The sequence below is a fragment of the Phyllostomus hastatus genome, unplaced genomic scaffold (genome assembly GCF_019186645.2).
Source record: "Phyllostomus hastatus isolate PE091 unplaced genomic scaffold, TTU_PhHast_1.1 phas_scaffold_78, whole genome shotgun sequence".
NCBI lineage: Eukaryota > Metazoa > Chordata > Mammalia > Chiroptera > Phyllostomidae > Phyllostomus > Phyllostomus hastatus.
The window spans coordinates 59,386,703-59,530,881 of NW_025334041.1; the positions used below are offsets into that span (position 1 = coordinate 59,386,703).

General features: G+C 39.9%; 1 protein-coding gene across 1 annotated transcript; it reads right to left on the bottom strand.

Moving 5' to 3' along the window:
* Positions 1 to 21,830: 21,830 nt before the first annotated feature.
* On the bottom strand, positions 21,831 to 120,377 carry RFX8 (regulatory factor X8). The gene is given in 19 exon segments (XM_045827266.1): positions 21,831 to 22,007; positions 27,400 to 27,716; positions 27,804 to 27,907; positions 32,222 to 32,334; positions 37,202 to 37,296; positions 39,578 to 39,684; positions 39,686 to 39,714; positions 42,150 to 42,166; positions 42,169 to 42,204; positions 58,633 to 58,789; positions 59,855 to 59,968; positions 64,868 to 64,943; positions 65,501 to 65,581; positions 74,129 to 74,162; positions 74,165 to 74,187; positions 107,688 to 107,762; positions 111,015 to 111,019; positions 115,065 to 115,188; positions 120,358 to 120,377. Coding segments are annotated over 18 exon segments (1,632 nt in total). The 5' UTR covers positions 115,137 to 115,188; positions 120,358 to 120,377.
* Between the last annotated feature and the right edge of the window lie 23,802 nt (positions 120,378 to 144,179).

The following is a 144,179-nucleotide window of genomic DNA, read 5'->3' on the forward strand; positions in this document are numbered from 1 at the left end:
CACAGCAGGTGCAGTTCCACTGTCACACCAGTATTTGCTGGCTTTGGAGGCATATCATACTCAGCTCAGTTTCTCTTGGAATCCTCTGTATACTTATGAGTCTGTCTTCCACCAGGAACCTTCAGTACATTCCCATTACATATGCAATGCCTTCTATTTTTAAAAATACATTTTAACATATAACAGACACAGAAAAGCAGTCAAATCATATTGTAAATTTTTGACACATTTTCACAAGATGAACATATTGTATGCCACCTCCCCCACCCCTAATAATGAATTAGAATACTATCAGTGTCTCATAAACCCCTTCCTCTCCTTTTACTACTCAGATTCATCTCCTCTCCTAAGTTATAACCGCATAGATAAAGTTTAATAATCTTATTTGATAAACATGGTTGTACTTTTCAAAGACAGAATGCCCTCTGCTAGGTCTCAGCTAATCAGTTCACCCGCAAATATACAAACAAATTTCTCTGTTCCAGTCTGATCAATTTGGTTGTTGCCTTTGTTGCTTGCCTCACTCCACCACCTGTTTTCTTACATATGAGCAAAAGACATACAAAGTCACTGAACAGTGAGCAAAGAAACACCAATAATTAGTTATACTTGACAAATTACTACTCCAAGATAGCTTAAGAAATGAGATAACATTAAATGCAGTGGTGAAGGGCTCTAAAATGTTATTAATTTTTACTTTTCATCATTTAAAATTTCTTTTAAGGATTATATTTATTTTTAGAGAGAAGAAGGGAAGAATAAACAGAAGGAGAGAAACATCAATATGTGGTTCCCCCTCGCATGCCCCCTACTGGGGACCTGGCCCCACCACCCAGGTATGTGCCCTAGACTGGGGGTAAAACCAGTGACCCTTTGGTTCTCAGGCTGGCACTCAGTCCACTGAGACACACCACCAGGACACATGATTACTTTTTAAATTTTTATTTTAATTGATGTTCAAGTACAGTTTTGTGTCTTTTACTCACATCCCAGCCCGCCCACCAGACCTCCTGACCTCCTTCCCATTTCCACTCCCCCCTACTTTTTGTTCATGTGTCTTTTTAAACTGTTCTTGTAAACCCTTCCCCTTTCCCCCTGAAATTACCTCCCTTCTCCCCTCTGGTCACTGTCAGCCTGTTCTCTATTTCAGTGTCCTTGATTATATTAAGCTAGTTTGTTTATTTTGTTGCTTAGGTTCCTCTTAAAGGTGAGATCATACACTATTTGTCTTTTACCACCTGGCTTACTTCATGTAGCATAATGCTTTCCACTTCCATCCATGCTGTCACAAAGGGTAGGAGCTCCTTCTTTCTTTCTACTGCATAGAATTCCAGCCTGTAAATGTACCATAGTTTTTTGATCCATCCATTTACTGATGAGCACCTAGGTTGCTTCCAGCATTTGGCTATTGTAAATTCTGCTGCTATAAACATTGGGGTGCATAGGTTCTTTTGGATTGGTGTTTCAGGGTTCTTAGGATATAGTCCTAGCAGTGGAATTCCTGGGTCAAAAGGTAGATCCATTTTTAGTTTTCTGAGAAAATTTCATACTGCTTTCCATAGTGGTTGTACCAGTCTGCAATCCCACAAACAGTGCATTAGGGTTCCCTTTTCTCCACAGCCTCTCCAACAGTTGTTTGTTGCTTTGTTTATGATGGCCATTCTGACTGGTGTGAAGTGGTATCTCATTGGGGTTTTAATTTGCATCTCTCTGATAGCTAGTGATACTGAGCATCTGTTCATGTGTCTCTGGATCCTCAATATGTCCTCCTTGGAGAAGGGTCTATTCAAGTCCTTAGCCCATTTGTTAAATGGATTCCTTGTCTTCTGAGAGTGGATTCATGTAAGTTCTTTATATATTTTGGAGATTAAACCCTTGTCTGAGGTATCATTGGCAAATGTGTTCTCCCATAGAGTTGGTTCTCTTTTTATTTTAATATTGGTTTCTTTTGCTGGCAGAAGCTCTTTATTTTGATGAGATCCCATTTGTTTATTCTTTCCTTTATGTGCCTTGCTCTGGGGAACATATCAGTAAAGATGTTGCTGCATGAAATAGCTGAGATTTTCCTACCTATGTTCTCCTCTAGAACTTTAATGGTGTCATGGCTTATATTTAAATCTTATCCACCTTGAATTTATTTTTGTGTAGCGTGTAAGTTTGGTGCTCAAGTTTCTTTTTTTTTTTGCACATAGCTGTCCAGTCCTCCCAACACCATTTGTTGAAGACACTATTGTTACCCCATTTTATGTTGCTGCCCACTTTGTCAAATATTAATTGACCATAGAGACTTGGGTTTATTTCTGGGCTCTCCATTCTGTTCCATTGGTCCATGTGCCTGGTTTTTTTTTTATGTCAGTAAAAGCTGTTTTGATTACAGTGGCCTTGTAATACAGTTTGGTATCAGGTATTGTGATCCCTCCTACTTTGCTCTTTTTTCTAAAAATTGCAGCAAGTGTTCGGGGTCATTTATGGGTCCATAACAATTTTTGAAGTGTTTGTTCTATGTCTGTGAAATATGCCATTGGTACTTTAATAGGTATTGCATTGAATCTATAAATTGCTTTGGGTAGTATGGACATTTTGAGGATGTTAATTCCTCCAATCCATGAACACAGTATACGTTTCCATTTGTTTGTGTCTTCCTTGATTTCTTTTTTAAATATTATTTTAATTACTGTTCAAGTGTAATTTTCTCTTTTACTCCCATCCAACCCCACCCACCCAGGATTCCCCACCTGCCTCCCATTTCCACGCACCTCTACTTTTTGTCCATGTGTCTTTTATACCTGGTCCTGTAAACCCTTCCCCTTTCCCCCTGAAAGTCCTCTGAAATTCCCTCCCCTCTCCTCTGTGAACACTGTCAGCCTGTTCTCTATTTCAGTGTCTTTGGTTATATGTTGCGTCTTTCTTTGTTCTGTTGATTAGGTTGCTATTAAAGGTGAGATCATATGGTATTTGTCCTTCACCACCTGGCTTACTTCATGTAGCATAATGCTTTCCAGTTCCATCCAGGCTGTCACAAAGGGTAAGAGCTCCTTCTTTCTTTCTGCTGCATAGAATTTCATCGTGTAAATGTACCATAGTTTTTTGATCCATTCATTTACTGATGGGCACCTAGGTTGCTTCCAACACTTGGCTATTGTAAATTGTACTGCTATGAACATTGGAGTGCATAGGTTCTTTTGGATTGGTGTTTCAGGGTTCTTAGGATATAGTCCCAGCAGTGGAATTGCTGGGTCAAAAGGTAGATCCATTTTCAGTTTTCTGAGAAAATTCCTTACTGTTTTCCACAGTGGTTGTACCAGTCTGCAATCCCAACAACAGTGCACTAGGGTCCCCTTTTCTCCAGAACCTCTCCAACACTTGTTGTTTGTTGCTTTGTTTATGATGGCCATTCTCACTGATGAGAAGTGGTATTTCTTTGGGGTTTTAATTTGCATCTCTCTATAGCTACCGATATTGAGCATCTTTTTATGTGTCTCTGGATCCTCTGTATGTCCTTTTTGGAAAAGTGTCCGTTCAAGTCCCTTGCCCAGTTTTTAATTGGGTTGCTTGTCTTCTTAAAGTGGAGTCATGTAAGTTCTTTGTATATTTTGGAGATTAAACACTTGTCTGAGGCATCATTGGCAAGTATGTTTTCCCATAGAGTTGGTTCTCTTTTTATTTTAATACTGTTTTCTTTAGCCATTCAGAAGCTTTTTATTTTGATAAGATCCCATCTGTTTATTCTTTCCTTTATGTTCCTTGCTCTAGGGGACATACCAGTAAAAATATTCTTGCCTGAAATATCTGAGATTTTCTTGCCTATGTTCTCCTCTAGGACTTCAATAGTGTCATGGCTTATATTGAAATCTTTTATCCACCTTGAATTTATTTTTGTGTATGGTGTAAGTTGGTGCTTGAGTTTCATATTTTTTGCATGTAGCTATCCAGTCCTTCCAACACTATTTGTTGAAGAAGCTATTGTTACCCCATTTTATGTTGCTGCCCCCTTTGTCAAATATTAATTGACCATAGAGACTTGGGTTTATTCCTGGGCTCTCCATTCTGTTCCATTGGTCCATGTGCCTGTTTTTATGCCAATACCAGGCTGTTTTGATTGCAGTGGCCTCGTAATACAGCTTCGTATCAGGTATTGTGATCCCTCCTACTTTGCTCTTTTTTCTAAAAATTGCAGCAGCTATTCAAGGTTGTTTATGGTGACATATAAATTTTTGAAGTGTTTGTTCTATGTCTGTGAAATACGCCATTGGTACTTTAATAAGTATTGCATTGAATCTATGAATTGCTTTGGGTAGTATGGACATTTTGATGATATTAATTCCTCTCATCCATGAACATGGTGTGTTTTTTCCATTTGTTTGTGTCTTCCTTGATTTCTTTCTTCAGTGTTGTGTAGTTTTCTGCATACAGGTCTTTTACCTCCTTGGTTAGGTTTCTTCCTAGGTATTTTATTTTTCTTTTTGCTATATTGAATGGGATTTCTTTCTTGATTTCTGCTTTTACTGTTTCATTGTTGGTATACAAAAATGCCTTTGCATTCTGGATATTTACTTTGTATCCTGCTGTTTTGCCACATTTGTTTATTAAGTCGAGCAGTTTTTTGGTTGAGTCTATAGTATTTTCTATTTACAGTATCATGTCATCTGCAAACAATGACAGTTTTGTTTCCTCCTTTCCAATTTGGATGCCTTTATTTCCTTTTCTTGTCTGATTGCTGTGACTAAAACTTCCAATACTGTATTGAATAGAAGAGGTGAAAGTGGACACCCTTGTCATGTTCCCGATCTTAGTTGAAAAGATTCTAGTTTTTGCCCATTGAGTATGATGTTGGCTGTAGGTCTCTCATATATGGCCTTTATTATGTTGAGGAATGCTCCCTCTATTCCCACTTTGCTGAGTGTTTGTTATCATAAATGGGTGCTGTACCTTACCAAATGCTTTTCCTGCAGCTATAGATATGATCATGTGGTTTTTGTATTTGGTTTTGTTTATGTCATGTGTTACATTTACTGATTTGCGAATATTGAACAATCCTTGCATCCCTGGGATGAATTCCATTTGGTCATGATGTATGATCTTTTTAATGTATTGTTGGATGTGATTTGCCAATATTGTTGAGGATTTTGGCATCTATATTCATCAGCAATATTGGCCTGAAGATTTCTTTCTTCATTGTGTCTTTATCTGGTTTCAAGATTTGGATAATGCTGGCTTCATAAAAAGGGTTTGGGAGTCTTCCATCATTGTTTTATTTCTTCCTTCAGTGTTGTGTAGTTTTCTGAGTACAGGTCTTTTACACTCTTGTTTAGGTTTATTCCTACATTTTTGTTTTTTTGTTTGTTTTTTGCTATGTCAAATGGGATTTTTTTCTTGATTTCTGCTTCAGCTGTTTCACTGTTGGTATGCAAAAATGCCTTTGATTTCTGGATATTGACTTTGTATCCTGCTGTTTTGCTTAATTTGTTTATTAAGTCGAGCAGTTTTTCGGTGGCGTCTATTGGATTTCCCATGTACAATATTATGTCATCTGGAAACAATGACAGTTTTGTTTTCCCCTTTCTGATTTGAATGCCTTTTATTTCCTTTTGTTGTCTAGAAGAAGTCCTAGAAGAGAACATAGGCAGGAAAATCTCAGATATTTCATGTAGCAACATTTTTACTGATATGTCCCCTAGAGAAAGGGACATAAAGAAAAGAATAAACAAGTGGGATCTTATAAAAATAAAAAGTTTCTGAATGGCTAAAGAAAACAGTATTAAAATTAAAAGAGAACCAACTGTATGGGAGAACACATTTGCCAATGATACCTCAGACAAGGGTTTAATCTCCAAAATATATAAAGAACTTACATGAATCCACTCTGAGGAGACAAACAACCCATTTAAAAAATGGGCAAAGGACTTGAATAGACCCTTCTCCAAGGAGGACATACAGAGGATCCATGGACACATGAAAAGATGTTCAGTGTCACTAGCTATCAGAGAGATGCAAATTAAAACCCCAATGAGATACCACTTCACACCAGTCAGAATGGCCATCATAAACAAAGCAACAAACAACTGTTGGAGAGGCTGTGGAGAAAAGGGAACCCTAATGCACTGTTTGTGGGATTGCAGACTGGTACAACCACTATGGAAAGCAGTATGAAATTTTCTCAGAAAACTAAAAATGGATCTACCTTTTGACCCAGGAATTCCACTGCTAGGACTATATCCTAAGAACCCTGCAACACCAATCCAAAAGAACCTATGCACCCCAATGTTTATAGCAGCAGAATTTACAATAGCCAAATGCTGGAAGCAACCTAGGTGCCCATCAGTAAATGGATGGATCAAAAAACTATGGTACATTTACACGATGGAATTCTATGCAGCAGAAAGAGAGGAGTAGCTCCTACCCTGATCACTGTGGCTAAAACTTTCAATACTATATTGAGTAGAAGTGGGCAAAGTGGACAACCTTGTCTTGTTCCCAGTCTTAGTGGAAAAGATTCTGGTTTTTTCCCATTGAGTATGATGTTGGCTGTAGGTCTCTCATATGTGGCCTTTATTATGTTGAGGAATGCTTCCTCTATTCCCACTTTGCCGAGTGTTCTTATCATAAATGGGTGCTGTACCTTACCAAATGCTTTTCCCACAGCTGTTGTTATGATCATGTGATTTTTGTATTTGGTTTTGTTTATGTGATGTGTTACATTTACTGATTTGCAAATATTTAACCATCCTTGCATCCCTGGGATGAATTCCATTTGGTTATGGTATGTGATCTTTTTAATGTATTGTTGGATTGCGTTTGACAATATTTTGTTGAGGATTTTGGCGTCTACATTCCTCAGTGATATTGGGCTGAAGTTTTCTTTCTTCGTTGTGTCTGTATCTGGTTTTGGGATTAGGGTGATGCTGGCTTCATAAAAAGAGTTTGGGAGTCTTCCATAATTTTGGATTTTTGGAGTAGTCTGTGAAGGTCGGGGGTTAGCTCTTCCTTAAAAGCTTTGTAGAAATCTCCTGTGAAACCATCTGTTCTGGGGCTTTTGTGTGTCGGGAGTTTTTTGATTACTGCTTCAATTTCATCTGTTGTTTTGGTCTGTTTAGGCTTTCTGCTTCTTCTTCATTGAGTTTTGTAAAATTATATTTTTCTAGAAATTTGTCCATTTCATCTAGGTTTTCAAATTTCTTGGCATACAGTTCTTCATAGTAATTTCTTACAATCCTATGTATTTCTGTGGTCAGTTGTAATCTCTCCTCTTTCATTTCTGATCATGTTTATTTGGGTCCTCTCTCTTTTTTTCCTGATTAGCCTTCTTAAAGGCTTGTTGATTTTGTTTTTCTTTTCAAAGAACCAGGTCCTGGATTCACTGATCTTTAGAATTGTGTTTTTAGTCTCTATGTTATTTAATTCTGCTCTTATTTTGTTTATTTCCTTCCTTCTACTTGCTGTGGGCTGTCTTTTTTGTTGTTCCTTGAGTTCTTTTAGGCATAGTGTTAGGTTGTTTGTTTGAAATCTTTCTATCTTTTTTAGGTAGGCCTGTGTCGCTATGAAGTTCCCTGTTAGGACTGCCTTCATTATGTCTCATAATGTTTGGGTTGTTGTGAGTTCATTTTTATTTGTTTCCAGAAACTGTTTGATTTCTTACCTAATTTCTTGACCCATTCATTGTTCAATAGCATGGTATTCAATCTGCAAAATTTTGAATGTTTTGTGTTTTTTTCCTTGTGGTTGGTTTCCAGTTTCAGTCCCTTGTGGTCAAAGAAATGCTTGATATAATTTCAAGTTCCTTGAATTTGCCCAGGATTGTTTTATGTCCTATCATGTGGTCTACCTTTGAAAATGTTCCATGTGCGTTTGAAAAGAATGTGTATTTAGCTTCTTTGAGATAAAGGGCTGTATGTATATATATATCCATTAAGTCCATTTCATCTAAGGCATTGTTCAATGCCACGATATCTTTGTTTATATATTGTTTGGAAGATCTGTTTATTTTGACAATGGGGTGTTAAAATCCCCTACTATAATTGTATTGCTGTCAATATCTTTCTTGAAGTCCTCTAAGATTTTCTTTATGTATTTGGGTGCTCCTTTGTTGGGTGCATATATATTTACCATGTTTATGTCTTTTTGATGAATTCTTTGTTTGAGTATTATGAAGTGACCTTCTGAATCTCTCTTTATGGCCCTTTTTTTGGAAGTCTATTTTGTCTGATATGGGTATCGTTACCCCTGCTTTTTTTTTTCCTGTCTTCTTGGAATATTTGTTCCCAGCCCTTCACTTTCAATCTATGTAGGTCTTTTGTCCTGACGTGGGTCTCTTGTAGGCAGCAATGTGTGGGTGATGCTTTCTTATCCATTAAGCTATTCTGTGTCTTTTGATTAGAGCATTTAATCCAATTACATTTAAGGTTATTATTGATAGGTACTTATTCATTGCCATTTTCATACTTGTGTTCCTGTCTCTGTCTCTTCTCCTTCCTTTCCTTAAAGCAGTCCCTTTAGCATCTGTTGCAGAGCTGGTTTGGTGGAGGTGTACTCTTTTCAACTTCTTTTTTTTTCTGGGAAGTTCCTCATTTGGCCTTCTATCTTGATTGAGAACCTTGCTGGGTAAAGTAGCCTTGGTTGCTGGCCTCTGGTTCTCATTAGTTGGAATATTTCTTGCCATTCTCTTCTGTCTTGGAGCATTTCCATTGAGAAGTCAGCTGTTAGTCTTATCAGGACTCCCTTGTATGTTACTTCCCATTTCTCCCTTGCTGCTTTTAAGACTCTCTCTTTGTCTTGAATTTTGACATTTTAATTATGATATGTCTTGAAGTGGGCCTCTTTGGGTTCCTCTTGATTGGGACTTTCTGTGTTTCCTGGATTTGTGTGACTTTTTCAAATCAAATTAGGGTAGTTTTCAATCATTACTTTTTCAAATACGTTTTCTATCTCTTGCTCTTCTTCTTCTGCCTTAGGTATTCCTATTATGTGGATATTTTTATGTTTCATGTTGTCTTGCATTTCTTTTAATCCCTCTTCATTCTTTCTGAGCCTGTTTTCTTTTTCTTGCTCTTTCAGGGTGTTTTTTTCTACCTTGTCCTGCAACTCACTGATCCAATGTTCTGCTTCATCTAACCTATTTTTGATTCCTTCTACTATGTTCCTCAGCTCTAAAATTGTATTCTTCATTTCCTCTTGGCTCTTGTTGATAGTTTTTATTTCACTTTTCATTTTGATATAGTTTGCAGTGAGTTCATTGTAGTTTCCTTGTAATTTTTGGTAATTCTCTGCGAGTTCATTGAGCTTCCCGATAACCATTTCTTTGAACTCAATATCTGATAGTTGAGTTACCTTAATTTCATTAAATATTCTTTCTGAGGCTTCCTCCTTTCCTTTCATTTGGGGATTGTTTCTTTGTCTTCCCATTGTTTGTGAGACTCTTCTTGTTAGCCTCAGCTTCTGAAATCAATCTCTTCTGGCTCCCTGGGTTTATGGTGTGAACTTCTGTGGTAGAATACTTGTCAGATTCAGTGGTGCAGTCTCCTTGATCTCCTGAGCTCACTGGTCTTGGTCTGTCCTTTAAATTGGCTCTGGATTTGTGTTTGGGATTTGATTATTGTTGTGTCTTTTTTGGTGGTTTCCTCTCCACCAGCTGGTTAATTGAGAGCCACTCTGTCCACCACCTCTCATATTTTGTTATGCTGGTGAGGACAGGTTATGCTGAAGCTCATTCTTCTGTGTGTACAAGGTTTTGAGGATTCTCTTTTGCTCCTGTTCAGCTGGTTGTTCTGAGTAATTTTTCCATTATTTAGTTGCATTTCCAGATAGGTCTTGGATTGAGGTTTGTGTGGTTTCCATTCCCTCCTTCACATTCTTCTGTTGTTATCTGTTGGTGGTTCCTTTCTTGTTGGTGTTCCTCTTCCAGTGGGTATCCTGGCATTCACCACTTCCACCTATTCTTTTTTGTGTCAGTTGGAGGGGGAAGGCACAATGGTTTAAGACAGCAAGAGAGTATTCTATGATATTTATAGTAGCAGCCAGTAGAGAAGAGATATGAAATCCTTTGGCTATGTAGGGTGTTAACTGCTATCTTCCACCCAACTAGCCAATCTTTAGAGAGGATGGAAAGAAGATAAGACTCTCATTGGGGAGTGAAGGGTTGTGAGTTGGATCTAGAAGGCAGCGCGGTTGTGGGAGATCAGATTCTGAGGTAAGGTGAGAGTAAAGGATAGTAAATAGTTGTAGTGTGTGAGAGAATAGAATTAACCACTACGGTAATAGAGTTCAGGAAATCATGAAGTGGTCTAAGATCTGGGAGGGTTGTTGTGAAGTATTTACAATTGTATGGAACAGGTATTATTTACAATAATATTAGAGCAACAATCATATGACACAACCTATGTGATCTGGATAACAAGAATAGGGAGTATAGGACCTTGAGTAGTGTGCTAATAGGATACAAGTGAAGTGAAAGACAGTAAATTATCAATACACTATGAAAGAGAGATCAGGAGAAAGCTGTCAAATTATACAATATAACCAGTGAAGCAAAGCAGACTATACCGAAAGAAGAGAAATACAAAAATACCATTAATATATAAGATGTAAGGATAATGAAAAAAATAATAATACTACAAATATGCAATAACTTGAAGGTTCTCTGTAATAGCAAAGTGAAATTTGTTTCATTGTTTCAGCTGTTGTGATTCCCCTTCTTTGGATCCATCTCTGGTCTTTTTACAGTTCCAAGTTTTTTATGGCATTTGTAGGTGTTAAAAAAAAGGCAGAAGAAGGAGGGAGAAAAATATAAAATTGGGAAGAAAGGAAGAAGGAATAAAACATGGAAGAAGGAAAGAGAGGAAAAAGGAATTGAAAGATAAAAAAAATAATAAAAATTTAAAAATAAATATTATTTTTAAAAATAAAAATAGAATAGAATAAAAAAGCCTCTTGGTTTTAAAGGAGTCAAACTAATTTTCCTGGTCTTGCTGGCTGCAGAAGGCTGAGGGGCGATTGGTATGGCTTTCCTTCCTTCCAGATCTGCACTCAGTCAGCCTCCTGGAGCTATCCTGGCACCTGTCCCCAGTGCCTTCGGTGCAGGATCCAGGCCTTTCTCCCAGAGTTACCGCTGTGGGCTGGGGTGTGGGTACCTTGGTCCCATGGATGCATGCCCTTCCCAGTGCTATGGGGGTGCACAGGGTCTTCTGCACAATCTTCTGCACAACCTCGAGATTGCTACCTGGCTGGGTGGTGGGGAGGCCAGAGTGATTGCTACAGGAGAATTCCTCAAATAGTGCCTGTCTTTTCACTTTTTCTCTTTGAGAAATTCCTTCTACTCAAGCCTGCCACTCTGTAGAGTGGCCTGGCCTCTCCAGCCAGACCAGTGACTACTGGTGTCAGGGCCCATCTCTGCATGATTCTCATCTCTGCTGGCGTCCACAGACCCCATGGATGCTCACAGTCCCTGTGTGTTTGCCACTTAATCCTTATTCCTCTCTCTCTGCAACTTCAAGCAACCAGGTCTCTCCCGGTGCTGCTCAAACCTTGTTTGGTGGGGGAAGGAGAAGTTCACCCAGCTCTCTTCCAAGAACTCTATGGCAGACCCAGCAGGTGCTGGGCCTGGGGCTGCAGCCACCCTGGTCTCCAAGCTGGTCCCTGGAACCTTATTGTCCTGAAGCACTCTCCTTACCATCTGTTTTCCAGTGTCTGCTACAATTTTTGGTCTCTTATTTTCATATATGCTGAGGTACTGTTGGCTGTTTGCTCTGTTCCTCTATAGATCAGCTAGGATTTTCCCCCATGTGTAGAGGGAAGTGGAATCTGCTCCCTCCTACCCTGATGCCATCTTCTTATCTCCCATATTATTACTTTTTAAATGATAAATACAAATAATAATGAATCCAGTGACATATTGCTCATATGTTTCTTTAAAACTTCCAAACATTTAGGGAAACTTAATTCATTTGTTGTATAATATGAAATCAGTAAAATATTCTCAATTATACCAGAGTAAAATATTGAATTTATGCCAGAAATTATGTTAAGCTTGAGTTGTTGAATTCTTTTTTTTGGTCAGTACAAATAGCTTTTTAAATTTGAGTATAAATAGTTTTCAGTTGTCTATTTATTATATTTGTTTCTTTTTAATTTATTTTTCTCTTTTTTACAATTTTTGTTCAAGTTCAGTTGTCTCTATTTTCTCCGCACCAGTCCTACACACCTCAGCCATACTCACTTCCTACTCTTGATCCTAACCCCATTTGGCTCTGTTCATGTGTCCTTTATCCATGTTCTTTGATGACCCTTCCCACTTTTTTACCCATTAACCCCACTCTCCTCCCCTCCAGTTACTGAGAGTTTGTTTTTAATATCAACATCTTTGATTATATTGTGCTTGCTTGTTTGTTCTGTTGATTAGATCCCACTTAAAGGTGAGATCATATGGTATTTGTCTTTCACAGTCTGGCTTATTTCACTTAACATAATGCTCTCTAAATCCGTCTATGCTGTCACAGAGGGTAGGAGGTCCTTCTTTCTTTCTGCTGCATAGTATTCCATTGTGCAGATGTATGATAGTTTTTAAATCCATGCAATTACTGAGAGACACTTACATTGCTTCCAGCACATGGCTGTTGTAAACTGTGCTGCTATGAATATTGGGGTGGAAGATTCTTTTGGATTGGTGTTTCAGGGTTCTTAGAATATAACCTTAGCAGTGGAATTGCCAGGTCAAAAGGCAGTTCCACTTTTAGATTTCTGAGGAAATTCCATATTGTTTTCCACAGTGGCTGCAACAACCTGCATTCCCACCAACAGTGCACTAGGGTTTCCTTTTCTCCAAACCTCCCCAGCACTTCTTGTTTCTTGATTTGTTTATAATAGCCATTCTGAACAGTGTGAATAATTATCATATTGTGGTTTTAATTTGCATATGTCTAATGGCTAGTGATGCTGAGCATCTTGTCATATGTCTCTGGGCCCTCTGTATGTCCTCCTTAGAGAAGTGTCTGTTCAGAATCTTTGCTTACTTTTTAGTTGGATTTTTTGTCTTCCTGGAATGGAGTCATGTGAGTTCTCTATGTATTTTAGACATCAATCCCTTGACCAAGGTATCAGTTACAAATGTATTTTCCCATATGGTTAGTTGCCTTTGCATTTTGCTGATGTTTACTTTAGACAAGCAGAAGGTTTTTTAAAAATATTTTATTTATATATTTTTAGAGAGGGAAGGGAGGGGAGAGAGAGAGAGAGAGAGAGAGAGAGAGAGAGAGAGAGAGAGAGAGAGAGAGAGAGAGAGAGAGAGAGAGAGAGAGAGAGAGAGAGAGAGAGAGAGAGAGAGAGAGAGAGGGAGATAGAGAGAGAGAAACATCAATGTGCAGTTGCTGGGGGTTATGGCCTGCAACCCAGGAATGTACCTTGGCTGGGAATCGAACCTGGGACACTTTGGTTCCCAGCCCATGCTCAATCCACTCAGCTACGCCAGCCAGGCCAAGCAGAAGCTTTTTATTTTAATGAATTCACATCTGTTTATTCTATCCTTTATGTTCCTTGCTCTAGGGGACATATCAGTGAAAATATTGCTGTGTGAAACACCTCAGATTTTCCTGCCTATGTTCTCTCTGGGACTTTTATGGTGTGGTGACTTATATTTAACTATTTTATCCATCTGAGTTTATTTTTGTGTACGGTGTAAGTTGGTGGTCAAGTTTCATGTTTTGCATGTACATTTCCAGATAACCAACACCATTTGTTGAAGAGACTATTTTTACTCCATTTTAAGCTTCTGCCTCTTTTGTTGAATATTAATAGAGACTTGGGTTTATTTCTGAGCTCCTTATTCTGTTCCATTTATCTTTGTTCTTACACCAGTGCCAGGCTGTTTTGATTACAGGGGCCTTGTAATATAGTTTGACTTGAGGTATTGTGATCTCTCTTACCTTGTTCTTCTCAAAACTGCTGTGGCTAATTGGGGTTGTTTATGGCTCCATATAAATTTTTGAAATGTTTGTTTTATAACTGTGAAATATGTCATTGGTATTTTAAGGGATTGCATTGAATCTATAAATTCCTTTGAGTACTATGGCCATTTTGATGATGTTAATTCCTCCAATCCATGAGCACATGTATGGTTCCGTTTGTCTCTGTCTTCCTTAATTTCTTTCTTGATCATTGTAAAGTTTTCTGACTACAGGTGTTTTACTTTGTTAGTAAGGTTTGTTCCAAGGTACGTCATTTTCCTTGTTGCTATAGCAAATGGGATTTTTTCCTTATTTGTCTTTCTGATATTTGATTGTTCATATACAAAAATGCCTTTGATTTCTCAATATTAACTTTGTTTTTGTTGTTTCACCAATTCACGTATTAGATCGAGCAGTTTTAGTGGAATCTATGTACACTATAGGGTCAACTGCAAACATGACAGTTTTGCTTCCTCTTTTCCAATCTGGATGCCTTTCATTTCTTTTTCTTGTCTGATTGTTGTGGCTAGTACTACCAATACTATGTTGAATAGAAGTGGTTAAAGTGGACATCCTTGTCTTGTTCCTGATCTTAGTGGGAAAGTTTTAGTTCTTGCCTATTGAATACAATGTTGGCTGTAGTTTTCTCATATATGGCCTCTATTAGGTTGAGTATGATCCATCTACTCCCACCTTGCTGAGTGTCATTATCACAAATGAGTTCTGTACCTTATCAAATGATTTTTCTGCATCTATTGGTATGATCATGTGATTTTTCTCTTTTCATTTGTTTATGTGATATATTACATTCATTGATTTGAGAATGCTGTACCATTCTTGCATCCCTGAGATGACTCCCACTTGGTCATGGTGTATAATCTTTTTAATGTTTTGCTGGATTTGGTTTGAAAATAGTTTTTAAAAGATGTTAGCATCTATGATATGTTTATCAGCAGTATTGGCTTGTATTTTTTGTCTTATTTGTGTGTTTATCTGGTTTTGGGATTAGGATGATGCAGGTTTTATAAAAAGAGTTTGAGAGTCTTCTGTCTTTTTGGATTTTTTGGAATAGTCTGAGATCTTCCCTAAATGTTTTGTAAAATTCACCTGTGAAACCATCTTGTCCAGGGCTTTTGTGTGCTGGGAGTTTTTGATTACTGCTTCAATTTCATCGTGTTATTGGTCTGTTCAGGCTTTCTGCTTCTTAATTCAATTTTGGAAGATTATATTTTTTCTAGAAATGTTTCTATTTCACCTAGGTTTTCTAATATCTTGGCATATAGCTCTTCATAGTAATATTTTAAAATCCTTTGTATTACTGTAATATCAATTGTAATCTCTCCTCTTTAATTTCTGATTGTGTTTATTTGGGTCTTTTCTCTTTTTCTTGATGAGTCTGCTTAAAGGCTGGTTGATTTTGTTTATCTTTTCAAAGAACCAGCTCCTGGGTTCATTGATCCTTAGGATTGTTCTTGTTGTCTCTGTGTCATTTAACTCTGCTCTAATCTTGGTTATTTCTTTCCTTCTACTCACAATGGCCTTTGTTTGTTTTTGTTCCTCCTGTTGTTGTAGGTGCAGGCTTAGGTTGTTTATTTGAAATGTTTCTATCTTTTTTAGGTAGGCCTATATCACTATCAAACTCCCTTACAGGACTGCCTTTGTGTGTCCCACAAGTTTTGGATTGCTTTGAATTTGTTTCCATTTGTTTCCATAAAAGTTTTGATTCCTTCTTTGATCTCATTTTTACTCCATTCATTGTTTAATAGGCTGCTATTCAATCTCCATAAATTTCAGTGTTTTGGAGTTTTTACCTTGAGGTTAGTTTCTAGTTTAGACCCTTGTGGTCTGAGAAAATGCTTGATATGATTTCAATTACCTTGAATTTGTTGAGGCTTGTTTTGTGTCCTATCATGTGGTCTATCTTTTAAACTGTTCCATGTGCATAAACAAAAGGGAAGACAAAAATTATATGATCATATGAAAGATACAGAAAAGGCATTTGACAATGAACAGCATCCATTTATGATAAAAACTCTCAGCAAAGTGGGAGTAGAGGGAGCATTCCTCACCCTGATAAAGGCCATATATGAAAAACCTACAGCAAACATCATTCTCAATATACAAAAAATAAAAGCTTTTCCACTGATTTCAGAAACTAGGCAAGGATGTCTGCTTTCATTACTACTATTCAATATAGTATTGGAAGTACTAGCCACAGAAATTAGACCATAAAGAGACATAAATTTTATCAAGATTGGAAAGGAGGAAATAAAACTCACTGTTTGTATGATATAATAATGTACATAGAAAACCCTATAGACTCCACCAAGAGTACCTATTGAATAAGCTAATTTGGGAAAGCAGCTGGCTTCAAAGTCAATATTTAGAAACCAAAGATATTTTTATAAACCAACAACAAAATATCAGAATCAGAAATCAGGGGGGAAAATCCCATTTGCTATAGCAACAAGAAAAATAAAGTATCTGGGAAGAAACCTTACCAAGAAGGTAAAAGACCTGTGCTCAGAAAACTACACAACACTGAAGAAAGATATTAAGGAAGACACAAATAAATGGAAGCATATACCATGTTTATGGGTGGCAAGAATTAACATCATCAAAATGTCCACACTACCAAAAGCAATTTATAGATTCAACACAATCACGATAGAAATACCAATGACATATTTCACAAATATAGATCAAAGATTTCAAAAATTTACATTGAACCATAAGCATACCTGAGTAGCCACAACAATTTTTAGAAAGAAGAACAAAGTAGGAGGGTTCACCTTGCCTGACATCAATCTGTGTTACAAGGCCATTCTAATCAAAACCTTCTGGTATTGGCATAAAAACAGACACACAGACCAGTGGAATAGAATAAAGAGCCAAGAAATTAACCCAAGTCTCTGTAGTCAACTAATATTTGAAAAAGGGGGAAAAGCATAAAATGGAGTAAAAATAGCCTCTCCAACAAATGGTGTTGGGTGATCTGGACAGCTACATGCAGAAAAAAATGAAAAGCAATCACCAACTTACACCATACACAAAAATAAATTCAAGGTGGATAAAATACTTGAATGTAAGACATGATACCATAAAAGTACTAAGGGAGGACATAGGCAGGAAAATCTCAGATATTCCACACAGCAGTATGTTCACCGATATATCCCCTAGCTCAGGGGACATACAGGAAAGAATAAACAAGTGGGATGTCATAAAAATAAAAAGCTTCTATAAGACTAAAGAAAACAGCATTAAAATGAAAAAAGATCCAACCCTGTGGGAAAACGTATTTGTAAATGATACCTTGATAATGACCTGATCTCCAAAATATGTGTAAAACTCACAGGACAGCAAACAACCCTATTGAAAAATGAGAAAGAACCTGAACAGACACTTCTCCAAGGAGCACATACAGAGGGCCCAGAGACTTATATAAATATGCTCAGCATCACTAGCCATCAGAGAGATGCAAATTAAAACCACAATGAGATACCACTTCACACCATGGAGGATGGCCATTGTAAACAATTCAGCAAACAAGTGTTAAGAGGTCAAGGAGAAAAGAGAACCCTAGTGCATTGTTGGTGGGAATGCAGACTGGTGCAGCCACTGTGAAAAATATTATGGAATTTCCTCAGAAAACTAAAAGCAGATCTGCCTTTTGACCCAGCAATTCCACTGCTAGTATTATATTCTAAGAATCCTGAAACACCAATCCAAAAGAACCTGTACACCCCAATGACAATAGCAGCACAATTTACAATAGCCAAGTGCTTGAATCATCTGAAGTGACCATCAGTAAATGAATGGATAAAACACTGTGGTACATTTACACAATGTAATACTACACAGCAGAAAGAAAGGAGCTCCTACCTTTCACTGTAGCATGGGTAGAACTGGTGAGCATTATGCTAAATCAAATAAGCCAGGCTGTGAAAGACAAATACCATATGATCTCACTATAAGTGGAACCTAATCAACAGAACAAGCACGCAAGATACAGCCAAATACTGTATTAAGAATAAGCTCTCATTAACCAAAGAGGAGGATGGAAAAGTATAATAAGGGATATTTTGGGAAGGGCCATGAAGGAACATATATAAAGAACATATGGACAAAGCCAAAGGGGGTAGGTTGAGGGTGGGAGGTGGGTATGAGCTGGGGGGGCCATGGTGGTGTGAAAATGGAGACAACTGTACTTGAACAACAATAAAAAATAAATAAATAAATGTTCCATGTGCATTTGAACAGAATGTGTATTTTTCTTGTTTGGTTGGAAGGTTCTACATATATTAGCTAAGTCCATTTGATCCAGGGCATTGTTCAATTCCACAATATCCTTATTAATATTTTGTCTGGGAAATCTGTTCATTTTTGTCAGTGGGGTATTAAATTCACCTAGTATAAGTGTATTGTTGTTTATCTTTTTTTCAAGTCCTCCAAGATTTTTCTTATATATTTGGGTACTCCTGTGTTCGGTGCATATATTTTTGTTTATGTCTCCATGATGGATTCTTCCCTTGAGTATTATGGAAGTGTCTCTTCTGTGTCTCTTTTTAGGGCTCTTGTTTGTAAGTCTATTTTGTCTGATACAAGTATTGCTACCCCAGAATTTTTTTCCTTTCTATTTGCTTGGAATATTTTTGCCAGCCCTTCCCTTTCAGTCTGTGTACGCCTTTTGTTCTGAGGTGGCCTCTTATAGGCAGCATATGTGCCAGTCATGTTTTCTTAGACATTCAGCCATCCTATGTTTTTTTGATTGGGACATTTAATCCATTTACGTTTAAGATTATTATTGTAGGTACTTATTCATTGCCATGTTACTGTCTTCATACCTGTGTTTCTCTCTCTCTCACTCTGCCTTTTTTCTTAAAGTAGTCCCTTTGGCATATCTTGCAGTACTGGTTTGATGGAGATGTGTTCTTTCAGCTTTCTTTTGTCTAGGAAACTCCTTATTTTGCCTTCCATTTTAATAGAGAGCTTTGCTTGATAGAGTAGTTTTGGTTACAGTCCTCTGTTTTTCATCACTTGGAATAGATTTTGACTTTCCCTCATGGCTTATAGTGTTTCCATTGAGAAGTCAGTGGCTAGTTTTATCAGGGCTCTCTTGTATGTTACTTCCTCTTCCTCTTTACTGCCTTTAAGATTCTCTTGTCTTGGAATTTTACCATTTTAATTATATGTCTTGAACTGGGCCTCTTTGGGTTCCTCTTGATTGGGTCTCTCTGTGCCTCCTGGATTTGTGTGACTTTTTCTCTCATCAAATAAGAGAAGTTTTCCATCATTACTTTTTCAAACAAGTTTTCTATCCCTTGCTGTTCTTCTTCTCCATCTGGTATCCCTATTATATGGATATTATTACATTTCATGTTGTCCTTCAGTTCACTTAATACCTCTTTGTTCTTTCTGAGTCTCTTTTCCTTTTCTTGCTGTATCTGGGTATTTCTTTCTACCTTGTCCTGCAACTTGCTGATTCAATCCTCTGCTTCATCTAGCCTGCTTCTGATTCCTTTACTGTGTTCTTCAATTCAAAAATTGTATTCTTCATTTCCTCTTTGCTCTTGTTGATTCTTTCTATGTCCTTTTTCATATTGATATAGTTTGCAGTAATTTCCTCATTGTTTCCCTGTAGTTTTTTATAATTCTCAGAGAGCTCATGGAGCTTCCTTATAACCATTGTTTTAAACTCAATATCTGATAGTTAACTTGCCTCTATTTCATTTAGCACTGCTTCTAGGATTCTTCCTTTCCTTTCATTTGGGTGTTGTTTCTTTGTCTTCCCATTATTTGTGAGATTCTTCTTTTTTTTGCCTCTGCTTCTTAAAATGATCTCTTTTGACTTCTTGATTTTGCAGTGTGAATATCTATGGTAGGGAACCTGTGAGATTCCGTGGTTCAGTCTCCTTGATCTCCTGAAGTTCATGCTCTTGGGATGCTCTTTATGCCATTTATGTTGGCTCTGTGGATGTATTTGGGTTTTGATTGTTGTTGGGTAATTCTTTGGTAGGTCCTTCCCTCCAGCTGGTTGACTGAGGGTCACTCTGACCACCACGTCTTGTATGCTGTTGTGCAGGTGCTACCAGAAGAAAACCACAAAGCCCAGGGAACAAACCCTCTTCCACAAAAATATCTCCCCCATAGCAATACCACTATCAACAGCAAATGAACCAGTACTAATAAGGGTGAAAAGAGATTAAGACTATTATAAGAAAGAGAGGAATAATCTATAGTATAAAATCTAGTGGCTTAATATGCACAAACTTGCTGGACAAGAAATGAATGTTAAAAAGCTATACTGGAAAGAAAATATCACTAATCATGGAGAAGACCACAGTGGATTTTGTCTCGGTAGCCTCTAATATTTACCACTTGCTTTTCTTTCTGGATCTGACTCTGGTGATATCAGATGTTGACCCCATCTGACCTTAGGCAGCCTGCTCCAAAATTGCCAGGGATCTACTCTGTGGCTGTCTCCTTAAGTTGTTAATCTAGCCACTCTGCACTCAGCAGTGAGGCTTAAGCCCCATAGGGTGGAGTAGAATTCCTCCTGGTTTGGGGGCTATTGTTTCCCCTCTAGCTGCTGCTGCTCACAGGGGAGTGGTCTGCCTGAGCAGGATGGCTGCTGCCATATAGGGGATGACTCAACACTGGGATCCTGGTGTCTATCTCTCAGCTCTCTCCCCAAAGCTTCCTTCCCCAGTCTCTCTTCAGGCATCTCCACCCCACTCTGCCTTTGCCTTTGCCAGAGCCCAGAGTAAGTGTCTACAAATGAAAATTTGTGAGTTGGCCCTTTAAATGGCTCTTTGAGTCTCCAACTGTCTGTCTCTGGCAGAGAGCAACCCTGCCACTTTTCGCTGCTGGTTGTTATTTGTGTTCTTTTTGGGCTCTGGTGCTCTAGGCTGGGGATTGCAGCTTAGGGTTTAGACCCGATTCTTCTCAGGGGGATCCAATTATCCACTTAATTATCCCTTCTTTGCTGCCACTTGTGGGGGCCCAGTCAGCGCTCTTGAGCCTCCACAGCACTCCTTACCAGTTAGTCCTAAAGATAATATTTCTGTCTGTCTGAGGTTATAAGGCTTCTCTCTTGCTATTGTTCAGTTTGTTCTGGGTAACTTCTCCATAATTTGGTGGTAATTTCAGATTGGTCCTGGGAGGAGGTTAGTGTGGCTTCCATTCACTCCTCTGTCATCTTGCCTGCCGTTAAATTCTTTTAAAATATTATAACCAGTTATATAAAAGTGGATTGGTTTAATAATGAGCTGTTCATAGTTTCAACATTTTTTTTAGGATTTTGCTACTCACAAGGGAACAAAAAGTGATTCAAAACAAGACATCCTCATTTGTTGCAGATATATTTGGATTCAAAATTGTACCTCACTTTAAGAAAGATGTGATGTTGAACCAAAGAAATTTGTGATGGTTTAATGGACCAGTGAGTAAGTCTAACAATACTATCAATTTTTTTCTGTTCTTCACTGCATGAGAACTTTCCCTTTGAGCTGGGACACTATTAAAGGGAAGGAGGACAATATTATCATTGGCCATTTACCACTTGTACCACTTTGCATTATTCAAACTTTATCTTTCTCTGGGAACAAATACATTTCTTTACTCCCACCAAGATTTCTCAGATTTCTCTCCTGTTAAGTACCCAAACAGAAATCCTTGGAAATCCCAAAAGAAAAGCAACAAAGGCAAAAATTATTCTCCAAATCAGTTTATACTTTTCATCAAAACCAACTCCTTGAAATACATATAAACATAAAATAAACAATGTTACATCTATTATGTAACATAAAATCTTTTTTCTTATCAATAAAAGTTTTAGCATGTAATATATTTTTAAGAATAAAGATCTATTTTTTTCATGTCCTATTCAATTAAATCACCTTAATTATTAGCACTGCTTTCTATGAAATGAATATTTTCAGAAATTTGGGTATATCTGGTATTTAAGTCAAAAAATTTTTGTCTATCTTTTAGTGTCATGAGGGCTTCTTGTCCCACTGAGAGGCAGAAGTTGATAGTGCTTTTGGTATTCTTGTATTCTAACAATACCTGGATGAGCTGCAAGAAGGAAATGCTTAAAAGCAAAAGGTAAAAAGAAAAAGTAACAACATTTCCTGCCACAGGACTCACTATTTGAATTATTCTACCATACCCTCACCCCTACCTTGGGAATCTTGTGGATTTATTTCTACCACAGATCCTAATTTATTAGGGGGAATGCTCAGGGTGTGATGAGGCCTTCATGGAAGGGTGTGATGAGGCCTTCAGGGATGGTGCAAGAGAGGAAGGCCATGGGGAGTGGGAGCACATGGGCTCTCCTTAGGAAAAGGAATGGGGGTCTGCCTGCTGCTGTTTGTGAGGCACTGATTGCAAAACAACACTCTCCCATTAGAGATGTGGAAGACTCGGTTGTGAAAATCAAGAGGCAGACTGTGAAATATCCATGGCTTTCCATGTGGCTATAGTACTCAGACTCTGACTGCTTTCCAGATGGATACCAATCCTTCATCCTCATCTGTTCTGAGCTGACATAACTGGGTCAAATTCTCACATAGACCCTACCTCCACCATCTATCAAATATACTAGTAGATAAGGAGGGGAAAATATGTGAAAACAATCATTGATTAAATTGACACTTGATTGTATAGTAATGGATTTGAGAGGTTCACAGATTCCAGTATGAGTTGAAGTACCAGCTCTCAGATAAGTCTTCCTATCAGAGGAATAAGGGATAAATGCCATCCTTCCCTTAGCTCTGAGGGTACTCAGAAGGTTGGCAAATCCTTGTACATGATTACTTTAAAAAACCAATGGAGATATATTTTCTTAGTCAATTTCCATCCATAAGTCCCAAACAAGCTAATATATTTTGACAAAAGTGTACACAAGATAACCCCGAAAGAAAGGTTTATGAAAGTACATTTCTCATCCTTTTAATAACACCATCACCACCCATTTCAAAGATATTTTTCATTTCTCAAAAAAAATTTTCTTCACCTGTACTCTATAGCTGAAGAATCACTTATTTTTTAATAATTTTACTATGTTTTAATCCTTGAGTTACATGACCTAAATACCATTATAACTTTTTACTTCATTCTTAAACACACCTTGGCATCTTACTATTTTGAACATAGCTAGAATATAGAAGAGCAACAGATAGCTATGGTTTTTAGAATCCTGACTTCAGTTCTTCCTGCAGATGCAGGCAGCAGTAATTGTTCAAAGATTGAGATTAACACAGATGTGCAGTTGAATGGGGCATTAACTTGTGGCAGATGAATGGAGACGGGGCACAGAGGGTTATGCGTTTTTGTTGATGATGAGTGCAATGCTGAATAATGAATGTGATGAAAATTAAATGAGCATAACTTTTTGGCATTATTGCTAATTCAGCAGGCATTCACCAATACAAGCATGTTTAATTAATCCCTAATGCACGTTACCTTGGATTATCTGACATTAGCCTGCTTGTAATGCTTTGTTGTATAGTCAATAAAGTACTTAACATCTTCTCTATTGTTTCCACCAGTTAAATATATAGCCATGTGCCTCTTAACTATTAGGGGTATGTTCTGAGAAATTTGTCATTAGGAGATTTCATCCTTATGTGAACCTCATAAAGTGCACTTACACAAATCTAGATAGTATAGCCTACCACACAAGTAGGTTGTATGGCATAGTGAATTGCTCCTGGGCTACAAGACTGTATAGGATGTTACTGTGCAAAACAACATGAGATTAAATCAAGTATGAGGATGATGTAATCAAGAGGTACTGTATGAAGTTGCAGCCAGTGTGACATAGCATGTTGTCATATAGCAAACTTTGTTTTATAAGTAGAAAGAGTACATTCTAAAATAATGATGAAAAATGTAATATAGTAGGCACATCAACCAGTAACATTTATTATCATTATCCAGTATTATGTCCTATACATAATGCATGTGCTATGCTTTTATATGACTGGCAGTGCAGTGGTCTGAACACCAGCATCACCACAAACATGTGAGTAATGTGTTGTGCTATGAAGTCACTAGGTGACAGTAAATTTTCAGCTCCATTATAATCTTATGGAACCACTGTTGTATATGTGATCCATTATTGATGAAAATGTCATTATGTGGCACATGATTATAGGTCAAACCCCATTATTATTAACTTAAGAATTGCTAGGGAATTGGGTAGAAAATGTTATGGAAAGATGTTCAGATTATGAGCTTTTGTTGTAGAAATAATAACAATGACTAGTAGTTGTTAATACTTACTATGCTCTACAAACTTTATGTTCTAAGAATAATGATTAATTTAGTTAAACTTCATAATGGCCCTATGGGATTAGATATTAATATTACCATTTTGTAAATAAGGAGACTGAGGACCAGATAAATTAACTAACTTTCCCAAGGTTCTCAGCTAGTAAGTGAAGAATGTGGAGTTTAAACACAGGAAGTTGTGTACCAGAACTGCCCAGTTATTTCCCCAAATGATCAGACTTGAAGATATTTTTCATTTATTCCCAACTCAATGATTTTAGAATTAAAACACATGGAAGTACCTTTGGAGAGAGAGGAGGTGTTAGAAAAGGATAGTGTCAGAAGATATATGGAGGTTTGAATCCCTGCTCTGCCCATTATTGCAAGGTGACCTTGGGAACATTACTCAATCCCTTAGGAACTTCAGTTATGCTATCTGTGAAATGGAGCAATGGTAACACCATCTTGCTGGGTTGCTGAAATAATGCCTTTAAATGCCCAGAACAGGGACCCCATCACTGTCTGTTCTCTACCCACTTCCAAATATGCCCCAAAAAGTAAATGTTTTTCCCAATTACCTTGGTGACTAAGGGACATCTCAAATTCTCTACAGCCCTAGCTCTTGTTCCAGCCTGTAAATAGGTAGATCTGCACTGTTGCAGCTAAATGCCCAGCACAAATGCTTGCCCTGTTAAGGCTCCACAGAATGTTTCAGAGTGTTCTCAGTTGAGCTTCCCACTGTCCAGCCCTTGTAGTGTTGTGTTGCAAGGATGGGATATATTCTCCAGAAGGTCAGGGAACAAGGAAAAACATTCTCCTGGGTACAGATTATCCAACTGGTCCCTTCTTCAGATTCAATGGGGCTTCCTCTCTGTTGAGAGCCCTGAAACATCTGCTGGTGAGTGGTGACTCAACTGCCTCTGAGGAGGCCAATTTCCTCCCATTTCCATCCCCCTGCCATTGAGTCCCTGATTAGGAAGGTCAGTATTTAATTATTTCAAGCTTCATCGGTCTTGTCAGCTTCATACACATACTCATAGAAGAGGTGAGTTTCTTGTTTACAGACAAATGTCTGAATCTACTGCACCAAGGTCATTGAAGGTAGCTGGATATCTGAATTAACTACTGCAAGGTAATACCAAATATGGACAGAGAATTAGTAAAATTGGGAGATGCATTTCCTTTGCTCCTGATTTTATTATTTTTGAGCATGGTGTCTTTTTAGACCAGTAGTGCTTGTGTAGGTTCTCTGCACTCTACAGAACTTGGAAAGAGGATTTGATGAGGAAGGAGAGGTCCCTGGAAGGTTCTTGTTATTTTGAGGACTGTAGGGCATGAACACTTTCAGGCTGTGACTCATCCCATGGCCATGACCACTATTAGCCCAGGTCAAGGGCAACACCCTGCCTTTAATGGTCTCCTGTTGGGAACTGCCCTGCCTGGTTTCAGAAGCTGTAACCCTCCATGGCTAAGGCTGAGTGAGAGACTTTGGAACCCTAAGCCACTAAGGAGACAAAACTAATCTCCCTGGCAGGGGCACCCCCTCTGCCCCCTTTACTTCACCCTGCTTGGCCCCGAGTGGATGACTGGCTGGCCAAGGGCAGGTAAGATTCCTCAAAGGAGGGATGACCCAAGACAGACATGGCCATGAAGGGGCCCTCAGGGAAGGACTTGGGGGGGCTATAGAAAAAGGGGGTGATGGAACCTTGCCCCTTGGCTTTGACATAGCCTGAGTCCTCATTCTGTCTGCAAGAAGCCTCCTAATCTCTTGGCTGCCTTACTACCCCTGCCCAACTTAAGCCTGAAACAATGCCAGAGGTAGGTGCAGCCCTGTGCTGAAAGGGCAGGTTCCCCAGGATGATCAGGCCTAAGAAAGAATGCATAAAATCCTGTGAAACTTGCTTTGCTAATACCCTCAAATTAAATGATAAGGGTCCAAGCATGAAATGAGTTTATTTCCCCAAAGTTTTATGGCCCTTTAGCTATCTGATCCTGACTCAAAATAAGCCCTCATAGTTCTTTGAATGTTATCTATTGTTTGATCCTTACTGCCTGACAATGATTGATGAGCTTTATGCATAAGCCCTGTATTCCTATGCAAATAAACCCAATAAAAGCCCTTTGAGGAACAGGCTCCTGGCCCTTCTCCTTTGAGGGATCTGCCACCTTTCCTCCCCAAGCAGATCATGTCTTGGTAGACTTATTCTCATTCCTGGCAGATGGGGGGTGGGGTGGCTCTGCATATGGAGCTCCCCCCCCCCCCCCCGCCACAGTCTCCTACTAAGCACCTCTCATCTACTCAAAAAGGGAACTCATGGGTGCTGGAGAGATGCTATGTAAACTGGCTAAACTTCCACACATAGATATGGAAGTTTCAGAAATTACCACCAAGGCAATTTTTGTCAAGATTTTGTAAACCTGCCACTCCCTCCAGTCAGTGGAGGTGTTTCAGTTGTTTACTGTGTCGATCTTGGCATTCAAGGACCTATCTCTGATGTCTGAAACATGTGTTTTACTCTTCTTGGATCACCTTAATGTTGTGGAATAAGAATAGACTTGAGATCAGGCAGGCAAGGGGTCCAATCTCTATTTCATAATTTACTTACTGTATGACTTTGTGCAAGTCATTTAACTTCTCTGAGCCTCAGTTTTCTTATCCATGTCATGAAAATAATCAGAATAGATGCTATGTAGTATTGTATGGCTTCATGATAATGTATATAAAGGGCATATAGTAGGTGTTGGATAAATAGCAGTCCTTAATTTTATATCTTTTAATATGTATCCCAATTCCATATTTTCAAAATCCTTTCTATTCAGATTGTTCGCTGTTTCCTTTCTTTGAATGCTAGAGGCACTTTCAATGCATACCACTCAGTATAGTGGCTAGTGGCCATCTATTTCTTAGTTAAGCTAACCATGTCAAGGAAGGTCTGGGAGGGCAAGACCCAGGCCAGCCACATATTCCTCACCTCTAATCATTCCAGTGCATATTAATGAACCCCAAACTGAGCTGAGCAGTGACCAACAGATACACTATTATTATCATGCCTGGCAAAATCACTTAAAGCAAGGATCATTCTAGAATCCTGTGTCATTGATTGGACAATGTGTTCTTTATAGGTTTATTAACCACCTGGTAGTTTTTAAGCCCTTGAAAAAACTGACCAGGAGTTGGGGCCCTAGTGTCTACCTTATTGCCTGTGGCAGTGTCCACCAGGGGACCCAGGACCCTGAAGACCAAGCTTCCCACAACCACAGGACACTGGTTCTGGCTCAGGGGTTTCAGCATCACCCAGGCTGGGTCCACACTTGGGCTTTCACACTCCTGAGATGATGAAGGCTCTGGAGGGTGGCAAGGTGACTGGTCTGGGCTGGACAGCAGACTGTCATCTGGTAGCATCTCCATGATATTTCCCACATTTTCTTTATCCTCCTCCTCTTCTATGTGTGACTGCAGTATATGAATCACATATTCCAAAAGCAGTAAATGAAGCAGATGCCAGGACCCTACATTTAAATAACAACCCAAAATGAATAATTATATAAACAAAAACAGATCAATGTGAAACTTAATTTTTTGAGGCTTTTAAGTACTGTGTACTAGACCCTCACTCCTATAGCTGATTCTGAGGGGTTCTAGGCAGAGTCCATCACCCATGTGGCTGACATTCCATATCCAGAGAACCCCAGCAAGGTGACTTTTGTACAGAAAGAACAGAAAGCTAAATAGCCTGAGCCATGAAAGGAAACTTAAAACTCATCTGGTTTGAGATGGATTAAATCCTACAGAAATTCTCAGAGCAGGGGACTTGCACCCTCAGCCTCCCATGGGTGGCATGCAGGGAAGCAAAGGAGAGGGTGGAGGAAGGTGCAGGCAGAGTACAGAGGGGTCCCACTGCCATTTGTGATGCTGCAAATGAAGCCCTTTCCCCTGCTTCAGTCTGTGTAGCTGCAACTTTTGATGAGCGAAGTGGGTGAAGGAAGGAGGCTGGTGCTCAGCATAGAGAGACATCCTCTCTCGTGGGCCTGTCACTGGGGAGATTGTGTAGGGGAGACAGTAGGGCAAGCTGACTCAGCTGACTGCTTTAAATCCTAAGGCCTTTGGCCTTCCAGGAAAAAAAAAGGATAATTAATGTTCAGATGAGAAGCAGAGGAGATCTGACCTATTATAATTGTTAAAAGACAAATTTTTAATTAAGGTAAAACCACAAATCTTATACAAATATAAAATGAGCATGAATGAATGCAGGAACTAGAAAGCTGTTGCAACTGGTTCAGTGAAGAATTCAAAGTATCAACATAGACAGTAGAGAATGCTGGCATTAATTTACAAATAGTTGCAAAAGGGATTCATCCTTGGGGTGGTAATCACTGCATCCACTTGATACCACCAGCAAGCATTTCTGGGGAGGACTACCATTTGCATTACTATCAGTTTCATACAAGGTACAGAGTTGTAAAATAACTTAAAGATAATGCCAGGTGGAGACAACTCAGAAGGGGTGCCCAACCATTTTGTCCACTTCAAAGACTTTTGTCTATTCCACAGCCCTTTACGATGTATATTCATTGATGGATCTATGGTGAAAGATGCTGGTTTGGTGGGATGGCATGATCTGGTATGGAATGAGCCTAACAACTCCTGGCCTGTTTAAACTTGGAAACTATGGTCCAAGTGATGAGAAAAAACAGCTGGTGTTAATACTTTGACTTCATATGGAGGTCTAGAGAAGGTAGTCAGGGAAAAACAACAACTACAGGACAATTTTTTCCCCGTGATTGCATGTGAATATACTTTTATCACTTTAGTATGGAAGACCATTAGCATAAAGCAGAGCCAATTTGGACATCATTAGAGGGGAGAACCTCATTACAAATGATTGTCACCAATAGGGCAGCTTACAGCAACAACTCCTGAAAGAGCTCCATGGTGTTTGCAAAGCTGACCTAGAGTAGGACTTGTCTTTTCTTCCTATTCCACTTGCCTACTGTGACCACCTGCCTACTATGAGGGCACCAAGCAGCACCCCCTGGAGCAGGGCTCCTCACCCTGCTTAGTGTGTAAGCATGGTGAGAAGACTTTGCTTGTCTTTCCCCTGCTCTATGTCCAGTGCCCAGGAAGGTGACTAGGACCTTTCAGGGCCACAGTAAGTATCTGTTGAGATGAATAATCCTTTCCATGAGGCTGTGGTGAACTTCCTAGAACTCTGCTATGCTGCATCGGAGCCATGGTGGTGACAAATGTGACCTTCCCTGACAGGTAAAGACCATCTATTTGACCAGAAAGTTTGTGAAATGAATACTACTTTAGATTTTCCACTGTACATTGGTGACTTTATCAATTGTTATTACTGCAAGTTAAATATGAGTGCCCCCAAGAACCCATTTTTTAATTTTCAAATGATTTTATTTTGATTATTCTTCAAGTACAATTTTCTATCTTTTACTCCCATCCAGGCTCACCCACCCAGCCCTCCTCACCTCCCTCCCATTTCCACCCACCCCTAGTTTTTGTCCACATAACCTTTATACTTGGTCCTGTAAACCCTCTCCCTTTTCCCCTGAAATTCCCCTGAAATTCCCTCCCCTCTCCCCTCTGAACACTGTCAGACTGTTCTCTATTTTAGTGTCTTTGGTTATATTTTGCTTGTTTCTTTGTTTTGTTATTTAGGTTCCTGTTAAAGGTGAGATTATATGGTATTTGTCTGTCACTGCTTGGCTTATTGCACTTAGCATAATGCTTTCCAGTTCCATCCATGCTGTCACAAAGGGTAGGAGTTCCTTCTTTCTGCTGCATAGAATTCCATTGTGTGAATGTACCATAGCTTTTTGATCCATTCATTTATTGATGGGCACCTAGGTTGCTTCCAACACTTGGCTACTATAAATTGCACTGCTATGAACATTGGGGTGCATAGGTTCTTTTGGATTGGTGTTTCAGGGTTCTTAGGATATAATCCTAGCAGTGGAATTGCTGCGTCAAAAGGCAGATCGTTTTTAGTTTTCTGAGGAAGTTCCATACTGTTTTTCATAGTGGTTGCACCAGTCTGCAATCCCACCAACAGTGCACTAGGGCTCCCTTTACTCCACAACCTCTCCAACACTTGTTGTTTGTTGCTTTGTTTATGATGGCCATTCTTACTGGTGTGAAGTGGTATCTCATTGTGGTTTTAATTAGCATCTCTCTGATAGCTAGCAATCAGAGCATCTTTTCATGTGTCCCTGGATCCTCTGTATGTACTCCTTGGAGAAGTGTCTGTTCAAGTCTTTTGACCATTTTTTAATTGGGTTGCTGCTAAAATCTTTTCCACTAAGATCAGGAACAAGACAAGGTTGTCCACTTTCACCACCTAGTCTATTTAATAATATAGTATTGGAAGTTTTAGTCACAGCAACCAGACAAGAAAAGGAAATAAAAGCATCCAAATTGGAAAGGAGGAAACACAACTGTCATTGTTTACAGATGACATGATAGTGTATATAGAAAATCCTGTAGACTCCACCAAAAAACTACTCGACCTAATAAACAAATTTGGCAAAACAGCAGGATACAAAACCAATATTCAGGAATTGAAGGCATTTTTTATACCAACAATGAAACAGAAGAAGCAGAAATCAAGAAAAAATACCATTTGATATAGCAAAAAGAAAAATAAAACACCTAGGAAAAAATCTAACCAAGAAGGTAAAAGACCTGTATGCGGAAAACTACACAACACTGAAGAAAGAAATCAAGAAAGACACAAACAAATGGAAACATATACTGTGTTAATGGATTGGAAGAATTAACATCATCAAAATGTCCATACTACCCAAAGCAATTTACAGATTCAATGCAATACCTATTAAAGTGCCAGTGGCATATTTCACAGACATAGAATAAACACTTCAAAAATTTATATGGAACCATAAACGACCCCAAATATTTGCTGCAATTTTGAGATAGAAAAGCAAAGTAGGAGGGATCACAATACCTAATACCAAACTGTATTACAAGGCCACTGTAATCAAAACAGCCTGGTACTGGCACAAAAACAGGTACATGACAAATGGAACAGAACAGAGAGCCCAGAAATAAACCCAAGTCTCTATGGTCAATTAATATTTGACAAAGGGGCTGCAACAGAAAATGGGGTAACAATAGTGTCTTCAACAAATGGTGTTGGGAGGACTGGACAGCTACATGCAAAAAAAATGAAACTCGAGCACCAACTTACACCATACACAAAAATAAATTTAAGGTGGATAAAAGATATCAATATAAGCCATGACACTATTCAAGTCCTAGAGGAGAACATAGGCAGGAAAATGTCAGATATTTCATGAAGCAACATTTTTACTGATATGTCCCCTAGAGCAAGGGACATAAAGAATAAACAAATGGGATCTTATCAAAATAAAAAGCTTCTGAATGGCTAAAGGAAACAGTATTAAAATAAAAAGAGAACCAACTGTATGGGAAAACACATTTGCCAGTGATACCTCAGACAAGTGTTTAATCTCCAAAATATATGAAGAACTTACCTTTTTTTTTTAGACCTCACTTATCTCCCTTGGTGCTTTTCTCAAAATGTCCCAAAGCACATAATTCAAAAACAAGGGCATGGTTCCTGTGCATCCAACAATGAGGAATGGGAAAGTAAAGAGTGGTTCAACTGTTTGCTGGACTCTTGTGTTGCCATTTTTTTTAATGTTGTTATAGCCCTGGCCAGGTGGCTCAGTTGGTTGGAGCACCATCCTGTTCACCAAAAGGTTGTAGGTTCGATCACTGCTCAGGATGTGTAAGGGAAACAGCCAAACAATGTTTCTCTCTCTCCCTTCCTATCTCGCTAAAAAAATCAATAAACATTCCCGCAAGTGAGGGTTAAAATAAGTTTTTTATGGTTTTATGTGTCTATGTTGTATTTTACATGAAAAGGTTAAAATAAGACTGGATTCTACATAAAAATATGAAAAGTTATTATGCTATAATAACATTTTAAGGTACAAGTGATTTGCATTCTCTGACTTACCAAAACTGTGTGTCTATTGCAGTCATGTCTTTGCTCATGGTGGTGGGAAGGAAATTCCATATTAGCTGGAAGCTGGCAGCCAACTTGAGGAACTCCTCTTTGCTTCTGCTTGGCTATTACATTTTTGACAAAATGAAGATGAGCACGTTTTCAAATGCATACATTTGTCAGGTACAGACATGTTTTAGTGGAGAAATGAGAAGAGGAAGAAGAACTGATAAGGTGAGAAGAGAGGCAGTGGTACACCAACCGTTTTCTGGTCTTGATCCATTTTGTCTAGAGATGAGTCCAGGGCAGAATGATGTAATTTATCTGAGGACCAGAAGTTCCCAACTTTGTGTCCAGCAGAACCAAGGCCATCTGACAACTCCAATGACACTTAACTGAGCACCCATGGGATGCTTCTACATGCAGACAAAGAGACTCTCCATGTACATTGAGAGTAGCCTTGGGCCTCACTTTAAGTGAATTACAACCAATGGAGTCATATGAATTTCACATGCATATGTTGGAAAGGCTCCCTAAGACTCATCATATGCATGTGGTCTGTCTACTTGCTCAAACCAAGTCCCTGAAGAAGAGATGGAGAGACTGGATAGACATGAGGACATGCCCTTTCTCATATTTCCTTGTCTTCCCTTCTGCCCCAACTGAAACCCACTCAATGTACAGAAGGATTGTCCTAGGCTTTGGGTACATGGGAATTCTCTTTAATAGCAACATCCCACATGACTTCTGATCACCTAAGCTAGTGTTTCTGATCACCTGAAATGGAGCTCCTGGAAGGAACCATGCATTCAATAAACACAAATACACTTTCTTTTTTTTTATTTTAATCATTGTTCAAATACAGTTTTCTCCTTTTTACTCCCAATCCAGTCCTCCCTCCCACCCCTCCCCACTTCCCTTCCATTACTACCCTCCCCTTAGTTTATGACCATGTGTCCTTTAAGTTTGTTCCTTTGAACCCTTCCCACTGTTCCCTTAAATTCCCTCTACTCTCTTCTGTGGGCACTGTCAGCCTGGCCTCTATTTCAGTGTCTTTGGTTATATTTTCCTTGTTTGTTTTGTTATTTAGGTTCCTGTTAAAGGTGAGATCATATGGTATTTGTCTTTCACTGCCTGGCTTGTTTCACTTAGCATGTTTTCCAGCTCCATCCATGCTGTTGCAAAGGGTAGGAGCTCCTTCTTTCTTTCTGCTGCATAGAATTCCATTATGTAAATGTACCATAGTTTTTTGATCCATTCATTTACTGATGGGCATCTTGGTTGCTTCCAGCATCTAGCTATTGTAAATTGTGCTGCTGTGAACATTGGGATGCATAGGTTCTTTTGAATTGGTGTTTTAGTATTCTTAGGATATACACTTTCTAAAAGCATTGAGAGCAGAAGCTCTGGTGGTTGGTGCTCTCTGCAATAATGTTTATATGTAAACCACAAACAATGAGCATTACTCTGCTCACCACTAGTGTGGTACTTCAGGGTCTTACATTTAGAAATTCTCCTGGACCCACCTACATGAGAATGGGGAGAATAGAGCACATGACACCACTGAACATTTCTTTTGCTAGCACGCTGTCAGGTGTGAACAACTGAAGCCATTAGTCATCTCTGACAAGCCCAAGTTTACATTTTTGGTTCCACTTAATGAAGTTTGTGACCCAGTGTCCCCCTGCAGTCTTTGTTAATGAACCCAGTTATATTTCTGCCCCTTCTCCTTGACTGGAAAAACAGGGATACAGACAAAGCCAGGTGGGGAGGAAAGGGGAAAGAAAGAAATATGACTGAGACTTAAAGGATAAAACCCCCAAAGTCCAGTTCCTTGTGCCACACCTCCACCTGTTTGCTCTGCTCCACAGAAGTCCTGTTCTTCCCTAAAGAGGTACTGCAGTGTTTCATATGCTCACTGTGCCCATGTTGTTCTCTTATGAATATTGTCTTTTTATGTTATTTTCATCTTACTGATGTGGACTCTGTCCAGTGGGGTCCATATGTTGTGGATGCAATGAACAAATTCACACAGACTACCAAAGGCCTGCGGAGAAAAAGGGATGGCGCGGCCACTCTCTCAAGGGGAGAGAGCCTCGACCCCTGCCTTGACAAGCTTTTATCGGCTTTCTAATAGCATACATCAAAGAAGGTTCTCATTCATTATACTCAGTTTGCTTTAGGTAATTACTTTTTACAGATAACAAAAGAAAGGATTTACTGATTACTTCCTAGAGATTAACAAGGAAAAAATATTGCAAATGCAAGGGAATGCTAACAGTAATTGTTCTGGTTACACTCTGTCCTTGGGAGAATTAGCACAGACTTCAGGAAGTTACTTTAAAGATATGCAGTAAGCATTTGCTGCTTCAACTCAGGGTGAGGGAGTTTTAGCAACAGCAAGTCTCAAAGCAGCCTAAGTATAATGCAGGCCTGGTTTCCCACAGGAGAGCCAATCCATGCCTATGGTCTTTCCAAGAGGGCTGGGCTACATTTGCCATTGTCAGGCAGATTGGTTCCCTATATTTCTCTCCTTGTTTTTAGTTAGGACTGCTATAGATCCCACAAAGCTTGCTACTTGCTGGTCTCTTGCATAACCCTGGGAAAATAATTTGCAAATGCATTGAAGTATACAAAACATTATTAGAATCAGTAAACAACTGGTGACTCCAAAGGCCCACATTCTCAGGTTAAGTCCATCAAACTGATTGTTTGGATTTAGCCATCGAGATTATCACGGAGGGTTTGAAAACCCTCCTGCTTGGTCAAGCACTGAATGTTCTGCAACTGCTGATGCATCTCTATCTGCAGTTTATCAAGTTATCCCTTTAAATTGACAGAAAAAGTCCCTCTGAGGTGATGTTGAATATTGGCTCCAGAAGTGCTGGCTGGAGTTCCATTGGAGTTGGGTGATGCACAGCCTGGAGAATCCAGAGTCAGCTGTTGGAAGGTCACTAATGCATCCTGGTGCTTGACAATCCACTCAAGTGCTGATTCAACTGCAAAAAGGCACATCAGGATCTCTTGATCAATCTGGGCCTGTTGGATCATTTCTAAGGTGGTATTGTTTAAGAGAACATCAACAGTATGAGCAGTTTGAACTGAGTCAACTGAGGGTGGCAGTTGCCATGGCAGCAGTAGCTGCAACAACTATAGCAGAAAAAATGAATGCAATTAGAGTGCTGACAAACCATTGGATTCTTAAGGAGGATAGCACGTTGTTAAGTGCTATTATGCCCTTGGGTTCCTCCCATTCTCTGGTTACATCAACTGGCACCCATACTTGAGTTTGTCTTCTAACTATATAAACTGTAGTGAGGTTTAGCTAAGTAATATTGAGATGGGTAAGGCAGCTGGCATATATGGAGCCCACAAGGACATGCAGAGAATAAATTTTTGCCAATTCATTATAAAAGACCTGGGCTGTCCCTGGGGTTGCAAAAAACAGGTAGGGGTGAGAGGTACAAACTGTGACCCAATCTTGTTCTGGAGGATCAACCTGGTAGCAACATCCCAAAACACCTTCAGGGTCACAACCAATTTTTATATACAGATGCTTTCTAGTAATAAAAGGCAAGCCCATTTTCCAAGAGTTATAATGCCACGGGCTAGTGTGGTTAGGTGAAACAATTCTGATAATAGGTGCCCTGGTGCTGGGCCCCTCCCACCACATATTATCATATAGTTGTTGAGGCTGAGCTGGAACTACTGTTGTGTCAGGCTTAGCTAATATTCTCCAGTTAGCTCCCCAATTCTCTATTACAAAAGGACTTTTGGGGAGAAAAGCAATGGCGGCATTCAGTCCTTGGCATAAAGACCAGAAGAGAGAGTCTTTATGGCTAGTGTCTAATGTACAAGGAGGAACTGGAGTAGGATTGAAAGTATGGTAAACCCCCGTGTGGGTACATAGGTTAACTGTGGCTAACACCAAAAGCTAAATAGTAATTATTGCATTGCTCTTTGTTTGCAGCATAAAGTTGCTCTTTTAAAGGAAAGCACAAAGTGAAGAAGGACAAAAAAAAACAAACTGGTAAATGTTCAGCAACATAAACAGTATTTTTTGGTGGTGGTAACCAGTGATTGTTTTCTTCTAGTGGGCCATCAGAGAACATCCACACTCCTCTGGTCCATACTCACTGTGCCCATGTTGTTTTCTTGTGAATATTGTCTTTTTACGTTATTTTCATCTTACTTCCCTTTTCATCCTAATTTAAATTTTACCTCCTTCATCAAGGCCTTTCATAACTGCCTCAGCCTGCAGAAGACAAGCCTCAAGGGTGGGAGGCCCCTGGCTACCTTGTTTTGGTCTAAACTTTTAATGCACAGCCCCAGCTCCCCATCCACCCACCCACTATGGGCTCACTGGGTCAAGGGTGCTGTGGCTTTCTCTGATGGCATTTTCAGCTCTGAAAGTGCTGATGCATATGGTGGTGATGATTGACTCAAAGAACCCTGTTGAAGTAACTCCCAAGTGGCATATTGACCAGAAGGACCAAATCCACACACATTCAATACTAATTTGTCTTTGATTTTGTAATATCCAGCTTGATGCTTTACCTGGATGTTTCTGCAAAATACCCAGACAAGTACTATTCTCTCCAAACAGAGAAAACCCCTCCTTCTCCTATACACTCTTGCTTGGTGCACACATACACTCAGCCATGGTCACCTGCACACATGCTCACTTACCCTCACCTGGCTCATTGCACACAAACAGGCTCATTGCACACATACACATCCAAACAACATATGCTCACCATGTGTGCTCACCTGCAAACACACACTTTCCTGATGTGCCAGCCTCTGACTCCTGCCTTGCTACAGGAGTGAGACACTACTTTTATTTCCTTAACACCCATACCAACCTTGACACATTTCTGGCCACAGAAAGTTATTTTTCATTCCACCAGGTCATGGGTACTCGGTGCTGTCATGTAGCTAGAATGATCAACAGTCACTTCCTCCCTTTGTAAAAAAAATATGGTTTTGCACCTAGAAGATGACTGTTTGGAGATTTGAAGACAGACAATTGAGGAATACATTGAGGTCTGTCGATGTCCCTAGAAAAGAAATTAAACTGCTTAAACTTGTAAAAACAAACAAACAAACAAACAAAAAGATTGCTAGCAACACAAAAGAGCTTCACAGTAGATATCTGTATTCCAGGTAACCCAAGGGACAACATTTGAACAATAGTTCAAAAGCACTCCCTCACAGTCATTTTGAATACAAAAGATGCATTCTAAGTCCAGATTTGTCACCTCTGTGGTCATCTCGTTCAAATTTATATGGACTTGCCTTCTGGGAACCACATCTGCCCCTTGTTGAAATGGAAAGAAATATTTCAAAATAATAACTACACCTTGTAATTAATTATACAGACCTGGCCTCAGATGAACTCATTGCATGATACAGGCATGACCTTGTCTATTCTTGTCATTTTCATTAAAGTGTAATTTATTAGTGTCTTTTAATTGATGGTGAACATCAAAACTGTTGAGGGATGTTCACAGCCTCATCTGGGGTTACAGACTCAGTACAGACATGCAGGGTGAAACCTGGCCATGTGTGACATAGGGACTTGAGTCCTCTACCTACATGGCCAGCACTGAGAGTACATGAACCAGCCTTTGGCCTTCTTTTTGTGTGCCTCTGGGTACCAAGAAGAGTGTAGAAAACCCAGTTGGTTGCCATGGTCCTGGCTGAGGCATGGCCATGGTTCATGTGATAGATCTTTCAGGTATACCTCAAGCATTTGCCTGCCATTTGTCAGCAGGGGCTACTAGCATGCTGGGTCCCTGCTGGCTCTCTTTCCTCTTGAAAGGTTACCCAAGGATGCCAACAGGCCCACAGGAGCCCTGGACAGGAAGGCAGGCCTCTTGGCAGGCCCCTTGGGGAGAGGTCTCCTGCTTTCCCGGGGCCCCCAGGGCTTGGGCTGGGGGCAATAACAGGGTTTGAGAAACCACATGAGATTTCTGTGGGAGCCAGTGGCTCAAAAAGGGGGCTCATTGGGCTCCTACTAACCAGCATTGTTCTCCATAGCTTTGAAGCATGTTGGCTTAGGTGTTCAGCCTTTAGTTGCCAGTTTGGTCAGTAGGGTAATATCTAGGGGAGTAACTGGGATTTGGGGTAACAATAGAAGCAGGGGGGATAATCAAGGGACAAGAGAATAGGGTGGGAGGGGAAGAGGTGGGAAGAGGCTGCTTACCAACAAGAATGGACCAATTTCAATATTTCAAGAACTGGTACAATCCTATCAAAGTCAGCCCTATTTCAAGATCCAAGAAATAGGACAGGATAATTTGTGGTGCTTGTGTGCCTTGCTGAATCTCTGTGTCATCAACTCATGAAATACTGAAGTGCTACCATGTGCCAGCACTATGTTGGGTAGACTAAGATGGTAAGACAAAGCTGACACCTGAAGGAGCTTACAAATGCTGGGGAGGCAGTTTATGCATAGTGAGTACACCAGGATGAGTTCAGGCCCACAAGGAAGAAGCTGCTAAGCTTCCTAGGGCATCCTGGAAAAGGCAGATAATGGGAGCATAGCCCCCAGAACACCTCTCAGCCACCCTCATACAAAAGCCTAGAGACTGGACCACAGTGTGGGAGAGGGGCATAAATGTGCAGCCTCTTGCCTCACAGCAATCCTGCTGTGTTGCCCAGAGTGAGAAGCTCCCCACCACCACCCCGTGCAGCTACACTGTTGGCCAGCTTGTGGTGCTCTCTGTGGAGGAGAGAGTTTTTTTGTTGAAAAAATAATCACAATTATCAGATAGTGAAGGGCAAGAATATCCACATGCCTCATATCACTTGTTTGTAAAATAATGAAATACAGTAAAAGCACCATGGTTTGTGTTGTTAAAAAAACACTTGCTGATTCTCACAGTAGTGCCAGCAGAGTCTGGCAGGGCAGAGAGCTAACTCAATCTAATTCAGACAGGAGAGAAGAGACATATTGAATCTGTGCATGTACAAGAATGATGCAGATTTTTTTCCTACAAGAGACACTCCAGGTTGATGTTCACAATTATCTGCCCCCTGAAGAAGCAGATAAATTACAATATCAAAGAGTAAATTGTGTTCTACTTCTATTAAGAAATCCTATGGAGCGCGGGCTGGGAACCAAAGTGTCCCAGGTTCGATTCCCAGCCAGGGTACATGCCTGGGTTGCAGGCCATAACCCCCAGCAACCACACATTGATGTTTCTCTCTCTCTCTCTCTCCCTCCCTTCCCTCTCTAAAAATAAATAAATAAAATCTTAAAAAAAAAAAAAGAAATCCTTAAATTAGTGCAGGTGATGTCACCTGCCCTCGATACATGCCACATACTCCATTCAACAAAGCAAGCAGAAGAGGGAAGGTTATATTTCATTTCCCAGCTCTCTGGGTCACCTGTGCTGTTCAGGTTCCTTGGCAGGGCTTCTGTAGAAACATTCATGATACCTTTCAGATTTGACTTCAGAAGGCTGACTCCTGTTATTTCTCAATACCATTCTCATAGTCTAAGTATAATGGGGAAGCATAATACTCAATTAAATCTTGTCATTTTACTTTTGCCTAATCCCCCTGGCCCTCCAAATTAACAAGATTTTTTTTTTCTGTTGAGAAAAGAAGTGGATTTGGGTATTGCCCATTAAAATGAAATCCTTAGTAACAATTAAAATGTTTGAAATTCACATATTCTAGAACTATAATGGGGTACAGCCAGGGCCCTCCAAACAAAGGATTTGAAATGGGGTCCAGAAGTTGGGGTGTCCAGGAAATATAGAAATATAGGCTATCCCCACCCCCACAAGCCTGGACTGGAGAATGGGACAAATGGAGCAGGGCCATTGACTGTTATTTTGCATATCAACAAGTCTAGCTAGGGAGATGGGCATAACTTTGACCCTTGAGTTAACTGGGAGGCAACTCCCCTTACAGTGTGTAAGTGACAGCTTAGAAATAGTTTGCTCCATGCCATGGGGCCACACCTGCCAGGACTAATATGGCAGCCAAGAAAAGCAGAGAATACTAGAGTGCTGGCAGATGTAGCCAATTGTGGGAGTCAGAAATGGGGTTATGGAGGAAGACTCATGCTGGGATTTAAACTTAGGCACAGCAGCCATACTGGTTCTAATCACACGATTTTGAGGGTGGAGAGGGAGCTCCCTTTACCACATGGCTTAGGAAGCAGGCTGCAAGATGTAGCAGCCATGGACAGCTATTTCTCTTAGTGGTTTGAAAGAATCCAGGAGAGATAATGCAGGACGTGGGACAATGAGAGACCTTGTGGAAAGAAAGGGGGTGAAAGGATTCTTGATGGTGAGCCATGAGAAGATGCCACATGGTTTTGAATTAAGAACTAGAGATCGTGGGAACATAGCTGATGGTGCTGGGGACCACGGAAAACCTGCCCAATTGAGCATGGATTACCGGGAAGAATTGGGAGAAGAGAGCTGCGGACTTCTGTTCTTTTTCTTCTGGAAGACAGTACTTCTGATTGGCATGTTCTGAGACTGGCCTGCCAGGGCAAAGGGGGGAAGGAAGGGCTGTGTGTGTTTGTGGGTGTTTTAAGGGACTTTGGGATTTTAACAGTGACATTCTGCCATTACTCTAAATCTCTGTAACTTTTAAGTAAATAAATAATTCCAAACTCTAGCATGAGAGCCATAATTCCTAACACCTGGCAGCAGGCAAAAAAATCCACAGTGACAGAGAGACCCCAGGGGAGGAGCCTTGTTTTGGTAACAGTATCTGCTCCTGCCTCCCCACCCACCACCCACCAGTCTATTTGGTAACAGAACTGCCTTTCTGAAAGCATCATTTAGAATGTTTCTGTTCATAGGCAGATGTGTGTAGGGCTCTCAGGACCTTTCAGCTCTTCCTCTACCTCCACTCCAGTCAATAAGCCTAAATTACCCTGAGAGGAAAACTGGGGGGACAGAGGGTCTGCAGGGAACATATGGCTCTAAAGAAGCAGCAGTACTTACTAATTCTGCAGGGTGGCTGTGTGGCTTCAGAAACTAACTATCCTCATCTCTTAGAAGGCTTGGACAATGAATTTAGCCCCTGAGGGCTGATTTTCTCAGCTGTCCAATGGGGACAATTCAGTCCCCTTACATTTTCAGAGCATATAGGTCACCCTTACACACTTAGAGCCACCTCCATTTTGCAGAAGAGAAAAGTGAGGGCACTTGCAGTTTGAAGTATACTTTTGCTAGTGGCAGGAAGTATAAAGGTACAATGTGGAGCAGGGCTGGCTCTAACTTGGGCTGGGGACTCAGTTGGATTGGGATGAAGGTGTTGCTCCAGGGCCACATCAGATGACCCAGTCAGGAATAGAACCGGTAAACAAAGGCCCTGCTGAGTTCCTCCCATGCTGGAACTGATTTGGAACAGGTTGACAGTCTCTAACTCTGTCCTAATCTAGTGTCCACAGGATTTCAGAACACATTCCTGAGTGGCCCACATGCCAGCATTTTGTAACCTTCTTCTCAGCTCTTCCCTATCTTCTAACACTGAAGTGACACAATCCACCCAGGAGAGAAAAGGTCGGAGTTGAGGAACTTGGCAGCCCAGACTTGCTGAGTCCATGGGGCCACATGCAGGGGCACAGCTCTGTCTGTCTGTCTTTGGCTCTGCTATGATGTCCTTTCATCTCTGACACTGGCTGCCCTGGTTGGCCCTTCCACAGGGTCTTCCTGCTCACCCCACTTTCTCTCTTAAACAGAGAGAGCAGGCAACAGGGCCCTTCTAAGGAGGGGAGGAGAAGGTGGGCTTCTTGCTGAATGCCTGGGGCCCACTAGAACCTGCGTAGCCAGTAGCCAGCAAGGATCTCTGACTGCCCTGTGGGTGCATGGTAACAGCCTCTCTGCTCTGATGGCATACTTGCAGCTTTTAGCTTTCACTTCAGAAAAGAGCTTTGTTCTCTCCTGTCTGGTTGACAAAAGCCTACCTTTGCCATGTTGGAAAGGTCTTTCTTCTTAGTCTTTTGACAAACACAGTAACTTCTGTAAGAGAAATACACATGACCATTATTGATACTATAGTGCCACATTCTCATGTAAGATGGCGTGAAGGACAAGGCATGTGCCTAGATGCCTTACACACAGGGAAGGCTGCATGCATCCTGCTTCCACTGTCTGCTAGCACTTTCTCAACTGGCAACTTTTCTAGATACTCCCCATCCATCCCAGAAAGACTAAGAAATCCCAGCCTCTGCCAAGCCTACTTAAAGGAGGTTAGGATTTTTACCTAGAAACCCTGAGTTCCCTGGACTTTCTCATTTCTACAGTGCCTTCTTCAGAAAATGACTGAAGGAAAGGATGAAAAGAGAAAGCATACAGAGAGAAGGGTGCTTTCTTCTTAAATATATCATTTATTCACATGACAAATATTTCTGAGAAACACTTGTACACATTTGCCCCATAAATATTCTGTGTGTTTGCTGAATTAGTAACAAGATGTGTCTGGTCAAGTCACTGGGGACCAGGGGAGACCCCAATCCAGGAGAAATCCTGATCCAGCCAGAGCCAGCACCTCCCCCCGCAAAGGGAAGGAGTTGCACAAAGCACTGGTTAAGAAGGGTTGAAGGCAGCCCAGGAATAAACTTGGATCTGAGATTTGATAGGCTTCCATGTCCCAAGGCAACTATAAACAAAGGCAGTGTGGTTGCACAAACCAAAATGCATTTCCTCAGTAGCTGAGCAGCTTGTGACACAGCTGGAGGAAGCTAGAACAGAGCCTGTGTAGGCTGTGGGGGCTGGATGCCCTATCCCTGTGAAGACACTCATGCCCTTGCACTGGCTGGGAAACTCTACCCATGTTGAGAAAATGGCAGTTAAGAGAGGAACAAAGACACTGGGGGGCTGACAAACATGGTGGACATTAGCACACATTGGTTGAAAAGCCAGATGCTCTGTCATGCATGGGTTTCTAGGCAAAGACTTCTTCAAATGGAACACATGGGGAAACTGCTTGTTCTTTGCCTTACATGGGTGGGAGTGCTTGTGGGACTGGCAGACACCAGGCCCACACAGTGCTTTTTGCCTCACAGGGCCAAGGCCAGCCCACAGAGGTGGAGTCCTGAGCTGGGATGTGCCTCACTGGGTGCCAAACCTTGAGATACTGTGACCATGTGTAGCACAGCACATGGGTCCTAGACTGCTTCCATTCTCTCACCCTGAGAGCAGCACAGATGCAAAAGCCAGGAAACATCCTTAGCCCCAGAGGTATGAGCAGCCTTGGTTACTGGGGCCTAACAGACTGAGACCCTAGCCCATTGGGCTGCATTGACCAGGAAGTATACCCCAGCCAGGTGCCCTGGCCCTGGGACGGTGAGAGAAGCTACATGAAGTGATGGGGATGGTGGTACCCACAAGTGTGCACACCAGGGAGAGAGAGCCTGAGGATGGAAACCTCTTTGTGTAGCCACCTTTGGCTCTAAAAGTATAGATTAAAAATGATGGGGAACTTCTGGGCATGGGTTTGGGTTTCAGTCTTTCTAGAAACAAGGGAATTTCTGTGTTTTGCAAACAAGGTTGGCTTTGGAGCAGGGATGCTCCCAGACCCCCCAAATTGGATACTGTGTTAATAAAAACCATTTTCCTTCTCCACCAGTCCTTGTGTTACACTTGTACATGGCAGCAGGTGGCAAGACCCTAGGCTATCTGGTTACAAATTGTTGGATGAAGTAGGGCAGCCTCCACCCTCAAGGGGCTCATGCTCCAAGAATGGGTCATCAGGTTTACTGGCTTACCAACCACAGGGAAAGTGCTTCCTGACACTGTGAGAGGTTCAGGGGAGGGACAGGCCTGTTTGGAAGATGGTCTCAGAGATGAATTCACTTAGAAGGTAACATTCAATCTGGGTTTGAATGTGTAAGTTAGGAGTTAGCCAGGGGAACAGGCATGGGAAAGGCAATCTGGGCACAGAGAGGGGCAGGAAAAGCCTTTTTGGAGACACCCTGTCTTGTGTTTCTGGGGAGACCAGTAGGGGGTCCCTTGGGGAATGGGGACCAGAGCCAAGCAGTGAATGATATTACCCAGTGAGAGAAGGAGAATAGGCCCTCCAGGCAGCAGGGGCCATGGAATATTTTTAATTGACCAAGTCACTGTTTTAAAATAATCATAGGGTCTAGAGATCCAAGAAGGCAGAGGAATAAGGGGAAGCTACACTAACCTCCTCCCAGGACCAATCTGGAATTGCAAGTAAATTGTAGAGAAATTGTCCTGAATAACCAACTGAATACTAGCTGGAGAGAAACCTTATCACCAAGGACAGACAGAAGAAACCACTTTACCACAATGAAACTGAAGGGAATGCAGAGGAGGTGAGAAAGGGCTGGCTGGGCTTTCATGGGCAACAGCTGAACTTCTGTAGGAACATTCCAGCAGCTGTGGGGTTACACCTAAGGAGTATAGGGTCTAAACCACAAGTTAGTCTTTCAAGCCTATATCACCAAAGCCAGAAAGGAACCTGGATAACATTTAGCTATGAAAAGCAGCAGGGTTTCTGTCTACCAGGGAGACAGATGGCTGGAGACTCAGAGAATTTCTTAAAGATGCAACACAAAAAGTTTCATTTGCAGCCACTTACCCTGAGCTCTGGGAGAGGGAGGGCAAAGTGTTCTAGAGATGTGTGAGGAGAGTCTAGGGTTGGTCACTCTGGGGAGAGAATTGAAAAAAAAAAAGCTCGCAGGATCCCTGTGCTGAGTCATTTCCCATACTGTAAGAGCCACCTTTCTCAGGCAGAACACTGCCCTCCAAGTGGCATCAGCTTGAGGAGAAGCAATAGCCCAACCCACAGGAATTGCTTTTTCTCCAACCCCTGTGGAGCTTAAGCTGTGCTGCTGATCACAAATTGAATAGTTTAACAACTGATCAGTTTAACAACTGATTAATTTTAGCAACTAAGGCAGAAAATACAAAGAATCTACCAAAATGGGGAGACAAATAAACAGACCCCAAATTAAAGAACAAGAGAATTTTCCAGAAGAACTAGATGAAAAGGAGGCAAGCAATTTATCAAATAATGAGTTTAGAGTAATGATTATAAGGATATTCAAAAGCATGAAAAAAGACACAAAAACATGAAAAAGAACCAATCAGAAATAAAGAATGCAATATCTGAAATAAATAATACACTGGAGGGAATAAATAGTAGGTTAGATAAAGCAAAAGATTGAATCAGTGATTTGGAAGACAAGGTAGAAAAACACCCAAGCAGAGTAGCAAAAAAAAAAAAAGAAAAAAAATGAGAATTTAAGAAACATTTTGAACAATGTGAATCATAACAATATCCACATCATGGGAATACCAGAAGGAGAAGAGAGTGAGCAAGGGATCAAGAACTTATTTGAGGAAATAATGACAGAAAACTTTACTAATCTGGTGAAGGAAAAAGACACACAAGCCCAGGAAGCTCAGAGGATTCCAAACAAGTTGGATCAAAGGAGGCACACACCGAGACATCATAATTAAAATGACAAGGTTTAAAGGCAAGGACAGAATCTTAAAGAAGCAAGAGAAAAGCAGGTAGTTATCTATAAGGCAGCACCAATTAGACTCTCATCTGATTATTCAACAGCAACATTTCAGGCCAGAAGGGAGTGGTGTGAAATATCTAAGGTGATGAAAAGCAAGGACTTACAACTAGGGTACTTTATCCAGGAAGGCTATCATTTAAAATTGAAGGAGAAATAAAAAGCTTCCTAAACAAGGAAAAAGCTAAAGGAGTATTTTACACCAAACCAGTACTGCAACAAACGTTAAAGAGCTTGCTTTAAGAAGAAAAAAAGAAAAAGAGGAAACAAACAAACAACAACAACAACAACAAAACAAAACAAAAGAAGCCCTGGCTGGCATAGCTCAGTGGATTGAGCACAGGCTGTGAACCAAAGTGTCGTAGGTTTGATTCTCAGTCAGGGTACATGCCTGGGTTGCAGACCATGACCCCCAGCAACCGCACATTGATGTTTCTCTCTCTCTCTCTCTTTCTCCCTCCCTTCACTCTCTAGAAATGAATAAATAAAGTTTTTAAAAACAAAAACAAAACAAAAGAAAATAGTCTAATGATAAAATGGCACTGAATACCTATCTATTAATAATCACCTTAAATGTAAATGGCTTAAATACTCCAACCAAAAGACAGAGTAGCTGAATGGATAAGGAAACAATAATACCCATATATATGCTTCCTTCAAAAGATCCATCTCAGATTGAAAGATACACACAGAGGAAAAGTAATGGGATGGAAAAAGATATTTCATGCAAATGCAAAGGAAAACAACACTGAGGTAACAGTATTTATATCCAACCAAATAGACTTTAAAATCAAGGTTTTAGTAAAAGACAAAGAAGGACACTACATCATAATAAAGGGAACAATCCAACTAGAGGATACAACCCTAGTAAACATTTATGCACCTAACATAGGAACACCTAAATATGTGAAGCAAATCTTGATGGACATAAAGAAGGAGATCGACAGAAATACAGTCATAGTCAGGGATTTTAACACCTTATTGACTTCAAAGGATAGACCTTCCAGACAGAAAATCAACAAGGAGACAGTGGCCTTAAGTGCCACAGTAGATCAAATGGATTTAATTGATCTCTTCAGAGCATTTCACACCAAAGCAGCACAATATACATACTTTCCAAGTGCACATGGAATATTTTCTAGGGTAGACCACATGTTAGGACACAAAATGAATCTCAATAAATTTAGAAAGACTGAAATCATATCAAGCATCTCCTCTGACCACATTGCTATGAAACTAGAAATCAATATTAGAAATCAAATTGAAAAATATGCAAATACATGGAGCTAAATAACATGTTATTAAACAATGAGTGGGTCAACAATGGGATAAAAGAAGAAATTAAAGATATTTGAAACAAATGAAATGGAGGACACAACAATCCAAAATCTGTGGGACACTGGGAAAGCAAGCCTAAGAGGGAAATTCATAGCATTACAGGCCTATCTCAGAAAAACAAAATGCTCAAATAAACAATCTAACTACACACTTAAAGTAATTTGAAAAAGAACAACGAACAAAGCCCAAAGTGAGTAGAAGGAAGGAAATAATAAAAATCAGAGCAGAAATAAATGAAATAGAGTCCAAAAAATGATACAGAAGATCAATGAATCCAAGAGATGGTTTTTTGAAAAGATAAACAAGATTGACAAACCTTTACCAGACTCATCAAGAAAAAAAGAGAAAGGACCCAAATAGAATCAGAAATGAAAGAGAAGAAATGACAACAGACACCAAAGAAATAAAAAGGATTGTAAGAAAATATTATGAACAACTACATGCCAACAAACTGGACAACTTGGATGAAATGGATAAATCCCTAGAAGTATACAATCATTCAAAAATAAATCGGAAAGAATAGAGAATATGAATAGACAGATTATACTTAGTGAAATTGAAGCAGTAATCAAAAAACTCCCAACAAATAAAAGCTCTGGACCAGAAGGCTTCACAGGTGAATTTTACCAAACATTCTGAGAAAAACTAACTAACACCTTCCTTCTCAAACTATTTTGTAAAATTCAATAGGAAGAAAGGATCCCAAAGTCATTTTACGAGGCCAGGATTATCTTACTTCCAAAACCAGATAAGATATTACAAAGAAAGAAAATCATAGGCCAATATCCCTGATGAACATAGATGCTAAAGTCCTCAATAAAATATTAGCAAACTGAATTCAGCAATGCATTGAAAAGATCATACATCATGATCCGGTGGGATTTATTCTGGAAATGCAAACTTGGTACAATATTCACAAATCAATAAATGTGATTTACCACATAAACAAAATGAAAGCTAAAAACCATGTGATCATATCAATAGATGCAGAAAAAGCTTTTGATAAAATCCAGCACCCACTTATAACAAAAACTCTCAGCAAAGTGGGATTAGAGGGATCATACTTAAACATAATAAAGGCCACATATGACAAACTTCCTGCCAATACCATACTCAATGGAAAAAAACCTACCAATGTTCCCTTTAAGATCGGGAACAAAGTGGATGCCCACTTTTACCTCTCTTATTCAGTAAAGTACTGGAAGCCCTAGCCACATCATTCAGACAAGAAAAAATAAAAGGAATCCAAATTGAAAAGGAAGAAGTAAAATTGTCATTATGTGTAGATGACATGATACTGTACACAGAAAATCCCAAAGATTCCACCAAGAATCTACTAGAACTGATAAATGAATTCAGAAAAGTAGCAGTATACAAAATTAATACCCAGAAATTAGTTGTATTTTTATATGCCAATAACTAACAGAAAGGGAAATTAAAATACAATCCCATCCACAATTGCTTCAAAAAGAATAAAATACCAAGGAATAAACCTAACCAAGGATGAAAAAGAACTGTACTCAGAAAATTAGAAGACTCTGGAGAAAGAAATAGAAGATACAAATAAGTGGAAGCACATACTGTGTTCATGGATAGGAAGACTTAACATCATTAAAATGTCCATACTACCCAAAGCAATCTATAGGTTCAGCACAATTCCTATCAAAATTCCAATGATATATTTCACAGAAATAAGACAAATATTTCAAAAATTTATATGGATCCACAAAAGGCCATGAAGAGCAAAAGTGATCTTGAGAAAGAAGAACTAAGTTGGAGGAATCACGCTACCTAATATTAAACTATACTATAAGGTTATAGTAATCAAAACACTATGTACTGACATGAAAACAGACACATAGATCAATGGAACAGAATGGATAACCCAGATATAAACCCACACTTTATAGTCAGTTAATATTTGACAGAGGATGCAAGCACATACAATGGGTTAAATATAGTTTATTCAATAAATGGTGTTGGGAAACTTGGACAGATACATGCAGAAAAATTAAACTAGACCACCTTCTTACACCACACACAAGAATAAATTCAAGACTTTTTAAGATGGTGGTGAGATAGGTGGAAGTGAGTCCACTTTCCCCCGCACACAGATGGAACACCTACCTGATCTTCTGAGGAGCAGAGTGAACAGCCAACAGTATCCCAGCATATATGAAGATTGGAGGCCAAAATTGTAGAAGACTTTGAAAAATCAGACGGTAAGGAGAGTGCTTTGGGACAATAAGCTCCCTGGGACCAGCATGGGGACCAGGGTGGCTGCAGCCCCAGGCTCACTACCCGCTGGGTCTGCAGCAAGATTCTTGGGGGAGAGCCAGGTCAGTGGCTCCCTCCCCTGCCAAACAAGGTTTGAGCAGCACCAGGATGGACCTGGATGCTTGAAGACGGTGGGGGAATAAGGAGGAAGGGGCAAACACACAGGGGCAGTGTGCACCCCCTGAGACCGTGGACGCAGGCTGGGAAGAGTTGGGCCATGCTGGGCCCTGACCAGGATAGTCCCGGGTCTGGATGAAGATTTGGGCTGTGTGAGAGGCCAGGACCTTGTATGGAGTGGCACGCTTGAGCAGGAGGAATTTTTCAAAAGGAAAAAGAAAAAAAGAGGCACTCAGAAGCTGTTTGGGGAATTGTCTGGGAGTCAGCCATCCTGCCTCCCCTAGCTGCACCTGAGCAGCCTGAGTGGCCTCTTCAGCCTCAGCCATGGGCCTCTGCTCCCGTGACCACGATTGCACCGGTAACCCCGGCTACAGCAGCAGAGGAAGCCCAGCCACCCTTGTCCCCACCCTGGCTGCCACCACAGAGGTTGCATGCTCACACCTAACATCCTGGGACAGTGCGCACCCAAATCCCCAGCCCAGGGTTGCCCATCCCACACCAACAGCGGAGGCCGAGTGCTCATGCCGGCAGCCCTAGGGACTGCACACCCCAGAACCTGTGGACCAGCAGCTGCTGGCCCCACCCCAGCTGCTGAGGCCCAGAGCTCAGGCCCCCAGTGCGCAGGATCGGAGCAGGACTTACCCCGCCGCCCAGATGCACCTTGCGCCCAACCCCACCAACCTCTCTCAGCTTGCTGCAGCCAGGAAGACCAGCAGAACTGGTTTTGCTTGTTTAAAGCCAGCAGGAGACTTCCTTTTTTTTTTTTTAATTCTTTCTTCCTTTCTTTCCTTCTCTCTGTTTTTATTCCTTCTTCCTTTCTTTCTTTTTTTAATTCCTTCTTTTTTCCTTCCTTCCCACTCCCCCTTTTTTTATTCCCACAAGTGAGACAATAAAACGTGGAGCTGTGAAAGGACCAGAGTTAAACCCAAAGAGGGGTCATCCCAAAAACTGAGGCAGTGAGACAAATTTCACTTTGCAACTCCAGAGAACTTGAGAGTTATTGTATATTTGTATTGTTATTATTTTTTCATCATTTTTACTTCTTTTATTTTCTTAGTTTTTTTTTTATTTCTCTTTCTGTTTAGTCTTCTTTGTTTGATTTGTTAAAATGCATTGTTTGACTGGTTTCCCTTGTTTTCTCTTTCATAGTGTATTTTTAATTTTCTGTCTTTCACTTCACTTGTGTTCCAATAGCACACTACTCTAGCCCCTGTACTTCCTATTCTTGTTCTTCAGATCACATAGATTCTGTCATATGAAAGTTGCTCTATTACTACTGTAAATAATTTCAGCTCCATACAATTATAAATACCACACAGCACCCCTCTTGGATCTTATCTCATTTTACTGTTTCCAGAACTTCAATAATGTTGTGGTTAACTCTATTCTCTCCCACACTACACCTATTTGTTATCCTTTACTCTCACTTTACTTCATAATCTGACCTCCCACAAGCTCACTGATTTCTAGATCTAACTCACAACACTTCCCCACCCCCATCAAGAGTCTTATATCTTTTCCACCCTTTCTAAAAAGTGGCTACTTTGGTGAAATATCACAGTTAACATTGTACATACCCAAAGGAACTCTTATTTCTTCTCTATGGGTTGGTACTTTAAATACCATAGAATCGATTGCTGAAGTCTTAGGCCATTTTGCCTCCCTCCTCCAAGTGAACACAAACAAACAACGGGAAGACAAAGAAACAATCCCCAAATGAAAGGAAAGGAGGAAGCTTCAGATAAAATGCTAAATGAAACAGAGGCAAGTAAACTGTCAGATATTGAGTTCAAAGTAACGTTTATCAGGAAGCTGAATGAGCTCAAAGAGAATTACAAAAAACTACATGGAAAGTACAATGAATTCGCTGCAAACTATATCAATATGAAAAAGGAAATAGAAACTATCAATAAGGGCCAAGAGGAAATGAATAATATAATTTGTGAATTGAAAAACACAGTACAAGGGATCAAAAAAAGGCTAGAAGAAGCAAAGGATCGGATCAGTGAGCTGCAGGACAAGATACAAAAAAACACCCAGAAAGAGCAAGGAAAGAAAAAGAGACTCAGAATGAACAAAGAGGGGTTAAGAGAAATGCCGGAAAACATGAAATGTAATAATATTCATATGATAGGAATACCAGAAGGAGAAAAAGAGAAGTAAGGGATAGAACACCTGTTTGAAAAAGTAACGATGGAAAACTTCCCTAATTTGATGAGAGAAAACACACACAAATCCAGGAAACACAGAGAGTCCCAATCAACAGGAACACAAAGAGGCCCACTTCAAGACACATCATAATTAAAACGGGCAAAATTCCAAGACAAAGAGAGAATCCTAAAGGGAGGAAGGGAAAACAGGAAGTGCCATACAAGGGAACCCCCATAAGACTAACAGCTGACTTCTCAATAGAAACGCTCCCAGACAGAAGGGAATTGCAACAAATATTCCAAGTAATGAAAACCAAGAGGCTGCAACTGAGACTACTCTATCCAGCAAGGCTCTCAATTAATATTGAAGGCCAAATAAGAAGCTTCCCAGCCAAAAGAAGCCTCAAAGAATATATCTCCCCAAAACAGTTCTGCAAAACATGCCAAATGGTCTGCTTTAAGAAAAGGAAGAAAATCAGTGACAGAGAGAAGAACACAGGTACAAAAAAATGGAAATGAATAAGTACCTATCAATAATAACATTAAAGGTAAATGGATTAAATGCCCCAATGAAAAGACATAAAATAGCTGAATGGATAAGAAAGCATGACTCACACATATGTTGCCTACAAGAGACCCACCTCAGGACAAAAGATATATGCAGACTGAAAGTGAAGGGCTGGAAACAAATATTCTAAGCAAATGGACAGGAAAAAAAAAATCCAGGGTAGCATACTCATATCAGACCAAATAGACTTCAATAAAAGGGCCATAAAAAAAGACCCAGTAGGTCACTTCAAAATACTCAAGGGAAGAATCCATGAAGAAGACATAAACATTATAAATATATATGCTCCCAATGTAGGAGCACCCAAATACATGAAGAAAATCTTGGAGAACTTCAAGAAAGATATTGACAGCAACACAATTATAGTAGGGGATTTTAACACCCCACTGTCAAAAATGGATAGATCTTCCAAACAAATATGAACAAAGATATTGTGGGATTGAACAATGTCCTACATGAAATGGACTTAACTGATATATATAGAGAGAGCCTTTCATCCCAAAGAAGCAAAATACACATTCTTTTCAAATGCACATGGAACATTTTCAAAGGTAGACCACATGACAGGAAACAGAACAAGACTCAACAAATTCAAGAAAAGGGAAATTATATCAAGCATTTTCTCAGACCACATCAGACTGAAACTACAAACCAACCTCAATGAAAAAACTAAAAACACTCAAACTCAGGATGATTGAATAGCATGCTATTAAACAATGAATGGGTAAAGCATGAGCTTAAGGAAGAAATCAAAAAGTTTCTAGAAACAAATGAAAATGAACACACAACATCCAAAACTTATGGGACAGAGAGAAAGCAGTCCTGAGAGGGAAATTCATATCAACACAGGCCCAACTAAAAAGATAAAAACATTTCAAACAAACAACCTACCCGTATGTCTACAAGAACTCGAGGAACAAAAACAAACACATCCCAGAGCAAGTAGAAGGAAGGAAATAACCAAGATCAGAGCAGAACTAAATGACATAGACACTAAAAGCACAATTCTAAGGATCAGTGAATCCAGGAGCTGATTCTTTGAAAAAATAAACAAAATCAACAAGCCTTTAAGCAGGCTCATCAAGAAAAAAAGAGAAAATCCAAATAAATACAATCAGAAGTGAAAGAGGAATAAAAAAAAAGAAATGAAAGAGGAGAGATTACAACTGATACCACAGAAATACAAAGGATTGTAAGAAATTACTATGAAGAACTGTATGCCAAGAAATTTGAAAACCTAGGTGAAATGGACAAATTTCTAGAAAAATATTATTTTCCAAAACTGAGTGAAGAAGTAGTAGAAAGCCGGAACAGACCAATAACAGCTGATGAAATTGAAGCAGTAATCACAAAACTCCCGACACACAAAAGCCCTGGACCAGATGGTTTCACAGGAGAATTCTACAAAGCATTTAAGGAAGAGCTAACCCCTCTTCTTCACAGATTATTCCCAAAAATGCAAGAAGATGGAAGACTCCCAAACTCTTTTTATGAAACCAGTATCATCCTAATGCCAAAACCAGATAAAGACACAGCAAAGAAAGAAAACTTCAGGCCAATATCACTGATGAACATAGACACTAAAATCCTCAACAAAATATTGGCAAACCACATCCAGTAATACCTTAAAAAGATTATACACCATGATCCAATGCAATTCATCCCAGGGATGCAAGGATGGTACAATATTCACAAATCAATAAACATAATACATCACATAAACAAAAGCAAAGACAAAAATCACATGATCATATCAATAGATGCAGATAAAGAATTTAGTAAGGTACATCCATTTATGATAAAAACACTCAGCAAAGTGGGAATAGAAGGAACATTCCTCAACATAATAAAGGCCATATATGAGACACCAAAAGCCAACATCATATTCAGTAGGCAAGAGCTAAAACTTTCCCACTAAGATCAGGAGCAAGGCAAGGATGCCTACTTTCACCACTACTATTCAAAATAATAGTGGAAGTCCTCTCTACAGCAATCACATAACAAAAAGAAATAAAAGGCATCCCAATTGGAAAGGAGGAAACAAAACTATCATTGTTTGCAGATGACATGATAGTGTACATAGAAAATCCTATAGACTCCACCAAAAAGTTACTTGACCTAATAAGTAAATTTGGCAAAAGAGCAGGATACAAAACCAATATTCAGAAATCAAAGGCATTTTTGTACACCAACAATGAAATGTCAGAAACAGAAATCAGTAAAACCATTCCATTTGCTATAGCAACAAGAAAAATAAAGTACCTAGGAAGAAATCTAACCAAGGAGGTAAAAGACCTGCACTCTGAAAACTACACAACACTGAAGAAAGAAATTATGGAAGACACAAACAAATGAAAGGATGTACCACATTCATGGATTGGAAGAATTACCATCATCAAAATGTCCGTACCACCCAAAGCAATTTGTAGATTCAATGCAATCCCAGTTAATGTGCCAACATATTTAACAGATATACAACAAATACTTCAAAAATTTATGTGAAACCATAAATGACCCCAAATACCTGCAGAAATTTTAAGAAAGAAAAACAAAGTAGGCAGGATCACGGTACCTGACATCAAACTGTATTACAAGGCTACTGTAATCAAAACAGTCTGGTACTGACATAAGAACAAACACATGGATCAATAGAACAGAATAGAGTGCCCAGAAATAAACTCAAGTCTCTATGGTCAATTAATATTTGACAAAGAGGGCAGCAGCATAAAATGGAGTAAACATAGCCTCTTCAACAAATGTTGTTGGGAAAGCTGGACAGTTACATGCAAAACAATGAAACTCGATCACCAACTTACACCATACACAAAAAATAAATTCAAGGTGAATAAAGGACTTAAATATAAGTCGTCACACCATAGAAGTCTTAGAGAAAAACACTGGCAGGAAAATCTCAGTCATTCCACACAGCAACATCTTTACTGACACATTCCTTAAAGCAAGGGAATAAAGGAAAGAATAAACAAATGGGACTTCATCAAATTAAAAAGCTTCTGCATGGGCAAAGAAAACAGCATTAAAATGAAAATAGAACCAACTATATGGGAAAACACATTTGCCAATGATACCTCAGACAAGGGTTTGATGTACAAAATATATAAAGAACTCACAGGACTCCAATCCAGGAAGACAAAATAAACAATTAAAAAATGAGCAATAGTCTTGAACAGACACTTCTCCAAGGAAGACATACAGATGGCCCAGAGATATATGAAAAGGTGCTCAGCATCACTAGCCATCAGAGAGATGCAAATTAAAACCACAATGAGATACCACCTCATACTGGTCAGAATGGCCATCATAAAGAAATCAACAAACAAGTGTTAGAGAGGATGTGGAGAAAAGGGAACTCTAGTGCACTGTTGGTGGCAATGCAGACTGGTGCAGCCACTGTAGAAAATAGTATGGAATTTCCTCAGAAAACTACAAATGGAACTGCCTTTTGATCCAGCAATTCCACTGCTGGGATGATACCCTAAGGGCCCTGAAACACCAATCCAAAAGAACCTATGCACCCCAGTAGCTGTTCATAGCAGCACAGTTTACAATAGCCAAGTGCTGGAAGCAACCTAATGCCCATCAGTAAATGAGTGGATCAAATAACTATGGTCCATTTACACAGTGGAATACTCTGCAGCATAGAGAAAGAAGAAGCTCCTATCATTTGCTACAGCATGGATGGAACTGGAGAGCATTATCCTAAGTGAAGTAAATACCATATGATCTCACCTTTAACTAGAACATAATCAACAAAAGACAAAAGCAAGCAAAATATATCCAGTGACACTGAAATTAAAAACTATCTAAGAATAGCCAGAGGGGAGTGGGGACGGAATAGTAGGAAGAGTTTTCAGGAACTACTATAAAGGATACATGGACAAAACCAAGGATGGAAGCAAAGGAGTGAGGTGGGTTTGGCTGGGGTGGTGGTGAGGAATGAATGGTTGGGGGAAAATGCAGAGAAATTTAATTGAAGAACAATAAAATAATTATAAAAAAGAATAAATTCAAAATGGATCAAAGACTTACATGTTACACTGAAACCCTATAAATCCTAGAAGAAAACATAGGCAGCAAAATCTTGGACATTGCTTGTAGCAATATTTTATTGGATATATCTCCCCAGGCAAGAGAAATAAGAGAAAAAAAATAAACAAATGGGACTACCTCAAACTAAAAATGTTTTGCACCACAAAGGAAACATCAACAAAATTAAAAACCCACAGAATGGGAGAACATGTTCACTGATACAACTGTTAAGGGTTAATATCCAAAATTTATAATGAACTTATCAAACTCAACACCAAACAATCAACCCAGTTAAAAAACAGGCAAAAGACCTGAATAGACACTTCTCCAAGGAGGACATACAAATGGCGAATAAACATATAAAAAGGCGCTCAACATCACTAATTATCACAGAAATGCAAATTAAAACCAAAATGAAATATCATCTTACACCTGTCATAATGGCTATCATCAACAAATCAACAAACAAGAAGTGCTGGCAAGGATGTGGAGAAAGGGAAACCCTTTTGCACTGTTGGTAGTGGAGTCACTGTGGAAAGCAATGTGGAGATACATGAAAAAATGAAAAATGGATCTTCCTTTTGACCCAGTGATCTCACTTCTGGGAATATATCTGAAGGAACCCAAAACACTAATTCTAAATAGCATAAGCAACTCTATGTTCATTGCAGCATTATTTACAATTGCCAAAATATGGAAGCAGCCCAATGTCCATCAGTAGATGAGTGGATAAAACAAGTATGGGACATTTATGCAATGTAATTCTACTCAGCCATGAAAAAGAAAAAAATTTTACCCTTCACAACAGCATGATAGACCTTTAGACCATTATGCTAAGTGAAGTAAGCCAGTCAGAGAAAGTCAAATACCGTATGATTTCACTCATATATGGAATCTAATGAACAAACTTAACTAACAAGCAAAATGGGGACAGGCTCATAGATGGAGAGCAGGATGACTGCTAGTGAGGACAGGGTAGGTGAGGGGAGATAAGGGATTGAGAAAAAAAAAAGGACTCAAGGACATGAACAACAGCATGGTGATTGCTGGAGGGAGGGGACATAAGGGGGCCAAATGGTGATGGAAAAAACACAATAAAGATTAAATAAAAAATAAAAATATAATAATCACTTGTTCTAGAGGGGAGTATGACTGAGGTTGGAAGCAGGACATTCAACTAACTAGGAAGCTACTGAAGTAAGTATAGGAGTAACAGAGAGAAACAGGGCTTGAGTTAGGGCAGATGGTAACGTGATCCCAGGAAAACTGGAGCAGGCTTCTTTTCCCCTTTCACAGAAAGTCTCAGATCTCATTTTCTCTCTGCAGTGTCCCCACCCTATTACCTTCCTGACAGGCAACCACCCAGCCCAACCACCTGGTCCCATACTGGCAAGGTAAAATTTTCCAAATGGGTCAAACTGGGATCAAGATTTCCAGTGTGAGTATTGAAAAGGGTGCAGGGGTGGTGGGTAAAAAATAGGTATGATCCTATTCTGTGGGCACTCTGAGAAGCCAGAAAAAATGTGCAAAGACTTACAGAAGAGTAGGGAGATAACTGTGGCAAGTTTGGTGATGACAGTGACTCTAAGCTGACCCAAGAACAGTGGGACTTGATGGGTAGGGGACATTGGAGAGAGCTCTAGGCAATGATGGAGAAACTTCACACTGGCAGAAGGGAGAAAACAGCTATTTCCAGGACCATAAAGATGGTACTCATTCAGCAGGAGTGTACTAATGTTTAAAGGAAGCCATGGTTGACCTTGAATAGACAGATAGCCTGATGAAGGTTGTGTCAGAGACCATAACCTGGCAGGTGATGGAAAGAAAAAGTGTTCTAGAAAGTCAGAGGGGAGACAAGATTACAAAGAAGCAGACATGCCGATGCCCCCATAGGTTGTGAGAAACTTAAGGATATGGGATGAATTTCTAAGGAGAAATCTATATTTTTCAAAGCCTCTCTGGGAGGCCTCATAGAGAACAAAAAGGTGGAAGGATATGGGTGGCAGAGCCTCCTCAGCCCTGCTGGAGTGGCAATGAGTGAGGACTGTGGACTTCCCCAAGGAGCTGGTTGAAGAATAAAGGTGTGCAGTGAGCTGCCTGGAGCACCAGCCATGTTCTCCCTGACTTTACGACAGTCAGGCACCTTTTCTACACCTCTAACCCCCTGGATCTGTCAAAACTCCATGTTATTATTCATAAGGGGGAATCAATAAAAGGGTGTGGATGTATCAGTACAGGAATACACCATTGGCACTAAAACACAAGCCACATGGTCTGAAGCAGAATTGTATTCTTGCATGAGGGGGAAGAAGCATTACACAGCTGAGCATCCTGCCCAGTCTGAAAGTCAAATTCTGAATCTACTCTCACAGTATTTACTTTTCTCATTGAAACCTACCTTTGAGTTTGGAGATCTGTAAGAGGGCTGGAAAACCACCCAAAGCATTAAGTAGCAATAGCTTAAGTTTCTCACTAAATAACCAGACAGATTTCAGGTACTGAATAGAAACATCTTCCAGAAAATCATCTGTTGTAGGAAGACATCTTCGATGTCCCTACAACAAAAGTGAAGAGATATAGTGATTGCTGGACAGTTCAGGCATCCTCTAAATATAAGTACACAAAGGTAACATATGCCAAACTCAGAGGGAAGGCCCCACCTAGTCTGAGGGGGCAGACACCATGCAGCCATTGCCACAGCTCACTGTGTAGGAACAGAATTTGAATTTTTTCAAAGGTCTTAAAATATTGATAATGGATTCAAAACTGTATTTCAATTCTTCACCTCAGGAAGGGTGGAGGGAGAGAGAGAGAGAGAGAGGCAGTGGGAGGGGTATTAGAGAGAGATCAAGAGATTGGTGGCCTCCCACAAGTGCCCCAACTAGGGATCAAACCCAAAGCCTAGGTATGTGCCCTGACCAGAAATTGAAACCACAACATTTTGGTGGTAATGGGATAATACTCCAAGCAACTGAGTCACACAGCTAGGGCTAATTCAAAATTTTTAAAAACAGGTGGGTCAAACCAAAATATTTAATGGTTGAACCCAGGCCCTGGCTTTCAACATTTGTGTTAAAAAGTTAGAAGCATGAGACTGTTTTCTAAAAATAAGAAAAAATAAAAGGTAAAGGTTCATGACTAGCTTAAAAGAACAGATGTTCACCACAGAAACTGTAGTGAAATATAACTGACCCCAAACTATAACAATCTCTGTAGAGATAGAGTTTAAAAACAAAAAAACCCCAAACCCCTGGCAGTTATACATATTTTATTTTAAATAAATTATTCTAATTACTCATTCTAAAATGTCTTCTTTTGTTCAAATTGCCAGAGAAAGAATTTTGATTCAATTTGGGGTTCTCTGGACACTGAAACCAAAGTTTACCATGTATATTGGCTTTTTCCTTACATGAGGTAAGTCAGACTCTCACTGAATTCAGAAAGAAAAGCTGAGTTTTAGGGAAATATCAAAAGCTTGTGATCCTTCAACCTTGCTCTTTACTGCTTAGACTCCTAAAGCCATGGGCACTGTGGAGAGGAAGGGCTGTGGTTCTAACTCCAGCCTTTGGCACCAACTTCTGGAAAGGTACAAACCAGCAACTCAACCAATGTCTTCTTACCTTGTACATCTGCACATTATAGCATTTAAAGAGCTGGCACACCTCAGGCAATGACATAAGCATGACAGTATCTTGCTGCAGAGATTTCCAGAAGGAAGTAAGCAAGTCCTCCACCTGAGGTAGGGAATGGAAGCTATCTCCAAAAACTCATTTTGGATCTGGTGAGACTGATCCTCCGTATATATTTAATCAGCCCCAACTGATAATGGGATGAATTTCATTCTAATTAATGTAAAACTTAACCTATCAGCTTTTCCATTGGGGTGAAATAATGAGGAACATATTTTCATGAAGTTTTCTAGAAGGGAAAAAGTTTTAGCAACAAGGAGGCCTCTATTGATTATAATAGGATGAGGAAATGGCCAGAGGGGTACAGAGCAGAGTATAGAATGAACGTTCACTGATTGATTGACCCTCAATTACTTTTCAGGTCTGAAAGAGGGTAACAGTACTTAATCAAAGAGACTTCCTCCTTGACCTTGAGTTAGAATTCGCCTAAGGATTGTGTAACAAAAAGTGGCCTGGAGTCATTCTTCACAGGGACCTTCTTAAAGACTGTTGTGGATGACTTTTATTTAGGAACATGTGGACAAAAAGGGGTCACATATTAATCGGACAAGCTCGGGGAATGTTTTCAAGGGAGCCTTACAAACTCGGAGACCAGAAGTAACCACAAAGGATGGTCTGAAACTAAAATTCATTAGCTAAAAGTAGTTCGTGGTGGGTAGTCATGTCCTAGGCTGGTATTTTTCCCTAACAAAGGTCAATCTTTACCTTAACTGAGCCTTTCTGTTTTTTTTTAATTATTTTATTGTTGTTCAATTACAGTTGTCTATATTTTCTCCCCATCCCTCCCCTGCAACCCCCTCCAAACCCACCTCCCTTCCTTACTTCCACCCTCCCCCTTGGTTTTGTCCATGTGTCCTTCATAGTAGTTCCTGAAAACTCTTCTCCCCTCTGTCTTCTCCTCCCTCCCCTCTAGCTATTGTTAGATTGTTCTTATTTTCAATTATCCTGGTTATATTTTGTTTGCTTTTTTTCTTTTGTTGATTATGATCCATTTAAAGGTGAGATCATATAGTGTTTGTCCCTCACCGCCTGACTTATTTCACTTAGCATAATGCTCTCCAGTTCCAATGCTGTTGCAAAGTGTATAAGCTCCTTCTTTCTCTCTGCTGCATAGAATTCCATTGTGTAAATGGTTCATAGTTTTTTTTTAAAACTTATGATCCACTTATTTATTGATGGGCATTAGGTTGCTTCCAGCACTTGGCTTTATAAACTGTGCTGCTATGAATACTGGGGTGCATAGGTTCTTTTGGATTGGTGTTTCAGGGCTCTTAGGGTATCATCCCAGCAGTGGAATTGCTGGATCAAAAGGCAGTTCCATTTTTAGTTTTCTGAGGAAATTCCATACTGTTTTCCACAGTGGCTGCACCAGTCTGCATTCCCACCAACAGTGCACTAGGGTTCCCTTTTCTCCACATCCTCTCCAATACTTGTTTGTTGATTTGTTTATGTTGGCATTTCTGAACAGTGTGAGGTGGTATCTCATTGTGTCTGTTGTTTTTTTGCACCTATGATAACATACCTTTGTAATGTCAAGGTCACTTTTGTTTTTCCAATCCCCTTGGGCACAAGCTAAGACTACAAATCCCCTCATTGTTATTACTATCATGTTAATTGTTGACTGTTAACTATCCTGTACTCACCTGTATGAAAGAAATATGCATTTTAGAGAGTAAATATGCATTTAGGGAGTAAATATGCATTTAGAGAGTAAAGACAGACTGCATGTGACAATTACCTGAGAATAAAAATATCTCCACTTCTTTATTGAATACCTTTAGCAAGGGTTAATAGTACTATTGTCTTCCTAATTTAAAAAAGCTCTATTTTAATTCTCAAAAAAATATGCATTTTATTTTACTTGTTATCCAATCCCAGAGTTCCCCATCCCCCAACTGCTTTGCTTTGTCCCACCTCCCTAATCTATCACCAATTGAGTTCAGGTAATAATCCCTTTATGTCTCCTCCTTTGATTTTAATATATAAAATAAGGTGCTAAACTGCCATTCTCAGGAGCATTTCTCAATTCATTGAGATTTTGCTTCCTGGCAATTGTCAGTTTGGCTCAAATAAACTCACCAAAAATTCTCTATAGGTTCTAATGTTTGTTATATTGACAGACAAAATAGCAGCTTCCTTTTCTTTATTTTCCCCCATGTTGACTTTTCAGATTCTATGATTGAACCAGGTGGCCAAACTGAGTTGCCAGTTAATAAAGATTCTTGACTATTGGGGATTTCTGCAGGCTCCAGTATTCTAAGGCATGGCACCCCTGTCACAAGGACTTGCCAGGGACTTCAGGCAAGGCACCACCCCCCTTGAGCAGACTGTCAAGGAAGTTGGGGCCAACTCTTGGGTTACCTGATCTAAAACCTTGTTATTAGGTGTGTGAATTCCAGAGTAGCCATCTCCACAGAGGCTCATAGTTATTCAACAACAAAAAAATGCAGTAGTGAGACAAGTGGAATATATTAACCCTTTCCTTCTCAGGTTGGTAAGTTTGGAGCATGACATTTTGGGGTTGATGGGTTTGAATGAGACATTAGTCATGGGCTGATCTCTGCTGATTCCCTCACTCCCTGTGTCCAAGTGATCAAATCCTGTTGCATCTACTTCAGAAATATTTCTCTCTGATTTCATTGTCACTGCTCCTTATCTGAGAGCCTTCATTGTTTCTTACTCTGCCTATGACAAAACCTCCTGACCACTCTCTCTTCTCCAATATGGCAATCTATGTCACTGCTCCCACACTCTCTTCTTAGTAAGTCATGATTCTTCACAGGACATGCAAGGTCTTTTCTAGCACCAACCTACTTTCCTGCCTTCCTTTTGGCTTCCCTCCTTTAGATAGTGATCTTTTTGTCATTTGTCTGTAAACATCTTGCTGCCTTTGCACACACTTACTATTCTACCTGGAATCCCTTTCCCACTCCATTTTAGTCTCTTGAACCCCTGCTTTTCTACTAGAGTCCAGCTCTATGGCCCCCTCTTGGGAGTCCACCCTAGCCATCTCTGCTTCTGGACACCCACAACAGTCTAATCATACCGCTATTCTACAACTTACCATACTGTATCATATTTATTGGCGTATGTTGTCTTTTTATTACTAGACTATGAACTTATCAAGATTTATGGACACTACTTTACTAGTTCCAGAAATGGAACATGTCACAGGGTAAGAATTAAGTTAATATTAATGAGTGAATGAAGAAAAGGAGAAATATAATAGATATCCAATGTAGGTGGATATTTTAAACATTGCATTAATAGGACAGGGGCCATTTTGAAGGCATCTTGGTCTCTATCTCACATTATGCTTTACACTGAATATGTATTTACTAAATGTACTCATACTGAATGAATATTATTACCCAAAACTGAAATCTTTAGAACACTAAAGCATTGGAAAAGTTTTAATTTAAATGTGTACTTGTTTCCTTACACTTCCATTTTTTTACTGTAAAAGATAAAACTCAGAATAGTTAAAGGATTTATTCATTTTTTCCACAATCCAGTCATTGTATAGGGTGCAGCCAGGGGGTCCTCAAATAGGGATTTGTAATGGGGTCCAGAACTCAGGGTGTTCAGGAAATACTAAAAAAAATATATAGGATGTCCTCACCCCTCACAAGTCTGAACTGGGGGATGGTACACATGGAGCAGAGCCATTGAGAGTTGTTCTGCATAGCAAGTTTTGCAACTAACCTCAGGCATGCTCATTTAACATAACTATAACTTTTGACTGGTTTCATGGATATGTTAAATAGCTGTGTCCATGCTTTGAGCCAAGGAGATGGAAGTAACTTCAACCCATGATGTAACTGGGAGGCAACTCCCCCAGGTTACAGTGCCTGCATTAAGAGCTAAAAGATGATCGGATCCATGTCATGGGGCCACACCTGCCTGGACATACTGTGGCAGCCCAGAAAAGCTGGAAAAATATGGGAATGTTGGCAGCTGTAGCTGATTGTGGGAGGAGTCAGATGGGGCTGCAGAGGAAGATTGGCCCTGGAATTTAAAACCAGGTGTGGCAGCCATGCAAGGGGGACACCACGTGGCTTTGGTGAGAGCTGGGATCATGCGGCTTTGGGGTGCTTCTTTTGGCCTTGTGGCTTAGGAGGCAGGAGAGATGTTGCTGGGGAGAAAAGGGGTGAAAGGACTCTTGCTGGTGAGCCATGAGAAGGTGCCACATGGTTTTGGATTAACTGGAGATTGCAGCAGCAACACAGCTGATGGTGCTGGGAACCAGGGGGCTACCTGAGCCATGGATTTCTATTTCTTTTTCTGAAATATGATAACCCAAACTGGGTAAAAGGGGAAAGAAGGACTGTGTGCATTTGTGGGTATTCTAAGGGACAAGAGTAATGAAGTCATTACTCTTAAGTTTGCATAACTTTTGAATAAATAATTCCTTTCCTTTTTACCAATCTCTGGCTATTGAGAGATGTAATTTCCTGGTGGCAGGCAAGGTGAACCTAGTACAGGGGGACCCCACCAGAAGGGGGAGTTCCATTTGGTAATAGTATTCTCCCCCTCCACAGGTCTGTTCTGTAACATCATGATTATATCGACATCAAATCACCCTACTTCAAAGCCTTGCTTCTTTTTCAGTTAGTATGCATTAATAAAATAACTCTTTGGCATTATTGAAAATCCCAGGGTGAATAATATTACCAATACTTTCAATATCAGCTGTAATTAGAATCTAAAAAATAGCTGAATTATATTTAAAGCATAAAAGTAGATATATTAGCACCTGGGAAAATTGCCAAATGATTAAACTGAATAAAAATATCACCCTCAAGAATTCATTAACTATGAAATAGCTGAATTCTAAGCCCTTCAGTGCAGTGAATTACCTCTAGGCATCTCTTGAGGGGTATTTTCAAGTAAAATGTTTAATAATGAGTCATAAACATTTGTATTTTATAGATGAAATCCTACCCTTTCAAATTCTTGGTTCCTCATGTTCTGTAAAATGTCTTGGCAAGAGTTGCAGTATTCATCAGCAAGAAAAGACGTTTAATAAGGAGGTGAAAAATTATTTCAGTTTGCAGGCTATTTCAAGAATGAACTTGCTCTTCAAAGGCCATTCTGAAGTCTTTGTAGGCTGTTCACTTCTGATATGACAGTAGTTGAGTATCTGTGAAGTAATGTATACCTTATTGGCCTAAAACTGATGTACCTTCTATTTAAATATCATAACTCCAGGGCCTATGCCACCCTTTGTAAAGGTCATCGATCATTGACATCTTTCTCTTTAAATGCCAATTTTCCCCCTCCATAACCCCAGTCCCAGTTTCTAGAAAATCCACCTTCTGTTCCCCTCTCAGTTACAGAAGGCCCTTACTCTAGAAGTTGACAGAGTGGTCCCAGGTGGAGCCTTTCTATAGAACAAGAGAGGAAACCTGAATTTCCTGACCACCACCAAGCCCAGGAAAATGGTTGGTTTTCATCCGTCTGGGTCAAGGCATATATTACTCATCTGGTACAGCAATTGTAACAGGTGAGTAAAATGACGCTTACTGCCTGAGGTATCAAAGGCATAAAAAGATAGTCTCCCCAGGGTGCAAGCCTATCATTTTATGGGAGTACTTCTTTGCCAGTTCTTGCTCCCAGAATAAACATCTTCTGAATTCAAACGCAATCTTACTGACTCTGTTATCAATAAATGATTTTCACACTAGAAACAACTTACACAATGGATTATTTTTTTAATGTATTTTCTCACATATAAACCATGAAATAATTATATCACTACTATAGGTTAGTGTTCTATATTTTATCTACACCTCTGCATACTTTATTAATCCCCACAAATTTTCCCCTTATTTTATTTCAAATGATACTAACCTTCCTTTTTTTATTTTATTTTAATCATTGTTCAAGTACAGTTTTCTCCCTTTTACTTCCAATTCAGCCCCCCTCCCAACCCTCCCCACTTCCCTCCCATTACTACCCTCCCCCTAGATTTTGCCCATGTGTCCTTTAAATTTCTTCCCATGAACCCTTCCCATTGTCCTCTGAAATTCCCTCTTCTCTCCCCTCTGAACACTGTCAGCCTGTCCTCTATTTCAGTATCTTTGGTTATATTTTGCTTGTTTTTTTGTTTTGTTGTTTAGGTTCCTGTTAAAGGTGAGATCATATGGTATTTGTCTTTCACTGCCTGGCTTGTTTCGCTTAGCATAATGTTTTCCAGCTCCATTCAAGCTGTTGCAAAGAGTAGGAGCTCCTTCTTTCTTTCTGCTGCATAGAATTCCATTGTGTAAAGGTACCATAGTTTTTTGATCCATTCATTTACTGATGGGAATCTTGGTTGCTTCCAGCATCTAGTTATTGTAAATTGTGCTGCTATGAACATTGGGATGCATAGGTTCTTTTGGATTGGTGTTTTAGTATTCTTAGGATATAGTCCCAGCAGTGGAATTGCTGGGTCAAAAGGCAGATCCATTTTTAGTTTTCTGAGGAAGTTCCATACTGTTTTCCATAGTAGTTGTACCAGTCTGCAGTCCCACCAACAGTGCACTAGGGTCCCTTTTTCTCCACAACCTCTCCAACACTTGCTTGTTGCTTTGTTTATGATGGGCATTCTGACTGGTGTGAAGAGGTATCTCATTGTGGTTTTAATTTGCATCTCTCTGATAGCTAGCAATATTGAACATCGTTTCATATGTCTTTGGATTTTCTGTATGTCCTCCTTGGAGAAGTGTCTGTCCAACTCCTTTGCCCATTTTTTAATTGGATTCCTTGTCTTCTGAGAGTGGAGTCGTGTAAGTTCTTTATATATTTTGGAGATTAAACCCTTGTCTGAGGTATCATTGGCAAATGTTTTCCAATACAGTTGGTTCTCTTTTAATTTTGGTACTATTTTCTATAGCTGTGCAGAAGCTTTTAATTTTGATGAGGTCCCGTTTGTTTATTCTTTGCTTTAGGTCCCTTGCTCTAGGGGACATGTCAGTAAAAAAGTTTCTTCATGAAATATCTGAGATTTTCCTACCTATGTTCTCCTCTAGGACTTTAATGGTGTCATGTTTTATATTTAACTCTTTTATCCACCTTGAATTTATTTTTGTATATGGTGTAAGTTGGTGCTCAAGTTTCATTTTTTTGCACGTAGCTGTCCAGTTCTCCCAACACCATTTGTTGAAGAGGCTATTTTTACTCCATTTTATGTTGCTGCCTCCTTTGTCAAATATTAATTGACCATAGAGACTTGGGTTTACTTCTGGGCTCTCTGTTCTGTTCCATTTGTCCATGTGCCTGTTTTTATGCCAGTACCAGGGTGTTTTTATTACAGTGGCCTTGTAGTATAGTTTAGTGTCAGGTATTGTGATCCCTCCTACTTTACTCTTCTCCCTCAAAATTGCAGCAGCTATTCGGGGTCATTTATGATTCCATATAAACTTTTGAAGTGTTTGTTCTATGTCTGTGAAATATGCCACTGGTACTTTAATAGGAATTGCATTGAATGTGTAAATTGCTTTGGGTAGTATGGGCATTTTGATGATATTAATTCTTCCAATCCATGAAGACGGTATATGTTTCCATTTGTTTGTGTCTTGCTTGATTTCTTTCCTGAGTGTTATGTAGTTTTCTAAATACAGGTCTTTCACCTCTTTGGTTAGGTTTATTCCTAGATATTTTATTTTTCTTTTTTCTATTTCAAATGGGATTTTTTCCTTGATTTCTGTTTCTGCTGTTTCATTGTTGGTGTACAGAAATGCCTTTGATTTCTGGATATTGACTTTGTATCCTGCTGTTTTGCCAAATTCATTTATTAGGTCAAGCAATTTTTTTGTGGAGTCTATAGGATTTTCTATGTACACTATCATGTCATCTGCAAACAGTGACAGTTTTGTTTCCTCTTTTCCGATTTGGATGCCTTTTATTTCTTTTTCCTGTCTGATCGCTGTGGCTAAAATTTCCAGTACTATATTGAATAGAAGTGGTGAAAGTGGACAGCCTTGTCTTGTACCTCTCTTAGTGGAAAAGATTTTAATTTTTGCCCATTGAGAATGATGTTGGCTGTAGATCTCTCATATATAGCCTTTATTATGTTGAGGAATGCTCCCTCTATTCCCACTTTGCTGAGTGTTTTTATCATGAATGGGTGCTGTACCTTATCAATTGCTTTTTCTGCATCTATTGATATGATCATGTGGTTTTTGTCTTTGCTTTTGTTTAGGTGATGTATTACATTTACTGATTTGCGAATATTGTACCCTCCTTGCATCCCTGGAATGAATCCCATTTGGTTATGGTGTGTGATCTTTTTAATGTATTGTTGGATGCGGTTTGACAGTATTTTGTTGAGGATTTTAGCGTCAATGTTCATCAGTGATATTGGCCTGAAGTTTTCTTTCTTTGTTATGTCTTTATCTGGTTTTGGAATTAGGATAATGTTGGCCTCATAAAAAAAGTTTGGGAGTCTCCCATCTTTTTGGATTTTTTGGAATAGTCTGTGAAGGATAGGGGTTAGCTCTTCCTTAAATGCTTTGTAGAATTCTGTGAAACCATCTGGCCCAGGGCTTTTGTGTGTTGGGAGTTTTTTGATTACTGCTTCAATTTCTTTCGTTGTTATTGGTCTGTTCAGGCTTTCTGCTTCTTTTTCATTGAGGTTTGGAAGATTATATTTTTCTGGAAATTTGTCCATTTCACTAGATTTTCAAATTTCTTGGCATACAGTTCTTTGTAGTAATTTCTTACAATCCTTTGTATTTCTGTGGTATCTGCTGTAATATCTCCTCTTTCATTTCTGATTGTGTTTATTTAGGTCTTCTCTCTTTTTTTCTTGATGAGTCTGCTTAAAGGCTTGTTGATTTTGTTTCTTTTCGAAGAAGCAGCTCTTGGATTCATTGATCCTTAGAATTGTGCTTTTAGTCTCTATGTCATTTAATTGTGCTCTGATCTTGGTTATTTCCTCTCTTCTGCTTGCTCTGGGCTGCCTTTGTTGTTGTTCCTTGAGTTCTTGTAGACGTTTGGTTAGGTTGTTTGTTTGGAATGTTTCTAAACTTTTTAGGTGAGCCTGTATCTCTATGAACTTCCCTCTCAGGACTGCCTTGGCTGTGTCCCATAAATTTTGCGTTGCTGTGAGTTCGCTTTCATTTGTTTCCAGAAACCTTTTGATTTCTTCCCTAATGTCATTCTTGACCCATTCATTGTTTAATAGCATGCTATTTAATCTCCATGATTTTGAGTGTTTTGGATTTTTTTCCTTGGGGTTGGTTTCTAGCTTCATTCCCTTTTGGTCTGAGAAAATGCTTGGTATGATTTCAATTTTCTTGAAATTCTTGAGGCTCGTTTTGTGTCCTATCATGTTGTCAATCTTTGAAAATGTTCCGTGTACATTTGAAAAGAATGTATATTTAGCTTCATTTGGATAGAGGGTTCTGTATATATCAGTAAAGTCCTTTTCCTCAAGGGTATTGTTCAATGCCACAATATCTTTGTTGATATTTTGTTTAGAAGATCTGTCCATTTTTGATAGTGGGGTGTTAAAATCCCCCCACTATAATTGTGTTGCTGTCCATATCTTTCTTGAAGTCCTCTAAGATTTTCTTTATGTATTTCGGTGCTCCTATGTTGGGTGCATATATATTTACAATATTTATGTCTTCTTGATGGATTCTTCCCTTGAGTATTATGAAGTGACCTTCTGGGTCTCTCCTTATGGACCTTTTTTGGAAATCCATTTTGTCTGATATGAGTATTGCTACCCTGGTTTTTTTTTCCTGTCCATTTGCTTGGAAGATTTGTTTTCAGCCCTTCACTTTCAGCCTGTGCAGGTCTTTTATCCTGAGGTGGGTCTCTTGTAGGCAGCATATATGTGGGTCATTTTTTTTATCGATTCAGCTATTCTATGTCTTTTGATTGGAGCATTTAATGCATTTACATTTAAGGTCATTATTGCTAGGTACTTATTCATTGTCTTTTATGTACGAGTGTTCCTCTCTCTCTCTCTCTCTCTCTCTCTCTTTTCCTTCCCTTACTTAAAGCAGTCCCTTTAAAATCTCTTGAAGAGCTGGTTGGTGGAGGTGTATTCTTTTAGACTTCTTTTGTCTGGGAAGTTTCTTATTTAGCCTTCTATCTTGATTGAGATCCTTGCTGGATAAAGTAGCCTTGGTTGCAGACCTCTGGTTCTCATTACCTGGAGTATTTCTTGCCATTCTCTTCTGGCTTGAAGTGTTTCCATTGAGAAGTGAGCTGTTAGCCTTATTGGGGCTCCCTTGTATGTTACTTCCTGTTTCTCCCTTGCTGCCTTTAAGATTCTCTCTTTGTCTTGAAATTTTGCCATTTTAATTATGATGTGTCTTGAGGTGGGCCTCTTTGGGTTCCTCTTGTTTGGGACTCTCTGTGTTTCCTGGATTTGTGTGACGTTTTCATCAAATCAGGGAAGTTTTCCTTCATTACTTTTTCAAGTACGTTTTTGATCTTTTGGTTTTTTTCTTCCCCTTCTCGTATCCCTATTATATGGATATTATTACATTTCATATTGTCTTGCATTTCTCTTAACCCCTCTTCATTCTTTCTGAGCCTCTTTTCCTTTTCTTGCTCTTTCTGGGTGTTGTTTTCTACTTTGTCCTCTAGCTCGCTAATCTGATCTTCTGCTTCATCGATCCTGCATTTCATTCCTTCTACTGTGTTGCTCAGTTCAGAAATGGCATTCATCATTTCCTCTTGGCCTTTGTTGAGGGTTTCTATTTTCTTTTTCATGTTTATATAGTTTGCAGTGAGATTTTTGTAGCTTCCCTCTAGTTTCTGATAGCTCATTGTAAGTTCATTGAAATTCCTGATAATCATTGTTTTGAACTCACTATCTGATAGTTGAGTTGCGTCTATTTTATTTAACATTTTTCCTGAGGCTTCCTCCTTTCCCTTCAATTGGGGATTGTTTGTTTGTTTTCTCATTTTTCCTGGGTTTCTTCTTGTTGTGTTCACAACTTCCCCCTACTTGTCTGGTTTTTCAATGATCGCAATAATTTTTGATGTCCTGTTTTCAAAAATGTTTCGGTAACCTAGGCCACTTGCTCTGTTTCTCCACTGATCTGCATGTTTCCCTCCTCTTCACAGAAGCCAAGGAACACGCTGCCTAGAGTAAAGCCGCCATCTTTCTGAGTCCCAAAAATATCTTTCAATGCCTTTTAATATGCTCTCCTAGAAAACCCAGGATAAAGTTTGAGCAAAATCCTGGATGGCTTCAGTAGATTGCACGATGACCCATGTGAGATCTTGCACATGTGATGCAGATACCAGCTGGCAGTGTCCGTGGCATTATGGATGAGACCAGATACACTCACATGGACTACGGAGTCCTGTGGAGGGAAAGGGACAGCAAGGCTACTCTCTCAAGAGTAGAGTGTCTCGGATCCCTAACCTTCCTTTATAATTGTATTAATTATGGTAAGCAAGAAAGAGTTAGAACTTAATATATTAGCCAGATGTATCACTCTTGTGGTCATGTATTGCAAGTGCTATATTGAAAATATTATCTATAAATAATTTAATGCCACCAATATATTTTCACAACTCCTGTCCACCTAATTGTCCCTCCTTGAGTTGCTACATCTGTAAATGGCTAGTTGTAGCAGAAACCTTAGGCCCAAACTATCAAGGAAAATGAGAGGTACAGACTTTCCTTTACAAGAACAATTTATGGGAAGGTAAACCATTTCTATCAAGGAGGAAAGAAGGGAACCCTTAATGATCAAAGCCAGTATTTTTCGAGTGTGGCCCTAAAATCATCTTTATTAGAGTACATGGGGATGCTTGGGATTCATCTCCTTAGAGTTTTAGTAAATCAGATGAGGCCAGAAATCTAATTTTAACTAGCTTCCCAAATGAGCTATATATGCACTCAAATTGAGAACATCAGCTCTAGGCAGACTGTTCTTTGTCCCACTCTTCATGAATCTGTACATTGCCACATGGCAAATGCAACAGTTTCATCTGTTCAGAAGAAGTCGTCTGTAAATACACTATCATAGTAATTTTAAAAATCATTACAAGGAGAATATGAGTAAGCTTATATTAAAATAATAAAAAGTAAATACATGTGTCTCTGAAATTAATTCCCTCAGGCCTCTTCCTGGGGAAAAAAATGATCCTTCAGTAAACAAAAAATTTAAATCATGAACTGAAATATTTTCTTCAAAATATAAATAATCAGAAAGAAAAAAGTGTGGGAAAGAACTCCACTCAAGTTTGAATCTCTTCAGGAGAAGACACTCAGTAATGAATTAGAGGGATTCCTACACTAGAAAAGTCATTCATCAAAACAACAAAGAAAAAAGTAAGAAATTCTATTTAGCTTTTCCAGGTATATTAAATGCATTTGGGATTTTTAACAGATCCAGAAATGTCATAAGAATTATTGTCATTCATTTATTCCACAAACCTTCAGTGAGCACATATCATGTGGCAACTCCTGGAGATACAATGGGGGATCCTTCCTGTCATGCTCACCCCTTTTGGTACCATTTGCCTTCCCTGAGTTACTTTACCAGTTTTCCTCAATACTTTCTGTTTTTCCTGTATCCTCAAAGATAATACTCCCAGAATTACCACCCCAAGGCAAATGCATCCTCTCAGTTTCCTTCTAAAGATGCCTCAATGGTTATTACAATCTCCTGGGTGAAATCCAAATTCCTCAGCCTGGCATTGAAAAGTTGTCTATTATCTGGGCCTCACTCAGACAGAGTCTCTTGCACCACAACATTCTCACCTCTGACTCCTCACTGCCCACATACTTTTCAGCACAAATGCAAGCTAACATCCTCAAGATGAATGTCTTCTACAGAAGGATCCTTTTGACCCTTCCAGGACTAGCTCAAGGGAAGTGTGGCAGGCAGAATAATGGCTCCCAAAACTTCCACATCCTAATCCCTGGCAAAAGGGACTTTGCAGATGTGATTAAGGATAAGGACCTTGAGATGGGGAGATGATGCTGGATCATCCAGGTGACCCCCAATATAATAAAAAAAAGGTCCTTAAAAATCAAAGGACCTTTCCCAGGTGAAGAGAAGGCAGCACAGAGAAGGACTCAGCCAGCCTTTGCCATCTTTGAAAACTGAGAAGTGCCACAAAGAACAGAGCAGCCTCTAGAAACTAGAAAAGATAAGGAATAGATTCTCCCTCAAGTCCCCCAGAAGGAACACAGATCTGCCAACCCTTTGCTTTTAGCCTGGTGAGAAATCTTTTGGACTTGTGACATGTAGAACTGCAAGATAATGAGTTTGTGCTGCTTTAAACCATCATATCTGTGTTAATTTGTTATAGCAGCAATAGGAAATGGACATGGGCAATGTTTTCTGGGGAGGCCCACAAAATTTTGGAGTTCCCAAACTTCTGATAGCCTACACTGTGCATGGAAGAGAACAGTTGTTTCATGTCTACCTGAGTTCTCTAGCTATAAAATGATATTCTACTGAAGTAAAGGGACCATGGCTTTTTTTGTTGTTGTTTGTGTTTTTAGTTTTCTTTCATATCTCATTCAGCCTTCAAGAGTGCTGGTCACAAAACGGGGTTGTTGTTTTTTAATGTGACACTTTTTAAAAAAGATTTTATTTATTCATTTTTAGAGAGAGGGGAAGAGAGGGAGAGAAATATCAATGTGTGGTTGCCTCTCCAGCACCCCATACTGGGGAATTGGCCTGCAACCTAGGCATGTGCCCTGACTGGGAATTGAACTGGCAACCGTTTGGTTCATGGCCCGCACTCAATCCACTGAGCTACACCAGTCAGGGCACACAACAGGTTTTTAAAACATGTCTGTTCATTTGTTAACAAGACAGCAATCAAAGTGCTAGCATACTGTCTTGCCAACTAAAATAAAATTCAACTCATGATGTCATAGCTATTAACAGTTCTGGTGTCTTAATTCAAAGAGCTGTAACTGTATTATAAAGACACTTTCACACAGATTTATTGTTCAAAACCTATGCATCCTTTTAAATTATAGGAAGAAAAACACATTAAAGAGCTGAAGGGCAGCCACACAGTATGCTCCTTGAATCCAGGGACCTTATCTCTCCCAGTATAATGTGTGGCACACTGTAAACATTCAAAAATCAACAACGGTCAAATGGGGAGTGTTTAAGGCCACACAAATAACAACACAGGAAAATAGTTGCATCTAATTAAGTAGTTACTGAATATTTCAGGAACTGTTATAGTAAATCTATTTTATTCAGCACTCACTATTCAAACTTGTTGGATATGCTGTCATAATTAGTAGATTTTCAAAGGCAATGATATCTCCACTGTGACAGAACAGATAACAGAGTAATAATGTTAGTAAGACATCTATTTCTGAGCACAGAAAAAAAAAGCTTCTTTTGCAGTGAGTTTATTTGTATGGGATATAACTTTTATTTCAAAAATGTCTTTCAAGTTTCTATCCACAACTGGTGATTATTGCAGTTATAAAAAATCCATTTCTGTAATTAGGATAAATATATTTTACTTTTAAAAGTTATTCTTTATAGAAGGATATGATGTCATCATTAGTAAAACTTGCTCTTATGAAAAAAAAATCATCAAGAACATGAAGTCTTATACTTTCTGATCTGGGGTTTTAAAAATGATCAGTTAAGAAACAATGATATCCTCTGAGTTGAGGGATATAGCAGAGCAAATTTATAGAACAAGAAAACTGAGAATAACATGTAAGTTTCATCTTACTATGCCTCTTGGATGCATATATTACACTAGAGACATATATATATCATGAAGAATAAACTCAGTTTTGTCCATGTGGGGTGGTCCCTTTCATTGTGGGTATTTGTGAAATTGGGAGCCCAGGGGCCCTCACTTTGCATAAGGGAATGTGAGTTCTTCAAATGCCAGACATGGTAGCTTCTCCCTTCTGGTATCCTTGCTATATCTTTGGAACTGTGGCAGCTCTATCTACTCCAACACATGTCCTCACACCTGATTATTCAAACTATATGTAAACACACTCTGCTTCTGGAAACAATGTTTTCAAGGCAGAGATGGCCTGGGATGGGGTGGGAATCAGAGAAGAGGTGAAAGAAAATGGTTATCATCTCACACATGAAGGTCCTACATCCCCTTCCACCCTCTCCAAAGCTCCAGGAATATTTATGTCAATTCATTCCCAACCCAAGTCATTGAAAACTGGGCAGAACACTTGATATTCATCTGATCAATGTTTTTGTGTAACACTCTATTCAAAGCAGAGCAGGTAGATTCAGGGTCTGAAAACAAACCCATTAAAACATTTTTTTTTTATCACTTAAGTGTTATCACAATGAGAATTGAACTTTGAACTGCTTAATGGCAAGAATGTTTCAGGACAAAGGATATGTTCAAACTGGCACGCGCACACACACACGACCCTTGAACAACACTGGGGGTGGGGATGGAGTGGTTGAAGGTCATAGAGTTAGAAGTGCCCACTCCCGGCAAAGGTGAAAATCTGTGTATAATTTAAGCTAGTCTTTTGAGTATGAAAATTTCCAACCATTAGTTGACCCATGAACAACTAGGTTTGACTTGCACAGGTTAATTGAATTGAGCAGGTCAAATGAAAAACAATCTGTGTATAAATGTATCCACACAGTTGAAAACTACATTGCTCAAGAGTTAACTGTGCATCTCCACATAGGATGATGCAAGGAAAGCCAAAGGCAAAGAGTTTAAAATGTGTTAGTATTCTATTTTTCATGTGTCAATGATATCTTCTTCAATAAATGTGGACAATGGTAGGGTTTCTCCAGGTTAAATTTATAAACAGTCCATTACCACATAGATTCTGGGACACTATATCAACAAAAACAACAAACAATAAAGCAATAAAAACAAACCTAGAATGAAAGAAGACAGAAAAAAATGCCATAAGTAAGGGTTCACAGCATAAAGGGCTATTATAAAAACGAAATTTAAATAGAAAAATATGGTCACCAACCTTTAAGATATGTCTTAAAAAATCACTTGAGACTTTCTTCAACTAAATGAATATATTTAACTACACCTTCCATCTATCTATCCATCCATCCATCCACCTCTTACTTATTTATCAAACAGTCATTCTGTGACTACTCTATTTTGGACATTGTGTGAGGTCCTAGTGTCTGTAACTATAGCAGACAATGGAAGACAGATCTGTTCTCACAGACTTTCTGGTGGTCTAAGAGAAGAAAAGATATTACATTGAAATAATTTCAAAGACACTGAGTGAAGGTTTTGATAGCCGAAATGTAGGGTGTTGGGGAACATATGTTGGGGGGCATCTTATTCTCTTGTTAGTTCAACAGTTTACATCCCTGTGAACTAAAAGCTGGAAAAGCTCAAGGGGTTCACTTGTGATTACTTCATCTGCCTTGCTGGCACTTATCATAACACAGTACTTGAACAGTACTTATGAAACCCTTTCCATGAAGGTAATAATCTTCATGGGACATGCCTTTGGATGTTCAGAAATGCATGTAGAAGCTGGTTTTTACTTAAGGAAATGACAGAGGATGGAACTGCTTTTTCACCGGGCAATTCCACTGCTGGGACTATACCCTAAGAATTCCGAAACACCAATTCAAAAGAACCTATGCACCCCAATGTTCATAGCACCACAATTCATAATAGCCAAGTGCTAGAAGCAACCTAAGTGTCCAACAGTAAATGAATGGACCAAAAAAATGGTACATTTACACAATGGAATACTATGCAGCAGAAAGAAAGAAGGAGCTCCTACCCTTTGTGATGGCATGGATGGACCTGGAGGGCATTATACTAAGTGAAATAAGCCAGGCAGTGAAAGACAAATACCATATGATCTCACCTTTAACAGGAACCTAATCAACAAAACAAAGAAACAAGCAAAATATAACCAGAGACATTGAGATTAAGAACAAACTGACAGTAACCAGAAGGGAGGTAGGAGAGGATCATGGGCGGGGAGGGTTGTCAAGAACACTTATAAAAGACACATGGACAAAGCCAAAGGGGGATGGGATCAAGGGTGGGAGATGGGGATTGCTGAGGTGTGGAGGGGAGTTGTGAGGTGAAAATGGGAGACAACTGTACTTGACCAACAATAAAAAATTGTGAACCACACACACACACAAAAACAAATGACATGGGAAGTGCTCACCTAATGCTCACCCCTGTCCCCAGTTCTCATGATGGTAGCTTTGGAGGCCAATAGACTGAGTGGTGTTATCAATTATTCTGGATTTTTAAATGAAACTCCCAAGTTTCTGCCATGTCTTCAATGTAGAATAAGCTTAATTGAACAGCTATTGAAAGGAAGGTGATTTCACTATCCTCACCACTATAAGGAAGACTGAGAGGGAAATTCCTGCCATAGAGAGGCCTACATGTGGCCGACAAAGGGGCCCAATCTCAATATAGTCACTGGGGATCTATGTTATTTTTGTGGTTTCAGTAATTGTTGTTTCAATGCTATACAGGGATTCTATGCATTGAAAGAACAATAATGGGAAAAAGAAAACTTATCAGCCTCATGGAAAGAAGAGATGATCTATAAAAAAGTCCTCATAACCACCTGGCCAGGCAATGACAACTGACTTGGTCAAAGAGACAATGAGGTTGTCTTTCCCCACCTATGGGATGCCCTAACTGAGATGAATGGTTCATCACACAGGTTGAAATATAGTTTTGGTGATGGCCTATTTATTTATTTTAAAATTATCAAGTCTTAGCATATGCAAGCAAAGATCCATGAAAATATTCATGATTGCCTTGGCTGGTGAGGCACAGTGGATTGAGTACCAGCCTGTGGACTGAAGGGTCTCCACTTTGATTCCCAGTTGGGGCACATGCCTGGGTTGCTGACCATGTCCCCAGTTGGGGAGAGGCAACTGATCGATGTGTCTCTCACACATCAATGTTTGTCTTCCTCTCTTTCTCCTTCCCTTTCCACACTCAAAAAAATATAATAAAATATTTTAATTTTTTAATTCTTGTTCAAGTATAATCTTCTGCCTTTTCCCCCCACCCCAGCCCAACACCCCAGCCCTCCCAACTTCCCTCACGTTTCCACCCACCCTGTGTTATTATCTAGGTGTCCTTTATAATTGTTCTTGCAAACCCTTCACTCTTTCCCCCTGAAATTCCCTCTCCTCTCCCCTCTGAACACTGTCAGCCTGTTCTCAATTTCAGTGTCTTTGGTTATATCTTCCTGTTTGTTTAATTTGTTGATTCTGTTCCTGTTAAAGGTGAGATCACATAGTATTTGTCTTTCACTGCCTGGCTTATTTCGCTTAGCATAATGCTTTCCAGTTCCATCCATGCTGTCACAAAGGGTAGGAGCTACTCCTTTCCTTCTGCTGCAAAGAATTCCATTGTGTAAATGTACCATAGTTTTTTGATCCACTCATTTGCTGATGGGCACATAGGTTACTTCTGGCACTTGGCTACTGTAAATTGTGTTGCTATCACCATTGGGGTACGTAGGTTCTTTTGGATTGCTGTTTTAGGGTTCTTAGGATATAATAACAGCAGTGGAACAGCTGGGTCAAAAGGCTATTCCATTTTTAGTTTCCTGAGGAAGTTCCATACTGTTTTCCATAGTGGTTACACCAGTCTGCAATCCCAGCAACAGTGCACTAGGGTTCCTTTTTCTCCACAACCTCTCCAACACTTGTTGTTTGTTGCTTTGTTTATGATGGCCATTCTGACTGGTGTGAAGTGGTATCTCATTGTGGTTTTAATTTGCATCTGTCTGATGGCTAGCAATGCTGAGAATCTTTTCATGTGTCTCTGGACCTTCTGCATGTCCTCCTTGAAGAAATGTTTGTTCAAGTCCTTTGCCCATTTTTTAATTGGGTTGCTTATTTTCTTAGAGTGGAGTTCTGTGAGTTCTTTATATATTTTGGAAATCAAACCCTTGTCTGAGATCTCATAGGCCAATATGCTTTCCCATACAGCAGATTCTCCTTTCATTTTAATGCTATTTTCTTTAGCTGTGCAGAAGCTTTTTATTTTGATGAGATCCCATTTCTTTATTCTTTATGTCGCTTGCTTTAGGGGAAATATCAGTGAAAATATTGCTGTGTGGAATATCTGAGATTTTCCTGCCTATGTTGTCCTCTAGGACTTTTATGGTGTTATGACTTATATTTAAATCTTTTATCCACCTTGAGTTTATTTATGTGTATGGTGTAATTTGGTGCTCAAGTTTTACTTTTTTGCATGTAGCTGTCCAGATCTCCCAACACCATCTGTTGAAAGGGTTACTTTTACTCCATTTTATGCTGCTGCCCCCTTTGTAGAAACTAATTGACCATAGAGACTTGGGTTTATTTCTGGGCTCTCTATTCTGTTCCATTCATCCATGTTTCTGTTCTCATGCCAGTACCAGGACATTTTGATTACAGTGACCTTTTAATATAGTTTGATATCAGTTATTGCGATCCCTCCAACTTTGCTCTTCTTTCTCAAAATTGCCACGGCTATTTGGGGTCATTTTGGTTACATACACATTTTTAAAGTGTTTGTTCTATATCTGTGAAATATGCCATTGGTACCATAACAGGTATTGCATTGAATCTATAAAGTGCTTAGGGAAGTATCAAAATTTTGATGATGTTAATTCTTACAATCCATGAACACAGTATGTGTTTCCATTGTTTGTATCTTCCATAACTTCTTTCTTCAGTGTCAGTGTTGTATAGTTTTCTGAGTACAGATCTTTTACCTCCTTGGTTAAGTTTATTCCAAGTATTTCATTTTTCTTATTGCTATATCAAATGAGATTTTTTTTACCTTATTTCTGTTTCTGATATTTCATTGTTAGTATACAAAAATGCCTTTGATTTCTGACTTTGTATCCCACCATATTGCCAAATTCATTTATTAGGTTGCGCAGTTTTTTGGTGGAGTCTATAAGATTTTCTATGTACACTATCAGGTCATCTGCAAACAATGACAGTTTTGCTTCTCTTTTCCAACTAGGATGATTTTTATTTCTTTTTCTTGTCTGATCGCTGTGGCTAGGACTTCCAATACTATGTTGAATAGAAGTGTGAAAGTGGACAACCTTGTCTTGTTCCTGATCTTAGTGGGAAAGTTTTTAGTTTTCATGCATTGATTATGATCTTGGCTGTAGGACTCTAGTATGTAGTCTTTATTATGTTGATGAATACTCCCTGTATTACCACTTCATTCAGTGTTGTTATCATAAATGGGTGCTCTACCCAATCAAATGCTTTTTCCTCATCTATTAATATGATCATGTGATTTTTGTCTTTGCTTTTGTTTATGCGATGTATTATGTTTATTGATTTGTGAATATTGTACCATCCTTGCATCCGTGGGATGAATCACATTGTATCATGGTGTATAATCTTTTTAACGTATTATTGGATGTGGTTTGCCAATATTTTGTTGAGGATTTTAGTGTCTATGTTCATCAGCGATATTGGCCTGAAGTTTTCTTTCTTTGTTATATCTTTATCTGGTTTTGGCATTAGGATGATACTGGCTTCATAAAAAGAGTTTGGGAGTCTTCCATCTTCTTGCATTTTTTTGGAATAATCTGTGAAGAAGAGGGGTTAGCTCATCCTTAAATGCTTTGTAGAATTCTCCTGTGAAACAGTCTGGTCCAGGGCTTTTGTGTGCCGGGAGTTTTGTGATTACTACTTCAATTTCATAAGCTGTTATTGATCTGTTCAGGCTTTCTGCTTCTTCGCTCAGTTTTGGAAGATCATATTTTTCTGGAAATTTGTCCATTTCACTAGATTTTCAAATTTCTTGGCATATACTTCTTCATAGTAATTTCTTATAATCCTTTTTATTTCTGTGGTATCAGTTGTAATCTCTACTTTTTCATTCTGATGGTGTTTATTTGGGTCTTCTCTTTCTCTTGGTGAGTCTGTTTAAAGGCTTGGCGATTTTTTTTAATCTTTTGAAAGAACCAGCTCCTGGATTTATTGAGCCTTAGAATTGTGCTTTTGTTCTCTATGTTGTTTGATTATGCTGTGATCCTGATTATTTCCTTCCTTCTACTTGCTCTAGGCTGTCTTTGTTGTTGTTCCTCCAGATCTTGTAGGTGCAGGGTTAGGTTGTTTATTTGAAATGTTTCTATCTTTTTTATGTAAGCTTTTATCACTATGAACTTCCCTCTTGACACTGCCTTTGCTATGTCCCATAAGTTTTGGGCTGTTGTAAGTTCATTTTCATTTGTTTCCAGAAACTTTTTGATTTCTTCCTTGATCTCATTCTTGACCCATTCATTGTTTAAGGCATGCTATTCAATCTCCATGAGTTTGAGTGTTTTTGAATTTTTTCCTTGAGCTTGGTTTCTAGTCTCAGTCCCTTGTGATCAGAGAAAATGCTTGGTATGATTTAAATTTTCTTGAATTTGTTGAGGCTTGTTTTGTGTCCTATCATGTAGTCTATCTTTGAACTGTGTCATGTGCATTTGAAAAGAATGTTTACTTTGCTTCTTTGGCATGAAGGCCATATATATATATATATAGATATAGATATAGATATAGATATAGATATAGATATAGATATAGATATAGATATAGATATATATCAGTTAAGTCCATTTCATCTAGAGCATTGTTCAGTGCCACAATATCTTTGTTGCTGTTGTGTTTGCAAGATCTATCCATTTTTGACAGCGGGGTGTTGAAATCCTCTAGTATAAAGGTGTTGCTGTCAATATCTTCCTTGAAGTCCTCTAAGATTTTCTTTATGTATTTTGGTGCTCCTATGTTGGGTCCATATATATTTACAATGTATATGTGTTCTTGATGGATTCTTCCCTTGCATATTAGGAAGTGATCTTCTGAGTCTCTTTTTATGGCCCCTTTTTTTGACGTCTATTTTGTCTAATGTGAGTATTGCTACCCCAGATTTTTTTCCTGTCCTCTTGCTTGGAATATTTGTTTCTGGTCCTTCACTTTCAGTCTGTGTAGTCTTTTGTTCTGAGTAGGTCTCTTGTAGGCAGCATATGTGTGGGTCACATTTCCTTATCCACTCAGCTATTCTATGTCTTTTCATTGGAGGATTTAATCCATTTATGTTTAAGATTATTATTCATAGGTACTTACTTATTTACTGCCATTTTTTCGTGCCTGTGTTCCTCTCTCTCTTACTCTTTTCCCTCCTTTTCTTAAAGCAGTCCCTTTAACATCTCCTGCAGAGCTTGTTTGGTGGAGGTGTATTCTTTTAGACTTCTTTTGTCTGGGAAGCTCCTTATTTGGCCTTCCATTTTAATTGAGAACATTGCTGGATAAAGTAGCCTTGGTTTCAGGTCTCTGGTTTTCATTACTTGGAATATTTCTTGCTGTTCTTTTCTGGCTTGGAACCTTTCCATTAAGAAGTCAGCTGCTAGTCTTATCAGGGCTCCCTGGTATGTTATTTCCTGTTTCTCCCTTGCTGCCTTTAAGATTCTTTGCCTTGGAATTTGCCATTTTAATTATGATATGTCTTGAAGTGGGCCTCTTTGGGTTCCTGTTGATTGGGACTCCCTGTGTTCCCTGGATTTGTGTGAGTTTTTCTCCCATCAAAGTAGGGAAGTTTTCCATCATTACTTTTTAAAACAGGGTTTTTATCTCTTGCTCTTCTTCTTCTCTTTCTGGTATCCCTATTACATTTCATGTTGTTTTGCAGCTCCCTTGCCACCTATTCATTCTGTCTGAGTCTTTTTTTCCTTTTCTTGCTCTTTCTGGGTGTTTTTTTCTCCCTTGTCCTCTAACTCTCTAATTTGATCCTCTGCTTTATCCAGCCTGCTTGTAATTCCTTCTAATGTGTTTTCTATTTCTGAAATTTTGTTGTTCATTTCTTCCTGCGTTTTGTTTATAGTTTCTATTTCCTTTTTCATGCCGATGTAGTTCTCACTGAGCTCCTTGTTGTCTGTGTATTCCTTAAGCATCTTTGTAACAATTATTTCAAATTCTGTATCTGATAGTTTGGTTACCTTCATTTTGTTTAGCTCTTTTAGTGGGGAGTCCTCCATTACTTTTGATTGCATGTGTTTTTTTGTCTCTTCCCATTTTAGGTTACTCTTTTTGTTTGTTTCTGCACTTCCTGATGTTTCCCTTTGCTAGCTGTATTTGTAGGGTGAACTTCTATGGTAGGAATTCTATGGGGTTCTGTGGTGCGGTCTCTTTGATCCCTTTGTCTGGATGCTCTGGGTTTACCCTTTCTTCTGTTTGTGTGGGCTCTCTTGCTCTACTTGGGTTTTCACCTGCTGTTGGTTCCTTTTTTGGTATTTTTTCTCCTCCAGCAGGTTTACAGATGTTTGCAGCTCCCACTTACTCTTGTATGTGATAAGTGGCAGGGGGTAGGTAAAATGGGTTAAGACAGCAGGAGAGTGTGTTATGGGATTGAAAGTACCAGCAAGTAGAGGAGAGATAGGAGATTCTTTGCATAAGTATTAACTGTGATATTTCACCCAACTAGCCACTTTTTATAAAAAGTGAAAGAGAAATAAGACTCCTATTAGAGGGGAGGAGGATTGTGAGCTGACTCTAGAAAACAGAGCACTTGTGCAAGGTTTGATGATGAGAGATAGTGAGAGTAACAGATAGAAAGTAGGCTTAGTGTGAGAGAGAATAGGGTTAACCACAATAATAATAATGGTAGGGATAAAGTGAAGTGGGCTAAGATCAGGGAGGGTTGCTGTGTAGCATGTACAATTGCATGGAACAACAATTATTTACAATAGTACTGGAACAACAATAATATGACAAGAAATATATGATTTGGGTAACCAGAATAGAAAGTATCCAATCAAGAGTAGTGAGTTATTTGTACACAAGTGAAGTGAAAGAAGGAAAGTTAAAATACAAGACAGAGAGAATAAGGAAAACTGGTCAAACAATGCAATTAAACAGAGAAATCAAACTATAAAAACTAAACATAAGAAAGAGAAATAAAAAAATACTAGTAAAATAAAAGTGGTAAAAATAATGAAAAAATAATAATAATACACATAAGCAATAGAATGCTAGCTCTATGTGATAGTAAAGTGACATTTGTCTCAGTTTCTCAGTTATTGAGGTTAGACATGTGCTCCCTTTTTCGATCTGTCTCTGGACCCTTTGTAACTCCACATCTTATTGTCTCACTTCTGGGGAGAAAGAAAAAAAGCGAGGCACAAAACAAAAAAAAGTAATAAGCCTTCTGCTGACTTTAAACCTGTTCAGTGAGTTCTGCTGGTCATCCTAGGTGCCACAGGAAAATGGGGGCGGGCTTGGCTTTTCTCTGTTCCTATGGATTTTGAAGATGGGGACCAGGTGTGGATCACAATATTCACAGTTTCCTGGCCTCTGGCCCAGGTCTTCCATGAGCTGCCAGCCTGAAATCAGCCACTCAGCTGCTCACAACATCAATCTCCAGCATGCTCTTTCACTCAGGCACTCAGCCTCTGGGCATGCAGAGTTAGATAAGTCGGGGAAGTGGTTCCCCTCAGCCACTGTCTCTGGGAGAGCACAGCTGAAAACACCCTCAGGGCGAGTCAGCCGCTGCTTGAGAGTTCCTTACAAAGCAGCTGCCTGCCATTCTTAACAAGCACATGGCTTTTCACACAGCCCAACTTTCCATCCAGTCCTGAGACTATCTGAGTCAGGGTCTGACTCAGCCCAACACTTCCCTTCTCCAGGTGTTACCTGGCACCTCAATTTCTCTGGTGCCAGTGTCCACAGTCCCAGCAGATGTGTACCACCTCTGTGTGTCTCCCACTTCATCTTTATTCCCCTCAGTGACTTCCAACATCCTGGTCCCTCCTGGTGCTGGGCTGCCCTCTCTACTCTGGTAGGGGAGGGAGCTGAAGATCTAACTCTCCTCCCCATATCCTGTGACAGGCAGCAGGCACCAGGCATCCTTGGTCCCCATGTAGATACCAGGGACCTTGCTGTCCCAATGCAATCTCCTCACCCTCTGTTTTTCAATGTCCTCTTCAATTTTTGGCCTCCAAACTTCATATAAGCTGGGACTCTGTTGGCTGTTCACTCTGTTCTTCAGAAGATCGGCTATGTATTCCAGCTTGGCGCAGGGAGAACTGGGCTCCATTCCAACCCACCTCACCATCATCTTCCAAATTCTCAGTAAATAAAATCTTTAAAAATTTTTTAAAACAAAAATATGCATGATTAGAGGGTGAATGGGAGACAACATTAGAGCCAGGTGCTACAGAGCAGATGATCAGAGAATCAGTGCTGAAGACCAGCCTCAGGCAAGACGGTAACCATAAAGGGCCAATTTAAGGGCACCAGCACCTAGAGGATCTGGAAAAATAGGTGGAATGAACACTACAAACAATGGCTGTACTTTAATCCTGCAGGCGAGGCCCGGCTGGGCTAGAAAGTGAGACTCTGTAGATACGAGCTTTGCCAGTGGCACCTCCTTTCCCACACTGGGTTCTAACCACAAAAAGGAGGGGCAATGAGGATGACAAGGCTGAAGCAGCATTGGAGGTGACAATTTCAACTCTCAGGATGCCAGCTGGAGTGAACTCGTGTTCTGGGGTTATTGCCTCTGGGTAATTTCCCATGTGTGATTCTGATTAAGTCCTTTGGGACACTTATTAGGTTATGATCAAAATCAGTCATTACTAAAATATGGCACTAATAAAACCACAGCAAACATCCAGAGCTGGCCTTGCTATGAAAGAAAGTCTTCCTCCATTGTTTTCTGAGGTCTGAGATGCTGTAATGGTGCCAAATCATGATCACAGAGGAAAAGACCCATGACACAGGAGTGAGGCCCAGTGAAGTCACTTGGTTCCTTGTAAGCACTCTCCTCAGCATCTGCAGGGCTCAAGCCAGGCAGGACCAGGGTGTTAAGATTCAACTACTGGGGGGAAAGGAAAGTGCTCAGAAGGTTCCAGAAAGGATTGGGGAAATGGTGGGAGAGAGAGCAGAGATAGAGTAGGACCAGAGACACAGAAGGAAGCTCTGGAAAAGAATAAGCTTCCTTGTCCAGCTCTGTCACTATGTGGCCTTACACACATTGCTTGTACATTGAGGACCTCAATTTTCTATCCCCATAAAGGGAGGGAATGGGATTTAAGGACTCAAGAGACCTTTTCTAGCTTCCAAAGTTCAAAACATTGAACTAGGGGCCTCACTGCTACATGGCTTCTATGATGGTTAAAAGATTGTTTCTGGGCCTTGCACAGGAAGTGCAGGAAGGTCTCTCTGGAGTCCACAGATAGTCTTCTTTACTCACTGCAGTGCAGATGCAGCAAAGGAACCATATTTTACTTTAATTACTTTTCATGATCAGTTTGGCTAAAAGGGGTCCAGCGTAAAGAGGATTGAGACATGATTATATGGTACACAACTCATCTCCTCCTAACCCCCATAAAATCTTTCAAATATAATGTTAGCTTGATATGCTTTCTGGCATTTGACTTTCTTTTAGTCTAACAACAATTTACATTCACATTCTCAGGTTTTGACATCATTTGTCATTAATTCAGACTTCCATTTACATCATTTTGGCATTATTATTTGCCATTTCAAATCACTCTAACATCAATGAAACAACTTGAAGCAATTATAAAGGTAAGAGGAAAAAAATGTAATAAAACCTAATTCACATACCATGCTTATTCAGTGTCAGATTGCAGAACAAAGGTGCTTTGTCTTACAATCATTAAAAGATCTTATTTCAATTTTTACTTAAAGCTCACAAATTAATTATTTTGGCTTTGTTCATAAGTTACACTTAATTTAATGAATATTTTTATATCCAAGGTTAAAATAGTAAATATTTATTCATATAAAGGCATGTGTCATTATGATTACAAAACACTGTATTTAATATCATTTTAATTATACTAATACTAATCACTAAAATATACTGATCACTAACTCATTGCTAAGTGTTTTTCTTATAGTACCCTAATTCTCAGAATGATTCATTAGGTAGGTAGACAGTAATTCATTATGATCCCAATTTTACATATAAGAAAAGAAAAACAGAATTTGTAGATCTAGAAACCCAGATCTGACTTCATGGCCTCACCTCAATTATCCACTCTAATCTATCTTGATAAACATACATGTATCATAAAAAATAATGTACACAAGAAGGGCAAAGGAAGTCAAAGTTTTGAATCTTAAAACAGAAAAGAACAATCTTATTTTTAAATCTGGTTTGCTAAGAATTGTGCATTAGTCATTTTCTGGATTGGGGATGTGGTACTTTCAACTGTATCCTAACCCATTCTATTTTATGAACAACTTAACTACAAAATGACAACCCAGTTGGAAGTGTTGAAAGTCAAACTCATTCATATTCACATTCTTGAGGCAAAATTTAGCAGCTTGAACTCAGGCCTCACTGGTAGACAGCAGAGAACATGTTGTATTGTCATGGACATCTCTGGGATGGAGATGGGTGCGGGAGGGATGCTTTGAACAAATGAGACACTTCTCCATGTTAGGGAGCTCAGGAGCATTACCAGCTTTTCAAACCTTTCCCAAGCAAGGGTGCAGCATAGAGTGTAATTCCCCACACATATGTTTTTTTGAGCTGCTAGAAAACAATCAGGTAATTCATATTTTTTTTAACTTCAACAAGCTGTAACCACCCTTGAAAACCATAGGGTAGATAGGGCCAAAAAGTGTGTTGCAACTTGGACATCTGATTAGTACCCAAGAGTTGGGTCCACTAGGCTCATCAGACCCTAGACTCAGGAAGGCTTAGGTGCCCTGGTTGCATAAACAGAAGGAAAAGAAGCTCTTGTTGGGGCCAAAGAACACCTCTAAAGGAACTGCTTGTGCTCTTCTGACATCGGTAGGTCTGTGGTGGCTACAGGTGCCAGGATGACACCCCTGTGACCTGACCTTCCTCCAGTGTGGTATGGCCTGAAAGATAAACCCTGTGCCTTTCTGCTTTGTCAGCATAGCTAGCCAGCTGTGGACCCACAACTCTGGGTTCCCCAGGACCTGCTGAGGCCCAGGCAGCCCCCTGAGCTCATGAGCTGGCAAAAGAACAAAGGAATAGAAGAACAAAGGCTTGGAATATTGAAGGCACAATTTTAGAAGCTTTTTAAAAACCTTTAATATGTTAACTTGGAAAAGCTGTGTGTGTGCATGTATGTGTGTCCACTGAGGAGGTTAGGAATGAGGGCAAGGGTTAGTTTCCATATATCCTGAGAAAAATATAAGATAATACAATGCATTTCAGAATTTACATTAGATAGAACAGGGACTCATCTATTTGGAAAATGGAAATTTTTAAAAATATATTGACCACGGATTTTGCCTAAAAGGTAGAGAATAAAAGTGAGTTAAGCAGAAGTATTTCTCTAAATGTGAGAAAAATACACAGACACACACACACACACACACACACACACACACACACACGCCTCCCTTCTCCACGGACAATAAAATGCTTTCTACATTGGCCTCGATTCTTCAGTAAATTTCTAGGTCAGCAATTATATTAGGGTCCAAGTCTCAGTTTGGTTGCCAACTAAACAAGATTGGAATCTGGGGAGATCTATTACCCATGAAATGATGTTACCCTAGAGAGGGGAGTAGGGTTAGACACTCTTCCACACATTAGACACCAATTCTCTTTGGTGTACCACCCTCCTCCATACATCAGCTTGGGGAAAGCAATTGCCAGACCCTCTGGATTCCCTGTGTCCCACCCTTCAAAGCTTATGCTTTGTAGAAGAGTCAGCTGTCTGTGCCCAAGGCGTAGAGGTCCAGGAAGACTCAGGGATGTCAGTGATTGAGTTGCCATTTCCCCCACCTTCCGGCATACTGGTGCCTCCCCCCATAAGAGATCAACTAGCCCCATCTTCCATACTCCTGGTGGCTCCATTATGCCTAGCTCAGAATCTCCAAGAGGACTGGCAGAATCTGGGTCAGATTGATTGGTGCAGCTCTAGGAGAGGGGCCATTTTTTGCTTATATGCCTGATTGGTGCAGAACCCTCCCTTCATGTGGCCAAATCTTGGTTTGTTTGGGCCTGATAAACTTTGTTGCCTTCACCCTGACAACTCCCTGAGACCCCACTCCACCACAAACGTATGCAGGCACATGGCAAGTGGCAGCTAAACTTGTATACCCTGAGACTTTTTCTGAGTGGCCTTACACAAAGCACTAAGTTTGAACCAGTATCAAGCTGGTGAACACTACTCACCCCTATCTGGTGACTCACTGAGAACTTAAATCATGCACTTAAGTAGAGGCTCTGGCATGCAGAAACACATCTCAGGGTGCCATGGGCCTTTTGCTTAACTGCCCCTGGGCTTGGTGTTGGGCACTAAAGCCAGGCTTAGTGCACAGCTTGGTACTTTCTTTGTCAAGGTTATGTGAGCTATTTAGGGCCTTGTCTTTCATATAACTTTTATAATAAGCTTATCTATGTCTACAAAAAAACATTGCTGGGATTTTTTTTAACTTCACTGAAAGATAATTTATGTACTGTACAATTTACCCACTTAAAGAGTGCAATTCAGTTTTTTCAGTGTTTTTATTTTTTAGTGTTTTCACAGGGTCATGTAATTGTGCAGAAAAAAAGATAATAGAGCAGCACTGAGATTGCTGTGCCTAGACAGGCCTGCTTGTAAGACTGGTCTTTGGCTGGCCTCTGCGAACTTGGTTCCCAGGATATCCCCAGTTAACAGTTAACTGATAAGGGAGGTTCACTGTGCCTAGAATGTTTGTGCAAACAATATAGTAGTTTATGCTGAATAGCCTGCTTTTGGGGGGATGGCGATCCATAGTTTTGGCACATGCCAAGAAGAAGACTTATGTGACCACCTCCCAATAAAAACTTTGAAAGTGGAGTCTCTACTGGGCTTCCCTGGGCAGAAACATCGCAATCATGTTGCTGCATTTTCACTGCTGGAGGAGGATATGATGTGTGACCATCATGGGAGGAAGGAGTGTGGGAAGCCTGCACATGGATTCCCCTAGACTCTGCATTTTTCCCCCTTATGATAGACTATATCCTTACTACATCTCTGTAGGAAATTTTAGTTGTGGGTATGAATATATAATTTTGGTCTGCTGGTTTATCTGGTGCCTCTGGTGCTCTCTGTTGGTACTGCCTAATGAGCTGGAGGACTTTTTTCCCTGTTGGGGAAGGGTCCTTCTTTTGGTGCCACCTCAGCTGCCTTTGGCTAGGGTGGAGGACAATGAGACTCCTTGGACAAGGCTACTTGCTGTAGCTGGGTGTCCCTTGACAGATTAGCTGACACTTAGTATCTCTGGGGGAATAAGAGTATCTCACCTTCCCCTGGCTGTTTATTTTTGACAAACTCCCTACTGTATCCTCCCACCTGATACTGAGTCTACCTGAAATGTCTCCTCCTGCTGGGTCAGGGATGGGAAACACTGGGTCTGGATGGGGCAACTAAAGGATGCTATTCTGCTGGCTGTGCTGTCCTGGGGGCCCCAACGAGCTCAATTTCCTCTCACCACCTATTCATAATTGTGCATAGCAAGGAGCAGAAAGAAATGGTTCTATACCACTTTGTTGCAACCAAATTTGATACTATATTTTAACTCATCATATTTTAATTTATTAGGCACCATCATATAATTAAGTGAGCCACTCACTGGAAACATTGATTTATAATGTATATATGGCCTGCTTTTTAAAATGTTTCTGAGGCAGCTTGAATTAAGACAGGGAACAAGATTGTGTAGGTTCACTCTTCCTTGTTCCTGCCTTCTAATACAAATAAATACCCTGACAATTATTCAATAGACCATGATAAAGGACTCTGAAAGCTGGAAACAAGAAGGTAGACCAACTAGGGAACACAGGACTAGAGAAGTGACATTGTGGTGAGTCCCCTGGGTTTGCTTTTTCTCTCTCATATATGTCTGTACTGGGCACTGGAGAAATCTTTAACTGTCAATAACCATAGACATAAGTCCCCCAAAAAGTCCGTACTCTGTGGGCAAAGGACCAGAAAAGGTAAGCCCAATGGAGACCTAGAGGGGCTACAATCCTTTTTCACAACCAGGCCATGGGCTGGCAACCCAATCTGCCCACAGTGGCAGCTTCAAAGGCCTGATGAGCTGACCAACCCCCTCCATCCAATGTACATTAACATGTGGGCTGGGTCCCCCCACATGGACAGTATTGAAGCCACTGACCAATTTAATTCCCAATCTATACTTGCAGTGAAAGGCAGGCATTCTACCCATACCAGCAAAACCTGTAATCTCCCTGCCCTACACCAAATGGCATAAGGGTACCAGGAACAGCTACTCTAGCTGTCCACTCCCTGCAGAAGGTGGCCTCAGGAAATGGGTTCAATTCCATTTAGTACCAGTAAGGAATTGATCAGAAGTCACAATAGTGCCAGAAGAATGAAGCAGATAACAATAGCATTCAAGGGTTCAGAAAACAAAATTATCTTTGGAAGTACAGCCCATAAAAGTAAGCCAGAAACAATATACTAAATCTAAACAAGGTGACTGCCTGCTAAAAGTGATTTAAAGAGGATCCAAAGTATCCTAACATCATAACCCAAATGCCTAGGATATAATGGAATAGATACAGAACCTAGAAATAAGCCCGTGCATACATGTTCAATTAATTTTTGATAAATGAGGTAAGAATATATAATTGGGAAAAGACAGTCAAATCAATAAATGGTGTTGGAAAAACTGGATAACCACATGCAAAAGAAGGAAACTGCAGGGGGAGGAAGATGGTGGTGAGGTAGGTGGGAATGGAGCCCAATTCACCCTGCACACAGGTGGAACACCTAGCTAATCTTCTAAGGGACAGAGTGAACAGTCTATGGAATCCCAGTTTATATGAAGTTTGGAGGCCAGAATTGTACAAGACATTGAAAAACAGATGGCAAGGAGATTGCATTGGGACATTAAGGTCCCTGGGACCTGTGCTGGGGGCCAAGGCTACTCAGGCCCCTGCCGGTCCCTGTGGCAGGAACCTTGGAGGAGAGCAAAATCAACAGCTCCCTCCCTACCAAACACGGAGGACAGAGCAGTACCAGGATGGACCTGGATGCTTGAAGTCTCGGGGTGGGGGCGGGGCACGGAGTAAAGAAGAATTGGGAGACACACAGAGGCAGTGATCACCCACTGGGACTGTGGATGCCAGCTAGCTCATTACCAGAGAAAATGGGGAGCCAGGTGACACTTGCAGAAGTGAGAAGAGTTGGATCGTGACAGACCCTGACTCAGATGGTCTCCAGACTGGTTAGAAAGCCGGGCTGTGTGAAAAGCCAGGCACTTATTAAGAACAAGCAAGCGAAGTATAGCCAAAGACACTAAAATTGAGGGCAGGCTGACAGTGACCAGAGGGGAGAGAAGAGAGGATAATGGGGAAAAAGGGTGAAGGGTTTATAGGAATAATAATAAAGGACACATGGACAATATGACTAAGGAAATCTCGCACAGCAGCTGCCTGTTGCCAACAAGGCTGGCTCTCGTGGAGGCAGGCTCACAAAGAGGAAGGAGGAGGCATCCTGCACAAATTGTTCAGAGGAGGGCAGTAGGGCTCAAGGAGTTAACAGTCCCCAGAGAGACTTAACTCAGTGGGGGAGCTGAACTACCTTGAAGAGGCTCTGAGAGTGCTCAGTACCTAGGCCAGCAAAAAGGGAGAAGATGGTGTATGAGCTGTCCCTAATTAGTGCACCTCACAGATGGCACAACTGGTGGATTAAAGGTGCCAGTCTGAAGCAGATGGACAGTGGGGTCCCGGCAGCACACAGAAGACCTGGGCTGGAGGCTGGGCAACTGTGAAGACTGTGGCTCAGACCTGGCCCCCAACCTTGCAAAATCATAGGAAGAGAGAAAAGTGAAACCCAGCCTCCCTCAGCCTGATGAATCAGGAAGACAGGCAGAACTCCCTTGGTGGGTTTAAATACAAGAGGAGGCTTTTTAAATATTTCCACCTAAGTGAGCCAATAGGACCTGGAGCTGTGAAAGGTCCAGAGACAGACCCAAAGAGGGAACACAAGGCTAACCCCAACAAATTAGAAATGGAGACAAATTTCACTTTGCTATCCTATAGAACCTGCATTTTATTATTTATTTGTATTACTATTATTTTACATTAATTTTACTTTTTAATTTTATTAGTATTTTTATTTCTCTTCTCTCTGTTTAGTTGTCTTTGTTTTGTTTCTTTAATTTCATTGTTTGGCTAGTTTTCCTTGTTCTCTCTTTCACATTGTATTTTAATTGTCCTTTCACTTCACTCATGTTCCAATATCACACTACTCTTGATTGTGTACTTCCTATTCTTATTTTTCAGATCATATATTTCTTGTCATATTATTGTTGTTCTAGTATTATTGTAAATAATTGTTTTTCCATGTAACTGTAAATACTGCACAGCACCTGTCCAGATCTTAGTCCATTTCACTATCTTCTGGAGCTTTGTTGCTGTTGGGGTAACTCTATTCTCTTGCACACTATCCCTACTTTCTATCCTTTACTCTCATTATATCTCATCAACTGACTTCACACAAAGGCTCTGTTTTCTGGATTCAGCTTACAATCCTTCTCCTCTCTAACAAGAGTCTTATCTCTTTTTCACCTTTTATAAAAAGTGGCTAGTTGGGTGAAATATCACAGTTAACACTATACTTATCCAAAGGATCTCCTATTTCTTCTCTACCTGCTGGTACTTTAAATCCCTCTCCTGTTTTCTTAATCCATTTTGCCTTCCCCAGGCAACTGATCACATACAAGAGTAGGCAGGAGTTGAGGACACAAATACACCTGCTGCCAGAAAGTGCCCACTAACAAAGGAACCACCAAGAGGTGAAAACCCAAGTACAATAAAAGAGCCCACACAAATAGAAGAAAGGGAAACCCTAGAGCATCCAGACAAGGAGATCAAAGAGACCACTCCACTGAATTCCACAGAATTCCTACATAGAAGTTCACCCTGCAAAGATAGCTAGCAGAGCAGAATATCAGGAAGTTCAGAAGCAAACAAAAAGAGTCACCTAAAACAGGGAGACAAAAAAAAAAGAACCTGCAGTCAAAAGAATGAAAGACTCCCCACTAAAAAAGCTAAAAGAAATGGAGGCAAGCAAACTACTAGCTATAGAACTCAAAAGAATGGCTATAAAGATGCTCAAGGAAGTCACAGACAACTACAGGGAACTGAGTGAGAGCTACAACAGCATGAAAAAGAGAATAGAAACTATAAACAAAAACCAGGAAGAAATGAAAAATGCAATTTCTGAAATAAGATACATAGTAGAAGTAATTATAAGCAGGTTGGATGAAACAGAGGACCAAATTACTGAGCTGGAAGACAAGGTAGAAAGAAATGCCCAGGTAGAGCAGCTGCACACACACACACACACACACACGCACACGCAAAAGACTGAAAAAATATGAAGAGAGCTTAAGGGAACTCCAAGATAACATGAAATACAACAACATTCAAATCATAGGAATAGCAGAAGGAGAAAGAGAAGAAAAGGAGCAAGGGAGAGAAACCCTATTTGAAAAAGTAACCACAGAAAACTTTCCAAAATTGGAGAGGGAAAAGAACATGCAAGTGCAGGAGGCAGAGAGTGTCCCAATCAAGATGAATGCAAAGAGGCCTACTGCAAGACATAGCATAATTAAAATGCCAAATTTTAAAGACAAAGAGAGAATCTTAAAAGTGGCAAGAGAAAAATGAGGAGTAATATACAAGGGGCTCCTATAAGGCTAGCAGCTGATTTCTCAACAAAAACACTATAATCCAAGAGAGAATGGTAAGAAATATTTGAAGTAATGAAAAACAAAGGCCTTCAATGAAGTATACTCTACCCAGAGAGGTTCTCAATTAAAATGGAAGGTGAAATAAGGAGTTTCCCAGACAAAAGGAGGCTGAAAGAATACATATCCACCAAACCAGCACTGCAACATATGCTAAAGGGACTACTATAACCAGAGGAAGGAAAAGAGTGAGAGAGAGAGGAACACAAGTAAAGGAGAGAAATTAATTAATACCTACCCTTAATACAGTTAAATGTTAATGGATTAATGTTCCAGTCAAAAGACACAGAGTAGCTGAATGGATAAGAAAACATGACCCACACATATGCAGCCTACAAGAGACCCACCTGAGGAAAAAAAAAAAAACCTTCACAGACTGAGAGTGAAGGGTTGGAAAAAAATATTCCAAGCAAACAGACAGTTTAAAAAATCCAGGGTACAAATACTCATATCATACAAAACAGATTTCAAAATAAGGGACATAAAAAGAGGGCCAGGAGAATACTTTAGAATACTCAAGGGAAGAATCCATCAAGAAGACAAACACTGTAAACATTTATGACCCATAGGAGCACCCAAATACATAAGGAAAATCTTGAAGGATTCAAGAAAGATATTGACAGCAATACCATTATAGCAGTGGACTTTAGTACCCCACTGTCAAAAATTGATAGATCTTCAAAACAAAATGGCAAAAAACTTTGCAACATTGAACAATATCCTAGATCAAATGGATTTATCTGATATATATATATAGAGTCTTTCATCCCAGAGAAGAAAAATACACATTCTTTAGAAATGCACATGGAACATTTTTAAAGACAGACCACATGACAGCCTCAACAAATTCAAGAAACTTGAAATCATATCAAGCATTTTCTCCAACCACAAGGAATTGCAACTGGAAACCAATGTAAAGGAAAAACTCAAAAACATTTAAATTCATGGAGATTGAATAGCATGCTATTAAACAATAACAGGTTAAGAACGAGAACAAGGAAGAAATCAGAAGGTTTGTGTAAATAAATGAAAATGAACTAATAACAGTGCAAAACTTATGGGACACAGCAAAGGCAGTCCTGAGAGTGAAGTTCATAGCAATACAGGCCAACCTAAAAAAGATAGAAACCTTTCAAATAAACAACCTAACCCTACACCTACAAGATCTAGAGAAACAACAAAGGCAGCCCAGAGCAAGTAGAAGGAAGGAAATAACCAAGATCACAGCATAATTAAACAACATAGAGACTAAAAGCACAATTCTAAGGATCAATAAATCCAGGAGCTGGTTCTTTGAAAAGATAAAAAAAAATTGCCAAGCCTTTAAACAGACTCATCAAGAAAAAAAGAGAGAAGACCCAAATAAACACAATCAGAAATGAAAGAGGAGAGACTACAGTTGATACCACAGAAATACAAAGGATTGTAAGAAATTACTATGAAGTATATGCCAAGAAATTTGAAAACCTAGGTGAAATGGACAAATTTCTAGAAAAGTATAATCTTCCAAAACTGAGTGAAGAAGAAGCAGAAAGCCTGAGACCAATAACAGCAGACAAAATTGAAGCAGTAATAAAAAAACTCCCGACACACAAAAGCCCTGGACCAGACTGTTCCACAGGAGAATTCTACAAAGCATTTAAGGATGAGCTAACCCTTCTTCTTGACAGATTATTCCAAAAAATGCAAGAAGATGGAAGACTCCCAAACTCTTTCATTCTAATCCCCAAACCAGATAAAGACATAACAAAGAAAGATAACTTCAGGCCAATATCACTGATGAACATAGACACAAAAATCTTCAAAACATATTGGCAAACTATGTCTAGCAATACATTAAAAAGATCATACACCATGATCAAGTGGGATCCATCCTAGGGATGCAAAGATGGTATAATATTTGCAAATCAATCAATGCAATACATCACATAAGTACAATGAAAGACAAAAATCACATGGTCATATCAGTAGATGAGGAAAAAGCACTTGGTTAGGTAGAGCACCCATTTATGATAAAACCACTCAGCAAAGTGTGTGTAGAGGAAGCATTCCTCAACATAATAAAGGCCACATACTAGAGTCTATGGCCAACATCATACTCAATGAACAAAAACTAAAAGCTTTCCCACTAAGATCAGGAACAAGACAAGAATATCCACTTTCATGACTTCTATTCAACATACTATTGGAAGTCCTCCCCACAGCAATCACACAACAAAAAGAAATAAAAGGCATCCCAATTGGAAAGAAGGAAGCAAAACTGTCATTGTTTGCAGATGACCTGATAGTGTACATAGAAAATCCTATAGACTCCACCAAAAAACTACTTGACCTAATAAGTAAATTTGGCAAAAGAGCAGGATGCAAAACCAATATTCAGAAATCAAAGGCACTTTTGTACAACAATAATGAAATATCAGAAACAGTAATCAGGTAAAAAAAATCCCATTTGATACAGCAACAAGAAAAATAAAGTACCTAGGGACAAATCTAACCAAGGATGCAAAAGAATTGTACTCAGAAAACTACACAGCACTGAAGAAAGAAATTAAGAAAGACAAACAAATGGAAGAAGGTACCATATTCATGGATTGGAAGAATTAACATCATGAAAATTTCCATACTATCCAAAGCAATTTATAGATTAAACACAATCTGTATTAAAGTACCAATGGCATTTTTCACAGATATACAACAAACACTTCAAAAATTTATATGAAACCATAAATGACCCCTATAACTGCAGCAATTTTGACAAAGAGGAACAAAGTAGGAGGCATCACATGCCTGATATCAAACTGTATTACAAGGCCACTGCAATCAAAACAGCCTGGTACTGACATAAGAACAGACACATAGATCAATGGAACAGAATAGAGTGCCCAGAAATAAACCCAAGTCTCTATGGTCAATTAATATTTGACAAAGGGGGCAGCAGCATAAAATGGAGTAAAAATAGCCTCTTCAACAAATGGTGTTGGGAGAGCTGGACAGTTACATGCAAAACAGTGAAACTCGATCACCAACTTATACCATACACAAAAATAAATTCAAGTTGGGTAAAAACCTTAAATATAAGTCATGCCACCATAAAAGTCCTAGAGGAGAACATAGGTAGGGAAATCTCAGATAATCCATACAACAATATTTTCACTGATATGTCCTCTAGTGCAAAGGACATAAGGAAAAAATAAACAAATGGAATCTCACAAAAATAAAAAGTGTCTGCACATCTAAACAGAATAGAATTAAAATGAAAAGAATAATTATATGGGAAAACATATTTGCGACTGATACCTTGGACAAGAGGTTGATCTCCAACATACATATGAAGAACTCACATGACTCCACTCCAGGAAGACAAGCAAACCAATTAAAAAATGGACAAAGGACTTGAACAGACACTTCTCCAAGGAGGACATACAGAGGATCCAGAGACATATGAAAAGATGCTCAATATCACTTGCCATCAGAGAGATGCAAATTAAAACCACAATGAGATACCACTTCACACTGGTTAGAATGGCCATCATAAACAAATCAACAAACAAGTGTTGGAGAGGATGTGGAGAAAGGAGAATCCTAGTACACTGTTGGTGGGAATGCATTCTGGTGCAGCCACTGTGGAAAATGGTATGGAATTTCCTCAGAAAACTAAAAGTGGAACTGCCTTTTGACCCAACTATTTCACTGCTGGTATTATACTCTAAGAACCCTGACATTGATCCAAAAGATCCTATGCACCCCAATGTTCATAGCAGCACAATTTACAATAGCTAAGTGCTGGAAACAACCTAAGTGCCCATCAGTAAATGAATGGATTAAAAAACCATGGTACATTTACATGAGGTAATACTACACAGCAGAAAGAAAGAAAGGGCTCCTACTTTTTGCAACAGCATGGATTAAACTGGAGAGCATTATGCTAAGTGAAATAAGCCAGGCCGTGAAAGTCAAATACCATATGGTCTCACCTGTAAGCAGAACCTAATCAACAAAACAAATAACAAGCAAAATATAACCAAGCAAAAAAAAGGTGACAGTAAAATGAAGAACAAACAATCAGTAACCAGAGGGGAGGTAGTAGAGGATGGAGAGTGGGATAGAGGGAGGGGTTTTCAGAAACAAGTATAAAGGACACATGGACAACACCAAACAGGGGTAGGATTGAGGGTGGGAGATGGGAGTGGCTGGGATTGGGGGAGTGGTGGTGGTGGGGAGAATGGACAACTGTACTTGAAAACAACACAAAAATTTTTAAAAAAAGGAAACTGCACACCTTACACCATTCAGAGAAATTAATTCAAAATGTTTTAAGTCTCAAACGTAAGATCTAAAACTATAAAAGTCCTAGAAGAAAACATATGCAGTAAGCTCCTTGATGTTGGTCTTGGCAATAATTTTTTGGATTTGACACCAAAAGCATAGTCAACAAAATAAAAAATAAATAAGTGGGACAACATCAAATGGAAAAGTTTCTGCACAGCAAAGGAAACCATCAACAAAATGAAAAGATAACATACTGAATAGGAGAAAATAGTTATAATTCATTGTCTAATGTCTAAACATTAGACATTGAACATTAAACATTAGACATTTAGACATTGGCAAATGTCTAAAATATATGAAAAACTCATACAAATAAATAGCAAGAAATAAATAAAATTAGGCAGAGAATCTGCATAGACATTTTTGAAGTATATTTTATTGATTATGCTATTACAGTTTTCCCAACTTCCCCCCCCTTTATCTCTCCTCCACCCTGCACCCCACCACTCTCCAGCATTCACCCCCTTAGTTCATGTCCATGGGTTGTACATATAAGTTCTTTGAGTTCTCTGTTTCCTATAGCATTTTTTATCTTTCCCCATCTATTTTATGCCTACCAATTATACTTCTTCTTCGCTGTACCTTTTCCCCCATTCCCACCTTCCCCCTCCCCACTGAAAACCCTCCATGTAATGTCCATTTCTCTGATTCTGTTCCTGTTCTAGTTATTTGCTTAGCTTTTGTTTTCATTGTTTGTCTTTTCTTTTAGGTTCATTTGTTGATAGTTGTGAGTTTGTTGTCATTTTACTGTTTATATTTTTTATCTTCTTTTCCTTAGATAAGTCCCTTTAACATTTCATAAAATAATGGCTTGGTGATGATGAACTCCTTTATCTTAACCTTATCAGGGAAGCACTATATCTGCCCTTCCATTTTAAATGAAAGCTTTGCTAGATAGAGTAATCTTGGATGTAGGTCCTTGCCTTTCATGACCTCAAATACTTCTTTCCAGCCCCTTCTTGTGTATAAGGTTTCTTTGGAGAAATCAGCTGATAGCTTATGGGCACTCTTTTGTAGGTAACAGTCTCCTTTTTTCTTGCTGTTTTTAAAATTCTCGCTTTATCTTTAATCTTGGGTAATTTAATGATGATGTGCCTTGGTGTGTTCCTCTTTGGGTCCAACTTCTTTGGGACTCTCTGAGCTTCCTGGACTTTCTGAAAGTCTATTTCCTTTGCCAGATTGGGGAAAATTTCTTTCATTATTTGTTCAAATACATTTTCAATTTCTTGCTGTTGTTCTTCTGTTTCTGGCACCTCTATAATTTGGATATTAGAATGTTTCAGGTTTCCCCAGAGATTCCTCAGCCTCTTCATTTTTTTAAATTCTTTCTTCATTCTGTTCCAGTTGGATGTTTATTTCTTCCTTTTGTTCCAAATCATTGATTTGAGTCCTGGCTTCCTTCCTGTCACTGTTGGTTCCCTGAATATTTTGCTTTATTTCATTTTGGGTATCTTTCATTTTCCAACCAAGTTCAATCAGTTCTGTGAGCATTTTGATTATCAGGGCTTTAAACTCTCTATCAGATAGGTTGGCTATCTTTTCATTGCTTAGCTCTCTTTCTGAAGCTTTGCTCTGTTCTTTCATTTGGGCCACATTTCTGTGTCTCCACACACCTGTTAAATTGTTAGGGGAGGGGCCTTAGGTATTCACCATGGTGGGCCAACCCTCCTTGCTGTGCTGCAACACTGTCTGTGGGGAAGGGGCCAGAGAGGCAACAATCCAGCTTGCCTGCTTGTCTCTAGCCCACTTTCCAATGAACTCTCATGTGAGACCAGAAGTTTCTCCCACTGCAGTAACTGCCATAGTCCACAGTCAGTTCTGAATCTCTGTTTCCCATTCAGCCAGCCCCACTACACAGTCTGCCGCCTCACTATAGGTTCTTACCAGTCTGGTTGTTCTGGTTGACTATTTCTTTAATTCCTTGGTTGTTGGAGCTCCATACAGTTTGATTTTCTGGTTCTTCTGGTTGTTTATGGATTTTAGATTGGTTGTTATCCTTATGGTTGTGCAAGGAAGCAAAGGGTTTCTTCCTACACATCCATCTTGGCCGGAACTCTGAATAGACATTTTTACAAAGATTTACAGGTGACCAGTAAGCACATGAAAAGATGCACAGTATCAATAATCATCAGGAAAATGCAAATCAAAACCACAATGACATATCATTTCACACCTGTTAGAATGGCTATTTAAAAAAAGAGAGCAATAAACCAATGCTGGTAAAGGTGTGGAGAAAATAGAACCCCTGTGCATTGTTGGTTGGAATATAAACTGGTGCAGCTTCCATGGAAAACAGCCTGGAAGCTCTTAAAAATTAAAAATAGAGCTACCATATAATCCAACAATTCCACTGCTGGGCATTTATACATAGGAAATGAAAAGACTAACTCAAAAAGATTTATGCACTCCCATATTCACGGCAGCACTATTTACAATAGCCATGATATGGAAACAACCTAAGTGTACATCAGCAAATGCATGGATAAAAAAGATGTGCCACTTATATACAACAGAATATTAGTTATCCATAAAAAGAATGAAGTATTGCTATTTGCAACAGCATGGACGTACCTTGAGGGCATTATGCTCAGTGCAATAAGTCAGACAGCTTACTAGTAGTCGAGCTAGGCAGTTTGTTCCAGAGTCTCTGCTCTTATTGACTTGTGGTATTGCATACTTTATGCTGCCATTTTGAAAGCTTTACATTTATGTCAGTGAGAAATCTCATGGGCCATCTCTTCCAGGGTTGGTCACCCTGTCTCCTCTCTTAGTCCAGTCTCAGCAGAGTTGCCTGGAGGATCTCCATTTAAAATGCAAAGCAGACTGCTTCACTCCCTAGCCTGAGACTCTCCAGTGGCTCCCACCACACTCAGATTAATACCTCATCTTCTTCCTCAGATTTACAGATCCCTGCTTCTGTTTTCACATTCCTTCCCTCTCACTCTCCTACTCATTCACCAACCCCAACCCTCAGACTTTGTGGCTGTTATTTGCGTTTTTCCCTGCCTCAGGCCCTTTGCACTTGCTCTTTCCTCTGCCTGGAATGCTTGTCCCTCAGATTTTCACTTGGCTGGCTCCTTTTCACAGTTTTCTGCTCAAAAAGCATCTTCTCAAGGAGGCCTTCCCATGACTCCATTTTATTGTCTTCATATCAGTCTCACTATTGCTCTTATTTAATTGTCTTCTTCACTAAAAGTGACAAAAGAGGAAGTCTTGCTTATCTTGTTTACTACTTTATCACCAGTAGCTAGAACAGGGCCTCATTATTGTAGGAATTCAAATATTTGTTGAATTGAACAAATAAATAAATAGATGAGTTATTCAGTTTTAAATATCTGAAAACTAGAGATAAAGTTTGTATTTTGAGACTTAATTTTTAAGAGGAATTTGTCACACAGGTCCTTATATAAACTATATAATAAAATAGAAGACATTTTCATCAGTTTAGTCCATAGGTTATTAACTACAGTGTATCATTTATTATAATTTTGCCTTCTAAAATAGGTATTTAGTATTTCTTAAAATGTGGAATTGGTAAGGAAACTACCCTTAAATCTTAATTCTTAAAAAATTCTCTTAATTGCCCAAGGCTCTAGACTTCATCAATTACCAAACACAATTTGATCACAGAGTACTTGTGAAATGTTTGTTACTGGGCTTATCTCATGAATAAGCCAATATCACCTTTGTCCTTATCTTTGTCTCCTGACAGCCTTCCTTTTTTGCTGAGGATAAAGTCTGTTTTTTCCCTCACAAAGACCAGTTCTGGTCTCTCTCTCTGTGATATCAGCCCAGAGACCTCAGGTTGCTAATGGCCTCTCACCCATGCTGATTGCCAGCTTTGTCATTATTTTACTCTGGTGAGTGTGTGTGCAGTGATCTCCAAACTATCTGTTGGTTGACTGCTGGATCAAACCAAGAACAGCAGATTTTGAGCCCAGCCTTACAGGAGTGGATGGGTCAGTCAGTAGGAGAAGACATTTGCACAAGACATTTGCACAAAGTTATCATTGTTACTGAAAAAAAATCTCTCCCTTTCCTAACTTCTCTATTTTAGTTGATGTAATTTTTTTTTTATCATTGTGCCTAAGGAATGAGTGAGAGATTGAAGAGGAAGAGCTGGTTGGAAGCAAAACATAATGACTCTATTTGAGGTTGAGGTTGAGGTTGAGGTTGAGGTTTCAGTGAGGCAGGCTGGGCTCAGTTATCCCTGACCCTCCTAATGTCACTGAGACTCAAACAACTGAAGACCTGCATCAACATACCTCAGGTCTTTCCAACCTGCCTCTTTTGTGGTTCAGACACTGATCTGAGTAACTGGCAGCCTCTCCAACTGTCATCTTCTCCTTCTCAGTCTAGTCTTCTTAAAGCCCTATTCCAACTTCTCAGTTTTTTTAATATTTGAATTGTTGTTGCTGTACAATTTTCTCTTTTACTCCCATCCCAAACCACCCACCCAACCCTCCCCTCCTCCCTCCCATTTCCACCCACCCCTAGTTTTTATCCATGTGTCCTTATACTTGTTCCTGTAAACCCTTCCCCTTTTCCCCTGAAATTCCCTCTCCTCCTCCCTCTGAACTCTGTCAGTCTGTTCTTTATTTCAGAGTCTTTGGTTATATTTTGCTTGTTCCTCTGTTTTGTTGTTTAGGTTCCTGTTAAAGGTGAGATCATATGGTATTTGTCTTTCACTGCCTGGCTTATTTCACTTAGCATAATACTTTCCAGTTGCATCCATGCTGTTGCAAAGGGTAGTAGCTCCTTCTCAGTTCTTCAACAGCTAGTTCAGGTTGAGGTTCAGTTCTCACTCTACTTCCAGGCAATACTGGGGTTAAAAACAAGTAAAACTCCATGGTTCTGGCACTTGTGGAAATTCCCATGATGACACCATCCTATTTCTCAAACAAAGTCTCAAAGACTTAGAGATGGCTGGGCCCCTAGACAGGTGTTCAAGGCCCTCTGAACTCACCTTCTAGGTTTATTCTGTGCTACAGATCCACACATTCTCACGTAGCAGGAAATCTCTGACTTCTCATTCCTTTGTCTTCTTTCACTTTCCTCCCCCAAGTCTGGATACCCTCCATGTCCTTGTCTCCTTCTCCCCCTCCACCCAACCTACCTGTCAACATTCTAAACTGTCTTTCATAACTTCCCTCAAAACATGACTCTCTCACAGGCCCTCACAACTCTCTGCCCAAGGTGTCCGCTCTTTGAATTCTCATGGGAACTTTTGTATATTTTTTAAAGATTTTATTTACTTATTTTTAGACAGAGGAGAAGGGAGGGAGAAAGAGGGGGAGAGAAACATTAAGGTGTGGTTGTCTCTTGCACACCCCCCACTGGGGACCTGGCCCACAATCTAGGCATGTGCCGTGACTGGGAATCGAACCAGCTACCCTTTGGTTTGCAGGCTGGTACTCAAATCACTGAGCCACACCAGCCAGGACCTTTTGTATACTTCTGATATCCATCACATTACACCTGGTATCAAGTTCAATGCATACCAATCTCTGCTATTAATCTATCAGAGAGAAAGCCCATGTCTTATTCATATTGGTGGCACCACCTCAACAGCAGCTTCACACATAGGGTAACTTTTACAAAAGTTGATCATATAGTTTGTTATAATTTATTGTCCAAACCAAGACACTTTTGATAGTGAATGGGCCATTCTTAATAATTATTCTGGGCTGCAAGTAAAATTAAAATTGTCCCTGGCTACTTGGTCACATGGTAGTCTATTTATGCCAAATGAAGTATCAACAAATAGTTTATGAATTAAGTAGAAATGCCTACGCTTACAATTACACTTATACTTACATTGTTACTGGCTTATAATGTAGTAGCCAGTGAGCAGTGTAAAAGGTTGGCAGAAGATGTCTTGATTAGAGCTGGTACTTCTGAGGATGGTTCCACTGAACAGGTGGTCCCTGAGGTATGACCAGTGGGAAGAAACAGGATTCAGGAAGGTCCAATTAAACAGAGAGAAAAAGGAATGACATCATGGAAGGATAGGATGATGGGAGCAAAGATGGAACCACATCTGATATATTCAGAGAAGAGTTTTGGCTGAAACTGATGGTTTATATTCAGGAGAAATAGACACCAGGGTTAGAAAGTGGGGTAGGAAGAAACTGGAGTGCTAACACCAGTGTGTATGTGTTGGGGGAAGGTGTAGTCTTTATAAAGGAGGTAAGAGCAGCAAGTACCTGGGTGTTTCTGAGCAGGAAAGAGACAAAGAAAATGTAGCATTTTGGGAAACTCTTTTCATGGTCATATTTAGAGAGAGGTGAGGCTGAGGAGAGGAAGGCCATATGGATCCATGGAAATAATCTCAATGTACAATGACAAGAATTTAAAGGAAATACTGGTAACTAAAATGAATATATCTCCTGGAAAACTGAAAAAGTAGGATTAACAGCTCTATGTGACCCAAGGGAGTTAGGAATAGTTTTGAGGCAACAGTATGTATAGATTCTATCTGTTGGAACAATAGATTGAAATAAGAAAGCAGAGATGATTTGAATGAAGATTATAAATTTATTGTAGATTTTTACACACTAAGTATGAGGCACCAGCAGGTCATCTAAATGGAAATATCCAGAAATAGCCAGAGAGGAATGCTCAGGAAGTTGGAGAAATGAGAATGAAACTGGAACACCCAATGTTTATGCTGCCTGTCATTTACCAGACCCAATAAGCAGAAACAGGGATTGAATCTTTATGGGCACTTTATTCAGATGGTTAATGATCTGAGAAGATGGTAGGTATGGACCCTAACAGACCATCTTACATATCCTTTTAAGCTAGCCTTTTTTATAAGGGGGCAGAAGTATAGGTAAGGGGTCTGCAATTCAAGGGGAAAAAGTGTAGGTAAGGGATTTGGAATTCAAGAAAGAGGTTAATCAGATAAAAGCTGCAGTCCAGCAATTTCCCTAATATCCTTTCATCCACTGACCAATCATTTTCTTTATCTGTGTCCTGGGCAATTTTTTTTATCAGTACCCTGGGCAGCAAACTGTTTCTCCTTGGAACACAATAGCTCAGGTACAACCTTGATTGCTTATGGTCTCTTCTGGAGCACAAAGGTCAGTCACTTGTGGTCTCCAAGAGTCAGGGTGGGCCTTTCTGCAGTTTGTGAAACTATAACTTTTTACATGCACTAACTACTAGGCTTATTAACTATTACCTTAAACTAAAATTTACCAACTCTTGAGTCCTCCATCAAGACCAGAGGAAATGATTTAGGAGGAGGAGCCACCCATGGGATTGTAACAGGCATGGAACAAGGTTCAGAACTTGGGTGCCTGGGGAAAAAAACCCACAGCCATTGCTTGGGGCTAGGGAAGTAGACAGACCAGTTAAGAGGTATTTTGTATATCAATAACACCTGGCTAGTTTCCTAGATAGTTAAGTAGCTGTGGCAGATACTCAGAATGAGGGAGGTGGGCATGACTTTAAGCTGTTATGTAGCCAGGAGGCGGCTCCTTGGTTGCTGAGCCTGCCTGAGAGCAGGAAGGAGGTTCCCCTAGGTCATAGGCCAAGCCTGCCCAGACACAATGACAGCTGAAAAAGGCAGAAGAAACCAGAGGATGGGCAGACTGTGGGAGAAGTTGGAAATGGGGTTGAGGAGGTATAGGGATTTAAACTCAAGTGTGGGGCAGCCATGGTCTCTGGACCATGTTGCTTAGAAGGGAGTAGCAGAGCCATGAGGGGTGCTTTCTCTCTCATTTTCACTCTCTCTCTGGCACGTGGCTTAGAAAGGAGAAGAAAAGCAGGATGTAGCAGCTGTGTGGAGCTCTCCTTGACTGTGTGGTTTAGGAAGGAGAGGAGCTATTGGCCACATGAAGACAGAGACATACTATCTGTAGTAAGGGATTGGGTCATGCACTGCTGCTGTGATTGTGTCTGCTCTAGCTGACTCCAGAGCTGCAAAGGACTTCTTTGCAAGATGCTACCTTTCAGACTTGGATTTTACCTGGACTATTAAGAGTTGTGCCTTTCTTGAGTTTCACCAGAGTAACATGAACTCTTGGATCAGGAATAATAATGCTTTCCTGGACTATTACAAGAAGGTTGCTGACAACATATTCCAGATCCTGCACAGATAAGGACATGAGAAACTTTTGGGGATGCTTTTGGCTCATAGCCTGCTGGGGAGCATGGGAAGTGCTGGGTATATTGGGAAAGGAGGGCTTTGAGCTGAGGTGCTCTGAGCTCCCTCAAGGCTGGAATGTTGTAAATAAAGATCTGCTCCTTCCAGCATGAATTGTTGGGTCATTCACCAAGGTGCTATGTGGATAGGCCCTGGTCTGCTCCCTTACAATTTTGGCAAGCCCTGTAACAGAATGAGCAATAGGTGAAAGGTATAAAAGGATGAGGTGTCTTGTGGCCAGACAGTAGGAAGATTACCAACTGTTGGATGTCAGAAAAATGTCTGCACTTAATGGGGAAGGGAGATACAAGGAGAATGAGAAGGGGCCATTAACCAGTGATTTAGCAATTGAGATAATGATTAAGATAAAAAAAAATCTAAGGAAATGAACTGAAAATGTATTTCTCTGGCCAATGATATTGTCAGAGGTTGATTTTCTGCCCATGTCAAAGGGGTATTGATGTGATGATATATGTGTTTCTATTCTGAAAAAGGATTAATGGCAGAACAGCCAAAAAGCCAGTTAATTCAACAAAAATATGAATGGTTCTAAAATTACTCAGGCTGTGACTCATGACCAAACTACTTCAATGATAGATACTAACCTGTGATGCCTTTTTTATTCAGAAGGTAGCAATATTGGGCATAAAAGAAAGAACTTTTCTTGATTCCATCATAATGATACCTGAAAAATAAAGGTTGTCTTAAAGATGATGTCACACCACATGTTTTATAGAAGATACAACACAGACTACCTAATGAAGACTTGGGGGTCTTCTCTAGGTTTTATCACTGACTCTGGTTATTAAGAAAAGCTAATCAGTCATTCTGAAACTGGAAAAGACCAGTGTTCATGCTGCCTATCACATAATGAACCCAATAAGTAGAGATAGGGATTGAATCTTTATGGGTGCTTTATTCAGACAACCAGCGATCTGAAAAGATGGCAGGCAAGTTCATAGCCTAACAGACCATCTTAAATTCCATTTTAAAATGGCCCTTTTTATGAGGAGAAGAAAGTGTAGGTAAGGGGTTTAGAATTCAGGGAAAAGTTAATTGGATTAAAAAAATGCAGCATTCTCACCCTGGGTAGTGGTCTTTAGCTATGCCCCAGGCAGTGGTCTTTAGCTGTGCCCTGGGTGTTAATCATCTCACCCCAGAGTACAACGGCTCAGATACCATCTTGAATTGCTTGCAGTCCTCCTGAGGCACAAAGATGTAACTGCTCACAGTTTCCTGGAGTTAGGGTGGGTCATACCTTCAGTTCCTGGAACAACAGCTTTTACATGCATTGATTACTAAGCTTATTAGCTATTACTTAAAATAAAATTTTCCAACTCTTGAGTCCCCTATCAATTCAGCCTAATCAAGCTCTGATAGGCAGACAATTTCAAACTACTTCAAATGCATCAGCTTTGAAACAGGCTTGCAAATGTTCTACTCTGCTTTCCCAATTTATGATCTAATCTTAGAGGTGCAACAGTGAAAGCCTCCTGCTGCCACTGTCATTAACCTCTTCAGAGTGAAGTGGAGCTACACCAACTGAGTCCAGTTCCCTCTCCTGGGAACTGGACTCAGGTTCCCAGAAACCCAGTGAATAAGCTGGCTTCCTTTCTGCAGTTCACACCCTGTTCTGTTCAGCCCAGGAAACTGTAGCAGCTTGTCCAGGCAGAACAAAATTCTTTCAAATGAACTACTGCTCAATGTTGAATTTGGCAAACTCTTCCACTGTCTTCAATTCCTTCATGGGTGGCAGGTCCCTTTCCTAATTTGGCTCCCATTTCTTATTACTGATTTCCTGATCTCTCCTAATTTTTCTTGATTTAAAACAAACAACAAATAACAGTAATAACTGAGTGACAATTATAACACCATGCACCAAATAACACTGAAATTTCCTTTTGTGTTAAAAATATAGCCTGGGTATCCAGTTTGCTGAATATAATTCAAAGGTGCTAGTTAAATGTTACTTGGAAATTTTAGCTCAAATAGTACTAAAACAGTTCTACTTATTTAAATATTTCAACAATTAGACATTTACATATCTAAATAGTTAATGTGTTGAGACAAAAATATATTGTGACTTTTGTGTTTTAACAAAATTCCAAAAAATAGAAATTAATATTTGATTCTAGCATTATCTGACTTATTTTAGGCACTAGGATTTCAGCTTGAATTATGGGAACTTTATGGTAACAGCTGATATTTATAGTTTGTCCAGTTTTGCATTTTTGGTCACTTATTCTATGATTTATTTTTTTAAAATAAAACAAAAATTATAAACCTCCCTGGCACTTCCTCTTGTGATTAGATCAGGAAAAATTAAGTGACAAGCTTAAAGAATAAGCCAGATTTAAAGTTGTAATTCAAAAGTTTAGAAATAAAACTTCTGATTTCTTCTCTCATACTGTTTCAATTGTAGTTTCTCTTTTCTGATGATACAGAAAATATATGTAAATGAAATCTGAAAAAAATCAGACACATATAAAGAAGAAAACATACCACTCAGGAAACCACCGTTTAAACCTCAGTGCAGTTCCTTCCAATCTTTTATCAAAGTCTCAATGTGTGTATGTATTCTATGGGTATATACATGAAATAACTGACATCACACAATTAGCATGTCCGCAATCTTGCTTTCTACTTTCTTCCCTGCATATTGTATCATAAATATTTCCCTTCATCATTAAGAATTCTCTGAAAAAAGGATTATTAACAGCTGCATAATAGTCCATCATTTTATTATACTTTACTGGAGGATATATTTTTTATTGATTAGAGAGAGAGAGAGACATCTATGTGAGAGAGAGTAATCAGTCATTTGTGCCCTGACCGGGGATCAAACCCAAAACCTTTTGGTGTATGGGACAATGCTCCAACTGACAGAGCCATCTGGCCGGGGCTCTCTCAGTTATCATTTTAATGCATGTTGTTAAATAACGCTGATACTATGTTTATGATCAATAACATTAAGAAAAATGAAGTCTGTTCCATTTTCCTAATTGTGAGAGGTACATGGCATGAATGGTGTCTGATTGCATATCTGCTGAAAGTGAAATCCTGGAGTATGGTGAAATTACAAACATACAGAGCATGGTGTGCCAAACAGTCAAGTAATGATTTCTGATATTTTTCTAAGATCCCCTCCCAATCACTCAGCCTCCACTTCTGCTTGGTGTCCTGTTGCATCTCTCTTTCTTTTTTTCTTAGCTTCCAAGCAGAAGGATTTGACAGTGTCATGAAACACTACTCTTGTCTGGCTTCAGGTCCTATTTCTTCCTATGGGAAGTGACCAAACTCTTGAGTGTGGAGGAGGCAAATGAAGCAAGAGGGAAGGCAAGTCTGGCACAATTAAACACTGGGTTCATGAGGTCAAATTGACAAGTTAATTCAGGGAAGGAGAACTAAAATGCATAGATGAAAAATAAATGATTGGACATAAAAAAGTCAGTGAACACTAAATGTAGGATTAGATGCCAGAAATTCCTACTTTCAACAACAGATTCTGACAATATTATCTTCTCTTAATAAAATCACTTAAAATCTTTGCTATATGTCCAATTGTAAGATAGTAGGTAACTAATGGAATTATTATAAATTATGCATCAGGCTCAGATTCAAGGCCCTGGAAAGTAATCTGGTGTTTTGGAGGAATCAGCAAGAAAGAATTGTCTAGCAATATAATAATCTGCACATTTTATTTTATTGAATAATTCCAACCCCAGAATACCCTGTGTTTTCATTTTATGATTGGTATACCACAGTAAAAGTTTAAAATCCAACTGAGATGACTATTTCCAAAAATATAGCAAGTATGAAATTTACATATTTAATATATAAATCAATAAGAAAAACACTAATACATCATTAGAAAGTGGTCTGGTGATAAAATGTATACAAACAAGAAACATATGACAAAACACACGAAAGTGCTTACCTTCCCTAATCACCCAATAAATCCAAGTCAAGAGAGCTAAATATAGTTCTTAACCAATGACTGTTCTAGGAACATTATGAATTTGAGGAAGAATATCAAAAACTATTATGAGAACCATGAATTAGTTACACTTGTGTACAGTCTCTTCTAGGGAAATTACCAGACACAGATGGAGATCTATGTTACTTATATTAGAGAAAAATTATGAACAAGATAAATTTCCAAGATGAATGGTGTCTGATTGCAAAGGGAATAATGAGATAAATACTGGAACATCCAAAAATATTTTATAGAACATGCACTTGAAAATAATGTGAACATTTTTATGATATTCTAGGTGAAAATAGGCATATGATTGTAATAGTTTAGGTTTCTTGGATGTTTCCTATGTACCAAAGTTATTCAATTCTCTTTACATGTGCTTTCTCATTAAGTCCTTAAAAGCACTTCACAATGTAGATGCTATTAACATTATCAATATTCTCATTTTATAGATGACAAAGTTGAGGCACAAAAAAAGATAAATAACTTGCCCAAGGTTATAACCTAATTAGCCTGGTTCTAGGCTTAGTGTTGTCAAAAAGTGTGCCATAGTATACTCTATCATCCTGTAAGTGTCTGTCCACCTACCTGTCTCTCTGAATACCCATCTGTCTGTATTCCCATATATTATCCATATCCATATATTATCTTTCAATCCATCCATCTACATGGTATCTATACAACAGTGTAACTGAACAACCAGTGGGGTTCTCTGCCCAGGGGCCTCTTCTCCTATCCAAAGGCACCATCCTTTAAGAAACATAGGCGGCTTAGCTCGTTTCCGGTTGCTGTCTGGCTTCAGGCATCCTTTGGAGTCTGTGCATCCAGGTGTCCTACTCATGGGACCCACTGCCATCTTCCTCTGGCTACTGCCCTCTAGTGTTTCTGTGTGCCAGCCAGGGCAGGACCCACACAGTAGGGCTGCAGTCATTGGTGACTCTGCAGCTTCTGTACAGGGTAGGGGCATGGGAAACATTCCTGGACCACATGCTCTCCTCAAGACCCACTGGCTCAGGCACCTAAGCCTCTGACGTTGGCAGCCAATTGACCAACCAGGGAAAAGGAGGGTAAAGTACATGGCATTTTCACCCACTCAGCTTTTAAAGACATCCTTCATAGTCCCCCATGTGGCAGAAGTATACAGGAGGGCATGTCCTTCCCATCCAATCACCTTCTTAGCTCTAAGTATTAGCCTATGCACTTCTTTTCTACTGAGTCATGTGTGTTGTCCTGGTTGCTGCAGCAATACACATATGCACAGTCTTCTGCACTTCTCAATCCTTCCACCATTTCTTGGGGTGGGGTCTCTTGTTACAAGAGGAAGAGCATGAAGACAACAAACAGCAAAGTGAGACACACACTGGAGGGGACTTGCACCCTTAATCATTTCACTAAAATTTGGTTTTCAAACTCTGAAAAGCCCTCAACTCAAATAATGCACAAAAAGGGAGAGAGAAAAGAAAGTGTGAGGGTATTTCTTGTGGCAAGGCTACTCTCTTGTTTTCGAATGGTGTGTGGGATAAGCCTATTAGAAAGGGATTTACGGGTTGACTAAGAGCTTATTGTAAGGGGCCTACAGTTTGTGTCAGGCTGCACAGCAGTCCTCGCAGATGAGAGATAGGTTGGCCAGTGGCCTTGATGGACACCCAGAGGAGAGTCCTATTACCCTGGTTTCAGCTGGCACACTCATAGTTTGCTCAGGTCAAGAATGATGGTAGTTTCCATGACCAGAAGTTGGCCACAAATAAAAAAGAGGTGACATGTGGAAAAGCCCAGACTCTGTCTAGCAAAGGTGCCAGGATGGGCTGTCAGGCTTCAGAAAGTCAGTCACCAGGCAAGGCACTAGAACATTTCCAAGGGCTACTCTGAAGAAGCCACCAAAGGGACCAGAATACAATAGTCAGCTTGGCCTCCAAAGCATGAAGCTGTGCAGTAGGAACTTTCTAGCTGTTTTTACCTCGCCCTCCTGGAAGGGTCAAACCAACACCCAGAAAGGTGGGAGGAGGTGGTGAAAGGGAAGGAGAAGCCCCCATTGTGTGCCTTCTTCTTTGGCTCCTTTGGTCACAGGTGTGCATGTGTGCATGAGCATTCAAATGAACCACAGAAATGGCTGTATCTCTGGATGTAGCAGGTATTTTTCTTCTTTTTATACATTTTCTCCAATTCCCACATTTTCACTATGAGGGTATATTACTTTTATAATCAGAAAAACATCAGTAAATGTTATTTTCAAAAAGGAAGCCCCTGTTATGGAAATCCCCTCATCCATGTAAAATTATCACTTGTGCTAGGAATGAGTATTACCCACCCTATGCCCAGGACTGCCAAAAGGAGCAAGAAACGTTCTAACATCTGCACAGGAACTGCTGTGGAATGTGGAATTGACTCCATTCCCAGGGGTGGGGGGAGGAAATGAGAATTGGGTATCTTGTTGTTTCTCTTGTAAACATACTTTGGGATCATATCCTTTTCCCTTTCCTCTCCCTTCTCTTTTTAGTCACAAATTAGGCAGTACAAGATCAGTTCCCAATCCTAGCTCCACTGGGCTCCACTAGCCCATTCTTCAGGTAAATTCCCAAAAAGAGCCACAAGTTAGTGCCTTTGGAAATGGATTCTCAGGGAGTATTAAGATGAAAAATGCTAACAAAATATCCATGGGCGTACACACCAAAGTCTCGTTTTAACTCTAGGGGCTTCCCTGGAAGTGAGACAACTTCTAAGAAAGTCTGAAACAGATTTTGAAAAATAGTTTTTGATTTCTTAGAAAAGAAAGTAGGGATCATACAGACCCAAAATATGTCAAGTTAGAGTAACCCCACTTCCATTTGACCAAGCTCCCGGGCAGGTAGATGAGGAGGAGGCTACAGGGCTCACAGCAAGCCAGTAGAGAAAAGAAGGGTCCCTGTGGGTAAAGGTTGGACCAGAGGGAGAAGGTGCCTGGTGACTCACCATCTAGTCATGGGATGTCCTAGATGGGAACCACTGGACACATGTGAGTAATGGTCGCTTACAATGTGCCTAGTCCAAACTGAAAGGGGTTTACATGTAAAATACACTGGATTTTTGAGATTTAGTTGGAGAAAAGAATGAAAAAATAACTCAATGATATTTAATATTGATTCCATGGTGAAAAGGTAATATTTTAGATAATTTGGATTACATTTAAAAATTATAAAAATTATTTTCATCTTTAAAAATCTTTAAAAATGAAGGTACTAAAATATTTTAAATTATGTCTATGGTCCCATTATATCTCTGTGGGACAGCACTGGACTACATTCTATGAGGCCCAGTCCAACTTGCAATTGGATTGGATGAGATATCCCTTTTCCTTAAAGTCCTGTCTCCTTCTGTTCTATATTCTCCTTTAGCATTTAACCCATCTAATATACTATATATTTTATCTTAGTTATCTGTCTCCCTCCCTTTTTCATTGTTGTATCTTCATCATCTAAAACAGTCCCTGGAACATAGAGGCTGCTCAATAAATATTTGTTAAATGTGGATGGTCTCAGAAGACTATCCTCTGTTAACCGTTTCTGTATATTGTATAACTTAAACAAAGTTCCTGATAGGGCTCTTAACTTCCAGAGGAAATCTTTAATGAGTTTTCTAAGTATGACAAAATTGTTAGAAATATCAGTTTTCTGACACTACAAAGTAGATCCTAGGACTTGTGTGAAGCTGAATTTGGGCATTTCATGCAGGGAATAACGGCCCAGCAAAACTGGTTGGGTATCTGGAGCTGCCATGGTTTCACTCTCTGAGGTGTCACTCTATTCCTTACCTTTCCTGGGCCCTCATTATGAAGTGTGGACAAAGAAAGAATGGTTTTTCCATAGAGATGGAGTACAACAGCATGTTAGCCATCGGGTTGGCTTCCCAGAGCAAAGCCAAATTATGCCCAACTGAGAATCCATTAAACTTAAATTCTAACATTGCCTCATCAATTAACATGAGTTTTTTTTAAAAAACTCAGGACTCTATACTTTTATCTTCACAACCTACCTTCCCAAATGTGGCTAGGTTGACTTGGTTCTGGACATTTTGCTCACAGGTGTCCATGTAGATCTCATACATGAAGCAATGAGGCACACTATACCCTTCACAAATGCAGAAATTGTCCACCAGCCTAGGGTAGAGAAAGATAAGGAAGAGGAAACTGGCATCGGTTTTTCTACAATAGGACATTCTGATAAGGATCAGTGGTCAGTGTGAGTGTGGGATCCAACCAAATGAAACGTATTTTAATTACTGAATACAAAAGTTCACCAGTCAGCATCAGTAATATATTGTACACTTTTGTTCTCAGCTCAGAGTTAAGTACAGGGTGGAACAAAAGTAGGTTTAGAGTTGTGAGTATGTAAAACAGTTTATTCTTGTGTTATTATTTATTAATTATTGTACTATTATAACCAAACAACAAGTGGGTTCCTACCACTCACTGCCCATAGGTAAAAACTCTGGGACCAAGAGTCTGGTGAAAAGGAAAAAGGAATTTTTTGTGTGTGGGGGGGGGGGGGGATTTTTTAATTTAAAATATGCACAGCAGGTTTCTTGATGGCCGCCCTACTTTGCTGGCAGAGGAATGTGCAGGCAGCTGGTGGGTAGCCTTCAAGGTGGCTTTCCATGACTTCATGTGCAGGGGAGGGATATGAGGCTTGCCACCAGGCTGCATTGCCTCCTAGGACCTGCAGGCTCAAGTTTCCTGCCCCTGTTCTTACCAGCCTAGTGTTGTAGCACACCTGGTCAGGCCTGGAATTCTCAGGGACGGGGGCAGGGCCTCCTATTCCCCAGGTTCACTGGAACCCTACCACTGACAAGCCTGCACTGGCATGGGCTGCAGAGAGGTGGCAGCCACCATGGTTTCCCATCTAGGGAAGGGGCACGGGATTACTGGGCCTGCACTGTAAGTATGGGCTGCGGGCAGGCAGCAGCCACGACAGCTTCTTGTCCGGTGAAGGGATGCAGAGCTTGCCAGCCAGCCACACTCTTTGAACCCGTCAGCCTGAGCATCCCCCCTGCCCTCTTACCAGAACCTGCTGCACTCCATGGGGAATCCTCTTGGCAAGGCCTGCCAGTTCAGGAACCTCAGACAAAGCCCACTGGCTCAGGAACTTTAGTCCCCCAGCTGCAGACTCACCAGCCAAGGAATGGGGGAGCAAAAAGCATGCATTTTCCATGTGCTCTGCTTTTTAAAACAGCTCCTATAATCGCTCACACAGCAGAAGCAGATGTTAGGGTATGTCCCTCCCATCCAATTACCCCCCCCCCACCACCTTTTAGCGCCAGCCCTACCTGCCTCTTTTTGCTGCATCATGCTTGCACAGCCCTGTTTGTCAGAGCAATGCACACATGTGCTGTTTTCGGTGCTTCTCTACCCCTCCCTATTTATGGGGTGGTCCGCCCATTACATTATTTTCCATATGAACAACTGTAAACCTACTTTTGCCCCCCCCCCCCCATATATTGACTTTGGACCATTAGATTAACAATGGGGGGGGGTGTTGTTTTCTGAATGTAGGCATACTGAAAAAAAGTCCAAATTATTGGGCTCAGCAGACACTGTTTCACATACCTTCATAAAGGTTGCAGCCAAGATCTCTATAACTATGAAGTGAATTATTTCCTTTCTAAGACACAAAGCAATTCACCCCTGCAGGTGACTGCAGGAGCCAGCATGGCTTGCCAGTCCCTGTGGTCTGTGACTCAGGGCACAGTACAGAGATCTTACCTCTGTTCCCTCTTCCTCTGCTCTGAAGCAGTCGTTTGCATGATTTTGAAACCCAAGTTATTTAATGCAGGCCATGCTACAAATAAATCTTGTCATACTTCATCCTCCCTTGTGGGTCTCCTAAAATGCTTTCCTTGTGACATCACAAGAACTGCACTCCCACCAGCAATATCACAAGTACTAGTGATCTGTTAACCATTCTCCTAAGACTGGATGCCTAAGAGCCATCCGCCAAGGAAAATTAAATCCCTCCTCAACTCCACTGTCCCATTCCCTCCCCTTGAAGAGTGTGGAGAGTGTGGACAAAAAAGGGGCTATATACTAAACCTGACAAGCTCAGGCAATGCCTTACATGGCAGCCTTACAAACTCAAGAGAACTAAAGTAACCACATAGGGTGGTCTGAAATTAAAACTTTCTAACTGAAAGCAGTTCATGGCAGGTACTCATGTCCTAGAGTAGTATTTTCCTAAACAAAGGTCAATCTTCACCTTAACTGACTGAGACTTTTTGTTTTTTGCATCAATGATAATATTGCTGATAATATACCTTTGGAATATCAAAGTAATTTTTTTTCCAGACCCCTCAAATCACATGGTTTCTTCTGGACCCCAGAAGAAAATGGATCCCCAGAGTTACATAGATTTAATGTAAACACCTTATGCCTCCTCCTTTCATTGTAATGTACAAAATAAGGTGCATAACTGCATTCCCTGGAGCATTTTCTCAATCTGTTGAGATTTTATTTCCTGGCAATTATCAGTTTTGGCCCAAATAAACTCATAATAATTCTTACAGGTTTGGACATTTCTTATGTAAGTCAGAGGACTGTAGGGGTAGGTAGGAACTTGTGGCATAGGACTTGAATTATTAGTTCAACTCACCACCAAAATGGTCTACAGCCAGGGGTGTCCAACCTGCAGCCCATGGGCCGAATGCAGCCCAGGATGGCTATGAATGTGGCCCAACACAAAATTGTAAATTCACTTAAAACCTTTTTTTTACTCCTCAGTTTTCATTAGTGTTTCTATACTTAATGTGTAGCCCAAGATAACTCTTCTTCCAGTGTGATCCAGAGACACCAAAAGGTTGGACAACTCTGGCACCATCCTAAGTGACTTAGGGAACGGACACTGTGTGTGCAGCCTGTGTTCCTTCAGTTCACAAACTGCCTTAAGAGGATATCCAGGTACTTTTTGAATCTCAATTGTTCTTAAAATCTCTGGAGCATAACTGCAAACCCCAGAAACTCTAGTTTACTAAAGGTAACCCAAAATTGTTGACAAAGGCATCCTCACAGTCTTTTCTTCTAAGAAGGCATGGATATTCTGAGGGGTCTGAGTTAGTGAATGTAAAAGAAATAGAGCACTGCTATTTAACACTCTAAAAACATCATGTTTTAATACTTATTTTTAAAATTTTTTCTCTTATGCAAGATAAAATATATATAAATTTCTTTGGGAGGAAAAGTGTAACCATTTAGGTCTTTTTGGGTTATAATCACAAACACACCATTTGTTTTTCCATTCACGCACATAATTTTTTCAGAAAGTCTTTCTTGAGAAATATTCCTTAAAACTTTCTGTAAAAGTAACCAGGCATTAAAAGACAAATACCATATGATCTCACCTGTAAGTGGAACCTAATCAACAAAACAAACAAACAAGCAAAATATAGCCAGAGACATTGAAATTAAGAACAAACTGACAGTAAACACCAGGGAGGTGGGAGAGGATAACGTGGGGAAAAGAAGGAAGGGTTTTCAGGAACATCTATAAAGGACACAAGGACAAAAACAAGGAGGGGTGGGAACAGGGGTGGGAACAGGAGTGGGAAGTGGGAATGGCTGGGTTGGTAGGGAGTGGGAAGGAGAAATGGAGACAACTGTATTTGAACGACAATAAAAAAAAAAGAGTAATCAGCTATCTACTAGTTATCCTTCTTATAAAAACTGAGATTTTAGGACTGGTTTCCATTATTTTGTGTCTTAGGAAGAACTACAAACCCATGAGTTTTATTAGTCCCAAGGGCTAATGGTATTTTTCTTTTCAGTTTTTTTTCTGCCTCTATTTAAGCAACCAGAGTGAATGTCACAAACAATGTGGAATGTATTTTTAAAACTAAAATGTACTTTGTTTTAAGTTAGGAAACATTGTATTCTGGATCTCAGACTAGACAACCTTTCCTCTCCCAGGGAACCTCATTCTGAACCACCCCCCACCTCCCTAGCCCCAGCCCACACTACTCTGCCAACACCAGGCTGTATCGGCAGGCTGGATTGCTTTCTGCAGTAAATGTGGCCAACAGGGAAGCCCCCGGATAGAAAAGCCACACTTGCGCTGTCACTGATTCCCAACCTGGAGACCTTTACTGATTGTGTGTGTGTGTGTGTGTGTGTGTGCGTGTGTTTGAGGCAGAAGACAGCATAGGAAGAACTCTGAGACTGCAATACTGTCGCTGACCAGCATTTATCACCCTGGTTGCCAGGAAACACTTTTTACCAATTAGGTAGATTAAATAGTAAACCGAGGCAGAAAGGAGGAAGGAGACAAGTCCCATATGCTAACTCAGCAGTCCTGAGCCTGGTCTGATAATATTGCCAGGTGTTCCAATGTCACAAGAAACACTATATTAGCAAGAAAGAAGGAAAGTCCTTGAAATTCTATATAACATTTTCCACTATCTGGGAAAGAAAGCCTTGAAACTGTGCTTTCATCCCAAGGCCTATAAAACAACTTTGGTTAATTGCCTACCTCTGGTCACTATCTGTTTTAAGAGGGAGTCCCTGATGCTTACAGAAAGAGCCTATAAATAACTTCGGAAAGTGCCCCAATTTTAATTAACTGCCTCCTGTCAGGCATTTGTTTTACAACAAGATGACCAAATGGGGTCTGGAGCAAGATAAGGATTTGGGCTAACAGAGCCCCACACATACCTAAGTTTGGGTAGTCACATCCCCCCAGGAAAGCTGGCACCACACTTACCCATTAATCAATATGTAACTTTTTTCCCTATCCCACCAACCATATAAGTCCTGAGAACTAAGGACTCCCTCTCGCTCTCTTGGGGACTCAGGGGCTCTTGGCTCTCCGGCCACAGGACCTCTGGCCACCCAGCCTCAGGCTGCCCAGGGGCTTGCCATCCTGGTCTTCAGCCGCTCTCTTGCTTTTCTCACCCTGCTTTGCCCCGAAACTTTGCCTTTCACCCCCTACTTTACCCAGTTCTGTTCTCTCCCATGGGAATAGGCCACTAATAAACTCATTACATACTACTAGATTTGCTGATATGTAATTCTTTACATGCGTCAGCAAGAAGAACCAGGTCTCTCCCCCCAACATGTTCACTCCTGTCCGTAAATCGGCTAACCAGCTTCAGTAGCTGCTGATTCCGGGCTGAATGGTCTCTTTTATCCAGGCCTCAGAGCTTGGGTAGTAGTCCCCCACGCCTTGGCGGAAAGTCCTGGGGCCGTGAGGGCGCGACTCCCACCTCCAACTTCACGTCTTTCATTTTTGGACCAAGAACGACCGGATCCGAAACCCCGCCTGATGGGAAGTTGGTGGCGGCTCACCACTGGATGATTTCACTATGCAGACCGCAGACGCCAGAGACGCCCCGCTGGTAGGTCGAGGTGTCCTCCACCAAGGCTCAAAGCCCGCCTAAGCTCCTAGGCTGGCAGTCTTCAGCGGCGCTGCAACAGTCCTACCCCAGTGTTTACTTTAGAGATGCTGTGGGCTCGTGGCAAGTGTGGCGCGTGGCAAGTGTGGTGCGCGGAGCCAGGCAAGCCAGGCTGGAGCGCGGGCGTGCCAGCTAAGGAGGCCGGTCTCACGCCCCGCACTCTACTGTGAGGGTTTGGGTAGGGGCGGGGTCACCTTTCCTCGGATCAAAAGATCGGAAGAGAGAAATACACCTTCCACCCTTTTACCAATCAATCAAACGAACAAAAAGCAACAAATATCGATGTATATAATATTTCAAATCAGGTCCCAGTGTTTAATTAGCAGTGGTCTTAAACCCTGACTGCGCTTTGGAATTACTTAGGCACGTTTCAAAAATATTGGCGCCCAAGACCAACCCCAGAGATTGTGATGTAATTGAGATGGGGGCAGCTTCGGCAAACCGGCTTTTACAAGCTTCCCAGGAGTTTAGTGATGCTGATGTGCATCCTGAGCTGAAAACAGCGGGTCCTGGAAGTTTGGCAGTGGGGGGGGAGATACCTGGAGTTTTTAGAAGACAGCCCAAGGTGTCTCCAATGGCAGATGGGGGTGAGAACCGCTGCCCTAGAGTGACATCTGCAGCCAGGCATAGCAGTCCTTGCCCCCAAGAGCTATTTATGTTAATGTTGCTATGTGCCCTTGAGCTGCTCACTCACCCAACCTCATTTCTCTTACTAATAGTTGTGTAGTTATTTAAGTATTAAGTGAGCTAATAAATGTACGGCAAGTGGTGGCCTGAGTAAGAGTTCAGTCAGGCCACTTCTACTTTGGTGACTGCTTCAAAGTTCCCCATAAGGATTTATCCATCTAGATTAGGAACATGTTTGACAATTGGACAACAAAATAGCCCAATTAAAAATGGGCAAATGACTTGAATATCTTCTCCAAAAGTACATACACAACTGGCCAATAAACACATAAAAAATGTTCAACATCCTTAGTAATTAGGGGAAGGCACATTAAAACCACAATGAGATACCGTTCCATACGCTGGGATTGCTATTAGTCTTAAAAAGAAAGAAAAACAAAAAAATAAGTGTTGTCAAGGATATGGAGAATTGGAACACAGTTCATTGCTGGTGGATGTGTGAAAAGTTGCAGGTTCTGTGAAAACAAGTGGTTTCTCAAAAAATTAAAAATAGGATTACCTAGTATGATGCATTCATTCTATTCTGGGTATGTATGTCAAAGAATTGAAAGCAGGGACTTGAACAGATATATTTCATTTGTACCCTCACTTACACAGCAGAATTATTTACATCACTCAAAAGGTGGAAGCAGCACAGTGACCATCAATAGATGAACAGTGGACAAAAAGTAGTATCTCATTCAGCCTAAAAAAGGGGGAAAACTCTGATACATGCTACAGCATGGATAAACCTTGAAAACATTATGCCAGGTGAAAGAAGCCAGACAAAAAGGGATGATTCCTCTTGTATGAAGTACCTAGGATACTATGAACTCATAGAGACAGAAAGAATGGTGGCTACCAGGGGTTGAGGAAAGAGATCATTAGGAGTTGTTGTTTCATTGGTATAACAGTTTTAGTTTAAGATGATGAAAAAGCTCTGGAGATTTATGGTAGTGATAGTTGCATCACAATATATATGTACTTAATGCCACTTAATGCCATTGTACACTTAAACATGGTTGGAATAGTAGATTTCATACCTTTCATGTGACAGTACTGGAATATAGGTGTTGGGACGCACCAGCAGAGGTCTCCAGGGCCAGCACTCTCTTTCAGGGGGGATGCCATCATCAGAGCATCAAGCAGGCATAAAGGGCAGTGCAGAGGAGATATCACAGGATATTCTTGAAAAAGCCTGAGCCTTCAAGTTTGATAGGTCATTGGAGCCAACCCTGGGTAGCATCTAGCTCTCTTTTGGGGAACTGTGGCAGGGATCAGCCTGGGCCTGAAGTTTGAGGAGGGTTTTAGGGAATTGTGGGATAGAGGTGGGTTGGGTGGGTAAGTGGAAAGGACTTATAATCAACAAGTGATGGGGACCTCTTGCAGTGGGACAGGTCCTTTTCTATAACCCGTGGATGCTGAGAGCATGGTTCTTTCCATCCCTCATACTGGTCCTGCAGCAGCTCCCTGCCACCCAAGAAACTTCCCAAGATGCCCATCATTTCTACAGAGATTAGAAATAACTAAGAAAACACCCTACTGTTATTTGCAGCTGACTTGGGGTCTTATTATATCACTGCAGATTATGTAACATTCGTATATTTACTGAGCCCCATCAATGCCAGGCACTGGGACAGATTTTGGAAATACAATGGGATACCATAATCCTCTGGTTGACCACTGGTCTCTTTGCTATTGACTGCAAGAAATATTACATGCTATGAAATGCAAGCATTACCTCCCCTTGCTGCAGAACTTTTGAGGCCTGTTGTTTAGAGGACAATAGATATAGAAGCCATGGGGTCAATTTCACACCCTCCACCCAAAGACCCAGTTAATTTCATCTATGAAAGATGATAGATGGTGTCCTCAGTTTGACCAGCCCTCTTATGGATGCACACTCTGAGTAGGTGTGTGCTAGTGTAGTAACTCCCTTAGGTTTATTTGCGGCTATGCCTTACTAATGTGCTTAATGTGCAAAGGATATTCACCTCTGCACATGACTCTTTTAGCAGCAGCATAATTAAGGCTTTCATTTGGGCTGAACACATAGCCACATAGACCACTAAGTAAAATTAGGTATAAAATCTATTTTCTTTTCAAAGAATGTTTAATTATAACTGATATTTTAAAATATGATTTTATGTATCTGTTCTCTTATACCTGAAAAGTCCAATCTCCCGCTATCTCAGATCCAGCATCTTCCCTTTAATGTAGTTACCATTACAAAAGGAAAGAAATCTTAGTTTTATCAAATAAAATATCAATTCCTTGTGTCACATTTGATATACACAAAGTTTTTTCTCCCTCTGCCAGAGAATATATCTCTTTTAGTTGATCAGTGACTTCTTTTGCCCACTTCAGCCTAATTGTCCTGGAGATTATCCAATTAATTTCATTTCACCTTCTAAAAGGGCACCAGATGTGCCTTATCCTTGCACAAAACCACTTCTGATTGGGGGTGCTTAATTTTACTCAATCCTTACTGTTACGAACTTTCTGTGGATGTCCCAGGTGTCTTCAGCCAATAGACGTATTTTAAAATAAAGCTGAGTTGTAATGCCTTCAGCCAAGAATGTAGAATGTAGTTAGCTTTTGCCCAGACAGAGTATTACAGAAGACAGATTTACAATTTACAGAATTACAATGGAACTGTATGTTTCATTTTTGACTGGAGGAGACTCTAAGATCATTGGGTTCTTTTTCATTGGAGAGATTCCGAATGGCTCTCATGTGTTAAAATTTTCCTTGGTCTAAAGTCACCTTCAGAGTGTCTGGCCCATGCTCTAGTTGAAATTGGGAACACCATAGTCACAGGCATGTCTAGAATGGAAAACCCCAATGCTACACAGAGCACATCACTGCTATTTCTTGATCTAAATTAAAATCCATGATTTGGAGTATCTGAAGACATTCCATTCCTGTAGAGATTGTTTTCTACCCACCTCATTTTCCTTTTGCCCAAGGTCATGTCAAAGGCTCGCCACATGTGGTGTAACAAACAGTATTATTGGCAGACAAACTCTGAGAACATGGGGAATAAAAAGGAACAACCTTCATTCATCTTGGAATGCTTATAAATTGTCATTTGTGGAGTCACACATTTGAAGTCTTTGTTCCATTGAAAGTGGGATGTTCTGGAAGTGATAGAAAACCAAGCAAAACCAAAATGACATGTGGTTTCTCCTTTTCTGCAAAGGAAGAGTAGGAATTAAATGTCATCTTATTACAGCTGTCATGTAACCTCTAAAGCAGGGGTGTCAAACTCATTTTCACCAGGGGTCACATCAGCCTTGCATTTCCCTTCAAAGGGCTGAATGTAATTTTAGGACTGTATAAATGTAACTACTCCTTAACTAGGGGCAAGGAGCTTGGTGCTGCCACTAGGTAGAAACAAGGTGCCAGACTGGATAAAACAAGATGGAGGGCCGGATTTGGCCCACAGGCCTTGTGTTTGCCACCTGTGCTCTAAAGGCACTTGTCCAAATCATAGTAGTGTAGAAATTCATAAATCATACCCTAATTCATTTAATAATGTTTCAAGAGAATGGGTAAATGCACACTAAAACAATTACTTTGGATTTGTGTAAATGCCATTTTAAAGGCTTTTATGAGTGTGGAAGCATTATCTTTTAAAAGCAGTTTTCAAATGGTAGCATTAGTTGACTTTTTGGTGTGACAAAAGTTCATACCATGGTTCATATTCTTCTTTGGTAAAAACATACTCCAACATATGCTTGCTCCCCACTGTTCTGCCTATAATTATCTTATGATGGCACCCCTACCATGAAATGGATTTCATTAAAGTATCCCCAAACTCAGTACTCATTTGACACATCCTTCTGAAAGCAGGTAAAAGATGGCACACTGCCTTTCTATCAGTTGTGTGATCTTTTCTGCTAATTAGCAATTTGAATTCCCCTGCAGAGAGAGGCAATGAGAATATTTTATAAAGAACTTCTGGAGTGGAAGATGGTGACTGAGTAGGTGGAAACTGAGTGCACTTGGCTTGTTTTTTGGCTGATCTTCCAACAAGTGACCTGAACAATCAATGGAATCTCAACTGGTATGAATTTTTGAAGTCAAGGAGTGTAGAGGATGCTTTGCACCATCTGATAAGAGATTTTATAAGTTGATGGAGAAATGTCCTGTGCAAGTGTAACCAGAAAAGACACCGGCGTTTGGGCTCCCTGTCACTACCAAACCCAATAAGCAATGACAGCGATTGAACCTTTATGGGCACTTTATTCAGATGGCCAGTGATCTGAGAAGATGGTAGATTCATACCCTAACAGACCATCTTCTCTTCTCTTTCTAGGCCAGACTTTTATAACAGGGAATAAACCAGGTACTGTGAGGGCTTTGAGATTCAGGGAGGATTAGGTGTAAAAAACTACAATGTTCTGTCCTGGTCAGTTAGCTGTTCCCAGGGGTGGGTGGTCATCTGTCTGTCCCTGGAACACAAAGGCCCAGATACCACCTGGGGGTGGTAATCTTTAGCAGTGCCCAGGAGGTCAGCTGTTTTTCCAGGAGCCAGGATGGGCCTTATCTGTAGTTTCTGAAACAAAAGCTTTAACATACACATTACTTGCTAGACTTACAGCTTTTTACCTTAAGCTAAAATTTTCCAAGTCTTGAGTCCCCTATCACAAGGTGCCTACAGCAGAAGAGGGATCAGTCAGAAAATGCAATTTAATGGCTCCCTCCCTTCTAGGATCTGAGCCCTGGTCTCACACAGGGAAACCACCAACCCTGATCGGGAGAAACTTGGAAGGATATATAGTCTGGGTGACTAAGGCTACATATACACAGTGAGCAGCACATCCATAGCTGCAGCACCATCTGGGAGAGTTCCAGACAGAAACTATCTAAAACTGTTGGAGGCACTGGCAGGCTGTGGTCAGCCCTGACCAAGAGAGACTTTGTGCTTTTAGGGGAGGCAGAGAATGGGGAGAACCAGCCCAGAACTTGATGCTGCAGTGAGGGGGCCACATAGAGGCTCTTTTAAAAGAGGAGCTGAGGCAAGACTGGAGACTTGCAGGGACTCTGTGCTATACACGCATGGGTACAGCAGCTCTGCCAACAAAGAAACCAGAGTGAAAGCACAGTTTGCTCCCATTGAGTTCAGCTGCACAGGAGGAACAGAAAGTGTCATGTTGAAGGAACTGTGAGACCTGACCCAGAACATCTGGTAAGCAGGGAACTGTGCAGAGTGGAGGATATAGGCCTCAGTTTCCTGCAAGAGCAGCAGCCTGAGGACTGGATGACCAGCAGCTGAATGCCTGAGATTCATTGCAGCCAGGCAAATCCCCTCACAGGCAGATGTGCCCAACCCCCACCATCAGAATTGCAAGCTATGCAGGTCAGTGAGAAGGCTCAGGAATCCCTTGCTAGGCCCGTATGTCCAGGGGAGAGGAGAAGCTCTGAAAGGGCCCTTTCTGAATTTCTATCAGACACTATGAACTACACTGACTCCACTGGCCCTGAGTCACTGAAATCAGCAGAGATTAGAGACAGGCACAAGAAGGGGTGTTCAGGGCTCCACCCAGCCCCAGTTTGTAGAGCTGCTTGTCAGTGCCAAACAGGAAAGAGCTGCTCCTTTTACACAGACTGTCCCCTCACAGGAAATGGACGGCTAATTCACCAGAAACAATACATTATTAGAAATAATCTAGGACAGATGAAGACTGTGGAGAGGAGGCAGGGATGCACTCCCACTATCTTCCCTGAAGATTGAACAGTGCCACCCCAGGAGTGACCCAGGGATTCCACCTTCCTAATTGCACCAGTGGCCCCCTCTGGAGACAGGTGGAGATCATAATGGCAGTGCTCTCTGACATTAGATGAATCACTCCAAGGACTTTTGCTGATGGAAAGCCCAAGGCAAAACAGTAGGGATGAGCCAAGGCTGAAGGAAACAGCCACAGACTGTAGATTGTAGTCTCAAACAGGCTGTTTAGGGATAGACTAGGACATCATCTGACATTACTAGAGGTGGATACAAAAAGAGAAGACAGTGGCAAACGCTAGACTCAGCTGAGACAAATTCCACTGTGGTCTTCTTCATTATTTGTGTTATTTTTCCTGTTGAATAGCTTTTTAAATATTTTTTCTTTTTCTTCAAGTTGTTCCCATTATTTCACTCTTTATTTTAGTTTATTTCAAATCTCATATTTTACTCCTCCCTTCTCTTCACTTCCCTTCTTTTCTATTTTGCGTTCTTCATTCCTCTTCTTTTATTCTATTCACTATTTAAAAAAAAATTTGTCTCCATTTTCACCCCACTATGCCCCTGCCCTATCCATCACTGCCTCCCATCATTGAATGTACCCTCTTTGGCTCTGTTCATGGGTATTTTACACATTTTCCTTGATGGCCTTTCCTTTATCTTCCCCCATCAGCTCTCTAGCCCCTCCCCTCTGGTTACTGATCATTTGTTCTTAATTTCAATGTCTCTGGTTATATTTTGTTTGCTCGTTTGTTTTGTTGATTAGGCTCCACTTATACGTGAGATCATATGGTATTTCTCTTTCACCACCTGGCTTATTTCACTTAGCATACTCCTCTCCAGTTCTATCCATGCTGTCATGAAGGGTAGGAGCTTCTTCTTTCTTTCTGCTGCGTAGTATTCCATTGTGTAAATATACCACAGTTTTTTGATCCACTCATTTACTGATGGGCACTTAGGTTGCTTTCAGCACTTAGCTATTGTAAATTGTGCTGTTATGAACATTGGGGTGCATAGGTTCTTTGAATTGGTGTTTCAGGATACTTAGGGTACAATCCCAGCAGTGGTATTGCTGGGTCAAAAGGCTGTTCCATTTTATTTTTATGGGGAAATTCTATGCTGTTTTTCACAGTGGCTGCACCAGTCTGCATTCCTGCCAAGAGTACACTGGGTTCTCCACAACCTCCCCAGTACTTCTCGTTTCTTGATTTGTTTATGATAGCCATTTTGACCAGTGTGAAGTGGTATCTCATTGTGGTTTTAATTTGCATCTCTCTGATGGCTAGTGATGCTGAGCATCTTTTCATATGTCTCTGGATCCTCTGTATGTCCTCCTTGGAGAAGTGTCTGTTCAAGTTTTTTGCGCACTATTTAATTGAGTTGTTTGTCTACCTGGAATGGAGTCATGTGAGTTCTTTATATATTGTGGAGATCAAACACTTGTCCAAGGTATTGTTTGCAAATATATTTTCCCATACTGTTTGTTCCCTTTTCATTTTACTGCTATTTTCTTTAGCTCTGCATAAGCTTTTTATTTTGATGAGATCCCATTTGTTTATTCTTTCCTTTATATCCCTTGTTCTAGGGGATATATTGGTGAAAATATTGTTGCATGGAATATCTGAGATTTTCCTGCCTATGTTCTCCTCTAGGACTTTTATGGTTTCGTGACTTATATTTAAATCTTTTGTCCACCTTGAATTTTTTGTGTGTATGGTGTAAATTGGTGATCAAGTTTCATTTTTTGCATGTACCTTGCAGATGTCCCAAAACCATTTGTTGAAGAGGCTATTTTTACTCCTTTTTATGCTTCTTCCCCTTTTGTCAAGTATGAATTGACAATAGAGACTTAGGTTTATTTCTGGGCTATCTATTCTGTTTCAATGGTCTATGTGTCTGTTCTTATGCCAGTACCACACTCTTTTGATTACAGTGGCCTTGTAATATAGTTTTATATCAGATACTGTGATCTCTCCTACTTTGCTCTTCTTTCTTAAAATTACTGTGGCTTTTCAGGGTCGTTTATGGTTACATATAAATTTTTGAAATGTTTGTTCTTTATCTGTGAAATATGTCATTGGTCTTTTAGTAGGGATTGGGTGGAATCTATAAATTGCATTTGGTAATGTGGACATTTTAATGCTGTTAATTCTTCCAGTCCATGAATACAGTATATACTTCCATTTATTTGTGTCTTCCTTAATTTCTTTCTTCAGTGTTGTGTAGTTTTCTGAGTACAGGTAAAAGTACCTCCTTGGTAAGGTTTATTTCTAGGTACTTTATTTTTCTTGTTGCTATAGCAAATTGGATTCTTTTCGTGATCTATCATTCTGATATTTTGTTGGTGGTGTATAAAAATGCCTTTGATTTCTGAATATTGAATTTGAATCCTTTTGTTTTGCCAAATCCACTTGCGCTCCCCACTAGAGAGAGTGGCCATTTCGTTCTTACTTCCCCACAGGACCTGGTTGTCTCTGTGTATGTTTTTCTCACGTGTTGACAAGCCATCTGCAGCATTCCATGGTCACTGCCGGTCGGTGATTGCGTCAAGTAGAAGTGGCCTTGTCTTGTTCCTGATCTTGGTGGGAAAGCTTTTAGTTTTTGTTCGTTGAGTATGATGTTGGTTGTAGGTTTCTGGTATATGGCCTTCATTGTGTTGAGGTATGCTCCTTCTACACCCACTTTGCTGAGTGTTTTTATCATAAATGGATGCTGTACCTTATCAAATGCTTTTTTCCCATCTATTGTCATGATCATGTGATTTCTGTCTTTCCTTTTGTTTATGTAATGTATTACATTTTTTGATTTGCAAATGTTGTATCATCCTTGCATCCCTGGGATGAATCCCACTTGATCATGGGGTATGATCTTTTCAATGCATTGCTGGGTGTGGTTTGCCAATATTTTGTTGAGGATTTTAGCATCTATGTTCATCAGTGATATTGACCTGTAGTTTTCTTTTTTGTTATGCCTTTATGTGATTTTGGAATTAGGATGATGCCGGCTTGGTAAAGAAAGGCTGGGGGTCTTCCCTCATCTTGGATTTTGTGAAATAGTCTGAGAAGGATAGGGAACAGTTCTTCCTTAAAAATTTTGTAAAATTCTCCTGTGAAACCATCTGGGCCAGAGCTATGTGTGCCAGGAGCAGTTTTTGATTACTGCTTTGATTTAATCAGCTCTTGTTGGTCTTTTCAAGCTTTCTGCTTCTTCATCATTCAGTCTTGGAAAAGTATATTTTTCTAGAAATTTGTCCATTTCATTCATGTTTTCAAATTTCTTGGCATATGCCTGTTCAAAATAATTTCTTACAATCCTTTTTTTATTTCTGTGATATCAGTTATAATCTCTCCTCTTTCATTTCTGATTTTATTTATTTGGATTCTACCTCTGTTTTTCTTGATGAATCATCTTAAAGGCTTGTCAATTTTTATTTATCTTTTCAAAGAACCAGCTCCTGGATTTATTGATTGTTTGGATTGTTCTTTTAGTCTTTGGTTGTTTATTTCAAATGTTTCTACTTTTTTTAGGTCAGTCTGTATCATTGTCAGCTTTCCTCTTAGCATCACCTTTGCTGTGTTCCATAAGTTTTGGACTATGTGTGTTCATTTTCATTTTATTCCAGAAACTTTTTTATTTCTCCCTTGATCTCTTTATTTACCCATTCATTGTTTAATAGCATGCTATTCAATTTTCACAAATTTGAGTGTTTTTGAGTTTTTTCCTTGAGGTTGGTTTCTAGTTTCAGTCCTTTATGGCCAGAGAAAATGCTTGATATGATTTTACTTTTCTTGAAGTTGTTGAGTCTTGTTTTGTGTTCTATCATGTGGTCTATCTTTGAAAATATTCCATGTGCCTTTGAAAAGAATGTGTATTTTGATTTGGGGGGATGAAAGTTTCTATATATATATAGAACCTTAACTGATTTTATATATATATAATCAGTTAAATCCATTTTATCAAGGGCATTGTTCAATGCCTCAATATCCTTGTTGCTATTTTGTTTTGGAGATTTATCCATTTTTGACAGTGGGGTGTTAAAATCCCCTAGTGTAAGCATGTTGCTGTCTAAATCTCTCTTGAAGTCCTCCAAGATTTTCCTTATATATTTGGGTACTCCCATGTTGGATACATACATGTTTATGATATTTATGTTTTCTGAATGGATTCTTCCCTTAAGTATTATGAAATGTTGTTTTTCCATGTCTCTTTGTATGGCTTTTGTTTTGAACTGTATTTTGTCTAATATAAGTATTGGTACCACTGCTTTTTTTCCCCTGTCCCTTTGCTTGGAATATTTTTTTCCAACCCTTCACTTTCAGTCTGTGTAGGTCTATTTTTTCCTGAAGTGGGTCTCTTGTAGGCAGCATATGTGCAGGTCATGTTTTCTTATCTATTCAGCTCCCCTATATCTTTTGATTGGAGCATTTAATCCATTGGTATTTAAAATTATTATTGGTAGATACTTATTCATTTCCCCTCCTTTGTATCTGTGTTCCTCTCTCTCTCCCTTTTTCTTCCTCTTCTTATAGCAGTCCCTTTAGCATGTCTTACAGTGCTGGTTTGGTTTATGTGTATTCTTTTAGCCTTTTGTCTGGGAAAGTCCTTATTTTGCTTTCCATTTTAATTGAGAGCCTTGTTGTGTAGGTTAGTCTTCATTGTAGACCTTTGCTTTCCATTATTTGGAGTATTTCTTGCCATTCTGTCCTGACTTGTAGTGTTTTGGGTAAGAAATTAGCTGCTAGCCTTATAGGAGCCTCTTTGTGTGTTATTTCTTGTTTCTCCCTTGCTGCTTTTAATATTCTCTCTTTGTCTTTAAAATGTGAAATTTTAATTAGGATATGTCTTGGAGTGAGCCTTTTTGGGTTTCTCTTGATTGAGACCCTCTGTGCTTTTTGAACTTGTGTTTTTCCCCCTCTCCAAGTTCAGAGTCTTTTGTCATTTTTTCAAACAGGGTTTCTTGCTCTTTTCATCGCCTTCTGGTATTCCTATGATTCAAATGTTGTTGGGTTTCATGTTGTCTTGCACTTCCCTTAAGTTGTCTTCATATTTTTTCAGTCTTTTTTTCATGCAACTGCTGTACCTGGGTATTTCTTTCTACTTTGTCTTCCAGCTAGTAGTTCAGTCCTCTGCTTCATCCAGCCTGCTTGTAATTCCTTCTAGTGTGTTTATTATTTCAGAATATTTATTCTTCATTTTTTCCTGGTTCTTGTTTATAGTTTCATTTCTTTTTTTGTGCTGTTGTAGTTCTCACTCAGTTCCTTGTAGTCATCTATGACTTCCTTGAGCATCCTTATAACAGCTTTTTGAATTCTGTATCTGATAGTTTGCTCACCTCCATTTCATTTAGCTCTTTTAGTGGGGAGCCTTCTTTTCCTTTTGATTGTAGGTTCTTTCTTTGTCTCTCTATTTCAGGTAACTTTTTTTCTTTGTTTCTGTGATTCTAGATACTGTGCTTTGCTAGCTATTTTTGTAGGGTTAATGACTATGGTAGCAGTTCTATGGGACTCAGTGGAGTGGTCTCTTTGATCTCCTTGTCTGGATGCTCTAGGGTTGCCCTTTCTTCTGTTTTTGTGGGCTCTTTTGTTGTACTTGGGTTTTACCTCCTGGTAGCTCCTTCCTTGGTAGGATCTCTCCTCCTGTGTGTTTATTGGTATTCACAGTCCCCATCTTATCATGTATGTGATCAGGGTCTGGGCAATGGCAAAATGGATTAAGACAGCAGGAGAGTTTTTGTGGAATTTTAAGTACTAACAAGTAGAGAAGAGAAAGGAGACCCTTTGGAGAAGTACAGCAATAATTATAATATTTCACCCAACTAGCCAACTTTTATAAAAAGTGAAAAAGAGATAAGACTCTTATTAGAAGGGAAAAAGAATGTGAGCTGACTTCAGAAAGAAGAGAGCTTATGTGAGGCTAGATTGTGGGATATAGTGAGAATAAGGGATAGAAATTTGGCATAGTGTGTGAGAGAATAAAGTTAACCACAACAGTAATAATGCTCAGGAAGACAGTGAAATGGAATAAGATCAGGGAAGGGTGCTGTGTGGAAATTGGTATAAAAATAATATGACAAGAAATATATGACCTGAATAAAAAGTAAGAGACCAAGAGTAGTGTAATTGGAATACAAGTGAAGTGAATGAAGAGAAATTAAAATGCAATATGAAAGGGAGAGCAAAGAAAACCAGTGAAACAATGAAATCAAACTAACAAAACAAAGAAAATTAAATGGAAATAAGAGAAATAAAATAATAGAAAAATAAAAATAATAATAAAAAAAAGTAAAAAATAAAATGCAAGTTCTGTAGGAAAGCAAAGTGAATTTTATCTCAGTTGTTGTTGTTAGCCATCTGACCTCTCTCTGAATCTGTCTTTGGTCCTTTCACAGCTCCAGGTCTTATTGTCTTACACTTGCAAGGAAAAAAAAGCTTCCTGCTGACTTTTAACCAGCCAAGTGGGTTCATCTAGTCTTCCTGGATGCTAGAGGGAAAGGGGGCTAGGCTCCATTTCTTTTTCCTTTCCAGTAGTTCTGCACTGGGGCCTAGATCTGTGCTACAATATTCATAGATGTCCAGCCTCCAGCCAAGCCCTCAGAGTGCTGCGCAGTCCCCACTGTTTATATGTGCCAAACCAGCACCTTTAATCCACCTCATTGTGCCACCCTTTGATTAATTCATGAGGTGCACCAAGTGGGAGCAACTTGAACCCCCTCTTCCTTTATGCTGGCATGGGCATTGCATGGGCAAAGTCGCTTCAGGGCAGTTTGGTTCCCATATTAAATTTAGTCTCTCTGGGGACTACTACCCCTCCAAGCCCCTGTTGCCTGCCTTTGATCAGTCTGTGAGTCTCCCTCATTTGGAACAGTTCACACCCTTCCTCCCTTTTCACTGGACTGGGCATGACATGTGAGAGTTCCTTGCACAGCGGCTCAGAGCCTTTGTTTTGAGCAAATTCCCCTCAGTCATGGCTGGCTGTTGTTAACATATGCCCTGTTTCACACAACTCAACTCTCTGACCATTCCTAAGACTATCTGGGTCAGGGTAGTTGCAGCCCAACTCTTCTCCCATCTCCAGGTGTTACCTGGCTCCCCAATTTCTCTGGTACTGTCCCAGCTAGTGACAACAGTCCCAGCAGGGGAACACTGCCTCTGTGTGTCTCCCACTGTGTCTTTATCCTCCCAGCAACTTCAAGTATCCAGGTCTCTCCTGGTGCAGGACTGGCTTCTCTACTTTGGGAGGGGAGGGAGCTGCAAAGTTACAATCACCGATCTTGCTGTCTGCCAAAGATCCTGTGGCAGACTGTAGGGAACTGCCCTGCCTAGTTTCAGAAGCTGTAACCCTCCATGTCTAAGGCTGAGTAAATAGGTCTTAGGGACATAAGCTGCTAAGGAAACAAAAACGTATCCCATCTCTCATATCCCCCTGCTTGGCCCAGGTGGATGACTGGTTAGTCAATGATGGGTAAAGTTCCTCAAGGGAGAAGCAACGGAAGACAGGCACAGTTGTGAAGGGACCATCAGGTAAGGACTTAGGGGACTATAGAAAAGTGGTGATGGACCCTCATCCCTTGGCTTTGTCATAGCCTGTGTCCTCATTCTATCTGTAAAAAGTCTCCTAATCTCTTGGCTGCCTGAATCTGCCACCTGATTTTAAGCCTGAAACAATGCTGGAAGTGGGTGTGGCCTTGTGCTGGAATGGGTGGTTTCTGGGAGCAATCAGGCCTAAGAAAGAATGCATAAAATCCTGTGAATCCTGCTTTGCTAAGAATACCCTCAATTTAAATGATAAGGGCCCAAGCATAAAATGAGTTTGATTCCCAAAGTTTTATGGCCCTTTGGCATCACTCTACCTATCTGTTCCTGACTCAGAATAAGCCCTTATAGTTCTTTGAGTTCCTTAATCATTACTGCCTGACAATGATTGATGAGCTTTATGTCTATGCCCTGTATTTCTATGCAAATTAAACCCAGTAAAAGCCCATTGAGAAACAGGCTCAAGACCCTTCTTCTTTGAGAGATTGGCCACCTTTCCTCCCAAAGCATATCACGTCTTGGTAAACCTATTCTCATCCATGACAGCCAGGGGACCCTTGCTGGACGAAGCTCCCCCACAGCAGACGAAATCCCTGGCACTGGGCCAGGGACTGCAACAGCCAAGGTTCCAGAGCAGGTCCTGGGGACCTTCCTGTCAGCCTTCACCATCTCCTTACTGTCTATTTTTCAATGCTGTCTTTAGTCTTTGGCTTCAAAACTTCATATAAGCTAGGATTCCATTGGCTGTTCACTCTGTTCTTCAGAAGATTGACTAGGTGGTCCAGTTGGGTGCAGGAGCAAGTGGGCTCAGCTCCCACCTACCTTGTCACTATCTTCTGCCTCCCTAGTCACCAATTTTTTATCCATTTTTTAATTTTTGTTTTAAATGTTACCTTTTCTCTTCTTACAACTTGTTTCTATTCTGCACTACTATTATTTCTCCTCCCTCTAGTCTCTCAAAACCATTTTTCTTGTTATTAGTCATCTCACATTCTTTTCCCTGTTCTTATAATGTCCTTATTATTTCTCCACCTTTACTAATTTTTGCTCTTTTGTTGTTGATATGGTGGTGGCTGTTACATTTCTTCAATTCTATTCTTACATGTTGACCATTTTTGTATTTCAAATCTCCACTTTTACTGTTCCCTTCTTCTACTCCATTTTGCCTTCCTCCTGCCCTTTGATTTTTGCATTTTATATTTTACTTTTTCCCTCACTTAGCCAGTTTTCATTCTTCACTTTTATTATTTCTTCTCCCTCTATCCTCTCAACATCAATTTTCTTTCATTTAGGCATCTCATGAGCTTTTTTTTAATTCTTATTTCCTTTCTACCTGTATTAACGTTTGCTCACTTGTTGATATTGCTATGGTGGATGTTTCACTACAATTTTGTTCCAACTTTTTTTTTTGCTATTTAAAAACATTTTTTTAAAGATTTTATTTATTTATTTTTAGAGAGAATGGAAGGGAGGGAGAAAGAGAAGGGGAGAGATAGGAGGAGAAAAACATCAATGTGTGGTTGCCTCTCAGGTGCCTCCTACTGGAGACTGGCTTGCATTCCATGCATGTGCCCTGACTGGGAATTGAACAGGTAACCTTTTGGTTCACAGGCTGGGGCTCAATACACTGAGCCACACCAGCCAGGGTGAAAAAAAATTTTTAAACCTCATACTATACTCTTCCTTTGTCTTACTCCATTTTTCCTTCTTCCCTTCCTTTTTAAATTTACAATGTAAATGTTCTTTTCTTTCTTTCTTCACCTGTTTCTATTTCCTACTGTTATTATTTTTTCCACCCTCTAGCCTCTCAAAATCATTTTTCTTTCCATTAATCATCTCATATTCCTTTTCCTTCTTTATGATAGTCTTAATATCTTTCCACCTTTATTAATATTTGCTCATTTATTGTTGATAGTATGGTTGTGGATAGGGTTTATTTTTGTGGGTGTGGGTTTTGTTTCCTGGGTTGTTTTGTATTGTTCTGGCAGCACCTGTACAACAGCATACAAGATGTGATGGGTTGTGTGACTCTTAGTCAGCCATCTTGAGAAAAATATCACCAAAGAACAACCCAACAACAACCAAAACCCAATTAATACAAGAGAGTCCACATAAATGTCAGAAAGGGCAATCCAAGAGAATCAAGATTGGAAGATCAAGGAGACTACACCATTAAGTCCCATAGTTCCCCTACCACAGATGACTATGCCTTAAAGACATGGAGTCAAAGCAGATTAATGTAATATTAAAAAACATCCGGGTACAGTGATGAATGCCTGTAGTCCCAGATACTTGGGAGGCTGAGGCAGGAGGATTGCTTGAGCCCAGGAGTTCTGGGTTGCAGTACACTATGCTGATCAGGTGTCCACACTAAGTTCGGCATCAATATGGCGACCTCTCGGGAGTCGGGGGGTGGGGCATAGGAGGGAGCCGGGTTGCCTAAGGAGGGGTGAACTGGCCCAGGTTGGAAAAAACAAACAAGAAGAGTCACCTAAAATCAGAAGAAAAAGAAACAACCCCCAAGCAAAAGGAAAGGAGGAATCTCCAGAAAGAGTACTAAATGAAACTGAGGCAAGCAATCTATCACACATAGAGTTCAAAATAACAGTAATAAAGATGCTCAAGGGGCTCAGTGAGAACTACTAGGAACTCTACAGAAGCTACAAGGAACTTACTGGGCATTACATCAATATGAAAAAGGACATGTAAACCATGAAAAACAGCTAGTAGGTGAGGAAGAATACAATATCTGAAATGGTGAATACACTAGAAGGGATAGAAGGATAAAGCAGGATAGATGAGCCCTGGCTGGTGTGGCTCAGTGGATTGAGCACCAGGCTGTAAAGTAAAGGGTCACTGGTTCAATTCCCAGACAGAGCACGTGCCTGGGTTGTGGACAAGTTTCCCCAGTGCAAGGCATGTGAAAGGCAACCACACACTGATGTTTCTCCCCCTCTTTTTCTCCCTCCCTTCCCTTCTCTCTAAAAATAAATAAATAAAATATTTTTTTAAAAAACAGGTTAGATGAAGCATAGGATCATCATATCAGTGAGTTGGAGGACAAGGTAGAAAGAAACACCCAGACAGAGCAACAAAACAAAACAAAAAAACCCCTCTAAAATAACAAAAATAGTTTATGGAAGCTACAGGGCAACATGAAAGAAAATAATATTTGTGTCATAGGGATACCGCAAAGAGAAGAAGAGGAGCAAGGGATAGAAATCCTGTTTGAAAAATAATGACAGAAAACATCTCTAACTTGGTCAGAGAAAAAGCCACACAAATCCAGGAAGAACAGAGTATCACAATCAAGATGAACCCAAAGAGGCCTACACCAAATACATCATAATTAAAATGGCAAAATTTAAAGACAAAGAGAGAATTTTAAAGGTAGCAAGACAGAATCACCTAGTAACATACAGGGGAGTTCCAATAAGTCAGTCAACTGTTTTTTCAACAGAAACAATAGAGGCCAGAAGGAAATGACATTAAATATTCCAAGTAATGTAAAGTGAAAGCCTGCAACCAAGCTCTAATAAGTAGCTTACTAGACCAAAGGTGGAAAAAAAAAAGAGGTTAAAAGTACATTTCCAGAAACCAGCATTGCCAGAGATACTAAAGAGACTGCTTTAAGAAGATGAAGTGGGGGGGGGTGTGGGGATCACAGGTACAGAGAGAAAAAATGACAATGAATAAGTACCTATCAATAATAACCTTAAATGTAAATGGATTAAAATCTCCAATAAAAAGACATAAGGTAGCTAGCTGAATGGTAAGAAAGCATGACCTTCACACAGGGAATCTACAAGAGACACGACTCAGAACAAAAGATCTACATAGCCTGAAAGTGAAAGGATGGAATAAGATATTTCAAACAGACATGAAAAAATAAGCTGGGATAACAATACTTAATATCAGACAAAAGAGACTTCAAACAAAGGCCATAACAAGAGACAAAGAAGGTCACTACCTCTTATTTAAGGGAATAGTCCAACAAGAGGATATAACCATGTAAACATATATGCACCCAATATAAGAGCACTGAAATATAAAAAGATCCTGGAGGACTTCAAAAAAGATAGTGACAGCAACATAATCATTACAGAGGATTTTAACATCCCACTGTCAAAAATGAATATATCTTCCAAACAAAGAAACAAAGGATGTTGTGGCATTGAATGACACATTAGATCAAATGGACTTAATTTATGTGTACAGAAATTTCCACCCAAAAGAAGCAAAATGTACATTCTTTTAAAATGCATATGGAACATTTTCAAAGATAGACCACATGGTAGGAAACAGAATAAGCCTCAACAGATTCAAGAAAGTTTAAATTCCATCAAGCATGTTCTCACATAACAATAATTTTAAACTAGAAATGAACAGCAATGAAAAACTCAAAAATGGATGGGAAGATGGCGGCTTTACTCTAGGCAGCATTTTTCTCAGCTTCTGTGAAGAGGAGGGAAACTCGCGGATCGGTGGAGAAACAGAGCAAGTGGACTAGGTTACCAAATCACTTTTGAAAGCAGGACATCAAAAATTATTGTGATCACGGAAAAACCAGACAGTAAGGAGACTTCTTCAGGACAAAAAGGGCCCAGGGATCGGCGCGGGGACTAGAGGTGTGCAGTCCCCAGGCCCGGTGCTCGGGGCTCCCAGGAGAGGGGAGTCGCTGCTTCCTCCCCCGAATACGGGGGTGAGCAACTCCAGGGGAGAATGTGTTGCTAGAAGGAACAGATTGGCCAGTTGGACTGGGAAAAAATCACCCAGGGACTATGAACACTCGCCCAGAGACTTGGGAGAAGTGAGGGCCTCTAGCCGACAGGACCAGGGGCAGCCTGGAAGAGTGCCTGCACCCCTAGCCCACACCCCTAGCCCGGAGGAAGTGCAGATCGGTGGAGAGCACAGAGTCGGAATGCACTCGGTTCGCGCCCCATAGGGAGGCCTGAATCATGCGCTGGGATCCCGGGAGGGACATGGTGCTTGGTGGTTCCTACAGTAGTGGCTCAGAAATTTCCAGCCAGCCCGGCTGGGGGAGTCGGGAAAGGTGCCAACACCTGGTCGGAGTGCGGTTCGGCAGTGACCACAGAGCTGGAAAGGGCTCCCCTTTCGCACCATCAGGAAGACTGTCTCACGCTCCCTGTGAACCCGGAACAGGTGTGGTGAGGCGCTTAGGGCGATCCTAGACCCCGAATTTCAAAAGTTTGGGGGAAGGGTGTGCCCTTTTACCATTCCCAGAGAGGGCGCAGTGAATCCCAAAAAGTCGCGGGTGCCTCCTGAGATCATAGAGCTGGAATCCTGCAGGACCCCGGAGTCTGGAAGAACGTGGAAGTGCAATCCAGACAGCCAATGTGCTCGGGAGTGCCCAGGGTACAGCAAGTCTGTATTCTGACAGACTTGCTGAGATTTGGGCTGGGAGAGAGAGAAGCATTTCAAAGGTCCCTCAGCCAGCTGAAGCCAGAAAGATCAGAAAAACTGGTCTGGCCAGTTAGAAACCAACAAGAGGGGTTTTTTTTGGTTTGTTTTTGGTTTTGTTTGTTTATTTGTTTGTTTGTTTTCTTTTTTCTTTTCTTTCTTTTTTTCTCTTTTTTTTGTTTTCTTTGGTTGTGTTTGGTTTGGTTTGGTTTTTGTGGCTGTTGTTAGTTGATTGATTTTATCTTGTGTTTTATGTGACATTTTATTTTTCAATTCTTATTATTTTTATCTCACAATCCCTTATGTTTCTCTTCTAATCATCCTAATAGTATTCTTTCCACTCCAAATTTATCTCTCCTGCACTACATCTTCTGCTTTTCTTTCCCTTTTCTTTCTTTTTTTTTATCTTACAAGTTACTGAAAATTTATATTATCTTTTTCTCACTTTTCCAACATTTTTAATTTTAATATTATTTTGGTATTCTTTTTCTTTCTATATAATTTTCTTTCCTTGGCTCATTATACTGTCATTTGATAGCTTCCCCCTGGTATCTCAGTTACAAGGTGTTGCTAAGTTACTATCCTTCATCTGTGTTCCATTAATACACCTCTCAAGGTTCTATACTCTTTATTTTTGTTATCTAGACTTCATCGATTCTGCCACAAGACTGTCACTTTACTATTACTGTTAGTAAGACCTAGTCTATACAATTGTAAATACTTCTCAATAACCCTTCCTGATCTCAGCCCACTTTGCAATTTTCTGAACTATACCATTGTGGGGGTTGTCTCTATTCTTTTACACACTACTCCTATATACTAATCTTTAATCCAACCCTACCTTAGAATCTGACCTCCCACAGCCTCACAGCTTTCTAGATCCAACTGACAATCCTCTCGTTCCCAATAAGAGTCTTACTTTCTTTCCACCCTTTCTAAAACGTGGATAGTGGGGTGGAGGATCACAGTTAACACTATAAGGAGTCAAAGGATAACCCATCTCTTCTCTACTGGCTGCTAATGTAAATATCATAGTATACTGTCTTGCTGTCTTAAACCATTTTGCCTTATTCCTCCAACTGATCACAAAAAGGAGTAGGGGGAAGCTGTGAACACCAGGATCCATGAAGGAGATTGCACCACTGAATCTCACAAATATTCTACCACAGAAGTTCACAACATAATTACAGGGATTCAGAACAGATCAAATTAACAAACAAGAAGAAAAAAGAAGAAACCGAAGAACAATGAGAAAACAAAGAAACAACCCCCAACTGAAGGGAAATGAGGAAGCCTCAGGAAAAATTCTAAATGAAATAGAGAGAACTCAACTATCAGACAGTGAGTTCAAAACAATGATTACCAGGAAGTTCAATGAACTCAAATTGAGTTTTCAGAAATTAGAGGGAAACTACATCAATCTCACTGCAAACTATATGAACATGAAAAAGGAAATAGAAACTCTCAACAAAGGTCAAGAGGAAATGAAGAATACCATTTCTGAACTGAAGAACACAGTAGAAGGAATGAAAAGCAGGATCAATGAAGCAGAAGATCAGATTAGCGAGCTAGAGGACAAAGTAGAAAACAACATCCAGAAAGAGCAAGAAAGGGAAAGGGGCTCAGAAAGAATGAAGAGGGATTAAGAGAAATGCAAGACAATATGAAACGTAATAATATCCGTATAATAGGGCTACCAGAAGGAGAAGAAGAAGAGCAAGGGATCGAAAACCTAGTTGAACAAGTAATGAAGGAGAACTTTCCTAATTTGATGAGAGAAAAAGTCACACAAATCCAGGAAACACAGAGAGTCCCAATCAAGAAGAACCCAAAGAGACCCACCTCAAGACACACCATCATTAAAATGGCAAAATTTCAAGACAAAGAGAGAATCTTAAAGGCAGCATGGGAGAAACAGGAAGTAACATACAAGGGAGCCCCAATAAGGCTAACAGCTGACTTCTCAATGGAAACACTTGAATCCAGAAGAGAATAGCAAGAAATACTCCAGGTAATGAGAACCAGAGGTCTGCAAGCAAGGCTGCTATATCCAGCAAGGCACTCGATCAAGATAGAAGGCCAAATAAGAAGCTTCCCAGACAAAAGAAGTCCAAAAGAATATGCCTCGACTAAACCAGCTCTGCAAGAGATCCTAAAGGGACTGCTTTAACGAAGGGAAGGAAAAGACAGAGAGAAAGAGAGAGAGAGAGAGAGAGGAACACATGTACATAAAAGAAAACGAATAAGTACCTATCAATAATAACCTTAAACGTAAATGGATTAAATGCTCCAATCAAAAGACACAGAATAGCTGAATGGATAAGAAAAAATGACACACATATCTGCTGTCTACAAGAGACCCACCTCAAAATAAAAGACCTACACAGGCTGAAAGTGAAGGTCTGGAAACAAATCTTCCAAGCAAATAGACAGGAAAAAAAAGCTGGGGTAGCAATACTCATATCAGACAAAGTAGACTTCAAAAAAAGGTCCATAAAGAGAGACCCAGAAGGTCACTTCATAATACTCAAGGGAAGAATCCATCAAGAAGACATAAATATTGTAAATATATATGCACCCAACATAGGAGCACCGAAATACATAAAGAAAACCTTAGAGGACTTCAAGAAAGATATGGACAGCAACACAATTATAGTGGGGGATTTTAACACCCCACTATCAAAAATGGACAGATCTTCTAAACAAAATATCAACAAAGATATTGTGGCATTGAACAATACCCTTGAGGAAAAGGACTTTACTGATATATACAGAGCCCTCCATCCAAAAGAAGCTAAATATACATTCTTTTCAAATGTACACGGAACATTCTCAAAGATAGACCACATGATAGGACACAAAACAAGCCTCAAGAATTTCAAGAAAATTGAAATCATACCAAGCATTTTCTCAGACCACAAGGGACTGAAACTAGAAACCAACCCTAAGGAAAAAAACCAAAAACACTCAAAATCATGGAGATTAAATAGCATGCTATTAAACAATGAATGGGTCAAGAATGACATTAGGGAAGAAATCAAAACATTTCTGGAAACAAATGAAAACAAACTCACAACAACCCAAAGCTTATGGGACACAGCCAAGGCAGTCCTGAGAGGGAAGTTCATAGCGATACAGGCCCACCTGAAAAGGTTAGAAACATTCCAAACAAACAACCTAACCCTACGTCTACAAGAACTCGTGGAAAAACAACAAAGGCAGCCCAGAGCAAGCAGAAGGAAGGAAATAACCAAGATCAGAGCACAATTAAATGACATAGAGACTAAAAGCACAATTCTAAGGATCAATGAATCCAAGAGCTGCTTCTTCGAAAAGATAAACAAAATCAACAAGCCCTTAAGCAGACTCATCAAAAAAAAAAGAGAGAAGACCCAAATAAACACAATCAGAAATGAAAGAGGAGATATTACAACAGATACCACAGAAATACAAAGGATTGTAAGAAACTACTACAAAGAACTGTATGCCAAGAAATTTGAAAACCTAGGTGAAATGGACAAATTTCTAGGAAAATATAATCTTCCAAAACTCAATGAAAAAGAAGCAGAAAGCCTGAACAGACCAATAACAACAAAAGAAATTGAAGCAGTAATCAAAAAACTCCCAACACACAAAAGCCCGGGACCAAATGGTTTCGCAGGAGAATTCTACAAAGCACTTAAGGATGAGCTAACCCCTATCCTTCACAGACTATTCCAAAAAATCCAAAAAGATGGGAGTCTCCCAAACTCTTTTTATGAGGCCAACATCATCCTAATTCCAAAAACAGATAAAGACACAACAAAGAAAGAAAACTTCAGGCCAATATCGCTGATGAACATTGATGCTAAAATCCTCAACAAAACATTGGCAAAGAGCATTCAACAATACATTTAAAAGATTATACACCATGACCAAGTGGGATTCATTCCAGGGATGCAAGGAGGGTTCAATATTCGCAAGTCAGTAAATGTAATACATCACATAAACAAAAGCAAGCACAAAAACCACATGATTATATCAATTGATGCAGAAAAAGCATTTGACAAGGTACAGCACCCATTCATGATAAAAACACTCAGCAAAGTGGGAATAGAGGGAACATTCCTCAACATAATAAAGGCCATATATGAGAGACCTACAGCCAGCATCATACTCAATGGGCAAAAATTAAAATCTTTTCCACTAAGATCAGGAACAAGGCAAGGCTGTTCACTTTCACCACTTCTATTCAATATAGTACTGGAAGTTTTAGCCACAGCAATCAGACAAGAAAAAGAAATAAAAGGCATCCAAATCCAAAAGGAAGAAACAAAACTGTCACTGTTTGCAGATGACATGATAGTATGCGTAGAATATCCTATA